The sequence below is a fragment of the Sebastes fasciatus genome, chromosome 19 (assembly GCF_043250625.1).
Source record: "Sebastes fasciatus isolate fSebFas1 chromosome 19, fSebFas1.pri, whole genome shotgun sequence".
NCBI lineage: Eukaryota > Metazoa > Chordata > Actinopteri > Perciformes > Sebastidae > Sebastes > Sebastes fasciatus.
In genome coordinates, this window is record NC_133813.1 from 27330650 (window position 1) to 27474828 (window position 144179).

General features: G+C 42.1%; 2 protein-coding genes across 5 annotated transcripts; one reads left to right on the top strand and one right to left on the bottom strand.

The window, feature by feature from the left end:
• Positions 1 to 8821: 8821 nt before the first annotated feature.
• olfm1b (olfactomedin 1b) lies at positions 8822 to 34115 on the top strand. 4 transcript variants are annotated; one of them, XM_074617429.1, is made up of 6 exons: positions 8822 to 9413; positions 16440 to 16598; positions 18433 to 18588; positions 20603 to 20822; positions 28368 to 28474; positions 31999 to 34115. In XM_074617429.1, exons 1-6 carry the CDS (start codon positions 9348 to 9350, stop codon positions 32671 to 32673), a joined length of 1383 nt encoding a protein of 460 aa, XP_074473530.1. In that variant the 5' UTR covers positions 8822 to 9347; the 3' UTR covers positions 32674 to 34115. The 4 variants fall into 4 exon arrangements, with proteins under 4 accessions (XP_074473530.1, XP_074473531.1, XP_074473527.1 ...); XM_074617430.1 differs by having other exon boundaries at positions 8831 to 9413; positions 16440 to 16589; XM_074617426.1 differs by lacking the exon at positions 8822 to 9413 and adding an exon at positions 12466 to 15085.
• Positions 34116 to 66978: 32863 nt separating this feature from the next.
• On the bottom strand, positions 66979 to 70023 carry LOC141757492 (uncharacterized). Its single transcript, XM_074618008.1, has one exon. It carries the CDS (start codon positions 70006 to 70008, stop codon positions 66994 to 66996), a length of 3015 nt encoding a protein of 1004 aa, XP_074474109.1. The 5' UTR covers positions 70009 to 70023; the 3' UTR covers positions 66979 to 66993.
• Positions 70024 to 144179: the final 74156 nt, after the last annotated feature.

The following is a 144179-nucleotide window of genomic DNA, read 5'->3' on the forward strand; positions in this document are numbered from 1 at the left end:
TGTGCACCTGATGCTATAAACACAATCTAATATCCCTCAGCTGGTATACAATCATGTAGAGCAATCATCTGAGCTAATGTTTCGCAGTTGATGGCTGTCTGTATCACTCCAAACCTGAAAACCGTGTTTAACATCTGGCAACCGACAGCGAGCGTCAAAGGCTGCATTCTCACACAGATCTGTCCGGATGGAGATGAATGAGTGAAAAGTGATTCATCAGACCAGTTTTTCAATCGCAGGAATCCGGAATTTGTGCTCTTTATGAGAAAATACTTCTCTTGTCTAATGGCCTTAGATGTCTCCAGTTTCTGAAAGGCAGTCATGCCATAAATGCCAGCTATGAATCTCAATAAGTGCAGAGGCGTTGGTTCTACTCAGAGGTAAAGTGATAATTGTCCGTTTTCAACACTACTACTTGTCATTATAGATAGATCTATGGATAGATCCTTGTTCCCCTTACTTCAATTCTCTTACACTCACTTTTTTCATTTCCTCTTCTCCTTCCTCCTCCTCTCCTCTTCTACTTTCTCATTCTCTGTACAGCACTGGAGCATTTTTATCCTCCCAAGGTCTGAAGGCTGAATGCCGATGGAGTGATTATCCAATGCATTAACACTGACTCCAGATCGACACACGGTGGGTTTGTTAATTCGTACTTTAATGCAGCTCAGATCAGATCAAGGTCCTGGACTCATACAGACCAGGTCTACAGCAGCACGCTGATGAACAGAGCATCACTGAGATACAATAGTTTTGTGAAACCTATCTTTGATAGCCATCTGTAGCATAGACGCTGCAGAGAGCAGAGGGACAGAAAGTGATGAAAGGGGGGAGTAATGGCAGCATGCCTGAGAGGAAAGACACACATTCTACTGGGACCTAAATTTAAACTGGAGCTCTTTTACTCATTTTCTCTCCATCTCTCGCTCCCTCTCTCTTTCTCTTTCACACACACTCGCAAAACCAAACTGGGAAGAAGAAAACCGCTCAACTGGTGAAAGAACTGGGTCTCTCTCAAACGGGAACAAATTTTGGAAGGTTAATCAATTTTGCTGAGATACTTGGATATGCCAAATCTCAGCTTTTTAGTTCATTCTGCAAGCACAAAGAGAAGCAAAGACAGTGAGAGAAAGTGTGAGAGTGTGTGTGTGTGTGTACAATCAGTCTCAGTCACCTCACATATTCAATGCAACTTCACAGAGCGTTAATGCAGCTCATGCAGTTTACTCAGAGTCACTTCCCCTCCGATGCACCTGCAATGAAGATAATTTAAATACATCTGCATGCAAACAAGACAATCCAGCAATTTGCATTTCGAACTCGATGGTTAGGAAATGAATCTGGAGGAGAAATATCCATACCAGCAGCCACATTTAAATCAACATCCCCGATGAGATTTGCTCTGTTTGAACAGCTTTTTCACAGAATTCTTCAGATCGGTGCTGCCTCCATCATCTCATATTTCCTGTGTTTATCACTTGTTCACCACCGTCCTCATCACGATCATCTCTCCGCTAGCGTCAATAGACAACCCGTTGTTAATGCCAGTGCGTCAAATTCGGACGCTTTGTCACGGCCGTCAGCGTTCGATACCACTGCAGAAGGCTCCCTTTAACGCCGCTATGAGGCGCATCAGGCTTTCCTTTAACTACAATGTAAACCCATCCGCGTCAATATTTAACGCTCACGGAAAGAGCTGTGGTGACGTAGTTTAAAGAGTGAAAGAGACACACGGGAGGGGTGGTGGATGGGCCCAACAACACAGGAGACCACTGTTAGTGTCCTGCGCGTTACGTTTCGCTTTCGTGTTATAATCAGCTGGTCGTTCGTGTCCCGTGTTCACAACGTCCAGTCACAATAGACTAGATAGCGTGTGTTCACAGAAACTGGAAGGAACAGCCATCGCTCCACGGACATTGAACGCAGATGTTATTGCACCAGATGTATCCTGTTATTGCAACTAGAGATCTTGTTATTTGTACTAGATCAGAACATGCGTCAGAGATGGAAAGTTTACGGGAGCATGTTAGAGGGTTAGGGTTCATGCGAACCAGTTGGATGATGCAAAAACACAAATATCCCTCTCTAGAGCCATTTGGAGCAGAGCCAGTGCGAAAACTGTGTGTCTATGAGGGAAGTGAGTGGTGAAGCAAGAGAGGGAGAACGACGGTGGCGACTGGAGAAAGCAACGTTATCAACTCCGGCCCAAGCAAGCCTGGTTTGTCCGTTCTGGGCTACTGTAGAAACATGGCTGTGCAACATGGTGGACTCCGCGGAGAGAAGACCCGCTCCCTATGTAGATATAAACGGCTCATTCGAAGGTAACAAAATCAGGGGATTATACACCACAGAAAACATACTTATTAATATTATATTCCATTTCTGCCAATAGATCCCCCTAAATGTTACACTGGTGCTTTAAGCCCAACCATGTTGTTTTTTTCCTAAACTTAACTAAGTCGTTTTGTTGCCTAAACATAAGCAAGTGTTTTTGTATAATTTACAACGTTAAGCACGTTTACTGCAAGCAAAAGGTGACGCCGAGGGGTCTGACCAAGTGTTAGTATGTGACGAGTTGGGAAGTGTGGAGAATCATTATCTTGTCCTCACTTCACACTGACTAACCTGTACAACATAACCAAACCTGTCACCGTAATTGGATTTTTATTTTAGCAGAAACTGCAAGGTCAAAATGTGCTGGGATCTACTACAGTATGTATTCATTAATCTAACTCTCACACACAGTAAACATCCAAAGACAAACAAACACAACACTTCTTTGCAACTTCTAATAACAGAAGGGCTCATGAGGCGTGATCAGAGGCTCTGCTGTGCTTAGTGGTGGGATCCACCGAGGCTTCAATGCTACAGAGACAAACTTTAATATTGGCCAAAGTACCAGTGAGAGGTGTCTCCTGCTGTCCAGTGTGTGGGCCGTGCACCACCACGCAGGGACGGGCTCCTGCCGACAAACAAATGTTCCTCTTCGTGCCACTCCACTTTCATTACTCGTAGATCTCATTCCCCTGCCCTGTAATCAAATCCTCATCGAGCGAGCGGAACACACGTGCATTTTGTGAGTGCATGCAAACGCCTGTGGGAGTTGCAAACCCAATCAGAAGCTCAAGTAGCAGTTGCCGTCGTGCACTTTAACTCGCTATCCTGAAAACCATTACTGTTAGAGCTTCAACCTCTTCTCTGTCTGACCTTGTGTTGCTCCGTTCAGGTGCGCACAGACAAGCCCGACTCTGCTAATGAGAGTCCACATGAAGAATAGAGATATGAACCTGACCTGGCTCCATTCCCAAGGTGATTTATGCATCTTAGTGCCACCAAAAGAGAGATTCAGCTGAGAGTCTATCTACAGGCCACTGAGCTATTAGCATATAATGTGGTTCAGACAGTCACTGCAGGCAGGAGCAGATCAGCTTCAGACCCACATGACTGCCCAATTAAGAGCCTTTTGTTGACATTCACAGTGGTACTGTACTGCTATCAGAGTTCTACATGCCTCTAGGCATAAAGCATACCGGTATCCTGACAGGGTTAAACGAAAATAACTTAATTTCCGATCCCCTCCTAGATCTAGTCTGTGTGTGTGTTCTAACAGTTTGAATTAAAGGCCCCCGTGTGTGTTTTCACTACTTCTTCTGGATGATGAGACCTTTGCCTATGTTGAAGGTATGGAAGGTGAGCTGTAGGGGAATTACAAAAAGTCACTGGATTCCAATAAGAGGGATAAAGATGCAATATGTCCCACCGTTACAGGTGCAACAACGTTAACATAAAGGGTCAGGGGTGCTTATGCAACGCTTAATCATAGATGGAGAGCAACACAGTCAAGTACACTCAAGAACAAGAACAGTTTGAGTATACTACTGTATACTGCAGTATACTACTGAATACTACAGTATACTACTGAATACTACAGTATACTACTGTATACTACTGAATACTACAGTATACTACTGTATACTACTGAATACTACAGTATACTACTGAATACTACTGTATATTACTGAATACTACAGTATACTACTGAATACTACTGAATACTACAGTATACTACTGAATACTACTGTATATTACTGAATACTACAGTATACTACTGAATACTACTGTATACTACTGAATACTACTGTATACTACTGAATACTACAGTATACTACTGAATACTACTGTATATTACTGAATACTACAGTATACTACTGAATACTACTGTATATTACTGAATACTACTGTATACTACTGAATACTACAGTATATTACTGAATACTACAGTATACTACTGTATACTACTGAATACTACAGTATACTACTGAATACTACAGTATATTACTGTATACTACTGTATACTACTGAATACTACAGTATACTACTGAATACTACAGTATACTACTGAATACTACTGTATACTACTGTATACTACTGAATACTACAGTATGCTACTGAATACTACAGTATACTACTGTATACTACTGAATACTACAGTATACTACTGTATACTACTGAATACTACAGTATACTACTGAATACTACTGTATATTACTGAATACTACAGTATACTACTGAATACTACTGTATACTACTGAATACTACAGTATACTACTGTATACTACTGAATACTACAGTATACTACTGAATACTACAGTATACTACTGTATACTACTGAATACTACAGTATACTACTGAATACTACAGTATACTACTGTATACTACTGAATACTACAGTATACTACTGAATACTACTGTATACTACTGAATACTACTGAATACTACTGTATACTACTGAATACTACAGTATACTACTGAATACTACAGTATACTACTGTATACTACTGAATACTACAGTATACTACTGAATACTACAGTATACTACTGTATACTACTGAATACTACTGTATACTACTGAATACTACAGTATACTACAGTATACTACTGAATACTACAGTATACTACTGAATACTACAGTATACTACTGTATACTACTGAATACTACAGTATACTACTGAATACTACAGTATACTACTGTATACTACTGAATACTACAGTATACTACTGAATACTACTGTATATTACTGAATACTACAGTATACTACTGAATACTACTGTATACTACTGAATACTACTGTATACTACTGAATACTACAGTATACTACTGAATACTACTGTATATTACTGAATACTACAGTATACTACTGAATACTACTGTATACTACTGAATACTACTGTATACTACTGAATACTACAGTATATTACTGAATACTACAGTATACTACTGTATACTACTGAATACTACAGTATACTACTGAATACTACAGTATATTACTGTATACTACTGTATACTACTGAATACTACAGTATACTACTGAATACTACAGTATGCTACTGAATACTACTGTATACTACTGTATACTACTGAATACTACAGTATGCTACTGAATACTACAGTATACTACTGTATACTACTGAATACTACAGTATACTACTGTATACTACTGAATACTACAGTATACTACTGAATACTACTGTATATTACTGAATACTACAGTATACTACTGAATACTACTGTATACTACTGAATACTACAGTATACTACTGTATACTACTGAATACTACAGTATACTACTGAATACTACAGTATACTACTGTATACTACTGAATACTACAGTATACTACTGAATACTACAGTATACTACTGTATACTACTGAATACTACAGTATACTACTGAATACTACTGTATACTACTGAATACTACTGAATACTACTGTATACTACTGAATACTACAGTATACTACTGAATACTACAGTATACTACTGTATACTACTGAATACTACAGTATACTACTGAATACTACAGTATACTACTGTATACTACTGAATACTACTGTATACTACTGAATACTACAGTATACTACTGTATACTACTGAATACTACAGTATACTACTGAATACTACAGTATACTACTGTATACTACTGAATACTACAGTATACTACTGAATACTACAGTATACTACTGTATACTACTGAATACTACAGTATACTACTGAATACTACTGTATACTACTGAATACTACTGAATACTACTGTATACTACTGAATACTACAGTATACTACTGAATACTACAGTATACTACTGTATACTACTGAATACTACAGTATACTACTGAATACTACAGTATACTACTGTATACTACTGAATACTACTGTATACTACTGAATACTACAGTACACTACTGAATACTACTGAATACTACAGTATACTACTGAATACTACAGTATACTACTGAATACTACAGTATACTACTGTATACTACTGAATACTACAGTATACTACTGAATACTACAGTATACTACTGAATACTACAGTATACTACTGTATACTACTGAATACTACAGTATACTACTGAATACTACAGTATACTACTGTATACTACTGAATACTACAGTATACTACTGAATACTACTGTATACTACTGAATACTACTGAATACTACTGTATACTACTGAATACTACAGTATACTACTGAATACTACAGTATACTACTGTATACTACTGAATACTACAGTATACTACTGAATACTACAGTATACTACTGTATACTACTGAATACTACTGTATACTACTGAATACTACAGTATACTACTGAATACTACTGAATACTACAGTATACTACTGAATACTACAGTATACTACTGAATACTACAGTATACTACTTACTTTGAAGATGGAGATTTTACATGCAAAAACATATGATATACGACTTAATTATGATGCAGTGATTTACACTGAACTCTCCAACAGTAAACTAGTTCAACTGTTAAAACATTAAAACTACTCACATAATGCATCAGTATAATAATCACATTATATATTGTATCCAATATTGTAATACAGTGATTCTCAAAGTGGGGTCCCTAACCCTCTGTCAGGGGGTCTGCGAGATCATTTGCTATAAATTATACAATTGTGTGTATCAAGTGCCAATGGGGACCATTTGCACCACTAAAACCAGCATATTGTGTCCATTACTCTCCCACCCACGTTAGCTTTGGGCCAGTTGAAACTCTGATATGATTGTGACAAACAGCAATACGTTCTTTAGTTTTAAGTCAAAGCACTTACTGACAGTCATCTCTAGACTGGTTAGTTTAGATATCTGGATTCATTAGGACTATGCCAGTCTAGCTACTGTTCACTCTCTGAAGCTTTTAAGATCAGTTACTTGTAGGTTATAAATGCTGTTAAGTTGAGTCCAAATGCAATTTGAATGAAATCACCCTGTCTAACAGTATATAAGTGGGTTTAACATTAATAACATTGCAAATGTCCCCGCTGTGGGACTAATACAGGATTATCTCATCTTAACATGATTCAAACTGAAATGTGTTTCTGTTTATCACTAAGAAACACTTCTGAAGTATTTAAGTTGAAAAGTTTTAAATTAAAATACAAATAGTTCCAACTGTATCTAAGAGTACAAATGGTAGTAAGCATTATGCTTAATCTGTGTTACTATTATGAGGTGGTCCTTGGAAAAGTTTCTTACCTGTAAGGTAGGGATGCTCATTTTGAAAAACGTTCTTAACCGATAACCAACCCTCGTTAACCGATTATTAACCGTTAACCGACAAGATTTGTGTCTCGTACCAGCTGCAGGAGCACAACAGATATTGGTTGACGGGAGTCTCCAGTTCACCGTCCGGGAGCGTTAACTTAGCAGCTACGATGCTGCGTGTAGTGTCGCGGACATGCAGTCACTTTCCCAGTAAAAGTCTCCACTGCACATTTAGTTTAGTTTAGCAGGTTGTCAGCTGTGTGTCTGCCCGGCGTAACTTTAGCGAGTGGCCAACAAACTGTGTGTGTGTTTGTGCTACGTTAGCAGCTCTAGCATTGCCGGAGGCTTCGTGCTCGCCGCCGCACACGTAGTCTGAGTAACTTTAGTGAGTTCCCAACAGACCGTGTGTGTGTGTTGGCGGTGAGTGTGAGGTTGTTGGTGGCGTTCTAGCTTTGAACGTAGGTGTAGCAGTGTGTGGACACTTTATTTGTCGGTGAATAAATGCTATGAAACTACAACTCCTCCGCTCCGCTCAAGAGAACCAGAGACCGAGCTGACTTCCTGTATCCTGCAACTCCGGCTCTGCCTCTTAAGGTGGACTGTTAAGGTGGACCAGCTTTTCTTCTTAAAGTGACAAGCCGCTCCTCTGAGCCGCTCAGCTTTTGAATTCATTATTAACATTTCTTTTAACCGTTTTAACCGATAGCGTTAATCGGTTACAATGCTTAATGTTGGCTAACGGTTAAACGGTTAATTATTAACATCCCTACTGTAAGGGGTCCCTGGCCCCCCCAAAAAACCCTGATGTAATATAGAGGAGCCATTCTGTCGCCTTTTAATGCTTTGGATTATTTAATTTTGTTGCTTATATTTTTGTACTTAAGAAGATCTCAATACTTCTTCCACTAGTACTGATTTTAACACTCTTGTCAACTAAAAACAACTCCAAGCCCTCAAAATAACAACGTCGGACCCTGAACATGTTTTTGTTACTACTGAGGATAAGGAATGTAAATGTAAATAAATGTATTATTTGTATTATTACTAAGGATTTTTCCCCCCCAGATGCATATTAGATGACTCCAGAACAAGAGAAAGTGATATATTGCAGCATTTTCTAGTACCTAATAAGCCCCATTAGATTTGTCATGGGTCTATTGTCGTGTTGAATCAGTTGTTATATGTCTAAATGTTGATTAGTCAACAGTTTCTGATGGACTATCTACCATCAGATCCTGTTGGAGAGCTGTCTCCCTGCTGTCCTCCTGCCAGTTTAAATCTCCCTCTCTCTGCGATGTAACTTCCGCTCTCAGCACCATGGACAGCTCCGTCACCCTCATTTTTTTCCATCCAGAGCTTCACACGGCAGCTTGAGGCGGGGAGGTAAACTTTTGGCAATATCAGAGTGAAGGTTTATAGCTGCCGAGTCCATCCGACAGACAGCGTGTGCGCGCGTCTCCAGCCCAATGTTCATCCCAGTCCGACGCAGAGAGACATAAGAGCGGCCACGACCAGATCGGAGGAGGGAGAGGCACCGAGGAGAGACAGATCGGCTCCAGATATGAGATGAATATGCACAGAGACGATTCCGTGAAGCAGATCTGTCGCTGTGTGCCACTGGGCTGCTGAGGGATCAAACCAGAATCACAGCGAAACAGAGAGAAGCGAAGCGCCTCCACCGCGACAGAGAGCCGGGAGGACAGCACCGCTGAGCGGGGGGACAGGACGAAGAGGGACCGGATCTGCATGTGAGACCGCTGGTCCACACACACACCGGAGGAAAGAGATGCAGCCTGCGAGCAAGCTCCTCACTCTGATTCTCCTCATCTTCATGGGCACAGAACTCACCCAAGTAGGTTTTTAACGCCATTTTCCCTCTATTAAAAATCTAACAAACACCCAGCGGTTAATTGGTTTCAGATCCACCGAGAGATTAGAGCCGGTTAGCTCGCGTTAAGAGCCCGGTGAATTAGCCCTCTACCGCCGTTTAGACAGATTACCGGCTGGGATTACATGATGTGAATACATTGTGCTTGACGGGCGCGGATCAGATCCAGCAGAGCCCAGTCAGTATCCAGTACCCCCCCACCGCCCGGCCACATATACGGGGGGGTGGGTTCATTGCATGATGGGTCAATTCTCTCATTAGCAAATGGTCAGATTGATCAACTACAGGGCTGCTCGGAGACAATGTGTTGCCTCTAAAAAAGGCCATTGTTGAATGATGCTCTGAAATCTGGTCTCCACAACCAGATGCAGTGTCTCAGAGAAGGTGTTTGGAGCATGCTCACTGACCACAGTGTGACTTACTGTTTGCCTGCATGTGTGAGAGGGGGAGGAATATTTAGTCCAACAATGTAAAGCCACCCAGTAAACACATTTACTGGTCAATAAAATGCATCTCTGTGATTCTAAACTAGTCATTACTTCCTGCTCTCTGTTTTGCAGAAATGCATATAATAGTTAGTGTTGCATTAAACTGTTGCCTTTATAAATTCTCCCAGACAGAATAATGTTGTGGGAGAGAGAGCGAGGGAGTGGATTTATTTATCACCAGGCCCTGCCACTGTGGATTGAAGAATTTGACGATTTAATTGCCCATGCTTGAACGGAGAGTCATATTTCATGAGCTTCACCCTTGTGGGAATCCAATTGTGGTTGGTAATTGGAGACTAAAAAAAAAAGAAAGTGCCACAGAGGTACTATCAATAAATGAATCTCTGTTCCTGTAATATACTCCAAGTGACAAACTCAATAAAATGTGTTGGAAGTAGGCTGCTGCAGACCCTGCTGGCCCTGATAACAAATGTGTTAGAACAATATTGATGTCATATTTTACTTGACACAAATATGCCAGCGATTGATTTCAGCATGAGAAATGTCAGCGTGCTGAGAGCGGGACTTTTTTTATTTAGAGCAACAGCATTCATGTGGAATTCCATATTACTGGTGCCATTCTTATCTCCCTACATCGAAGCGTCAAATGTGTATAAGCCTGTAATGTGAGCTGGACACAGAAATGCTGACATGATGGAACAATGGGGCTATTTGCACTGATTGATGGAAACCATCAGACAGCCAGAGGTGGGAGGAAAAGAGAGTGTGTTTCACTTCGTGTTTGGTGACAGGCGGGTTGGGGTCCTGTGCACGGTGAGGGTCAGAGGCCCCCGCGTTACTGTGACAGTGTTTCTCTGATGGCCTGAGAGTGCGTGTCATCTGCTTGAAGGTAAGTCGATAGAAGTCCACAGCCTCGCCTGTCTGCTCCCTTCCAGGAGAACAGAAACACCAGAGACACTGACAGGCTCTATTTATACAGCCCTGCTATAGAAACCTACACTGTGGGAAGGCCAGGCCTCTCCACATCTCATCTCTGTTTGAAGATATAAAAGTGAGAGGTGTATCCAGAGAGATAGAGAGCCCTCTTTTTTTGCCAGATTACTCATGAGGGAAAAAAAGCCTTTCGTGCAGCACGGCCTCGACCTTTTGATGCTGAACAATGACGCTCTCTTAATGACCACTTGCTTCAAAAGTCTCACACAGTTTCAGACAGCGTGGGTGCAGCTGTGCCTCTTTTCTTAACATCTGGCCGAGGGGAGCGTGGTGGCGCCTGATTAGTAGCACGCTCTCCTCTTTAATTCCGCCCGCGTTTATTCGCCTCCATCCCCTCCGCTGAAGAAGGCTACTGCTCGGTGTTCACACAGAGAAGAATAGCAAGCAGCCAGAGAGCGGCATCTGTTCCTCACCTAGAGGCTCGCCCATGGCTTCAGGCCCACATCCTGAAGCATCTCACAGACACCTGACAAACACAGATGGCACTGCTGCAGCCGCCCCTTTGACACCCTGCAACCCCCAGAGCTCAAACAAGCAGCATGCAAAGGTTAACACCTGCACGTTAAGGTTTTAGATTGCACAATGAAGATTTCTTTTCTTTTTTTTACATTAATAAAAAATAGCTTCTAATTCACATGAAACAACTAAATCTACTTTGCAGACACGTCTACAGGGCTCCAGCAAGGGAACGTTTTTGAAACAGTTTAGGATTTTTAATGTGTGAAAGCAGAAGAATCAATCCGTTTTTTTTATGTGAGAAACTGAGATGGAGTTGAGCTGAATTGCAATACGCGTGGCAGCTGGGGTTGAAGCTATTTATTATTCAGTATGGTTGGTGGAGCGACAAGGCAAGTGGGGAGAGAGAGAGAGAGAGAGAGAAAGAGAGAAAGAAAGCTAGCAGAAGAGGAGTAGGTGGAGATACGGTGCATTTTGGAGTTCACTTGCAGGCTGGAAATGTGATTTTTCGCTACTGTGTGAGCATTTATAACATTGGATACCGAGTGTGTCAATGTGGTTCTCCTACTGTATATATACAGTCTAAACACCTGTTCGCTATAATGCAGTAGAGCACAATAGCTCAGTCAGAATACCACCTTCATGGAGCTTTTATATTGCATTATATTTTAAAGATGAGCCTGCTTGTTTGTCCCACCAGGCACATTACCACCTTTCACCTCCCTTAAAGAGGACCTATTATGCTTATGTTCAGGTGCATACCTATACTAAAAAAAAAGCTTTATTTTCTCATACCGGCTGTGCTGCATCACCTCTTTTCACCCTATCTGAAACACTGTTGGGATTGATCAACCCAACCAAACTCTTCAGACTCTGCTCCAGCTCCGCTCTAACTAGCTTTGTTTGAGGGCGTGCCAAACTAGCTGCAAACAAAAGTAACGTTGACTTATTTTGTCACGTCAGTCTTTAGTCATGTGACTCATAGGTATTGTTAGTCGCTATTCAGTGAAGTTAACGTTAACCTCAATGGTTTCCTAACCCTACCTAAGTGGTTGTGTTGCCTAAACCTAACTTCCTGTGAAAATGGAAGTTTATTTTGAAAGAACACTATGCATGTGAGGAGCGTTTATTGACACGCTGTCCCCGGTCCGTCCAAAAATAATGCGAGAGGGGTACCCCATGGGTCGGTCTCTAAGGCCGAGGGGCGCTGACCAAGCGACGGTATTTGACAAGTTGGGAGTGAGAATGTGTTGTATGCAAATGTGTCACTTGGTGACATCATCACGTTACGGAAGGAAAGGGGGGACTTCAAGCGAGGCGTTTCCGGCAGTTGAGGAGCAGTGTTTCTGTGGTAACTCCCTTTGGCGTGGACTTTGGGCTTTGTAACTTTGCGGACATTTTACATGCACAAAAAACTATATAACACTCTAAAGGAAAGGGGAAAAGGCCTCTTTTAAACCATAATTTGTGGCCTTTATTGAAAATAACTTTGAAGTCACACCTTCAGTAAACAGCACAACTCCAGCTACATTCTCTTAAAGTTCCCATAATGTGATCAACACCACTCTTATCTCCAATCTTATTGATGCAGGGCTTTTATATCAGGCTGCAAGCATGCTTATTATTATTATTATGTTTGCACATTTGAGATCTTGTATACTGAAGTATACATCAATCCCTCCGCAATAAGTGTTTTCTAATTCTAATGAGTGGTTTCAATTGGAAAATCTCTCTTTGAATCACTCTTGATTACTAGTCGGCTGATGATTGATTAATTGATTTTTTTTCATTGAGTCAAGCTTCTTTCATCAGAGCACCTGTGGCGTTCCTCCTGATGCTGCTGTGTTAACTTTACATTAGAGGTGGGACCCAAGCGTTTGATCATTTGTTTCACCTCCATTAAAACTGATCCACACCTGTGAAGCTGCACCCCTTTGAAAGCTCTGTCATTAGAGGCCGCTGAACTGCACCATATTACAGGAGACCAGACTGGACTCTGGACAGCAGTGCACAGCGGTGAGCTGACCCCCCCCCCCGCAGATGTTCCACAGTAATCTGTGGAGCCATCACTACTGTGAGCTCTCACCTCAAAGGTCATAAAGGAGTGGGAGAGATAAGAGAGGAGAGAGATGGAGGTGCAGTGGGTGCAAACTTTGCCTCCATCTTTCAGTTTACCAGAAAAATGCATTATGGAGCTGACAGAAATAGCTGTGGACACAGAGCCACTCGTGCTATTCTGGGGACCTCATGCATCATGCAGTGCTGCAATTTAGGCCGTCGTCTGGATCATTAGCCTATAGGCCTGAATGAATTATTTGTCATTTCTGAGAGATATCAATCTAAACAAAATAAGCACCATTTAGCTGCACTTCATAATAATGCACACACAATGTTTGGAGTCTACTAACCATGCATTCAGTGCGTAAACATGGCATCTATATAATGCAAAGTCAATGGAAATTGACAAGTTTTCTTTTTAATACTGAGCATTGGATTTTTAAATAGATGTTTTTTGCATATTTTGTACATGTTTCTTTGCATTTTAAAAGCACTTCCCTTTTGGTTCCAGCAACGCCAAAATCAGCTACACGATGGCGCCAGAGTCACACGAATCAACAGCTCGCCCTCTGTTGGAGCTGGAGGCATCATCCAGTGTCCCATCACTAAAACAGACCCAGAGTCCTTAAAGCCCTCTGGCAGTGAAATGCGACATTCTGCATAAGAATTTTGCCTATTTTTGCCATGTGAACTTGAATAGTTTGAGTTAGAAGGAGCTTTTATTACCATGCACGGTCCGGAGCAGGCGCGCCTCTCTCACAGAGAGCCTCCTGTCCTTTTGGGGCAGTGGAGACAGAAATGTCCCTGTCACTGTCCGCTATAAATAATCCATCAGCATCAGTGTCGGCCGACCTCAGCCGCACTGCTCATTGTCATTCCCTCTGGGGACGGTCGGTGTCGGCCAGCTGTGGGCGAATCAGGCGAATCAGGCGCCATCCCACAGATTAGCACGGACGGAGCCCAACCTGGCTGACATCATTGCGTCTGGCGGAGTAGATGGATCCGTAGTACCTCCTCTTTCCTCCTCCTTCCTCCTCTCATCCATTCGGAGCAGCCCGTGCGTGTAGTCAGTGGCACTTCATCACAGAGCGCAGCGAGGCAGGAGGCGGACCGTCGGGCGTCAACCAGATAGTACCGGAGAACCGGAGAGGAGGCAGCAGTGAGCGGGACAACGCGGGCACAGGAGCTATCACACAACACGTCTCCAGCAGGCTTTCTCTTCTTCTTCTTCTTCTTCTTCTTCTTCTTCTTCTTCTTCTTCTTCTTCTTCTCCTCCTTCCTCTGGAGCAAGTGTTGCAGTTTCCGTCTCCGTCCCGAGTCTTCTGTCCAGCTCGTGTCTCCACCGCCGCCAGGTCTTCGTTGGAGATGTCCAAAAAACGACCCGCCGAGCCGGAGTCCCGGGTGAACCAGCAAGCCGCACTGGGCATCATGACCCGCCTCCCTTGTTTCTCCCCGGAGTCTGTAGAATGAAGACGGCTTAAATTATTAAAAAAAAAAAAGAAAAAAAAGAAAGGTCCAAGCAGCGCAGAGATGTCTGTTCCTCTGCTGAAGATCGGCGTCGTGCTCAGCACCATGGCGATGATCACCAACTGGATGTCGCAGACCCTCCCCTCTCTGGTGGGGCTCAACACCACCAAGCTCACCGCGGCGCAGGGAGGCTACCCGGACCGGAGCACGGGAGTAAGTGCGCGACTTTAGCACATTTCCTGCAGGCTGGTTGGGGCTATTTAGTTTTTCTGAATGAATGTTGAATCCAAAGATAGGCAACATGCGTGCGCTTTGGTTCACGAGAGGAGAGATTCTGTCAACGTGATGCGCTCGCAAGGCGCATGCAAAAGTAAAGAGGACTTGGAGAGGCATCAGAGATCTCAGATCCTCCTGATGTGTGATGCTTCTGATGCTGCTCCAGCTGCTCCAGATGCTCCAGATGCCTCTGGGCTGCTGTCTCCGGACACAGGACACGAGGATCCTGCACTAAGTGGAAAGTTGTCGCTCGGTTCTTTTTCTCTGGTATATTGATAGAAATAAGAGAAAGTCAATTGACATGAGAATAATTTCCCCCACCGTGTGAAACAGCGGGAGTTCTTATTCTTCCTTTCCCAGTCTGTGTGAATGAGAGAGGCGTTCAAAGCCAAGGAAGGTATACTGTCATAGAGTGAAGAAGAAGAAGCGTCTCTTTGTGTCTCTGTCAGCCTGCTGGCACATTGTGAGCTGCCTCTGTGCCAGGACAAGAATGGGAGCTCTCTGTCAAGTGGAGGTTTGCTCTGGAATTTAGAACAATAGATGTTGAAGGCAAAGAAATAGATAAATAGTGAAAACAAAAAGAGCAGTGCTCTGATATTCATTCAGTTATCCTGGATGTCTGTTTCATGATTTTGAGACAGGACTTGTGAGATGTTATGTTAATGTGTTGTCAGTGACCGGTGGAACAGAGTAGTACAGATGCACACTGAGATATGACGGCAGGTGCTTGGTAGTGATTGTCTTTGTCTTGTCAGCACATCCTTTGGTAGAAAGCAGAGCAGCTGACTGTCAGCGGCTCCTTTTGGATTTTGTGAAGTCACTCCTTCTCACTAATTGACTCAATCAGCACAATTTCTTCTTTTTTTTAGCGCTGATGCAGCGATGAATATCTTTTTCAAAGTCACTCACTCTTCTGATCAGCAGGTTACTCTCTCTCTCTCTCAGCGATAAAAAACAACCTCTTTGTGACGTCGTGCACGTTACACTTCCACACAGCCAGCCCACTGAAGAATGGCTGTCTTGATTGGCTGCACCTTTCCTTCCTGTGGCTTTATACACTGTATGATGGTGCAAAACGGGTGGAGCCTGGTGGTTTGTGGTGATGGTCCTAATGCAATGCGGCTTTGGCATCACACAGGCACAATACACTTAATGGGCAAATATAGCAGCAAAATGACCTTTGTAATTTCAACGTGAGGATGTGTTTTTGTGATACCCTTTTGTCTCTTTCTGCTCCCCTCTCCTCCTGCAACTGCCCTTTTCTTCTACTCATCCGCTCCTTTGTTCTCAGGTGTTGCCAGCGAACCCAGAGGAGTCGTGGCAGGTGTACAGTTCGGCCCAGGATAGTGAGGGAAGGTGTGTCTGCACTGTGGTGGCGCCACAGCAGTCCATGTGTTCACGGGATGCCCGCACAAAACAACTGAGGCAGCTGTTAGAGAAGGTAATTACTGTTTAACTCCTCAGCAACGCGTCACCATGGCAGCCAGTCACAGTGACACAATACCCAGAGTGACCACCTTTACTGCTTTTACCTGCAGTACTTCACACACAAAGACACACACACATGTTTGTGGTCTTCCTGTTGGACAAGAATAGGAATCATGCTCTAATGAGCTCCCTGGAAACCCAACATGCATCATGGGCACACAGCCAAAGCTACACATCTAATGATGCAACCCGGCTCCATACACATAGACTGGAAGCTAAGGCTACCCCATTACTACACACTAAAGGAACATTTAAGCACATTTATGAAAAATACTTTTATTCCAAAAATGGAGTTAATCCCTAAATAATGTAGAGTAGAAACGTATCCTCATACAGCGGTTTGTATGATATCTTACCAAAAGTTATTCCTAATTTTTCATGCGTTTTCCTACGGAAAGACTGGAGGGGAAATTGACACATGTCAATTTCCCCTCCAGTCTTTTCAAAATAAATTTCTGTCTTCACAGGAAAGAACTTGGATCGGTTAAGGCAACCAAACTACTTATTCAGGTTTAGGAAAAGATCATAGTTTAGGTTAAAATAACTCCGGAAGTGGCGTAATTTAAGTTATTCGACAAATAAATCAACTTGGACGGTCCGTGTATCTTTTGGTCATTCGATTTTCCTTTCACAAATGGATATTAAAAAACAAAAAATGAGTGGTTATTTGATTTTCGTTTTAAAATACAAAAATGAATATTGAAATACAAGGCATTTTTTCTTTATCGGGGTAAAAAAGGGATGAACTAAACTTAGAAAATGAAAATCAACCCGTTTTTCTATTTCTAAAAACAAAAAATAAAATCACTAGAAGACAGAAACGAAAAAACGCCCTGTTTTTTCATATTCTGCGACCGGATGTTGCCATTTACAAATGTATGAGAGAAAACGAAGCACGGTGCTGTTGTGTAACTGAAGGTGATGGACATGGATCGGTATGTAGTTTTTTGAAACAATAAGAGTGTGTCTCAGGGAAGAAGACATGTCACAGCACCGTCCTCATGCACGCTCTTACTTTGTAAATGGCAGAATATAAAAAAACATGCGTTTTTTCATATTCTGTCTACTTGTGATTTTATTTTTTGTTTTAAGAAATAGAAAATGAAAATCAACCCGTTTTTTTTAAGTTAAGTTGATCCCTTTTTGACCCTGATGAAGAAAAACTTCTTGTATTTCAATATTAATTTTGTATTTTAAAACAAAATCAAATAACCACAAATTGTTTGTTTTTTAATATCCGTTTGTGAAAGGAAAATCAAATGACCGTGGACACGAACACCGGTCTCCTTGGCGAAAGGCCGGTGTTTTTTGATCCACCCATCCATACCGACCTCCTCCCTACGTGGCGTTGGCCGCTCCTAATACTTCCTGGTTCATGATTACATGCATCGTATTGATTTCGTGGGTTATATACAGATTACAGTGCATTACTTTTCGTAGGCATAGCTACGAACGGTGTGTGAACTGATCCACACAACAAATACAGACATCAACAGATCTCTCCTGTATAGATAGAAGATGTGCCAAGTTTCTGGAGTTTCTGGACCGCAACAGTTTTGGAGAAACCAAATGTCTTAACAGTATGCATTCTACACTTCCCCCATGTGTCTGAGGCCCCTGACTAGTTGGCCTGATGTCAGAGTTTGTGAGTAACTGCGAGCAGAGAGCCAAGCCAAAACAGCATATTGACAGTCTGTTGCGTTTTCTCTGCATCTCGTGCTCATCGCTCTAATTAGACTGTAATAAATAGAGATTTATTTCACGACTCAGTCCAATGTGTCCATCTGGCACCTCAGGTCCAGAACATGACCCAGTCCATCCAGGTCCTGGACCAGCGAACCCAGAGGGACCTGCAGTATGTGGAGAAGATGGAGGTCCAGCTCCGTGGTCTGGAGACCAAGTTCAGGCAGGTGGAGGAGAACCACAAGCAGAACATCGCCAAGCAATACAAGGTACGGAGCAGATCTCTAGCCACCTACCCGCCCGCCATCCTGTCACCGCTGCCCTGTAGCCCATCCCACACAGCCGTACCCATTCTGTGTTTGTGTGTTCCCACTGTGGAGATTTTTCAGAACTGACTGAACCACCATACCAAGAAATCCATAACGCATGCATAACCAAAGAGGTTCAATAATTGGATACATAAAACCTGCTGCAAAAATTCATATCCTTATTTCACACACACTTTATGAAGCCATGTAATGGAATCTTAAATCATCTTGGAAATAATGAGATTTATGTTTATCACACTGAGCAGATAATGTACCACCAAGATATCTGCACATGGGACACACATCCTTAATCTGATCTGATTAACGAGTAGACACTAAACCCTTTTTTTCTTAAAGGGTTTACTGTCCCATCAAAATAAAAGAAAGCTATTTTGAATAAATATTTTGCATGTAGGGTGGGGTATCATTGATCTTTTTCCATTATCAATATGCAGATTATTGTCTCGGTTCACTGATTAACTGTTTGGCTGTTAAAATAGTGAAACATTTAATCACAGGTAATGTCTTAAAGCTCAAGGTGACATCAGCAGATTACCTGGTTTATCCGACCTACAGTCCAAGTCAGAGAAAAGCAGCAAATCTCCAAAAATGAAGGAGCTGGAATTGAATCATTTTCAGGCAATTTTGTTTGAAAAAAGACTTAAACGATCAACCAATTTTCAAAATAGTTGACGATTATTTTGCTGCAGATTGACTAATGAATAATCGACTAATTGTTCCAGCTCTCCATTTAACAATAGAAGTGCTAAATGTTGTTTAAACACAAGCAGCCGTACTAGAACTTTCAAAATCAAAGAACAAGTAAACAAGACTTGACGAGACATTTAATGGCAAAATACTTTTAAATACTTTCTGTGACAAACATATTTCAGACGGTACCAACGAAGCCTTGAGGATCGATACCCAGCCTTCCTTGCAATCACTCACACAAATGTATTGTTTCAGTTTACCTGCATTCTTACCTTTAGCACGCTTCATCTAACCTGCACCGATACATTTGTGTGATCACCGATGCATGCTCACCTCATGCAACCACATTCAGTGCATGTGTGCAATTTTTCTGTAACACTTCTCAAGTGCATAATACTAAGTGTGTGTGCGTTTGTTTGTGTGTCTTGTTAGCCAGGTTAGCAAGCTCTAGCCCCTGTCAACAGTCTGTCATTTTCTTGCTTGCAGGGCTAACTTTAAGACAAGTAAAGAGAGCCACAGGGAAGAAGAGGCAGGTCAATTCCAGATTCCCCTGAACTGGGCCACAGTACTGAGAGCATTTGGGCGTCAAACAGTTAATTTACCTTTAGCACCATTAAGACTAAGAAACCCCACCCTTCTCCCAAACCAACCCACCACTGATCTCTTCCTGCATGTTACTGCTGTCAAAGTTTTCCATTTAAAAGCTTTTTTCAAACGTAAATACATTTATTATTATTATTATTATTATTATTATTATTAATAATTGCTGTTATTCATTTTATTTTTATTTTGGCTTTTGTCTATGCATATTTGGTTACTCAACAAATCTATACGTAAAACTATAGACGTAAAATTCGAGACACTTTGTTGTGTGTGACATGTAAAAGCATGTAACCCTTAATACGATGTTGCATTTTAAACGATGATGACCAATAAAGAGCTTTCCCAATTGTTGTCGGTGTACCGAGGGCTTGCTTTTTAGCGGCTGGTCACTGCCGGGGACGGAGCCACCTGCTCTGCTCGTCCAGCGGGCGGAGCGTATATCCCGGGTTTGTTTACTCAGACACACACCTGCACAGACAAACACACAGCTGTTCACACACAAACACTGAACACGGACACAGACAGGGGGTCATCATGTCAGTGAAGAGGCAGAGTAGAGACAGAGTAGTCAGGTTCAGACAGGTGTTTTTTAATTTTCTTTTATGGACAGTCTCCTTTTGTCGCGCATGACACTCAACCGAGCTTATTCTAATCCTTTCAGGCCATAAAAGCGAAAATGGAGGAGCTTAGACCGTTGATACCAGTGTTGGAGGAGTACAAAGCCGATGCCAAATTGGTATTGCAGTTTAAGGAGGAGGTCCAGAATCTGACGTCAGTTCTAAACGAACTTCAGGAGGAGATGGGGGCCTATGACTACGAGGAGCTCCACAACAGAGTGTCAAATCTTGAGGAGAGACTCCGAGCATGCATGCAAAAATTAGGTAGGCACAGAAAGCTTTTGGCACACACTTTGCTGCAAACATGTGCATGCACCAACACTCCCACTGATATGTAGTATGTTGTGAGTGGCCAGACAGAGATCCTCAGGCACATTCACACGACTCAGAACATCACAGGAACATTATGTGTGGCTGATGCTCTAGCACTCAAATGCATATTACACATAGAACATGATCTCCATTTACTGACTGTATGGTTGTATTTTGAACGTGCTCGCCCTCTAACGGACTTTGATATTGGTATACTCTTACACAGTCAAAGCAAACCGAAAGTCAAGTCCATTACAGGGCCACACGTGTACTCATAGAACTGGAATTACATCCAGTTCTGTACTTTTTCCTGCAAAGAAACCGTTGGTCGGTTGTCAGAAAATCAATAACAATGTTAAGTCATTAATTGACCAAAAAGCCAAATATTTTCTGGGTTCCAGCCCCTCAAGTTGAGGATGTGCTGCTTTTCTATTTTATGTCATTGTAAATTGAATATTTGGGAATTTTTATATGGTTGTCCTCGAGGAAAGAAATTCTTAGTCGACTAACACTGATACGATTTTGTCGACTAATTGATTAGTTGATTTAATCGACTGATCTGTAAAGCTGAGTTTCTCCACAAAGAATCACACAAATGCACCACTTTAAATCTGCTGTTTACCAGAGATGTGCTCATGAGTTTCTTGGAAATAAGTCATTCAGCATGAAAAAGCATAAAAAATATGCACAAATCATAACATGGCAAACTGCAGCCCAACAGGCAACAACAGCTGTCAGTGTGTCAGTGTGCTGACTTGACTATGACTTGCCCCAAACTGCATGTGAATATCATAAAGTGGGCATGTCTGTAACGGGGAGACTCGTGGGTACCCATAGAACCCATTTACATTCACATATCTGGAGGTCAGAGGTCAAGGGACCCCTTTGAAAATGGACATGACAGTTTTTCCTCACCAAAATTTTGTGCAAGTTTGGAACGTTATTTAATCTCCTCAAGCCAGTATGACATGGTTGGTACCGATGGATTCACGTGTTTCACATGATACCAGTATCTTCACTCTAGCTTTACAACTGAGCCCGCTACAACCTAAAAATTTAAAGTTGTGTTAATGCTAGAAACTAAAGAAATTAGTTGCGTTAAAACGCATTTGCGTTAACGCGTTATCGGGTTCAATTTTGACAGCCTTAAATACATTACAACGAAATTTGCGAACCCCCATGAATGTATAGCAGCGTCCTGCAAAACTGGCTTCCTGTGATGAAATAGGTGGGATGTTTAAATACATGATTAAGCATGAGATGTTTCACAGGTACATACACAAACACAAACACACTGCAATGGACAGCATGCAGAGGAAAAGAGCTGCAGACAGACAGAGAGTTCCTATCACAGTCTTATCTTTGCTTTTAGCCTCTGTCTCAGTCTCTTCACACCTCTGTCACAGCCCACAGTGCTAATAGATGCACACCCACACTACAGTGACTAAGATTTATTACAAGAGCAGAGACACTTACACGGCGCACATCACGGGTATATTGTGTCCCTGTTTCAAATTATTCACAGCGCAAGATGACAGAATGAAATTGGGAAAAAAAACTTTTGGTTACAAAGCCTACTGTTCATTTTGGACAGCTAGTGGAGACACAGAGATTGTATTTAAATTGAACATGTAGAGTAGAAAAGGCAGACAGCTAATCTCAGCTCCCCAGTTCCTTCTTCTGTCATTATTTCTCTTTATCTACGCACATGCAGTTATTTTGTTTACTGGCCACATCTGCTGACACTACCCACCGGACTGGAGCGAGAGTCTTGTCCGTGTTTTCGCTCGCAGTTCGATGCACATGCCGCCGCTCACATCTGCGGTCAGCCTGCCAAAGATAGGAGAGCGGGGAACTGCGGGAGATACTCCAGTGTGTGTTTGTGTGAGATCAGACGAGATAAAGGCGAGGTCACCCAGCGAGGGACTGGCTCAGGCAGAACAGAGGGTGGCTCTTCCTTTCATCTTCACACCATTGCAGAGGCACTCATGCATAGTGCACACAAATACACTCCCGTTATTGAGATCAAACTTGCGAAGGTCACTAAACAAATTTGCATCAGCACATCAACAACAGAGGGGGAAAAAAAGAAAAAATAAGGAGGGCAGGAGAAATTTGAGTATTGAATAATAGATACAGCGACAGGACAAATTGATAGGAGGTGGTGAGGGGGAAGGAGAAAGAGTGATAAAGTGAAGGCGAGCGGGGAAAGTGAAAGAGAGTAACTAGGGTCCCTGCAGAGCTGTCCTTCAAGCTGTTTTGTGCCGGAGAGACTAACAGACCGGCGGCAGCTGGGACACAATGGCCATCGATCAAGGGGACATGCCAGCTTGCTGGGCAATAATCAAATAAATAAATCACCCGGTGTCGTGGCCCAGCAATGTGGAGGCACAGAGAGCTTCAGGCAAATCCAGTCCCTTCACAACGAAACCCTGACGAATGGAGCAGGAAAGTCATAGCAGCACATAAAGCCGTCTGCTACCTGCTCTGCAGCCATTGTTCTCACCTTCCATTTCCTCTGTGGAGAACACAGTTACAGGCCATAATGTTACAGCCACGTTCACCTGCCACACAATCAATATTTCTCTCTTTACAAACAACCTCGACGTTTCTCTTATTAATTAATTTCCCCTCTCCCTCATCTTTATTAAAGAAGAATTGGTTTATTTTGATGAATGTTTGTACTTTTGGCTATTGCTCCTTTTTAACTGCTGAGATCTGGGAACATGGAAACATCACTAGTCAGACGTTAAGGTTTTAAAACCCATGAAAACTATTTTTCTATAACATTAAATATGAATGACTAAATATAACTGATGGTACATGTCCACAGGCTCCGTCCTTTCCACGCTTCCCATTCATTGTCTATGTAAGCAGCCGTGCAATGCATTCTGGTAGCGTGGTGGTGCGATTCGAGAAACGGAGCGTCACGACGCCCGCTCCTTATTTGAATAAAGTTGAGGGCTAGTCTACTTTGTGCAAATCACAGGCGTCCGACGCAATTCGCCACCTCGGGAAACTCACGAGAATCATTTAAAATAAACATTGTTGATCTAAAATAAAGACAGATTCAGCAACTGCACGGCTTATTTCTCGCCTCAAATGTTCTCAGAAACACGTTTCGGTGAACTTTTTTCGTGAAATAAGAGAAGAAAGTTTCCAAACCAAAATGTCATAACATTGCGCCCTGAACTTTGACCCTCTTGCTCATATATCCACTGCGCAGAAGAGGATTGTGGGTCAGAATAGCCAGAAAAGCATGCTGGCTTGCATACTGCAAAATGTGATGTAGTAGGACATCCTGGTATTTTTGGCATACTGCATTTGACCTACTATGTATTAGGACATACTAAATCTTTTTCTGGCGTAGGCTACTACTTAGTATGGTAGTATGGGTATTGGATCGACAGACAGTGTTTTGTGTGCAATAGGTGATTACTATCTACCAGAGCTGCTAAACATCAGTCAATTAATTGATTTGTAGATAATCTAAAAATAATTGGCCACTGTTTTAATTATCAACTCATTGTTTTTGTCAATTTTTAACATTTGCTGGTTCCAGCTTCTCAGATATGAGGTCTGATGTTTTTCTTTGTCACACAGCAGAGTAAACTGAATGCAACAATAAAAAACAGTGACTGTCCAGTTTACTTTGAAAGGAAGTCGTCGGTAGAGGTTGGCAGTCTGCACACCCTCATGAAGACTTGTTGGGTTGAAACGCGTTGGTGTCATCGATGCCTTCATGAAGGATTTTAAATTCACCATCAGAGTGCCTTGGATGTTTTCCAGACTGCCATCCTATACCGAGGACCTCCTTTCAAAGTAAGCTGGACACTCACTGTTTTTTACTGATATTTGACTACTTGCCTCATCCTTGAAGAGTACCTGTTTTTTCTTCAACATTACCCACAGCGAGTTTCCTGACCCAATGCAGCACTCCCAATTTATTTCTTTTCTTAATATCTTTTTGGAAAGTTGGTCGGACAAACTGAGACGTCTAAATACGTCACCTTGGGCTGTTTTTCCATTATTTTCTGACATTTTACAGACAAAACGAAGAATCAATTAATCAAGAACATTATTGAAAGATTAATCAATTCAATTATTTAATTAATTATAATTGTTATTTGCAGCCCTATATTCAATATTTTGGGTGCGCTCACTTTCGGGTTTACCTCCAAATAAAGTGGTTTAGATAGTCAGGTGTACAAGCTGTCTGACCACTCCTGTTTCTTACTGGACTTTGGCGTTGCCATGACAACATTGTTGCCCCGTTCCCAGATCTCACCAAGTACTTCAGTGAGTACAATGCTATCATAGCCAATAGCCATATAGAAAACTACAAAAGTAAGACCCACATTGAAATGAACTGAAATGGTCCTTTAAAAACAAATACTCCTCAGAAAAAGAGTGTTCATTTTATATGTAAATCCTCACATTTGGGGGTAAAGGCTGGTTCAGTTCCTATTAGGTTTTCCATTTGCTCTGCCCTCGGCCTCGGCTCCGGCAAATTCAGGCCAAAAGGGGATTAGACCCCGTGTGCATCTCCAGAATGCAGATCCATCAGCGGGCCCCCCAGCAGCCTGCAGTATAGTGTCATCTAAAGATAGAGGGCATGATTAGAGAAAAGAAATAAATAAATCAATAGCCAATGTATGACTGCGGTCTCTAATCCCACTGAGGGTTGCGTAAGGGACTCAACCCCCCACTGGAAATAGTAGATGCTGCTCATGTGACCATGTGTTTGTCTCTCAGCCCGCCGCTGAGGTGTGATGCCCAAACACACTCACAGGCACGACATATGTTGCACATAGAGACACACAAACAGTCATTATACACAGTTTTATTATGTAAGGGAAAGAAATTTGACCAGATGAGACGATGGAGTGACACAGAGAACAGAATGAGACGAGCAGAGGCAACAAAAATGAAACGTGGATTGTGTGACTTCAAAGTAAAATTACTTTTCACAACAATAAATTCCAAATTCAGAGCATTAATATAGCAGCAAACAACTATTGTCTATGTAAAGATATAGAGGAGTAATGTCTACCTGAGCAGAGAGTGAAGTCACTCTGAGTGTGTTGTAATCTGAGCTTCTGTGTTCTGTCTTTAAGTAGCTGGGCCGCGCGATTAGCTAGCGCCGCCGCTCTGCACTGCGCTCATACGATGGTTACCGTAGATAACGGTGTCCTGACCAACGGCGTCATCACGGACGCATAACGAACTAGCCCACAGTTTGCAGAGATGCATGCCCAAAACAAAAGCCCACAACTCATCTGCTTTTAGGATACATCCACACTAATATGTTTTTTCTTTTAAAAACATTACATTTTTGCTACGGAGACATTTGAAAACGCTGCTGACACAGTTTTAGTTTTAAAACTGCGGGGTAGCGTTTATGTTTGTACGGGCAGAAACGGAGACCTTTAAAAATAATGTTGCAGACACCCACGTTCGCTTCTCTATTGGGTCCCATCGGTCATGACTCGTCTTTCCCTGATTCATCACAGCCCTATCACGCAAACGTTTTCCGGAAGTAACCTATCCACACGCATGCCCAGTGTAGGTGAATGGTCTCGTCATATGCGTTTTCAGGCGGAGATCAATTCTGTAATGGCCCTAAAACGCTTGTCTGGATGGAGGTTTTTGCTTTAAAACGGCATTTCATGTGGATGTAGCCTTAAACATTATGAAATTCTTGGATATCAACAGGTTTTTGTATACGCAAATATCGCAACGCCGACCTTTTCAAGAAGGTGGATGAAGGAATGAAAGAGGGAGGCTTTGTTTGCGCTGTCGAACATGTCTGCCCCCGGTTACATTAATCGGAGTATGCACGGCTGCTTGTAAACAGGAATATTAGTGGAATATTAATTTTCATTCGCCACGTAAACAGCTTGGTAGGAACTAGGGATATTAATAATTAACCGTTTAACCGTTAACCAATATTAAGCATTTTAACCGATTAACACTATCGGTTAAAACAGTTAAAAGAAATGTTAATAATTAATTAAAAAGCGGAGAAAAACTCATCACTTTAAGAGAGTCTGAGCCGGCGTTACAGGTACAGGAAGTTGGCTCCCGTCTATAGCTCGCTTGAGCGGAGGAGTTGTAGCATCGTAGTATTTATTCATCAACAAATAAACTGTACACACACTGTCTGCTACAGCTACGTTCACAGCTAGAACGCCACCGACAACACACACACGGTCTGTTGGAAACTCACTGAAGTTACGCCGCGCTGACAGACCGTATGTGTGTGACAATGGTGAGTATGAAGCTACCAGCAGAGCTAGAGCTGCTAACGTAGCACAAACACACACACTGTCGGACAATCGCTACCGTTAATCCGGGCAGACAGAGTGTCGTTACGCCGGGCAGACACACAGATGACAACCTGCTAAACTAAACTGAATGTGCGGTGGAGACTTTTACTGGGAAAGTGGCTGCATGTCCGCGACACTACACGCAGCATCGTAGCTGCTAAGTTAACGCTCCCGGACGGTGAACTGGGGACCGTCTGTTGTGATCATACACTGCAGCTGCATGTGAGGCACAAATCTTGTCGGTTAGCGGTTAATAATCAGTTAACGAGGGTCGGTTGTCGGTTAAGAACAATTTTCAAAACTAGCATCCCTAGTAGGAACATTGTCTTTTCAGAATAAGCGCCAAAAACTGAATATTTTGTGCATGTAAACATAGTCACAGTTAGCTCTGTCAGCAGAGTTGCCATGTTGAGAGCCGTGTGGAGGCAATTCCTCAGTCATAGATATGCTCTGAATTTGGAATTTAGCACCTCTCAGGCCAAGAGAGATGATATAAAGAGAGAGGGATGATGAGCGTTCTAGTTCGGGGTTAATGGATGCAACGCTTCACAGAGAAAGATGTTAATGAAAACCTTAAGTGAGCCACTGTCACAGTCCCACTTTTTAAATTAGCATATGAGAACGACTCATTTCATTCGTGGGATAAAATGAACTCATAGAAACCATCTAATTGACTTTTGCCTTGAAAAACTGCCGATATCTAAAGGAACGGATGGGCTGCAGCGGTGTTTGGAGGTATTGTTATTTGGCGCCTGTCCTCATTAGAAAGGGCACATCAGTCTGACCAGTCAGGGAGGGACACAGGACCCAGTGTTAGTTTTGTCAAATTCACATTAACACCTCAATCAACACTAATTAACACTCCAGCAGCTTACAAGCAGCACACTGGAGCAGAATACACAGAGGCTCTCCCTCTCTTATTCCCTGTTCCTCTCACACATCCACACAGAGAGAGTAAAACAGGCATTAGCATGTGTGAACTGAATAATAAGCACCTCGTGTACAGTACAAAGAGAAAATAACAAGCTGGACGTCGACTCCCTCCATCTGCAGGCAAACTCGTCTGGATTTAAAGTGAATGAAAGTGAATCCCTTGTAATAGAGTTTGAGGTAAATACCCGAACGGGTGTTGCTCTAGATGTTCCCATCTCACTTGTTTCCCATGCAGCATGTGGCAAGCTGACGGGCATCAGCGATCCCATCACCATCAAGACGTCCGGATCCAGGTTCGGCTCCTGGATGACCGACCCTCTGGCACCTGAAGGAGATACTCGGGTATGTACCGCTGCACACAGTCACACAGCATGGATGGGAGTGACCTCCTAATGTGATGTTGAATGTACTGCCGGGCATCGGACTGTCTGGCTCAGATTATGTTTTGATCAGACAGCTTCTGATTTAAATCATAATTTTGGCAATTTGAGTCTTTTATTTTGTTCAGGCAACGTTTTTGAGTGGCTGCTTGTTTAGACAGCATTATCATTAGAATATACAAATATTTCTATTGACATTTGCACAACAGGATGAGAAATGTGAATAGTATTTGGCGATTAGACTCCATCCTGACATCATATTTTAAGGGGGTGGTGAGCTGGTGAGTAGAATAGGACTGGAGGTGGATGGGGGGCAACGATATTGCCTAAAATGACAGCCGACAGCAGCAAAGAGGAGAACAGATTTAAAGTTTCACAACAGTGACATGATTGGTGGATGGAGATCGTTGCAAAATGTAGTTAAGTGAAGGCCCATAATCAGTAAGAAGAAGTGGAAGGAGTGACAGAGAGAGAGAATTATAAATGAATGAAGTGGTGCGTTCCATTTGAACTGGGAAGTGTGAGTTTCAGTATTCCCAGTCGAAATTTCAAACTGCAACTCCGACCTCAAAATCAAAGATGGCTGCTCCGTGCATCAACAGTCAAAGAGCTGTAATAATATACTGTTTATGAGCACTTCTGTACACACAGTACTGTCCAACTTCCATCTGTGGACATGTTGCTACAGTGCTACAAAATACCGGCATAATGCGTTGTTATCAACTGGTATTGTAAGTTTTGTAGAAAAATGTTAATTTTCTCAACGTAAGGTATCAACAAAGTTGTTCAAAAAATTTCCCTCAGCTGTACGGAGCATTTTACTGTCTTTCAGCTCATTGTTTTGGCTTTACAGCCAACACTACCTAACCTGCACCAAACAGCAGACAAAGTTAACGACTATAGGTGAACATTTAGCGGCTTAAGAGGAAGGAGGAGGAAGGAGAGGGAATAGTGGGCAGAAACATGATTCCACTGCTCGTGTTGTCTGCTGGATGTATAAATAAGAAGCAGTTAGGTTTGCCATATCAGCTTTGTAAAGTGAAATACACGATATGCAAAAATTGCTCCCAGTGGCCAAACAAATCAATGAATGCAGGTTTAAGGCGGGGCTATGTGTTGGCGATACGTATCATGAATAGGGTTGGAACGGTTCACAAAAATCACGGTTCGGTTCATATCACGGTTTTGGGGTCACGGTTTTCGGTTTGGTTCGGTACATTTATGTTAAAGAGAGGAAGTCATGTTCTGATTTCAACATGCTTTTCATTTATTTGGCAAAAATAAGTTAAATGTTTGCCTTAACAAAAGTGTGGCTTACATAAAGAACATAAACACTTCTTCATTGACAAATCTGAACTGAAAGAATAGCTCTTCTACAGTCATTAGTACAAACAAAATATGCAGCTTTGTTATGTTCATATAAATATGATGAAATTATAAACTAAGGCCAAACATTGAAGCATAAGCTCAACCAGAACTATGCTAAAAAAATGTATAGCTTTTATGAATGAGCTATGAGCTGTGAGTTTATAGCTCATTCAACAGTGGCTCATTCGTCATAATTCTTACTATAACAGTTAAGGCACTCAAATACTGACATATTGTCAATAAGAAAACATCAATTACAAAAATAAAATTACAAATGTCTAAATGTAATGTTCCACCTTAAGGCTGTTGGTTAATCCTCAACTGCTGCTTATGCTAGTTTATACAGGGCAGGCACTTTCAAAATTTAAAAATCCAAAAGCAGACAGCGACATAATCTGGTGTGTTGTCATCCTCAATGTTTGGCTTTGCTTTCTGTAATCTCCTAATTTGACCCTGCTGGTGCATGTGCAGACGAAAACAGTGATTTTTTTCAGCGTTGATTTGAACACTTAGTGTTTACAGTTAACAGAATTTGTAAGATACAAAAAGTCACATAAACAATTCATAATTCCTCAACTGTTTCCACTGTCCATGCCACACATACACAAATAAACATAGCAACGTTTGAGAGCTGAAATGATTAGTTGATCAGAGAAAGGTAATCTGCAACATTTTGATTCATTCATTTTTAAAGCAAAAATCACTGGTTTCACCTTCTCTGTTGAAAATATTTTCAGATATTTTCTTAGTATTCTACAGTTTGATAGTAAACGGATTATAATTGGGTTTTAAACTGTTGGTCAAACAACACAACCAATTTGAATTTGGGCTTTTTTTGGGCTGATGATAATCTACAGATTAAGCTTTAATGAAAACAATATTAGTCCCACAATATTTGAAATGCGTACATTGAGAACATGAATACAATCACACCGGCTGTAAACATTTAATGCTGAAGAGACACGTCCCTGAAGATGTGCAACACAAATAGTTGCCCTGACTGTAAAGTAAGAGTTCGGCCTTGATCGTAGGTGAAGGTCAATTCTTGCTGTGAATTTTAATAACAGTTGGTGTTAATTGGTCGCTGTGCTTTTATCAGCTGATTGCCTCTGATTGCAGAGCGGGGCCTCTGTTGGCTCAATAAATGGGTCCGCTTTCATTACTAAAACACATAAAAATGAAATGCCGGGGATAAATCTATGGGGTCTTAACGCTGTACCAGCTTGAAATAAATTATTTATTTGTCGGCTACATGTTCTTTATGCACCGACTTTATGTGACACATTAATAAGAGACAGAACTCTCAATGTCACATGGGAGGAAAGGGGATACAAACTTTAGAAGGACCAGCAGCATACAGTACAGTAGCTGTGCTTCCTGAAGGCTAATCGTCATGACAACACAGGCTGTATAATGTGTATATTTTAGAAGATTCTGCTGACTGAGATTATATTTAGCATACTGTAAAGGCAACTTTTTTTTGTAGAAACGAATACATTTTGAACAGAACACATGAAAGATGTGCTGCGTTATCAAAGGGCAGAAAAAGAAGAGTGAGAGTAATTGACGGGAGCAGACATTTGCTCCATTTCTTTTTATCTCTTTGTTTCCATACCTTGGGTTTTTTTTCCTGGGCCCTTGGAGACCTGCTTCCTTGATATGAATCATTTTTTAAGTCAATCACAGCAGCTCATGGAAGCAGGTAGAGGAAGGGCTTCAGGTGCCTCAGTCCCTGTGAGACTAAGGAAGTGTTTGAACCACGAGTTCCGGAGTAGGAGCTCCCTGCCCACCAGCAAGAAAGCCGGGTCCAAGCCGCTGAGACGGGCCTTTTATCTGGAATGATGGCCGTTCTCCCTGCGGGGGCCCAGCTCCTGCCACCCTGCGGCTGTCACGCTGACTGTTTGTATTCAGAAGCTGCCGAATCTCAGTTTGGTCTGCTCCTTGAGGAAGTCTCAGCGCTATAACTTAATTGGGATGCTTGTTGAGGGTGTGATGTGATTTATTCTGTGTGATCTGCATAGAAGAGTCAGATATTCTCGGCACACTGATGAATGATGAGGACTGGTTGAAGGCTGCTGCGTTTGATGCTAATTCTTCTTTCTCGTCATGATGTTGTAGGTCTGGTACATGGATGGTTACCACAACAACCGCTTCGTGCGGGAGTACAAGTCGATGCAGGACTTTATGACGTCAGACAACTTCACGTCCCACCGGCTGCCCCACCCCTGGTCGGGAACGGGTCAGGTGGTCTACAACGGCTCCATCTACTTCAACAAATTCCAGAGCCACGTCATCATCAAGTTCGACTTCCGCACCTCCTCCATCAGCAAGTCCCGGCAGCTCGACTACGCCGGCTTCAACAACGCGTATCACTACGCCTGGGGTGGCCACTCCGACATTGACCTGATGGTGGACGAAGGGGGCCTGTGGGCTGTCTACGCCACCAACCAGAACGCCGGCAACATTGTCCTCAGCAAGCTGAACCCCAACACGCTGCAGATCGTCAAGAGCTGGACCACCAACCACCCCAAAAGGAGCGCCGGCGAGTCTTTTATGATCTGCGGAACGCTCTACGTCACCAATGGCTACTCGGGAGGCACCAAGGTGTACTACGCCTACTCCACCAACTCCTCTACCTACGAGTACATCGACATTGCCTTCCAGAATAAGTACTCACATATCTCAATGCTGGACTACAACCCGCGAGACCGAGCCCTCTACGCGTGGAACAATGGCCATCAGGTCCTCTACAATGTCACACTGTTCCACGTGATCCGCTCAGAAGAACTGTAACCACAGAAAATGGATTACATACATAAATACATATTGTCTGTGTAGAGATCTCCCTATATACAAAAATATATCTGCGAAAGAAAAGACTATGGCAAGACCATTCTATTTATAATATCAAATTTACTGAGAGACTGCATCAACACTGAATGCAAAGTGGATTGAATGTGCATAAAAAAAAAATCTAAAGTTGAAGGGTTTCATTCCAAAATGTGATATATTTGTTACAGAAAAAAAAGCTTTATCAGTTAATATCGCAGATGATTGTTCATAAAACAGTTTTGTAAATAAAAGGTCTTAATATAACTTTTACCCATAGTAGACCATCATTTTGTTAGAGGTATTTTATTTTGGAATGAAACTCTTTAATTTTTTGCCGCGTAGAAAATGATTGTAAAAGTAGACTAATACATCAGATTTAAAAGAATATGAACAGATGCCAAAAAGAAAAAATACATCACGCCTTTTTTTTTATATTATGGAAGCTCATTCCTGTGGCTCCGGTTCTTCTGTAGAAATCCTCCCAGCTGAACTTTTCTTTTGGTCAATGGGGGTCCTGAAACAAAGACTGTTGTGTAATAAACTGTTGGATCCCCAGTGTCCCATGGACAGGCAGAAAAGGGGGAGGTCAGTCTAGTCAGAAGACCTGATAGCCTAATGGGTGTCATATCGTTTTTATCAAGTACAGTAGCAAATCAAAAGTCTGTAGAGAAACAGCAAACAATAAGAACATCCACTAAAAGACCTGAAGGCACTGACTGTTGACAGCGCTGTTGTTTGAGATGATTTTCCCGTGTTAGTGACTATGTGTGAAAAAGGCTTTCTTTGCATGAGTGTTTTCTATCACTCCGGTCTGCTCTTCTGAATGTCTTTTGCTGTATGATACTATAAAAAAAGGAGGGAGGGTGGAGGGGAGGGAGGGAGGGAGGGAGGGGAAGGGAGGTAGAATACCTTTGGGATTTGAGGATTTGCAAAGAACTTTACTTTTTTTTCCCTGCTTCTTTCTACTTAGTTCTTGTTTTGTTTATTTTTCTTTGCAATCATTCTATTTTTCAAATGTTCTCGTACCACTGTAACTGTTGGCACCGGTTATGCCTCTCTGTATTTGTTTATTTGGACTGCGTGGGATGAATCTATCTAGCTCACATCGCTCTGAACAAAAAAAAAAAAAAAACAGAATGTATCGAGTAATGTATCCTGGGAACCCGGTCCTCCTATCTTCAATTCACATCATGCGCCTGTAGTAGGGAGAGTTTTTTTTATATAGAGGATAATCCTGTCTCATGTCATGTTTCCTCCCCACCTGCTAGTGAAGGATAATGCTGTTTAAATGTATACCCTTGCAGAGGACAAAAGCTTTTCACTCTTTTTGCGCTTTGCTGGACATGTGTTGTATCTGAGATGAGATAGTTAATGATTCGTGTCAATAAAACAGAGAAATCTGACGCTGGGATTGTTGCCTTAAAAATCCACAAGCTGCCATCTGACAGCTGAGTGCATGGCTGTTCATATGGAGGTCACTTTTACATCCAAACTAATGCTCTTATTTCCTGCCTCCGGGGTTATCCTTCATTAAGATTACACAGAGAGGCCACTCCGTTCTTTTGTTCGGTTGTGGGAAAAGATGAAGCATTTACAGACAGTGTCACATTTTTTAGAAGTCTTAAAAGACCAGTGTGTAACGATTTGGGGGTTCTTTTGGCAGAAATGTAATATAATTTTAATGAGTATGTTTTCTTTAGTGTATAATCACCTTAGAATGAGCCGTTTATATACAGAACGGACAAAGCAAACACTGGCTCTAGAGAGGGTCTTTTGTGTTTTCACACCGGCACCGTAGTTCTCCTCAGCCCGTTCTCATTCCCAGGGTATCAAATACTGACGCTTTATCACGGCTGACAGTGTGTTGGTACGCGGGGTGGGCGTAGGAGAAGTATTCATCCAGGAGGCCGCCGTTCGTGTCCCATACGTCACGCTACAATCAGCTGTTCGTTCATGTCCTGAGCATTCAGTGTCTTTTTCACTGTACAAACGTAGTCATTTTAAGCCCAACAGTGTTTTTTCCTAAACCTAACTATATTGATTTTATAACCTGAACCTAAGAAAGTGTTTTTGTTTACTTCACAAAAAAGAAGAACGTATTTACTGCGAACGACAAGAATGACGCCGAGAGATTTCAGTTGGTTGCAATCTGCAACCTCACCGCTAGATGCCGCCAAATCCTACACACTGCATCTAAAGCAATGCTATGTATCCTTTTGAATGAAGAAATAACGCATCCTCAATGAGAAGTTGAATTCATAAGCTATAAAACGCACTGTTGTTCAGTTAACTGCACTGCTACAGCCTTACTTGGGGCCTTTCTCAAACCCTCCCTACCCACTTCCACTCTGTTTGTGCATTCCTGTGGAGGGTCCGCCATATTAAGTGTCATCCCAAACCAATTAGCAGGGAGTGGAAGTGGGTTATATAACAGCCCGGACACACCAGGAACGTCAGCAGCGCGTGGCGGCTGCGTTACCTGTTGTTTTTTTATTTTGGCATCCGTGTTAACAGGTTAGAGCAGCCACACTGCCCGTGTGAGATGCGCGTCTCAGTTCTCTTCTAGAGAATAGAGGTCTCACCTATTTTTGACGCGTGCCACGCGCGTCTCACAGCAGCAACAGACAGTGAAGGTGATCTATTGACTGTATATTAACATCATATCAGCTACATTACTACAGTTTCAATGTCTAGACATCTGTAGAATATGTTACAGACAGTGAAGGTGATCTATTGACAGTATATTGACATCATACCAGCAAGATTACTACAGTTTCGATGTCTATCTGTAGAATATGTTATGGAGATGAAAACAAAGTAAAGACTTATTTTTAAATCAACACTTCCTGCTTTCATTTCAAAATAAAAGCCCTCAAGCGTTTTTCTGTGGACAGAATTCCTTCATTTGTTAACACAAGGCTTTTATTCTGAAATATGTGCCGGACAGTGTTGTAGAATATGCAGTGACTTGGAGAGCTCCATGAATGAATATAGTACCGTGTTTTATTTGTCGATTATTACTTTTATTTACAAATTACCACACATTTCTTAACCTTTCTCTGTCTAAAAAAAAATATAAATTATATTTATAATGAAATGAAATGTAGCAGCAGCAATGTAGCAGACATGCAGCTGAAATGCAGCTGGTGTGAACACCCGACGCGTGAATCACGCAGCTGCCACAGGCTCCTGACGTTCCTGACGTTCCTGACGTTCCTGGTGTGTCCGAGGCTTGACCCTCTAAAAGCGAGCCTGCATCGATGCCGACTTACTGGTCACGTGCAACGGTGTTTTGTGTTCGTCATGGAACACAACTCCGTACAAATATAAACTGCTCAAGATAGACATTTTTGTCATACAGATGTTAGCAAGGTTACATTGTATTTAGAATCAAATGTCTAGTCTAGAAAATGGTAGACGTGTTCACTTGATTATAAAGTGTTGTGTATTTACAGGGAACATTAGCGTTAAAAACAAGAAGATGTTTACATGCCACCACAGAAGCATGGGAGTAAGTTTTTTATTTTTTTTTATTTTCTCTGTATATTGCATATTCTTTTTATTCTTAATACTGTGAACCTTTGCACATTCTCTCCGCTTCATACAAAACCATGGCTATGAAACATTACGACAGTATCCGCCAGAGAGAGGCAAGTTTGTCCCATTGCTGCTGTATTTCTACCCTCCTCCTTAAAGAAGGGGGATTCATTTAGCTGTGAGTGGAACTACAAACGGAGTTCCCTCCATCACGGAGTGGGAGTTGGAAGGGTCCGGTTTGAGAAAGGCCCTTGCTCTGGTGTAACCAGTAGCTTATATTAGCTAATGTTAGCCACCTTTAGCTTGATTGCCACTTGGGCCACAGTGGCTGCTGTTCTTTAGAAATGACACATAGGCTTGCTTTCAGGTTTTAAAAATACATAAATCATCTGACCTTGTAGTTTTCGAGCTAATACAGTTTGTTTTTTTATTACTATTTGCTTCTGACACCTTGATAAATGCTAGATATCAAATACATATATCGGTTGCCAAACATTTCTTGTAAATTAGCCGACAAGGATTCTATCTGTCACCGTCTGATAGTCTTAAAACCTCTATTTGTGTTTCCATCACTTGCAAATTCTTTTGTATGTTGCGGTGTCTTCTTATTAAGGCAAAACTGTCCACTTTTTGTTCAGTCAACAATTTTATCTCCTTCTTTGTTCTCCACTCAATTTCACTTACCCCCACCACTGCCATTCCCCCCCCCCCTCCCTTATCCTCAAGCCAGTCTATCTCTCCCGCTCTTTGTTGCTCCCACTCCCTCACTGCCTCTTAGCCCTCTGATGTTTCAATCGATGAATAAATGATTGCTTCTATTTTCACTCCGAGTGCTTGGCCAACACAAGCTGCTCTGCTCCCCAGAAAGAGCCTGAGATAGGATTTGGGAGAGACACACAGAGAAACATGTTCGGGGGAAGGTTTCACAGCATATGACACGATGAGCTGTCAGTCAGGAGCTGAATATATTAAGCGGTGATTGGCGCATCAAGAGACACAGCAGCACTCCCTCTAGTCCCAGTCCCCCCCCACACACACACACACACAGCCCCAACACATGCACACGCCTGTGAACTTGACAGTTGCATTTCATTTCATCATTTTTGAACGTTGACTCTCTCCTTTCGTTTCTGCACCAGTGTCTTGTTTACTCCAGACTTAAATAGAAGCAAAGGCTAATTATCTTTTGCATACTTGCCCTCTAAATGCCATGATTACTGCAGCAGCACTTCTGGGAGTAAAGGACGCACACAGTGAGAGGTTTGACCTTGCTTTGGCCAGCTGTAAGGTGCATCATTCCCCCAAGGACAAAACCACTTATCAGTGATAGAAAGCTTAGTGTGTATGTGCCAACAAGAGGGTTGCAAAAATGTTGCATAGCACTGCAGTTTACACTTTATGTTGATGCAAAAAAAACATGATGGCATGTTGTCACGATTGCAGACTCTTCCTGACACCATATTACATAATTTACCTTTGAAACTGACTCTCAGGCACAGTCTCTGTGGCCTCTTTGAAGGTTGAGTTATGTATCCTTGAGAACTCTGACTGTCCGACCGCTATTAGAGCTGACACAAACTGCTAAATGATATTCAACTTAACTTAACTTATTTGTGTCTTTGCACTAAACTAAGTGAAAGAAGTTGCTACAAATCTATGTAAAATTGTGTAATGTGGGGGATTAAGGGGAAAAGTCTCAAAAATCACAACAACATACACCAAAAATAGCAGGAAGAGGAACAGTGATCATAAATACTAGGGCTGTCAAAGTTAACGCGTTAACCCAAATTCGCATTAACGCCACTAATTTCTTTAATGCAACTTTATTAGGTTGTAGCGGGCTCAGATTTAAAGCTAGAGTGAAAATACTGGCATCATATGAAACTAGAATCCACTGGTACCAACCATGTCATGCTAGCTTGTCGAAGGAGGTTAAATAACGCTCTAAACTTACGATAAATTTTGGCGAGCAAAAACTGGCATGTCCATTTTCAAAGGGGTCCATGGACCTCTGACCTCCAGATCAGTGAATGTAAATGGGTTCTATGGGTACCCACGAGTCTCCCCTTTACAGACATGCCCACTTTATGATAATCACATGCAGTTTGGGGCAAGTCATAGTCAAGTCAGCACACTGACACACTGACAGCTGTTGTTGCCTGTTGGGCTGCAGTTTGCCATGTTATGATTTGAGCATATAGTTTTATGCTAAATGCAGTACCTGTGAGGGTTTCTGGACAATATCTGTCATTGTTTTGTGTTATTAATTGTTTCCAGTAATAAATATATACATACATTTGCATAAAGCAGCATATTTACCCACTCCCATGTTGATAAGAGTATTAAATACTTGACAAATCTCCCTTTAAGACGAACAGATAAAAAATGTGTGATTCATTTGCGATTCATCACAATTAAATATTTTAATCGATTGACAGCCCTAATAAATACACATGACAGGATATATATGAGTATTAGTTGAAGAACTAAAAATCACTGCATTGAAGCACTGACGTTGTGCTTGCTTCAGCTAATTGTTTGGCATCAGCTGCTTCATTCCTGCTTCACAATCAGCAGCTCATTCATCAGCTGATTAGTAATATCCAAATCAGGTGTGCAACCTGTGTCAGTATAACCTGCTGCTGCAACCCTGCCACCACCCCAACATCTATTTTTAGTATTTCTTCAACATAAGCCTTGCTGCTCTTCAGATTTCTTGAGAACTCTCTTAATATTGAGCCTTTTGTTCGCTAAATCTAGCCATCTCTTACTGAATTAATGCCTCAAAAATGACCATTGTATTGAATCAACACCTCTGACCATCTGAAAAAATACAGACCCTGACTTCACCAGATTGGTTAATTCTATGCATGCACAAAGGCACTCACATGCATGCAAATACCCATGTTTTTTTTTTTTGCCAGGTCAGATTAAGTAAATTCATGAGAATTCAGACTTTGAACCAGCTGTCTGTGACCTGAATGATTTATTCAGAGATGCAGCTGGAATCACTACAGATCCCAACCTGCATTTAGATGTTGGTGCCAAGTACTTGACATGAAAAGGTCAGACCAATCCGCTGATTGCAGAATTTCAATGATACTACTGCAATATTTAAACTCTCCCTGACTTTTAGTTTGAATTATTCCAATAAAAGTGCGGTTTTATTTCATATCTGTCATTTCGAACCAGAAGTTCGAACACATTTTGGTTTGGTTTCCCCCTTAAGTTCTGCAATCCGCCGAATATTTAAGGTTCCATATATGATATAAAAACGTGATTAATCCCCAACTGTCAAGAGAACCAAAGCAGTAATAACATTTCCACGGCCTAGGACCTGCCCCGCACTCAAGCAATTACTGTGAGCCCTTTCAAATTTAATGCAAGGTGACACATACCGACAGCTTCTCAAACACACTCCTTCTTTCACTGTTCCATTACGAATTTTTCCATTCAGATTCATCACACTGGCAGGGGAACAAAACAGAAATAAAGCCGAGGTCTCACGTTTTGATTGTAGCTGGGAGCAATCTCCCAGCTAAAACTATTACAAGCCCGGTGTGGGTTGAAATAACAGCCAATAATAAATCAATAGAACCATAAAGAATAGGACTGAGGGAGAAAAACAAGAGCAGTAAAGACAATTCATTTTAATTATGGTGCAATAAAAAGGCAAAGTTAGATGTCCCGTTTGCGATTCTCAGAGCTCTGGTTTCGTTTACAATTGTGTCCTTGTCAGCAATTCAACACCTGCTCTGTAACAAAATATATCCTTAATTAGCATTTCTTTAATGCACTGTTATCACAAGGGTGCGTGCATGCATACACATACTGTACAGCTGTGTACCACATATAGACATCACGCCTAAGCCTAACTCAGTCTTGGTGCTGTGTACAGAATGAGATCACAATCCCTGTTCCCTTCAAAGTACAGTTACTAGTTTACCAGTTGCAACATGTGTCATCTCATATCTGAAGGCAGTGTTGACGACTTTTTTTTCTATATTTAGACCTGCATTAACTGTCTTGGCTACTTGGGGGCAGTGAAAACAAGCTGTAAAACACCCGAGCTGTTCTCATACACCGTTCGTAGCTATAGCTACGAAAAAAAAGAAAAGAAAAATGTGCGTTTATTCCACAAAATCAATTTGTATGTAATCCACTTCATTATGAACCAGAAAGTATAAAGAGCAACAAACACCGTGTTGGGGGGAAGTCGGGTTGGATGGATGGGTCCAAAAACACAGGACTTCTCGCCCAGGGGAACGCTGTTTGTATCCCGTGTAAAGCCAGAAGTCAATGTTGATTTATTTATTACATAACTTCGTAGTATCTGTACTTTTATTAACCGAAATAACCTAGTTCCAAGTAATATAAAAACTTCTCCAGTTAAACAATACCTACAATCGATCCTTTTTGCGCCCAGATCTATAAAAAAAAACTGACTATATGTCAGAGCATGTGAGCAATGTGTGAGCGTGAGCCGAAGGATTTTGGATGGAGCGCAGAGCGGATTTTAAAAAAAACTTGGAGCGTCGCCATATCTCCCGCTCCAATTTTGCTGTGGTAACGCTCATGTTAACGAGTTTGAAGCGTGCCCAAGCGAGTCTGACCCAGAATGAATCCATAGGATTGTTTCAGACATGTGTGATCCAAACATTTCCAATAACTCCAGAGTGTTGGGAAGTCCAAAAGTCAACAGATATTGGGAAAAGATAGCTGTCCTCATTTCCAAAATCCACAACATGTTTTTATCTAACAAAATATTCTGCTTCATTCTGCTTTTATTCTGCATATTTGTTGGCGTTTAGCCTTTCAAATACAACATTTTTACTGCAGTCAAAAAAACTGTTTGCTCTCCCACTCGCCACACACAAAGGACGTATTAACAGGGCAGTCTAGCAGCAATCAAACTAAACTGACGACTTATATTCATTAAAGATAGTTTCAAGTTTAAGATTTAATTAAAAAAAGACTTGCTCATTTAATCTGATGAATCACTTGATGTCATCATATGTCTGTCATCATAAAATATGATGGCAAAATTAAATTGCCCTAACATAACCAAGAAAAGCTGTCTGTAGGGCCATAAGTAAGTAGTAAGTACATACCCAGTGAATATTTTACACATATATTCAATATGTTCTCATTATGTTAATTAGAAATTGGAGTCTGTTTAGCATTATATTTCTTACAAAACAGATTTACAAATGTAAATTAGTTGTACATGGATGTCATTTTTTCAGGAAGCAAGGTTAGGTTAAATTATTTCAAAGTATAACTGATCATAAAGGAGAACTAGTAAAGTCTGTTGAAATTACACACTTTTTCCACATTTTGTATTAATTCATTTCCCCTTCTTCAATCTGCACTCAATACATTCATTCATTAACAAGACTCGGTCAAAACCCAGTATATGGCTGAACCGTATATAGTCAGTATGTGAATTCCTGGCTAAATTATACAAATAGTCAGTGGTCATGTCTATAATGTTTTGTGAACAGTTTTTTCCATTTATATTTTGATATTTGATTGAAAGACAACTTATAATGAAGCAAATGACATTCAGTAATAGTAAATGGTAACATTTACTAGTCAGTATATTATACATTTTATACAAGGTGAAAAGGTTTTAGCATGACATACAGTATGCAACGTTAAAAGTATTTCAGTTTTTTATTACAGCATGTGTATCAAAAGCATTCATCATATAAGTGGTGTGTAACAATATATACATACTTTTATTTTAAGTATAAGTTTAACAGCGTTGAGATATTCCGGCTGTCATCACTGACGTTGTTGCTGCCGTATTTATTCCTAGATGGAGTGTTAATGGAGCAGTTACAATGTTAGCATAGCCTGGCACTGATCGATCCGAACTCCATTCAGAAAATAAGCATTTTAAAAGTTGTTTGCTTGTCGTGTTGCGGACAGACCTGACAAAGCATGAATTCGGTCTTTTTACAAATCAACATCATAATGTCGTTATTTCGGCATCATTTTGATCCGTTTATTGATATTAAATCACAGCACAGTCTGTTTATTTTGGGTTCATACCGCAGTAGAGACGTGTGGCTTGCTAGATACAGATACAGTATGTAAATACAGCTCGCAGCCGGGTGACGTTATGAACCCAGACACAACAGCGTTTGGTTTTCTGACATATCTGGGACTTCACCAACATGTACAAAGCAGCAACAGTGGTTATTTCTGGAGGAAAGAGAGACAAAAATTTGCTCCGTGCTTGGTGTGAATGTACGGTAACACAATACGAAGCACAACATAACGTAACTTAAACGAACATAAACAATAGCACATGCACAACAACAGCACTATGTAATGATACATTGAACCGCTGACACGCTCCCCAGAAAACCTAAACACAGAACTGTTCTCCACCTTTTCATTTTGAAAGAGCAACGGCCAATGAGGAAACTCCAACAGTCGGCTGACCAATCCTGTAACTTCATCACTCAGTCAGTCACTCAGTGACAGACTTTTGTGTTTGTAGGGCTGGTCCTCTGCGGTCCAGCCAAAAAGACAAAACTGAAATATCACATGAAGAAAGTATCCAGACACTTGAATTCTAGCTCAGGTGCCTCCTATTTCTCTTGATCACCTGAGATGTTTTGGATTAGACACCTTGATTGGAGTCCACCTGTGGGAGATTCAACTGATTGGACTTGATTGAGAAAGGCACATACCTGTTTATGTAAAGGTCTCACATGTGAGCTGACAATGCACATCAGAGCAAAAACCAAGCCATGAGGTCAAAGGAACTGTTGCAAAGCTCAGAGACAGGGTTGTGTCAGATCATGGCACAGATGGGGAAGTGAAAAACACATAAAAGCTGTGAGACTGAGAAACAACAGTCTGTGGTCTGATGAAACTACCATTGAAATGTTTGGCCTCAATTCTAAGGCTCAGTCCACATCACAAGTAAATGTGGCCCAAATCCAGTGTTTTTGCTCTCATGTGAAAACCGATCTGACTTTTTATTCCAAATCAGATCTGGTCCACTTTCATATGTGGTTGTAAATCCGATACATATCCGATCACTGAGACCGCTGTGAGAACGCTCATATCGGAATTCATGTGTTTTTCCACGTTAAACTTCTCTGCGACAGGTGCAGATCATTCACCATACAGTGTCGGCGTGATCCGTTGAAACTCTCTCTCTACAGAATAGACACTGATAATGTTTGTTTCACTCCGTAGAACTCCAATTATATAAATCAGCAGTAACAAAAGTGTATAAACCACATTGTTAAGCTAGATGAGCATTATCTGGGAAACATCACGTTTATTCACTTTACATAGTGTCAGGGTGTGAGTTTAAAGGGTGGACCCAAACGCAGAGTGACCAGGCAGAAAGATAAATTTACATAAAAGCGAGCCTTAATAATGAAGCTGAAGTCTCCAAACAAAAACCAATAGGCAAGAAAAAACAAAAATGCAGGTAGGGGAAACAACGTACAAAGGAACAAAACACCAAAAAACTAAAGTACTAACCAACACAAGAACACCAGGAACACAGGCAGGATAACATGGTTATTACAGGAGACGAGGCACACTAGGCAGGAGCGACGAGGAACTGACAAAGACACAGGGGAACACACAGACTTAAATACACAAGGAGGGCAGGATGATTAGACACAGGTGGAACTAATCAAGGCGGGGCAGACAATCAAAAAAGGCGGGAAAACAAACAACGGCAGGAAGTAAAACCAGACAAGACACAGGAGGAGTCAATTTCAAAATAAAACAGGAAACACTACAATGCAGACAATATAACAGAAAACCCCAAACCAAGAAACCCAAATCACTACTACAGAACTAATAGACTAAAAGGAGGAACATAAGATCTAAACAAAAAGGAAAAAGTCCAATGTTCTCTGGCACAGCCAGACCATGACACATAGAGCTCAAATTAATACCAAATTATGTTAAATCATGTTTGCCGAATGAGTTAACATCTGTAAGAAATCATAATTTATTTACTTTCAGGAGGAGTAGATGTTCACCAGTAAGCTCAACCGGCTCTGATAAATTTAACAAGATGTTAACGGAGGTTTTCCCCCCGACAGTAGGAAACAGTTGAGGACTTTATTTGCCTCGTCAGTCATTTAAAATGTAATATTGAATAGTGAACAGAGTGCGCAGGACCTCAGACTGAGCACAAAGCCAAGAGAATGCAGAGGTATCTTAGGAGCGACTTGGTGAATGTCCTTGAGTGGCTCAGCCAGAGCCCGGATTTGAACCCAATCAGGAGACCTGAAAATGGCTGACAGAGCTTAATCCAGGTGTGCAAAGACCAAGGAGACTCGAGGCTGTAATTGCTGCCCGAGGTGCTTAAACTAAGTACTGAGTTAAGGGTCTGAATACTCATGTCAAAGTGATATCTCAGTTTTTTCTTTTCAATGAATTACAACATAACAACAAAATGTGGAAAAAAAAGTGTAAGAGTCTGAATACTTTGTGAATGCACAACAGAAACTACTCTATTATACATCACGTTGTTTTGGATCTAATTCTTCAAGACCTAAAACAGTGTCTGGCTTGAACCTTTAAACCCCTGACTGCCTGAGGGCTTAAACCCAGGACTAATTAGCAAAGAGCTGTTCCTCTTTCCCACCACTTCTATACCTCAGTCAAAAAGCTTTGGCCAGTGTGTGTGTGTGTGTGTGTGTGTGTGTGTGCGTGTGCGTGTGCGTGTGCGTGTGCGTGTGCGTGTGTGTGTGTGTGTGTGCAAATGTTGATTAATGCTCATGAACTCTGGTGTGTAACTACCCAGAATTGTGCCCCACCAAGCATACACTTGTTTCCACACTTAAGTGGCCACATGTAGCGATGACAGTTGTGCTGCATACAGCCACGCCACCCATTTTGGCAGTGCGGGTGGTCTTTTGCCAAGGGTCAAGCCTTATGTGTGCGTGTCTGTGTGTACTTGCACATGTATTTGTGTGTGGGTATGTATTACTAACAAGCTGTGGTGACAAAATGTGTGCCATCTGTGCACACGGGAGATTTCACACTCTTGTTCATGTTTGAGTCGTGCCAGTATATTCTCATCGGGGGACACTGGTCAATCATCACAGGGAAGCAAAGAGCAACAAGCTCCAGCCTGTCAGCCGGTCACGTGTCCACCACACTGATTTTCAATAATATATGGTCTCCACATGGAGAGAGAGTGTTTGTGTCTAATACTTGTTACCAGCCGTGACAGCGATGCTGGTTTTCACTGTGTGAGTGTGTGAGTCATCACGGCAAATGTGGTCCTGGAGGCACCTGCTGTAGCGGGACGTTCCACAGAGGAGGTTTTTGGTACTCTGCCAGGTGTTTATATTTCTGTGGACAAGTCGTGCAAGATGCAGTCACGAAACTTTACAAGTGTGTAGTTGCGATCAAAATGCAGGCAGAGTTTGAAGATGCGACCCCGTTTCACGGGAAGGCGTATAAATAGCACAACATTACACGGACATTCCGCGTGATGACGACGCATTTTAAGCTTTTCATATTTCATTTGTACGTCACGCAACAAAACTACGGTAACGTCCGCAGTTAGGTTTAGGCAACAAAACCGCTTAGTTAGGTTTAGGAAAAACGTCATGGTTGGATTTAAAATAAGTATGTAAACTAAGTAAAATATGTACTGTAACATAGTACAGAAGACATGTCAAAAATGTCACTAGCTCTGAAAGGAGCATATTAACGCAGATGCTTTTACACTGCAGTCAACTCAATTCATATGCCTTTTTGTGTGAAGGGGCTGGAAGATGGGTGTGGTCCCAGCAAGAATTAGGGGGTAGGAATTTACACCCCCTGGCCTGATTTGGCATTGTGGCTAGTGTGATCCCATCGTAGTATGATCTCTAGTTTGTATTAGATTTTATAAAAGTCCATGGGACATCGATCCAACTGGTCTCATGGGAAGGTGTATAAATAGCACGCCACTTTTAAGGACATGGTCATGATACGCATTTTAAGCTTTTTTGCGTGTCATTTCACGCCATAGGGGGTAACTTTAGTTAGTTAGCAACAAAACTACTAAGTTAGGTTTAGGAAAAACATCATGGTTGAACTTCAAAACTAGAAGTGCACTCGGAGAGCGCAGACCTCCGCCAAGGCAGGTTTCATGTATGTAGCTGCACCCCCTCCCCCTGGATCGCCACCAAAATCGAATGGTGCTTCATTGTGCCACACCCCACCCCTCCAAAAAATGTCATTCAGATCCATCGCAGACTTTTGGAGTAAAAAACAACAAACCAACGCCGGTAGAAACATAACTTTCTTCCCAGGCCTTCGGCTTTGACGGAGGTAATACTGTAAGTCAACAACACTTTTGGGACACGATCACCAGCCTGGGTGAAGTCCTGTGTTTGTTTGACCCGTCCACCATACGTAGACTTTCTTTCTTTTTTATATTAAGTCACTTGCTCTTCCTCACTGTTCTGACTGTAGCATATTCACGCTGATGGGTTTACATTGCAGTCAGTACAGACTAAAGGTGTGAAATGACACCCCAAAAGCAAGAAAGGCGTTGTGATATCACCTGAAATGACTTTAGAAATTAGCATGTCTTTCCTATGCCTCTATCAGCTACAACAATAGATGTTTTATTTTTCATCTAAGGAAATGTAGTTTCTCTTTTTTTGGCATGAATGTCAAGAAAAGTGTATCTTGCGTAAGTAGATAAGGTATGTCATTCAGATGCGTCTTTTGTAACACAATCTGTGAGCAGTGACTGAAATTTTTAAGATTAGGATCTTCAATGACTTTAAATTAGTCTTTGGTGAGTGGTGACTCATGGGTTCTGATTCACTTCAGGCATTTCTAATCCCTGCTTCCAGATGATTTGAGGACAGGCTGTGACGGAACAATGAATTATTCAGTATCGGCTGTTCACCTGGAATGAAACCAGGCGGACAAAATCAAAATGATGCGGCTGATTGAAATTAAAGGGTGGCGCTGACAAAGAGCAATCTCCCTTCCTAACTTGATTCAGACTTTCACAGCATATTTTCAGAATCACCACCTGCCATGGATAAAGGACTTCAAATGGAGCCACACAGCTTCCTCACCTGTGTAGAGACTGATTACAGCAGCACAGCTTTTTGTGTCTTCTCTGGTTTGTGACTGTCTGGCAACTCCACCGTAAGACGTCGATATCACAATTACTTTATTACCGTAAGGGCCTCCTCACATAGAAAGCCGAGCTGTTGTCAAATATCTTCAATTTGGAAACTAATTTGGCACTGTGTTCATCCATTTTACTCAGCTGCTGTTCTGCAGGAGTGCTGTCAGTGCAGCCTGATTACTCAGTTTCACCTGACAGCACAAGTCTCGACAGAAGCAGTGAGAACAGCATTTGAGGTAACCGGATCGATACCTACAGGCAATTTACCCCCTTTGCACCATCAACGCATAATTATGTGCCTAACCTCTCCACCTCAATCACACGTACAGTCTCTGACCTGCACTCTAAAGGTTACATCACACGCATAAACCCCACGCGCCTCTCTCTCTCATCTCTCGTGGAATCGCAATTGTGCAAATTGTGTTGCTCGTCTCCGCCGCTGACTCCCCGCCACATTTTTTATCCCTTACCGTCTCTGCCTCAGTCATCAAGAATGCAAATTGGGAGTGACAGAGCAATCGTGAATTCCATCACAGAGAGAGAGTGGAACAGCTTGGCCTGTGGGAGAAAGTCGAGTGCGGGTGATTGAACTCTTGGTGGTATCTTTGCCATTTTGTGTGCGTGTTTGATGATGGATGTCGTCTAAAAACGCAGGGCATAAATCTCAGATTAGCCTCAAACATCAATCCTCATTCTAACATTATGACACATGATGCACAGCAAATCAAACTGGAATTAGACATACAAACCAGTGCAGGTTATCTACTGATGCCTGAACACCAATCAGATTTGACCGATGACTAATCCTGAAACAATTTCACATTCCAGTCTAAATCCCACTGATCCCTGTACGTACGTCTGTGCAAATGCACATGCATAAATTGGGGCATCCACACGTGCTGTTGCGCTTGGAGATACCGACGCAGTTTCAAAACCCCGCAACATCCACACACTGCTTAATGCTTAACGCATGCCCCATACAGCTCTCCCTACCCCCACCTCTCTGCCCCCAGGTGCACTGAGGCAGAGAGCAGAATGGAGCAGAGCCGTGTGCGGTGACAGTGACATCCATCGCATGCAATGAATAATCAATGAACACCATCTGGTGCATACAACAGGGGAGCACAGCTCCAATCGCTTACTCCAGTATCTCTCTCTGTCTCTCTCTCTCTCTCTCTCTCTCTCTCTCTCTGTCCAACACGCTATCTCTCTCTTTTTCACCTGCTCTCTCACCCTCCCTTTCCCACTTTTCCCACACATATTACCTCCACACAACCACTGTCTCACGTCCTCTCTCCGTCTTTTCTCCATCCACATCTCTATGCTGGGTCCAGCCCCGCCGCCACTCCCCATGCTCCTCACTCAGTGGCCTCCGTGACAGGCTAGTCAGTCATGGTATACCTCATTCTAATTCAGCACTACGATTCCCAAGCAGCTAATAAAGTGACCTGTTGCCCTTTAAAGGACATTCGCCTTTATGATTTATAGTAACTGAATAGCTTATTAGAGTGGTTTAAAAGTACCGTAAAAGCGCTCCAATTATATAATCTAAAGGACAACCGGTTTAGGAAAACTATTTCTTACATGGAATTTACAAAGGTCTGACTACAAGAGTTATCTTTCTATTCCCCTTTCTTCATTTTACGGCTTCAGAAATGAAGCAATAATACCGCTACTACCAGTCTGCAGTGACCAGGTAGATTTGCATTTTACATTTGCATCAGATTCCGTCTGAACTCGTACTTATGTGCAGCAGCTGTATCCAGAGTCGCTGTCTGAGCAGGTCTATAACTCCTCTCCAGCTTGGCTTGTTGGCACTCTATTTAGCCCCCGTGTATTTCATCCAGAACTGCCGTCTTGACTTGCCGTCAGCTTCCCTAAACGCTCCAATGTCACCCATCACTTCCATTTCTTCTCTGTGGAAGCCTCTATCAGACTGAAAAAAAAATGCTGGCAGGACCTCAAGATGTGGCACATACAGCCCATATCGTCAAAGTCACGGATGTCTGCAGAATTTTAAGGACAAAAGTTAGTTTGAAAAAGGCACAATGTGCTGTCATTCCACTTGTCATCCATCACAATAAAACAACAGTAGGGAATATTTGTTTTAGCTGGAACTTAACAAGACTGAGGTCATTCAATGGGCGTTATCAGTGGTACACTGCTACACCCACTAGTTTGTTTTATCATTGATTCACCGAAATAAGAGAAGACGACAGTGATATTCTTGCCTTATAGGCCTACAGAAATGTATACTTGGCTTGTAGTTGTGCTTACTTTGATAGAGAAGCCTATTAAAGTGTGTGAGAGTTTGTAAACGGATGTTTTGATATGAATTAACTTCTATTCATCAAGAATTTTCTACATTTTTGGATTCTTAATTGACCGTGGAGGCATGTGAGAAAAACACATTTACCGAGTTTACTGAGAGAACTTTAAAGTGTACTTTCATAAACTAAAAGGTTGGCTACAAATATATAACTATTAAACTAACAGTATTCACTTGCAGTATAGTTCATAATATAGTTGCAGTACAAAATACATCTTAGATGTTAACTAGTTGTGTACTCAAAGTTTACTATTCTTACACTTAAAGTACACTTAAAATTATACTTTTATAAACTAAAAAGCGGGCCAATTTAGTTCCAAGAAATATTGAAATAGAACACTTAAATACTACTAGTACATTAATATTAGTATACTTAAATATAATATAATATATAATATAATATATTTAATATAATATAATAAATATACTTGAACTTTACTTAAGTATACTTTTTCTCTGAACTTTACAAAGTTTTTTTGTACGTAATGCTTTACTCAGTTTTACACCGTGTTGATTTTAAGTTTCGTTTCAATTTTACAAAGCAGCAGGTGTAGTAGGCCCCTACTGACCCACATCTATGAGGCTGATAACGACTGATAACGCACATTTAATGAGCTGATAACAGTTGAATCGAGCTACAAAGAGAGCTTCACGTTGCTGAAAATGCTATCAGTTTTGGGCGTGTGACTAGACTGTCGATGCCATGAAGAAGAAGATAGAGAGCATCAAATGTCATTTCTGTCAATGTCATTGAGCTCAATATCGTCTCTGAAATACTGAGCGAGCCTGAACAACTGGCTAGAACTTGATTGTCCTTTTGGCTTTAGTAGAAATTCAATAAAGTGTTCAATCATCATTCTGATTGTTTCGACCAAAACTTATCTTCTAATGCAAAGTGTGTCATTAATGATAGATTGTTGACTGACACGTCTTTGATTGGTATTGATTTCATTTTCTCAGCAGCATTTCATCAATGTGGTTTGTGCTGTAAACATACCGAGGCTTTTTGGATTAAAGCCACAAGTGTTCTCTCAACAAGAGATGCTGGTGAGTGTTTTTATGTGGTGAGAGAGTAGCCAATAAACACTCCACATTTCCTCTTATTTTGTTGCACGAGGTGTTCTACAAGGAGCCTTTTAAATTGGTTAAGGTTCTGTTCATTCAAGAAAAGCTCCAGATAGAAGACCACTTAGAAAAGGTGCGTATGCATACAAATAAGAAAAAAAGCAAATTAAGGTTGGCCAGAGATATCAGAGCATTTGGAGTGATCAGTCTCCCAAATTGAAAGATGTGCAATATGTGGGAAGGCAAGCAAAGGCTTCATTAGCCCCAGGGCTGCATGGAGAACTCTGCCAGCTACAGAGAAGAGCTCTGAGGATTGTGGGAAAGCTCATCAAGTCAGCACGCTACGAGAAGGCTTTCATTTCACCCTGGTACCGAACAGGTGTACATTTAATTTGCATTATGAAAAATCAATGTTTTGGCTTGTTAATGAAGAGATGGGGGACGTTGGGTGCATCTGTCATGTAGGCTGTTTAATGTAAATACATTTAAATTACAGCCCTTTTATTTTGATGTTGAAATAAAATCACTTTCAGATGCAGCTCCTTCTCCAATGCTTTCTACTTGTGAACTGCAAAAACTGTGGATGCAACAATAAACCACATTTGCACTGGCAGAAAGATAGATCTGCTCGCATACGTTTAGGAAAGTCTGAACAGGTGTAAATTTAATTTGGATTATGAAAAATGTATGTTGTTTGCTTGTTAATGAAGAGAGGGGAGACTTTGGGTGGAAAAACTGCTCAAATTAGATCTGTCATGTACGCTGTTTAATGTAAATACATGTAAACTGCAGCCCTTTTATTTTGGTATTGTTAATAAAACTCACATTCGGATGCAGCTCCTCCAACTTTTTGTGAACTGCGACAACCTCGGATGCAATAAACTTGATTTGGACTGACAGAAAAATACATCCGCTCGTATACGTTTAATATGTGCAAGCTGCAGTTATACCCCGGAAAATGCTGACATTCCTAGAAATAGTCAAAGTAAAAATATGCACCCATTTAGTAATCGCAAACACATCCAATCACATTTAATTTCAGCAAAACATTTTCGTCAATACATCTGAGCTTAGATTAAAAAAAAAGAATTAACTTATAATGGAAGCATAGTTTTTTTTAACAACCCCTACTCCTTCAAAATGAAATTGCCTTTCTCTATACATCCTATTAGCTTACACTTAAATGACCCTTAAATAACCCTTATTTCACCAGTAAATACTGCAGATAAAGGAAGCAAAATGCTATCAAAATGTATTTTTTCCTCCCTTGTAGCAGGATTAGGGTAGACGTTGTGTTATACCCAAATACAAGCTGCTATACCAAAGTCAGTGTTGAGGTGACACATTAGCAACAATGAATGAAAAGCATTTTTTACTCACAGTAAGTGAGCAGGTTGGCACCGAGATTATAGACTGAACCATGTAGCTAAAAATGTGGACTCATGTCTACACAGAAGTTTACTTTAGGTGTTTCCTACTCTATAAATTGAAGATTTAGAAGACAGAATATTTTTGACTATAGTCATAGTTGTAGCTCTAGTTCTGCAACTAGCTATAGAGTCCTGCAGGGATGACGTCTTTTTGTAGGCCAACCCGGAAGAATCACACGGGCTCCCTCGACAGAAAGCCAATGGGATTGTTCTATTGGGTTTTGGATTATTGCAGAAAATAAATTCTGTGACAAACAAACGTTTATGATACTGACTCGTTTTGTTCAGCAAGATAATCTCCACTAATGAACACCACTTTTATGATTTTTGAGGCGTGAATGCAATCACCAGAAGTAAAAAGCTAACGTTAGGCTATAAACGAACTCTACCACAGTCACATGACCACGAGTATACACAATGAAGCTGTAAAGGAGGACGAGTCGGCGTGATGACGTTTAGTCGTCTCATTTAGACACTTTGACCGCCTTTTTTAAGACACATAAAGGCTTCAAAATTCACCAGTGGGATATTTACTGATTTATTTTATATCATAGAACAAAACGTTCAAATCTTTTCAGCTTGTGTTAACCACAGACCTGATTACAGGCATCTAACCAAAAACCCATTGACTTCCAGACAAGGGAACCGGAAGTGCTAAAATGCTAACTCATTTCCTGGTTTGCCAAGGCCTATGGAAAGGAGGCTGGGTCACACGTCATATCTTTGGGGTACAACACATGCGCAGTAAAAATCTGGTCTGCACTCACCGAAATTGAGCCAATCGCAACGCACGACAGCAGCTTCAGTTACACTGCACATGTGTCCTACCCCATACCCCAAGACCCATGTCCGCCCGTGACCCAGCCTCCTTTCCACAGGCCTTGGTTTTAGCACTGTGTAGCACAATACAGGGCTTGAAGTTTGGCCTGTAAACCTGGTCTGTAACTGATGATGATGACAGAAGAAGGTAAGGAAAACAGAGTTTGAGATTGAAAGCAACGGTCCTAATTCATGAGCTTGAAAACTGGATAATGCAATGATCATAAATTCTGTGATGAAAAAGTCACCTTAATATGATGTATTTGCCCATCATAGACCGAAGGAGATGAACACTTTGGCTTTTTCCGAATCTGGTTCGTTGTCACAAACACACTTTCGTTGTTCATTTGTTTCTGCATCATGAATGCTACCTGTTTTTCTTGGACTGACGTTCTATGAAGTGACTTAAGATTTTTTTTATTTTGAAAAAAGAGATTGACAGGTTTCATAATTCACCGTATGACTTACAAGAAATGGGCGGGCTCACAGCAGTATTTGAGTGTCTAATACACATGACAAAGCTTTCCCTTTGTTTTCTGAGCAGCAGCCTCTGCGCACTGGTCTTCTGCTGAGTGCCAGGTACTCTCCCAGAGAGACAAGGCTTTGCCTTTTAATTAATTTCCCGAATGATTGTGCACAGTTTAATAGTCATTTCCTAGCTGCCCGGTGGTGATAACGATGAAAGCGGCCAATTGGAAGGGAAAGGCTATTTCTATAAAAACTGTCCTATAAATTAACCTTGACAAAATCCGTTTTGAGAGATTTTTGTAAACACTGCAATTCAAAAGGGGATACATTAGGCAGACAAACTCAGGATCAAATGAGTTGTTAAAATGGTAAATAGAATATAAACAGTTACAGCAAGTGTGACTTTACTGTAAATGTAGCCAACTGTAAAAGACAGTCTTTAATGCCGCCGAGGAACTATATGAACGTCAACCCTCTGTGACCTGCTGGGACTTCTCTTTTGTAAGGCAGAACTCCCAGAAAACACCAGCAGGGACTTGTCTTGCCCCAAAATCCACTGGTGCGAACTGCTGAGCTGTGCCTCTGTTGGCCTGTGCCGACGGATCTGGCACGCAGCCCCTCAGTGACTGGCACATGGGCACACAAACATGGCTGGAAGACAGGAGAAGAAAAACAGTCCTTTGTGTTTAGTTAATCCCAAATGTCCCATTGGTCTGAAATTATTTCAGCTTGTGCTTCTTGGCTTGAGATTACGAGGGGAGGATTTCCAGCTCCCTCGCCATCTGATTGCTTATGTTCTCTATGGAACGAAGCGATGCAGACCTGCCACCCACTATACAAACACTTCATCACATCGGGCCATCAATTACAGCCACATGTTAGATTTTCACTTTTAATTACAGAAACCTTTAATACTAACCATTTCTTTCGATTCACCAAAGGTATAAGCTGTCTTTCAACTTCCTGTTCCACACTCCCTCTGAGTCGGTGCACTTTTATCCTTGTTTAATTAAGGCAAGTTGAGGGACACCCCCCACTGCTCCCTGGGCTGAGAGCTGCCACTGCTGCCGACCTCTCTGTATAAGGAGGAAACTGATGGCGACAGGGTGGTAGGTTGCTTTTAATTAGCTGGGTAGCGCAAGGAGTCAATTTTTTTTTCCGGGAAACGTCGAATTTTCAAACTCAAGGTTGAAACTCCCTGTGTCCTGCTGTACCTGGGATTCTTCTTTTAAAACTGCAATGTTAACTGAAGCGAAGCGGTCAATGCCACCGACTGCTGAAAGCAGACGTTACGTTCGCAATTAAAAATGTACAGAGATGTTCTAACTGTACAATCCTGCTGTCCAGTCGTATGGTCACGATTTGCCTCACGCCTTCATAAAACATACCCTGTTATTGCGGCAAAGCCTGATGCATGTTTGACATGAGGTTGTTCCTGTGTGTCCCTTGTGAATGCACTCTGTCTCCATAGCCTGTGGGGGACAAGATTGACTGAAACACCCACACAACACTACGTCCTCACAGGGCTGGTGGTGATAGCAGCAGGCCTCTTCTGTCTTTGGTCAGCCCGCTCATTTTACCCTATGGTTAAGGTTTAGCAGTTAGGTTTAACATTAGTTGTGTGGGTTAAAAAACAGTGTGTGTTGGCAATATAGAACGTTATATCCAAAAGATTTGGGTGACATGGTGCATCCTTTTTTCCTTTGCTTGAGGTACTTCTGTATTATTAACAGCCAAGTGTTTATCCACACAATTAGTTCTCTGCAAATCTGTGTGGAAATTCATATATTTTTTTTTAAATAATTCTAATAAAATACTTTATTTCAAGTTGCTAAATTTGATATTCAGAGCATTTCTATTGCCTCCACATGGCTCTCACCATGGCGACGGCTGACCCAACAGTGTTACCTCTGGTGGGTGGCTGCTACACTGCAGCGACGACGCCATTGGATGGCCATGAGCTAGGCAGCGGGGCACGCTCACATGCACTAAAGGTCATGCGCGGCCGGCTCGGCTATGTAATCAATGCACAGAGAAGATTACAACACACCCAGAGTGACTTCATTCTCTGCTCAGGACGCCATTACTCCTCTATTTGTTTATGTAGCAAATAGTTGTTTGCTGCTATATTAATGCTCCGAATATGGTATAGTGAACCTTAATAAGGATTCAGCTGTACGGGCGCCTCAAATTTATAATTAACAATGATTTTGGAGATTAGATTTTTGGAATAAGAGCCCATTTACAAAGTGCCACAGTAACACTGGAAGAAAGAGAAGCCTGAGTGAACGCGGAGAGCTGCAGACTGATGTGTGAAAACTGAGACAACCGTCGGTGGACTCGCACAGGAAATGAGCAGACGGGATGTAGCTACTATACTGTAACTAACGTCTGGCTGCTTTTTGATTAGTTCCCACTTTCTGCGAATGCCATAGTGCAAATTTAATTCTAGAAGGGTGATGGCTTTAGGTTTTCATGGGCACCAGACCATGGGTGTTATTTAGCTCTGTATTTTCATCCCAACACCTGTAATCAGTGTTTTTTTTTCTACATTTGCCCTTCTCTTGTGCTCTGTTGGGAATTGGGGCCAGAAACTGGTCTTATCTCAAAGGAAGAAGTGAATTAATGTGCAACATAGCTTGGAGCCAAGGTCTCCACTAAAACCTCCAACGACCCCAGACAGGAAATTGGCAGCACCTTTTTATGGCCTCATCTAGATCAGACTTTAAACCAACGGCAATATACTCGGAACACTCTCAAAAAATCTTTGTAAAGCAGCCACTGCGTTTAATTGAAACAGGTTTCCTCCACAAGTCAAGATGATGTAGATCACATCCAATATACCTGCAAAAACAGAGCAAGCTGTTTAAAAAGACAACTCTGGAGTATGGAGTCGTTTTAAAAACACAGGTGCAGACGCGCTGACTGTGTTGACTCCACAGATATGCAGGTATTATCCATTCAAAGGATAACAAAGCAGACTGAGCACCAAAGGCTCCTTTTTTTTCTTTGCCACAATCAGACTTATGCAAAGTAGAACAATCATAATTTCCTCTTTTTGGCTCATTTCTTCCTTTCATTTCGTCCTCTTTTATCAGCAATGCGGAAATCCTGGAATCTCCATTTCATCTTCCCATTAATAGACGCCAGCACTGCTCTAGTATGCAAATTCCTAACAAAGAGCTGCGGATAATCTAAATTGACCATTTATTATGAGATTTCTCACATGATATGGGTCGAATTGCTCAAGTTGTGCAGCAGGCAAAGAGTTCCTGTTTCATTTTCATCTGTGCCCTGCGTATATATATACAAAAAATGTTTTGAGCTTCTTCAACATGTAATGACAGATCTTTAGAATAACAAAAATCAAGCTTCATTAGTCTTTGACTCTCTGTGGAGTCATATCGCTGTCAGCTGGGTATGGATTTCTGAGTCAGGGACCTGGAACGGCATAATGATATATACACAACGCAGCTGACAAACAGAGAGCGATGGCGAGACAAGGTCATGTTTTCTGTCCGGAAATAGGACGCCTCTGTCTCTTTACACAGAGAAAAGGAGTCCTGGACATGGTCAGTTATACTGATTATCTGTCTTGTGCGGAGCAGAGCCGAACTAAGGATGCACTTTATTTTACAGTGATATTAATCAATGTAAGTAATAAATGTCAAATTTGTTGCAGTTAGAAGAGTGAAGCTGATCAAAGTGCGTGGTCACAGCAAACTGCACAAATACCACAAATAGATTGTGAATCCATAAAAGCAACAAGCCCAATAACTTTGATCTTTGTAGGAACAACGCTGGTTCCATTCATTCGCTGTTGTCTACCTTAAAGCCCCTAAATACGTGGCTTCAAATCATATTAAATATCAATATCTAAATAAGCAATCAGAGTTTAAAAAAACAAACATCTTTAGATATTATTTAATAAAGGCCCTGAAAGTTCACTTTAAACTCTTAAGATTTTTTTCTCAATAACATTAAAAATTCATGACTGAACAATCAAAGTTAAAGTTTTTAAAAAGACATATATAAGTATATATGTAATATACTGTTTACATGACCAGTATCAAATTCAAAGTATTGTCAGACTCGGAATAATAGTGGAATATTAGTGTGCATGTAAACGTAGTGACTGTTGGCGTCAGATCAGTGTTAAATCCAGAAATTAATGTATAAAGTAGCAAAATAGAAAAAGTAAACCTCATCATCATAATAGGTGGGTGATGTTTCCTGGGCATACAGTGTTGCACACTACTAGTGATGTTCATGTCAGCTCGCAAATGTGCAAATATACAGTACATGTAAAATGAAGCGAAAAGTACCGAAAATAAATGTGCTTTCACCTTCCGCACACATCCGAGGAGGATCATCCATCTTCTTTGTTATCACACACCCACTACTTCTCTGTCTTCATCTCCTCCCCTCTGAGCTCGCACCATATCCCCTCATTAATCAGGTCATACATTTTATCCAGAATCATGAATTATGAATTTCTTTCTTGCAACAAAACATTCTTTTCCACACGCCGAGCACCGCTACTTCTGCTTTAACACTATGGCTGCCTGCATCACAAGTCAAATTTCACGGGGGGATTACAAAGTGAGGTCAACACACCCAATCTCATTTGTTTGTTCTGTTTCATTTTCAGGGAGGCACATTTCCTCCCCACATCAGCTGGGAAATAGGAGAGAGGCAGCAGGAGAGGAAGAGGAGGTGGGGGTTGGGGGTCTGATCAAAAGCACGGCGTCTTATACAGCACATGAAGCTGTTTCATCATCTCTTGATCCTCTTCTGACACCTCATATGATGGAGTGGTTGGTTCTGGGGGAGGTGTGTGTGTGTGTGTATGTATGTATGTGTGTGTATGTATGTGCGTGTACAGTGACTGGTGGATGGTTGAGATGAATATGCTGAGCCTATACAAATGCCAATTCCCTAGGTGATCTTTAGCACCGGGGGCTTCTGGGAGGCATTTCTTTCTCATGGCAGTGTGCTGATTTATTTCACACAGATGGAATTGTCCATTGGATTTCCTCTAGAAGATTAAGATGGTACAATAAAGTAAAAGTTCCAAGATCTTCATGTAATTAAGCCCCATTTTGATGCATATCAATGTGTGCGACAGCGAGGTCAGCACTGACCGCTATCATCTAAAAAACATGACAACAGTCATTTTTGAAGTTTTGAAATATTGCAAATCCTGCAACTCAACAACACTACCTCAAGACAAGTAACCGCGGCAGTGCTACTGCAGGGCTGACTCTTCTCTTCCATTCTCCAGGAAACGTGCGAACAGCTTTGAGTTCAGGCTGGTGCACGCCAGGGGTAGAGTACGAGCAGGGAGGCAAGGAGGCATCTGATTGGTTCTTTCCAAGCGGACCGCGAGGCAGTGATTGGTAGACGTTTTTACAGTATTACAGCAGCTACAGATGACGGCTCTTTTCCGGTCCTTTTTCAGAGCTCATCAGTAATGGATCGCTGTTGGGGTGTAAAGACCATTTCAACCAATATAACAAATAGTGTATACTGGAGAACATCGTCAACCCTGCCTTTAAGGATGCAAAGATCGCGTATTTATGAATTATTTTGACTATCCATTTAAGCAGTGCAAAAATATCAATATTGGCATTTACTTATGCAATAGATTTCCAGAACTGTGTTTTACTGTCCAAAACATCTCTATAAAACCTTGAAACAATTCTCAAATTAAGATAGAACCATAGTATTAGTACTTTTAAAAATAAATAAATAAATAATAATGTCATAGTTCGGGTGCACTATGGTCCTATACAGTGTGTAATGCACCCCTTAACCACTTTTTTAAAATTTGGAAGTGTGCAATGGGGCATAAATCAATTCCATGTAGTAATTACAGGAGGGTTCCAACTATAAGGTGTAATTTCATTCCACCTATATTAATCATATTAATATTACAGTCATTATATACTCTTTATACAATTATAGACGTAGGACCTGTAAACCAGAGCATTGAAAAGCCATTGACATGTATTCATACATGTATATGAAGCTCTTCACTCTTCACAATTTTGGCAGCAGCTAGGCTTTCATCTCTAACTAAATGAAGGGATCTGATACCTCCCACTTTCACTGCCTTGGCTTCCCGTTGAGTTTAGAGGCTTTTATTGATTACCTTTAGAGTAATAAATAGCTATAGCCCAGTTTTTATTACAGCACTTTTAACAGAGCTTGTAACTCATTAAGTACGGAGACATACATCTTATATCTCTCACAAAGTCAACATTACAAACGATGATTGAAAAAAAAAATGACATTTTGAAATATGATTGTTATTGGGTTTGGTTAAGAAATTGTGTTTTGCTTTGAAGCTTAGAGTATGGTCAAGTGTCACAGCTGTCACCAGCAATTTTATTTGCATGCATGTAGAAGATATCCTGACTTTTGTTTCCTAGTTCAGGGCTATGTTCGAACTTGCATACTAACATACTGCATACTACAGTACTCAATCTGTATGTACTGCATGCTGCTTACTAAATTAACTTAAATTAATTACTAGCAGACTCTTCACACTTGAGTAAACTCAAGCAATATGTCTTCTCTGAATCACATGACTGTATCGATCACGACGTTACCGCTCCAAGCTACTGATGAATGAAAATTGCTGGTCACATTATACCTCTTCCACTCAATTTAATATTTTCCATGTTAAATCCATATATTTTTTAAAGCAAATTAAAATAAATTAAACATTTTAGTGTTAAATAGTTTGACGCTTTTCCTCTGAACTGTACGTTAACATGACTTGCCATCATTCGCAATATATGTATATTTATATTACCTTAAAGGGACTGTTTGTAACTTCTTACACGTAGAAATCATTGCTGGTCGGTGTCCCATGCGCACTCACGTGTGGCTACGCTGTTCAGACTCAGACTCCAACACAAACTACATGGAAGCACCAAAACCTCTTGGTTGTATCTAGTGAAGCCCGTCTGTTAAACAGTGTTGGCCGCGGTCGGAGGACGCGGGGTAGACCGTAGCTTTGGTCTCCAGGACCGAGAGAAACGTTATCGTCTCCGACCGGGTGCCGGTGTCTCCCCTGTTTCCTCCGGCCGCGGTCGGGAGGCTGAAGCAGTAAAAGCCAACACTAGGATCAGCATTGATTCATGGAGAGTCTTTCGTCTGGTCAGCTAACATTACTGCTGAGCAGCTGAAATATAGAGTGATATTGTGGTTTTAGCTGACGTGTGTCGCCTCACTGTTTTGAGCGATGCTCGTTCATGTCTATTAGAGCGAGCACAAGCGCGAGCCCGACGCTGACATTCGTTGACTTAACGGCCGCAGGTGTTGCTGTTAACAAGCATTTCTGATTCTTACAAACAGTCCCTTTAAATGGAGATATGTCAAGTATTTAATACTCTTATCAACATGGGAGTCAGTGTGCTGACTTGACTATGACTTGCCCTAAACTGCATGTGATTATCATAAAGTGGGCATGTCTGTAAAGGGGAGACTCGTGGGTACCCATAGAACCCATTTACATGCACTTATCTGGAGGTCAGAGGTCAAGAGACCCCTTTGAAAATGGACATGACAGTTTTTCCTCGCCAAAATTTAGCGTAAGTTTGGAGCGTTATTCAACCTCCTTCTCAACAAGCTAGTATGACATGGTTGGTAGGCTTATATCTTCTATTTATCTTAGTCTGCTACAACCTCCGAAAGATCGATTGTGACAATGCGTTAAAGAAATGTGTGTAAGCAGCAGAGGACAAGAATTTCAATAAAAATTACAGTGGATGTTATGAGGAAAGCTTCTGCATAATACCCAAACTGTGAGTGTTTTCTGAGTCACTTAGATGAACGATGTAATTGTTACCGGTATCAACGGTAGGGGAAATCTGGACCGGCTGCAAGGGTTACACAGGCTAGGAAGCACTGTGTAGCCATTATAAATAAACTGGGGAAAAAAAGTTTGGAAACTTGTGTTTGGTGGATTTTTTTCTCTGTCTGTTACATGGTTGGAAAGCCTGTTTATTTACCTTCACAATGATGTTCAACTTTTAAGGATCATGCATTTGTGGGATGAGCAGCACAGCTGATTATGTGGGTAGCGCCCAAGAAAAATTTGCCAAAATGCTCTGCCAATGGTAAACAGTGTATTCTCATAAGACTACCAGGAAGCCTGCAATGACTGCCCTTCACCGTCAGGCCCATTTGCGCTGGTGTCGACAACACAGACAATGGAACCTGAACATGTGGGGGAATGTCATGTTCAGTGATGAGTCCAGGTTCTGTCTGCAGAAGTTGGATGGCAAAGTATGGAGACGACGCGGAGAACGCTATGCTGATTGTTGCACCGATGGAGTAACAGCTTTTGGTGGGGCAGTGTCATGGTGTAGGGTGGCATCTCCCTCACTGGCAAAACAAGGCTTGTCATCATTGAAGGCCATCTCAATGCAGTGAGATATCGGGATGAGATTCTGCAGCCAGTGGCGATCCCATATCTCCACAATCTGGCACCTAACTTCATCCTCCAAGAAACAACGCTCACCCCCACAGAGTCAGGGTTATCACAGACTACCTAGAGTGACCAACACAACCTCGTTGGCTGACCTGCAACGAATCCTGGTTGAGCAATGGAACGCCATCCCACATCAACGTTTGACCAGGTTGGTGACCAGCATGAGGAGGAGGTGCCAGGCTGTTGTGGCTGCGTATGGATCTTCCAAGGCTACTGAGGCTCCTGACGGTGTATTAAATGAATAAAGTGTAAAATAGCCAATATGTCTCGTTTGTTCCTTGTTACTGATAGAGAGTTCAATTATCCAATCCACCAAATAACTCAAAACAAGAGTCCAGAACCTGGACTCATCACTGAACATGACATTCCCCCACATGTTCAGGTTCCATTGTCTGTGTTGTCGACACCAGCGCAAACGGGCCTGACGGTGAAGGGCAGTCATTGCAGGCTTCCTGGTAGTCTTATGAGAATACACTGTTTACCATTGGCAGAGCATTTTGGCAAATTTTTCTTTGGCGCTAACCACATTATCAGCTGTGCTGCTCATCCCACAAATGCATGATCCTTACAAGTTGGACATCATTGTGAAAAATAAAAACTAAACATGTAGCATTTCCAAACTACTGCACTCTCTCCTGCTTCAAGAGATGTCTCCCGATCCCCATCTAGGACCAAACTAACCCAAGTAATGTGTAGCTGTCAAGAATCTAATTCTGATTGTCAATGTACAGTCATTGGGGGTCTGACTGTCCTCCTTTCATACACAGGTATGGTCCTGAGGCAATATGTGTATTCCTCCTCTTCATCAGAATGTTCATACTCCTGCTTCACTGTCTCACTATCGTTTGTCTGATTATCTCTCTGTTTTTGTCTTTTCTTGGGTGCATGCTGACTCTGTTCATCTTGTTCGAAGGGCAAATCGTTAACAGGTAGCAGAAGGTTACGATGCAGGACACGGAGGGTTTGATCTCCTGTTTCTGGCTGAACCTTGTACCCAGGTCCATCTCCAATCTGTTCAACAACACAATGAATTCTCTTTTCCCAGTAAGCACAAAGTTTGCCTGGGCCACCCCTCTGCGACAGATTTCTGACAAGCACCCGATCTCCAGGCTGCAGCACAATGCCTTTAACATGTCGATCATAGTATTTTTTCCCCTTAGCTGAGCACTTTCTGCTGTTTTCTGAAGCAACCTTGTATGCCTCCTGCAAGAGAAAAAAGGCCATTTCTGTGCGTACTCTTGTCTGGACTGTGGCTCAGGTTTCAGGTCAAAGAGCAAATCAACAGGCAAACGTGGGGCTCTTCCGTACAAGAGAAAGAATGGTGAATAGCCGGTTCCCTCATGTCTCGTACAGTTGTACGCGTGGACTATGTTGGGTATGTGGTCCTTCCACTCAGCCTTTTTCTCCTCTTGCAGAGTGCGGAGCATCTGTAGAAGTGTCCTGTTCAGACGCTCAACGGGGTTCCCCTGCGGGTGATAGGGGGTCGTTCGAGAGTGGGTGATCCCTGCAAGCTGCTGGAGTCTCTGGAAAAGGTGGTTCTCGAACTCCCGGCCCTGATCTTGATGTAACTTTTCAGGGTACCTGAAGCGTGGAATGAAGTCATAGGAGATCTTCTCAGCTGCCATTCTGCCTGACTTCTTCTTGGTCGGGTAGGCTTAAGCGAGTAAAATGATCTATCAGGACTAAAATGTACTTATACCCACCTTTACTCTGTTCAAGATGGAGGTAGTCAACAGAGATGAGTTCATAGGGGTTTGTCGAACCCATTATATGGGTTCGATATCTGGTTGTTATCGAACCCATAAGTGCTCGCTCTGGAATGCTTGGCCGCTTCTGTTTAACACACTGGCACTGGTGAATGACGTAGTCTTCAATGTCACGTTGCATAAAAGGCGAATAAAACCTTTCTCTCGCCAAGTGAATGACTTCGTCTGCGCCGTCATGCCCCATATCATCAGGCAGGTGTTTTAGCACAGTCGACTTCAGCTTACTGGGGAGGACCAACTGTTTCCGTTGTCCTGTCTGGCTGTACAATATTCCCTTGTCAAGTGTGAGTCTGTTCCATTCATGTATTAGTCTGCGTGTCCTGCGTCCCATTTGACTTTTGTCTTTGTCATTAGGATTCCATCCTCTTTTTTTCAGGGTTATCACCTCGCAGCTGGGAGTATCATCCTTCTGAGCAGCTCTAACACTTTCTGGAGTCATAACTGGAATGCCTTCCTGAGATGTGTCATCTGCAACATGAAGCAGCTGCAATGCATCCACCCATGGCACATCACTCTCTCTCATGGCTTTGTCCCCCTGCCAGATGGCAGAGACTACATCTGGGGACATAGACTCTGTGTACTCTTTTAGGTGGTTGTGAAGTTTCCCTGGATATCATGACAGGGAGTCATTTGACTTGCCTGGCCAATATTTGATGGTGAAATGGAAGTCGGCTAACTCGCCCACCCAACAATGTCCAACTGCGTTTAACTTGGCCGTGCTCAAAATGTAAGTAAGGGGGTTTTTATTAGTGAATACGGTGAAGGTGGGTGCATAATAGAGGTAATCTCTAAATTTATCACAGATGGCCCACTTCAATGCAAGGAACTCAAGCTTGCCTGAATGGAGATGGTAATTTTTTCTCAGCTGGCGTAAGTGTCCTGGAACTATAAGCGACGACACAGAGTTTTTTTCCCTGTTGTTGATAGAGCACAGCCCCCAGACCTTCATTTGATGCGTCGGTGTGAAAGACGAAGGGTAAATCAAAGTCTGGGAAGGCCAGGATGGGTGGACTGGTTAGCATGTCAACAAGGCGCAACACCACAGCCCTGTGTTCTGGTGTCCACTGAACATGTGCTTTGGATGAAAGCTGACCACTATTTGTGCCTTTTGGCTTGGTCTTGTTAGATCTAGCTAGGATGACTCTCTGGCTAGACTCTCTAGGACTCTCTATTAGCTGGTTATTACCTGGCTATACTAGAAAAGTCCTGAATGAAAGTTCTGTAGTAACCTAGAAATCCTAGGAGAGCTCTGACCTCTCCCACATTCTTTGGCTCTCTATCCTTCAAATGCTGAACTGCCTCAAGGTCTTTAGGGTCTATCTGACCACCTTCACGGGTCACTAGGCGCCCCACATACCTGACCTGACTTTTAAACAACTCACATTTTTTTGGGCATAGCTTTACACCATGCTCTCTAAGGATAGAGCACTCGCCTTAGATGGTCAACATGGTCATGAAAAGTCTTTCGAAAAGCAGAGCCCGTCATCCAAGTATGGAGAGCAGCACTCATCCCTTAGACCCTCCATGTACCTTTGAAATGCCGCCGGGGCATTTGTAAGGCTAAATGGGAGGCGGATCCACTCGTACAGCCCCCATAGCGTGCTGAAGGCGGTCATGAGTCTGGAACTCTCATCGACAAATCCCTGATGGTAAGCACTGCCTTGGTCAAGTATTGAGAACCATGAGTAGCCCCCCAGGTTATCCAACAGATCTTGGATGCGTGGAAGAGGGTGGCGGTCAGGGATGGTTTTGCGGTTCAAGCCCTGAAAGTCAACACACAGACGCAAGCTCTTGTCTTTTTTTCTGACACAGACCACCGGAGACGAATAGGGTGAGGTGGACTTTCTGATCCAGCCATGTTCGAGCAGGTTCTGGACATAATCCTTACTTCCTTGTACATAGGCTTGAGAACAGAATTGTAGGACGTTTGGACTGGTATTTCGTCCTTTAGATGGATTTTCAGCTGCAAGCTTGGGATGCAACCAATATCAGAATCGTCCTTAGCAAATACAAATACAACGTGTCTCTGACTATTCTTTGTTCATCCTCCTCCAGGTATGACACATCGACAGGTGAGTGCCATCTCTGTTTTGTCATGTCCTTTATCTCAGGTTTGTCACTTGTTTCTCTCTGCTTGTCTGTGTTTAGCTGAGCTGACAAAGTGTTTACAGTGGGATTGGACATAGACTCTGACCCACCTGTAAAATAGTTAACTGGTCTCACTTCAGTAACTTCCTCCAATGTGCCTAGAACTGTTCTCTTTTTGAGGTAGATATCATGTTTAGTGGGGTTCTGAATAGGAATTTTAAAAAATTTTGTGGACCCACTCCAGACTCCAAACAGCTCACTAGGTTTGGTTGAAAGAGCAGTGTCCCGCCTCTTGGCCATTCCCTGACTCTGCACCGAACCTCACAAATCTGCTCTGCAGAAATAGTTACACCTCTCTTCCCTGTTCTCACACTGCACTCAGGAGCGATCTCATTGGAGGTCAAAATCTGGAGAGCAGAAACTAGGGCTTCCACTGCACTGTCACTGACACTTAAAGCCGTTTTAACAGGGCCCGCTGTTTTAGAGTGGCTGGCTTGTGCTGGGGGCTCTTCAGCTGTCTCGGTCACTAGCCGCCCCTCTCCAGTGACCTCGCTCCATTTCCCGATATCTTCCTTTTCAGACAGCCAAAGGCGCGATGTCCAGCTTGGCCACAAACAAAGCAGTGCGGGCAGCTCACCCTGCTCTGTTGGAACACAGTCACGGCATCTGCCCCAGGTCTCAGATGTTGGTGTCTGAGGACAATCTGCTGATGAGCAGGGGTCCCCAGGTGTCACACTGTCAGTAGGTCTCACCATCTGGGCCAGATGCTTGGTCAGTGAGGACACTTGTGCAGTCAGTTCTCTAATAGCAACACGATTAGCCTGTAACTCAGTGTCAACTTTAGCTTGCTTATCTGAGTCACTACCATCAAGCTGAGCTGCGCTTACAGTCACTGGTTGGGTTTTAGCTGCGGTGCCAATGCATTTTAGTCTTTCTGCTTCCTCACTTGTAGACTTAGTGATTTGATCTAGGAGAAAGTCATCACTTACCTGCAAGTCTGTGAGGAGGGGTTTGAGATCATGTCGAACATGGTTGTTTTCCTCATTTAACCCTTGGTAAAGTGTGTGGAGAAAGGAATCATAGCTAAACTCTGCACCAGGCTGTTGTGACTCAAATAGAACACGCTGCTTTAAACCCATTCATTCATTCAAAGCCTTTCGCTCCTTTGTGGAGCATAGGCCGTTGACCACAGTCCGCCAGAGTCTTTTGTCCTGGGCTTTCCTCTCCAGTTGTTTCCATGTCAGCCCACTCTGTGTGATGTCCGTGTCAAGGTCCCTGCGCCAGGTGTTCTTGGGCCGGCCTCTCCTTCTTTTGCCTTGTGGGTTCCATCTAAGGGCCTGCCTGGTGATGCTGGTACCGGGTTTCCGGAGTGTATGGCCAATCCATCCCCATCTCCTTCTCCTGATCTCTTCTTCAACAGGTTTTTGACCTGTTCTTTGCCAAAGATCATTGTTACTGATGGTATCCGGCCAGTGGATGTTTAAGATGCGCCTCAGGCAGTTGTTTATGAATGTTTGTACTTTTGTTGTTGTGGTCTTTGTTGTCCTCCACGTCTCTGAACCATAGAGGAGTATTGGTTTAATGTTGGAGTTGAAGAGTCTGAGCTTTGTCCGCCGGCTGATTTCTTTGGAGCTCCAGATGTTCTTTAGTTGTATGAATGAAGCCCTTGCCTTGCCGATTCTGGCTCTGACATCTGCATCCGTTCCGCCCTGTTTATTGATGACACTACCGAGGTATGTAAAGGCTTCTACTTCTTCCAGTGCTGTTCCCTCCAAGGTCACTGAGTCTTCACTGGTTGTGTTGACCTTGAGGACTTTACTTTTTCCATTATGGATGTTGAGGCCTATTTGTGATGATGTGTCTGCCAGTATTGTTGTCTTTTCTTGCATCTGTTGTCGGCTGTGAGACAGCAAAGCCAGGTCATCAGCAAAGTCTAAGTCGTCTAGCTGTGTTGTGAGTGTCCACTGGATCCCGTTTCTCCTCTGTGCTGTTGTGGTCTTCATTATCCAATCGATAACCGTGAGGAAGAGGAAAGGGGACAGTAGACAGCCTTGCCTGACGCCGGTCTTCACTTGGAAGCTTCTGGTGAGCTGTCCTCCATGGATAACTCTGCAGGTCATCCCTGCGTAAGAGTTCCTGATTATGTTGACCATTTTTTCTGGAATGCCATGGTATCGAAGTAGTTTCCAGAGGATGCTTCTGTCAATGCTGTCAAATGCCTTCTCATAGTCTATGAAGTTGATGTATAGCGGAGAATTCCATTCCAATGACTGTTCAACTATGATGCGGAGAGTTGCGATCTGGTCCACGCATGATCTATTCTGCCGAAAGCCTGCTTGCTGGTCTCTTAGCAGTGGGTCCACAGCTTTCTTTATTCGTTCCAGGAGAATTCTGTTGAATATCTTTCCTGGCACTGAGAGAAGCATGATTCCTCTGTAGTTAGAGCATTTGCTCAGGTCTCCTTTCTTGGGGAGCTTGACCAGATAGCCCTCTTGCCAGTCTGTTGGTACTTCCTCCTTCTCCCAGATCTTCTGAAACAGTGGGTGCAGCATCTCTACGGAGGTGTCCATGTCTGCCTTCAGCGCCTCTGCCGGAATGTTGTCTGGTCCTGCTGCCTTGTTGTTCCTCAATTGTGTGATGGCCTTTTTAATTTCCAGCTTGGTGGGTTTTCCGCAGTTGATGGGCAAATCCGTCTCCGCAGGTTGAATGTCTGGAGGGTTAGGTGGTGTAGGTCTGTTCAGAAGTTCTTCAAAGTGTTCTGCCCATCTCTCCTGTTGTTGCTCTAGTTCTGTGATCGTCTTCCCTTCCTTGTCTTTCACTGGTCGATCTGTCTGTCTGGTCTTGCTGGACAGCTTCTTGGTGGTGTCGTACAGCTCTTTCATGTTTCCCTTTGCTGCCGCCTCTTCTGCTTCTTTAGCCAGGCTGTCGATGTAATTTCTCTTGTCCTTCTTCGCACTTTTCTTTACCTTTCTGTTGACCTCTGTGTATTCTTGTTGGGCTTTTGCCTTGGTTGTTCTTGTACGACAGTTGTTAATCTCTGCCTTCTTCTGTCTTCTCTCTTCTATCTTGTGTAGAGTTTCTGCTGATATCCACTCTTTCTGCTGGCACTTCTTTAGTCCGATTACTTCCTGACATGTTGTTGTGACGGCCTCTCTTATCTTTTCCCATTGGTCTTGCATGTCTTCTTCCATGCCCAGATCTTGCAATACCTGGAATCTGTTCTTCAGAGTCAGCGTGTACTCCTCCCTTTTCTGTGTCTCTTCCAAAAGGCGGACGTTGAACTTCTGTCTCTTTGTTGTTGTTTCCATCCAGTGCTTCTTCAGTTTCAGCTTCAGAGTGGCAACTAGCAGGTGGTGATCTGATGCTATGTCTGCTCCTCTCCTCACCCGTAGGTCCTGAAGTGATCTCCTGAACTTCCTGGTTATACAGAAGTGGTCGATCTGGTTCTCTGTCACGCCATCCGGTGATATCCAGGTCGCTTTATGAATCCTCTTGTGTTGAAAGACGCTTCCACCTATGACTAGGTTGTTCAGGGCACAGGTGTCTGCAAATCTCTCTCCATTATTACTCATCTCTCCCAAACCCTGCTTGCCCATTACTTCTTCGTAGCCTGTGTTGTCTCTTCCGATCTTTGCATTGAAGTCCCCCATGAGAATACTGATGTCTTTTTCCTTTATCTGTTCCAGGATGCTCTGCAGTCTGTTATAAAAGTCATCCTTATTTTCATCGTTGCTGTCGTTTGTTGGTGCGTAACACTGTATCACATTCATCTTGATCTTCTGCTTCTTAGTTCTAAAAGAAGCTGTTATGATTCTTGGACCATGTGCTTCCCATCCAATCAGGGCTCTCTGTGCTGTTCTTGATAGAAGAAGACCGACTCCCTCTGTGTGCGGGGCTTTGTCTTCTTCATGGCCCGAGTAGAGTAGCAGCTCTCCTGTCATCAGTCTTTGTTGTCCCGATTGAATCCATCTTGTCTCACTGATTCCCAACAGGTCTAGGTTGTATCTATTCATTTCTGCTGCTGCTTGCATGGTCTTTCCGGTCTCATACATGGTCCTAACGTTCCACGTTCCAATCCGGATGTCTCTGGTTGACAGAAGGGGTTTCGGCTCTGTGACTTCCTTGACTTTGTGGCTTTCATCACACAGTGTCATATTTCCTCTTGATGAGGAACCCTCCTCTACCAGGTTTTGATTCTGTCTTTCTGTTGTCAACGTTTCTGTAGCGTATAGGTTTTTTACAAGTTGGGGTTGCTAACCCCAAGCCTAACCTTCCACCATTTCTGGCTTCTGGTAAGTTTTGGAGTTGGTTTGTTAGTCCTCTCCCCTAACTTATTGTCTTCCAGGTAGTGGATTACAGTCTCATACCACGTGAGGCCAGACAGGCTTTGGGTCGTGTACAAGCTGTCTCGGCACGTCAAGCCCAACCAACTCCTGCTACTGTGTAGTGAAAGCTGCAACTAAGGCGAGCATTCCATACCAGCAGCACGAGACAGGCTTTAAACCCATGACTTTGTACAAAAACGGCTGTGGGCTCTCTTTGTCTTGCTGTTTAGCATTACTTAACTCTTAAAAAAGCTCAGTACTGTTTTTGTACCTGATGTGAAGAAACCGCTTCAACTCATCAACAGTTAAGTCACCTTTATGAGTTAACATCTCTCTGAATGTACCAGGTTTTATTATCTTAATCACAGTGCGAAGTACCTCTGACTCAGTAAACCCTTCTTGCAAACCTTCATCGATTTGTTTACAAAGGCTGCTGTATGACATGTCAGAACCAACATCAGAGATTTGTCCGATATGTAACTTAAACTTTCTGCGTGGGAGCAGAGCTGCAACATCATTAAACCTCATTACCTGATCTCCCACGCTGGAGGACAGACTCACCCTACCAGGGGAAACACCCCCAACACCTGCTGTGAGTGACTTGGTCGATAGTGGAGTGGCGAGGCTCCTAGCTGGCATACCACGGCCTCTTCCCATAGGTGCTGGAAGTGTGTGAATGTCTCTGGTCTCGGGCAATGGATGTGTGGGAATGTCTGTGGTTGGTGTAGTTGGATGTCTGTCTGGACGGTTGTAGTCAGGAGGTGAGGGAGTGGAGCTACCCTGTTGTTGGGTTGTTGAAGCTTCCATCTCAAGGGGCGTGGCCTGGCTAGCTCCAACCGCTGCGGTGTCTGTTGCCAGCATGTCACTCAGCATGTCGTCAAGGAGGACGAGTTGAGCCATGCCTTCATCCTCTAGGACTCCCAATCTCTCCCCTCTTATGTAGCCAACAATCAGGTCATACAGTTCTGGTTCACTCAGGTCATCAACATCGCTAGTTGCGCTGCCATCATCAATTGAACTCGCTACTGCCAGTAGCTGACTTGAACTCAACTTGGAAAGTCTCTTCTGGATCTTGAAGGCCAGCGTCCGCCGTGTGGTGACAGTGGCCATTATGACGCTACACAGGTGGCCTCCGCTCTCTGGATGACGCACTGGATGGCAGCCTTCGCTGAAGCTTTGGACACCGGTTCACGTCGTCTCAGCACCCACTTCACCAGGCAGTGACGCTAGAACTCATCCACGGACGAGCCCCCAATTGTTACCGGCACCAAAGGAAATGTGGACCTGCAGCAAGGGATATACAGGCTAGGAAGCACTGTGTAGCCAATATAAATATATCGTTTCTGTGGATTGATAGAGAGAGGACCAAAGTTAGCGTCTTGCTCAGGCCACAGCTTGATAATTTCTGAGCTGCGCATGAGCAGAGCTTGTAGCTACAGTCTCCCTAAGGGATCCACAGCAGCATCAGAGCGCCATCTACTGATGCGTAGGTGTAATACCTTGAAATAAGGACTGTGTAAAAACTGTTAGAATAGTTAATTATTAACAAAAAATAGGGTGGGTGTTTAAATAAAAACTAGACATGTATCATTTCCAACCTACTACATAATCATTAGAGGGTTTTTTCTCAGACCTCAGAAAACTACTCTGATGATGTCATGAGGGTTATTTTCTCAGTGGTTAGAAGGATCCTCCCATAGTAACAGAAGATACATAACTGTTTTCTCAGGCTGCTGCAGCAAATGAAAAGTAATAGGATCCTAATTGTCCTGGTATTTCAAATCAAACTGGCGATTACCTCCATCAGGATGGAACAATGAGCATCTCAATTCCTAATAGCTGTGAATGATTCGCTCCCAACATGAGAGTCTATTTTCGGAATAACAAAGGGGAGGGGAGAAAATCAGAGATTCTTCTCCCAGTTATTGAATAATTTACAGACCTTGCCAGTGTACTCATTAAGGCTCTACAGTAGGCAGACAACGAGGGGGGTTGGGGTTGGGGGGTGCTGTCAAATGGAGAGGGAGAGAAGAAGGAGGGTCGGCTATTTGGTAAGACGGAAGGAGAGAGAGTGAGGGAGATTTTAAATACATGAGAAGAAAGGAAAGGAGAACAGAAAATACTGGCATATCAAGGGAGATGGAAGGGGAAAAAATAGTTTCTGTCAGTGTCATGATTAAAAGATTTAGGGTAGCTGAAGGGAGGGGGGCTGACTCTTCCCACAGCCACACTTCCTTTTGTCTTCTTTGAACTCGGGATGTGTCGACAGGCTAAGGGAGTTTGGTTAAACCCGACTGATCGCAGATATGAGGTGCCGCTTGGTCTTTGAATTAGCGGGTCCCAGAACACACTCGGAGGGGAGAGGAAACAGAGAAAGACGATGGGGAGGGAGAGGAGGCACGAGGGATGGGAAGGTGGGTGAGGGGAACGGTGGAGAACAGAAGGGAGGAGTCATAGATGGATGGATAGATAGATGCATGAGGAGAAGAGGAGTTGTCGGTGGGGGTGGGTGAGAAAAGCTTTTACTGGAAGATCACGACGCGCTATCCCATCATCCTCGCTTGTCTCTTATTCTCCACTATCTATCAGCTGAGATAAAGCAGAGGGATTGGCAGGCTATAACACAACAGATATATTGTGTTGTTTTTTCAGTGTACTGGCTTTGCTGTTATAGCGCCGTCATTAGCCGAGTCCTCATAAATGCCAACGCTCTTGGCCTAAATTACCTCTGAGAGTTTACTGTTATGTTGCTGCTCTCTTACACCAGGCGTTAACTGTGTCATAAGAGGATTTTCAATGCCTTCCTCCCACCCTCTTCTTCTTCTACTCCAGAAGCTCTGTGTTCATGCTCTGTTCCACGGCTCAGCATATATACTGTAAAATATGAAGCACCCAGATCATGACAAACCACCATGTATCTCCCTTTCTCTGTGTGTTTCCCTGAATATTTCATAAATGGCACACAGCAGATGTTGTTGTAAAGCGCATCAATATTTGATGCACTTTCTGTCTCCCTTTCTGATATTTTGTATTCCGGTGACATTGGCGTCGGCATTCATGTTGGCCTAACAGCCACTGTGGTTTTGTCTATTATGAAGCATTAGCTTGGAGCCGTGTTCCGCGCGGTGGCAAATGGAGAAAACAAGTCACAACATTGTGCGAGCGATCGCAGGATGATCAGTGTGCCTGTTTGCAGGTGGCTAATTAGCAAGGCGTGCTCTTTTCTCCCTCCCTCGGATGCTTCATTCCAGCGTGTCATAATTCTCAATGAGTTCCTTTTAACTACACCCTAACAGTGTTGATTAATTTCATCAGAAATTACAGTGGAGGTTGTAAGGAAAGCATTTGCATAATACACAAATTGTAGAGCGCATTTTGAGTCACCCAGATGAATGGATTCAAGTTGGCAGAGCGACTGGCTATGAATTAACATGAGGTACGATTGAAACAACATATTTCCAAATGTCAAAGTATTCCGATTTTCCCTCAGCGTGTCTGGGCATGATGTGTAAAACTATATTTGTCAACACTATCACATATGCCCTGGCATGTTCTTATGCCACACACTGCTTGTTTTGGATTAATACAGATTAGGAAAAGGGGGGGGAGAGAATCCCAATATAATCTGGATTACCAGCAGCCTCATCCCCTCTGGCCATGGCAATTCCCTGGAGAGTCAAAAGCCTGTGTGCAATGGTATTTTATTTGACCCATTTGCAGCAGTGGTGGTATTGCAGGATGAAATATGGAATATGAATGAGTGCCTCCTCCCCTAAGAGCTTCCATTAGAGATCACTTAAGGGGCCCTGGTCCATTATTGAGAGGTTGCAGGGGGTGTGAAGCTGCTCTCTTTGAAGTCAGAAGTGGTGGTGAAGTACATGCATTAGCTGGAGTATGGCATCTCTGCATCATTATGATCAATGTGTGTCTAAAAATGGGGAAGGCTTACAATAACTATCATTTACTAATTAGATTTTTGTCGGTATGTTACTTTGAATTGGATCCTGAGATTGTCCTGCATAGACAGACAGACAGACAGACAGACAGTATAATATTTAAATTAATGATGAAGATGAGAAGATATTCTCATATATTCTATTCTATTCTCTATTCTGTGAAAAAGAGCTGTGCTGTACTGATATGTGCATCTCTGCAAAGAATACATTCTCTGGCCTTTCCCCTCTCCCCCACACACATGAGTCGATCTGGCAGCCATTCCTCATGGGAGAAGCTGTTACATAGCATCTAAGAGGTTATTAAGGCTACTGTGTCTGGGGGAGGATGAGCTGAAACTGCAAAGACGACCAGAAGGCAGCAGCAAAATGGCCTCTTTTGACAGGATGCTGTTTCTTTTTAGAGTACAGCAAATCTACCTTCAGGTGCATTGTGGTCCCTTATAGTTGTAACCAATAAGCCAGTAGTTTGTGGTGTGTGTGTGTGTGTGTGTGTGTGTGTGTGTGTGTGTGTGTGTGTGTGTGTGTGTGTGTGTAGGTATGTGTGTGTGATTTGCCTCGGGGAAAAAAAGGGATTTCTGCTCTGTATTTGATTTCCATGCCTGTGATCATTACATTTCCTTGTTGGTGGGGATCAGCTTAATCCCTCCTCCTGGTGCGCATTTCATTCTGTCACACTGAATCAAAAACATTATTTTTCTTTATCTGACAATATATATTCTAAGTCTAAGAACAATGTTAGTTTACAGAGTGTGTCTCCATCTCTGCCAAGTCAGCAGTACAATTTAAGAAAAAGCAATAGATATACTAAGACATGGGTTTCATCATGATTCAGGAGTATTGTGGACCCCAAACAGGAAGGTTGTGGGTTTGAATGTTAACACTAAAATAAATGTCAAACAATGACAAATAAAAATGGAAAAAAAGAAGAACTTAGTATAGGGCAGCATTGTAATGTCTGCATTAAGCATCGCTGTGCTAACAGGTGTCATTCATTGCTATGGAGTTGACAAAGGGACTGTGCATACAAACGGCACTCATTACACTCTGCTGTGCTGTAATATATTCAAAAGTAAACATGCGTGTTGTGTTCAGTATGAGCATCAGCTAGAAACATTTCATTTTCCACTCAAAACCACCTGCAAAATAAAAAAGTACAGTAAAGATGAAAGATGTAAATGTCGACCCTGGATGCCCCCTCAACCTTTGCTTCATCATCCTCCCCTCCAGCTGCAGATATCCTTGATCTGTACCAAAGCTTCACTTCAGCAGCAGAGTGGCACCCTCTGCTATCATAGCCCTCAGCAAACTTCTTCAATAACACCGTGAACCAGTTTTGATATAATTGGTTTATACGTCTCTGGTGCCAATATGTCTGTACGTTGCAATACAATTTCACCATCCTGGAGAACTTTCAAGTTTGTTCTTCTCATCTCATTCTTTTGTAACAGTTTCACTCCGAGCAGAAGAGAGGTGCTGGATTTAAAGGAATAGTTAAAGGGACTATTTGTAACTTTCAGAAATGCTTCTTAACAGCGACACCTGTGGCCGTGAAATCAACGAAAGTCAGCGTCGGGCTCGCTCACAATATACCTGAACGAGCATCACTCAAAACAGTGAGGCGACACACGTCAGCTAAAACCACAATATCACTCTATATTTCAGCTGCTTGGCAGTAATGTTAGCTGACCAGACGAAGGTCTCTCCATGAACATGATTTAGATCTGATCCTAGTGTTGGCTTTTCCTGCCTAAGTGCAGGCTGAGGCAGCGGGGCTCTCCAGCGTGTCTCCCTGCTCTCTCCGCCCGCAGCCGGGGAGAGCAGAGGAGACACCGGCACCCGGTCGGTAACGAGAAGACTACGTAACTCTCTGCACAGCTCGGTCACTTCACAAGACACGGAAAACCTCTGTTGGTCTGGAGGAGCTGCAGCAGTTATTTCTGCACAAACGTACACTCTAAATTCACTAGATATTCTCAGAGCTAAACTAACTCTTCTGCAGTGTGGAGTGAGCGCGCGTTCACGTCTAGAGGTGGAGCGAGCTGAGCTGTCTGAGTGAAGGCGAGCAGGCAGAGGAGGAGGGTAGAGCGGCTACACGCGAACGCGCATATGCAAGCGCGCATGTGTGACGACCCGCTACATTTATATGCTTACAAAGTTACAAATAGTCCCTTTAACAATTTTGTGAAATATGATTATTAATTTGTGTTGGGAACCACCATTCAAGATGGTGGCAAGAGACCACATGAACCATACAGCCATCTTTGTAGAGTCAGCCATATTGTCTGTAGGCCATGCAGACATCTTGAGACAAGAAGCCAGCCATCTTGTCTCTATCTCTCACACACACACACACACACACACACACACACACACACACACACACACACACGCACACACACACACACACACACACACGCTTAAACCTTTATTATCTTGTAAATAAATGTTTGTGGATTATACATGCTGGTCTGTTTAATGTTGTACAAGAGTGAATAATGCCAACCGCTGCTGTGTCAAGTACTCCACTATCCTTCAACCTTTATTATCTATTTTTGTTATAGTTATTAATTTAATTATTAATCAAAGTTCCAAATTGATAGTTTAGTGTATTTAATGAGACTTATCTATGAGACTACATTAATGTGCTATCATTTTCTCTTTGTTTCAAAGAGTGGTGTCCAGAGGATGATTTAATATAAATTAAATCATATTATTCAATATAATTAATAATTATTTTGATAATTATGAATTACTTTTGAAAGTCATTTTAATGTCTTTTTTAGCTTATGTACCAATGTAATTTGGTGCCCTGTTATTATTAATATATATTGATAATTTATTAATATTAAGTTTATTGATATTAATAATTATCTTTAATATTTTTTCCAATAACCAGACCAGCTCCGATCTGCGTCCCCAACATTTGTTTTCGCGAGAGTTGCGTGAAAAAATCAATACCACTCTCATGTTTGTACGCTAAATATGAAGCTACAACCAGATGAGGGTTATCTTGTCTGAGACAAACTGGAGTGTCAGCTGGTTAACTGGAAAGCTCATGGTGATGACACAACTCAATATCACGCCAAAGGGTGTAATAGACCTGCCTGTCCAGCAGAGGACAGCGTGTCAGTGTCACGTTTTGCCTCATGACCTGAATATTACACGCCTGTAACAACGTTCAGTACCAGAAGGGGGCAACAAAGCCAAGAAAACCACTCAGTCATGGTTGGGCTTAAAATAAGTGAGTAAGCTAAGTAAAACACGCACGGAAACAACGTAATGTCATTACGCGAAAACACACGACAAATGTCACTAACATAACTTGCAAAACAAAACACCCTGTCTGGTGTTGTAACGTGACAACCGTCACTACATAACACGGCACCTTCATGCAGGCGTGTAATATTCACGTCTGGGCGACACAAAACGTGACACTGACACGCTTTCTACCGGTGGAAAGACGGGCCTATTACATACTTTGCAGTGAGACTGGGCTGGATGACAAGAGTCAGGAAGCCACTGCTCTCAGTCAAGAACGAGTGCAGCACATAACTCCCCGGAAAACTTCAATTGTTGTTCTTACAGTTCCATTGTTTGTATGGATTGAACAAATGTCTTGATTAGTGAGTTTTAGAGGTGCTGGTGGATTTTTTACCTTCAGACAGAGCTAGACTAGCTGTTTCTCCATGCTTCAGTCTTTATGCTACGCTAAGCTAATATAACCACCTGCTTGCTCCAGATTGATATTAACATACAGACATGAGTGGTATTGATCTTATCTAGCTCTCACCAACAAAGCAAATGAGTGTATTTCCCCAAATGTCAAATTATTCCATTAACTATCATTTGTTAGTACTTTGCACATAGTTACTGGGAGTGACTCAGTCTTTTCTTAGCTGAGTCACAATACGGTAGAAAAGAAATCATTCAAGTTAAATTACAAACTTCAAAGGCATCGGACAATCCTTCATAATTCTTGCATATTTAACATTTGAACTTCCTAACCGTAAAATCAAAACAAGGGGCTATCTCACTGATTTATGAATAATGCTCAGTAAGTCAGAGCCATTTACAAGCATGTATTAGTTCAAGCACAAGTACATTTATGTACTGTACATTGTCTATATTGCATATAATACTCTTCTTAACTCCAAATAGCTGTTTCCTCCTTTCGCTCTAACATGCCAGCTAGTTTTCTACAAGAGCATTCACAGGGGATACATACATATATCAGAACCTGTGTACTGATGTCAGATTTATGAAGACAGATGTTACTCCTCTATGGTTGGATGAAGGATGTTGTCCATTTCCATTTCATATTCATACCCTAGTAATTTTCAAATTGACAAATAATGAACGGAGCATTTATCAGAAGAACATTTAAAGAAAAAAAATCCCAACTTGAACAGCCTGGAGATAATTACTTTCAGTAATATTTATGGTAATGAACTTGTGTTTATGCATAATTCAGTGTCATTTATTTTTTTAACAGAGGTCCAGAGTTGTCCTGTGAGTGACTGTGCTGACATAAAGTAATTGCTTTATTAAAAGAGAGAGCACATCTAATGATGATAGCTAAAGAGTTATTACTCATCACAAGGCTGCTATCTGCACAGATACAAATATGTAATATCTCTTAAATGGTAGCTCCAGTATTGATGCACACACACACACACACACACACACACTGCAAATTAACTGTACAAGATGCTCTATTGACTGTAGGTCCTCACATTAAGCAATATTTGAAATCAATATACTGTCTGCTTGCACGCTACAGTTAGCTCTACTGCTGCCGTAGGCAACAGGACGATGTTGACCATTAGTCCTGATGTCCAAACAACCTGGTGAACCGGGAAACAGTGAGTGAGATGATTTTGCTCAGGCAATACGACCTTACTCTCGAAAAGTTCAAGACTCTCTCACCATTTGTAACTAAACTTTTAGTAGCTGCAGAAGACAGTTTGAACAGTTTTGGCCGAATAGATGAACTAGAAGTGCACTCAGAGAGCGCAGTCCTCCGCCAAGGCAGGTTTCATGTATGACACTGCCCCCCCCCCAACCCCTTTACCCCTCCCCTCCCCCCCTGGATGTCAATCCCGGCGCTAGAGGAGAAGTCAGGGGATCACCAAAGTCAGTTGGATTCAAGGGCTCAGTTTTCAAGCTGGAGTGAAGATACTGGAATTATATGAAACTAGGAAACCTAAAGAATCCATCGGTACCAACCATGTCATACTAGCTGGTTGTGAAGGGGGTTAAATAACGCTCCAAAAAGCTAAATCTGGAATGGCCATTTTCAAAGGGGTCCCTTGACCTCTGACCTCCAGTTATGTGAATGAAAATGGGTTCTATGGGTACCCACGAGTCTCCCCTTTACAGACATGCCCACTTTATGATAATCACATGCAGTTTGGGGCAAGTCATAGTCAAGTCAGCACACTTATGATTTGAGGATATTGTTTTATGCTAAATGCAGTAACTGTGAGGGTTTCTGGACAATATCTGTCATTGTTTTGTGTCGTTAATTGATTTCCAATAATAAATATATACATTATTTTTCATAAAGCAGCATATTTGACCACCATGTTGATAAGAGTATGAATTACTTGACAAATCTCCTTTAAAAGGTACATTTTGAACAGATAAAAAATATGTGATTAATTTGCGATTAATCAAGATTAAATATTTTAATCGATTGGCAGCCCTAGTTGAGATATTTCAGGAGGGAACGAAGTGGCAGATCGACTAACATTGTCATACAACGAGTCATGCCGCTAGCATGTTTAAAAACACCTGATAGCTCATTGGCTAGTTTTGACAAGATGTATAATCAAACATCAGTTTCAATTTTGTAAGCACATTTCTCTTGCTAACCTGTGGAGACAAAAAGCTAGTGGATGAAAACCACACTACAAATAAGGATATTTGAGACATACAGATGAGATCATTAATGAAAAGAAGAAATAGCAAACAGCACAGACAACGGAAGAGCACCTCGTGTTTTGTGTTTAATTGTTTCGATATACTCACAACATATTGAAGAAAGAAACTTTTCTGAGGGAAGCTGACAGCTGGATAGCATTTTAATTAATACCGCTCACAGTTTCAGTTTGTCTCTTATCGTATCACCAAATGTACAGTACAAATTAACTAACAGCCTGTGGACAAATCTGTGTGACACCTCCACAAGGCTCGACATAATTGGAACAAAGACAACGCTGAATTGATTCCAGTAGTGTCTCGGCTCCATAACCTTTCATCACTCGGAGACGATTTTTTTTCCGTCGATACTCTGGGAGCAACCTGTGTGTAATTGATTGTGCTCTGTGGTAGCATCTGTTGATGCAAGTTCTTGGTGAGATTCAGTGAATTTCCACACATTTCTCTGAAACTGAAACCCAAATTATTAATACTGTAAATAAAAAAAGAATTCAAAAGCTTTTGGTTTTGAGAATATGAGTCAAATGATACAAACACACACACACACACACACACACACACACACACACACACACACACCAACACACACACACCATCTACAGTTGTCTTACAGTTTGCTATGCCCTGTGAAAACCATGGAAACCACTGTCTTACATTTTTTAATATTCAGTTTTTTTTCCCATTCTTCTGAATTGTTCACAATATTTGAAATAATACATTAGTTTCAAAATACTTAAAGGTCCCACATCATGCTCATTTTAGGTTCACACTTGTATTTTATGTTTCTATTAGAACATGTTTACATGCTTTAATGTTAAAAAAAACCTTTATTTTCTGAAACGCTCCGTTTTAGCACATATTAATGGAATTCCGTTGCTAAGCAACAGCTTGGGTCCATGTTTACTTCCTGTCAGCTGATGTCATTCACATGCACTGCAACTGGAAATAAACTGGGACACATTTAGAACGTGTACATTTAAAACTGTGAATTTGTGACAACACAAATGGACAGAAATCCTGACAGAAAAAAAACAGTTTCTGAATACGGGCTGTGTGTATTTCACTGTGGATTGAGCATCTCGATACTTTCACAGTATTTCTATATCACTTAAACCTTCTTTATAATAAAAAAGACTCAATTTTTACAAAAACCTGAGACCTTTAATATAAAAGATAACAAATTAAAAAATTCTAAATTACAATTTTCAATCTACACATCGAAATATTTGTCATCAGTAGGCGATTTGGGGGGGGGGATGTCATCCTCCTTTATAATGACCAAAATGCATCCCTCTTTTTTACCTGCCATCCCCCCTCTCCATCCCCTAGTAGCAGAGGGAGTGCAGGGACAGAGGGGTTGTTTAGTTGAGTATGTTAGTCTAGTCTGCCTGACTCATTGATCTTTTATCTGACTGAGGTTGAATCTATGGCCCCGACCACGGCTCTGAAATATCAGCAGCCTGACTGTGCTGTGTTTTGATGAATCCACGGTGCTGTCCGTGGTGCTGAAGTAGCAGACAGAGTTGTTTTTGGGACTTCTTCTCTGAGTCCCAGCCAAAGAATACAGAACCAAAACAGTGTTTTTTGGGGCGGTTTGCTAGTCACGGATGAACTAAACAAAACCAACCAGATCCATCTCCCCAGTTAAACAATGACAGATCGCCCACTGTTGGTCAGCACCTCTGATTAAAGAGGTAGATTAAGAGTCTGCAGCCATGCTAGTGGCTCTGTGAGGCTGGACGTAGAGACCGCAATGCTTTGACATAAATGCTAATGCCAGCATGCTAACAGGCTCACAATGACAATGCTAACTTCAACTCAATTCAATTCAATTCAATTTATTTTTATATAGCGTCTAATCATTACAGAAGTTATCTTGAGACACTTTATATATAGAGCAGGTCTAGACCGTACTCTATAGATTAGAGACCAAACTAGAGATCCCACCAAGAGCATTGCAACGCGCTGTGGCCAGGAAAAACTCCCCGTAGAAACCTAGAGCAGAACCGGGCTCTGGGTGGGAGGCCATCTGCCTTGACCGGTTGGGTTGGGTTGGGTTGGGTTGAGCGAGAGAGAGAGAGAGAGAGAGAGAGAGACAGAGAGACAGAGAGAGAGCAACCAAAATAATAGCCCAGCAGCTGTAATAACTAATACAAGTAGGACTAATAACAAAAATCAATAGCAGTGGATGTAAAAGAGTGATAATACAACTATCGGAATTGATATCATTGGGTCGTCACCAGACGGGCTTTCCAGCTATCTCGCTCCTCCATGCATCTGGCTAGCTCGCCAGCACTCTCCTGCATCTGATATTTAGCAGGTTTCATTTTTACCATGTTCACCATCTAAGTTTACATGTAAATCAACTTCTTTTTATTGTCAGATATTGTATTGTACACAGCACAGCACACAGCATTTAACCTATCTGAGTATTAGGAGCAGTAGGCAGCTACTATGTAGCGCCCGGGGAGCAGTTTGTGGGTCTAAGTCCCCATAGACTGAGCTACTGCCGCCCCAAAGTGTGTTAACATGCTGACATTTGCTAATTGCAGCTAAACACAAAGTGCAGCTGATGAGAATAACGTTATTTTGCTGGTATTTGTTCATAAACCAAATGTATTGATCAGAATAAAATATTGACTTGATGATGGAGCTAAATCAAACCAAGTCAGAGAATCACCAAAGCCACTAGGATTCATGCTCCGAGCTCCGGGGACCGTGAATGTCTGTACAAAGTTTCATGAAAATCCATCAGACACAATGACCAGACGACAGACTGACAGCACACAGCACTAGTGTTGCAAAAAAAAAACACACACACTTTTAAAATGAATAGATTTTAGTGTTTGGACACAAGTTTGGGACACTAATACCAGTGCTTATACAACACCTACACATTGACAATGTTTCAGTAAATCCAGTAATAAAATCAATCAACTCCAGCCTCTCAAAGGATTAGCAAACTGTCTAGGGGCATAGACTGTATTATAATGTCCAGTGCAGGCCCTGAATATGAATAGGTGAGGTATACATAATGGATGTCAGTACACAGTTAGGTTTCACTATAGCATTTAGACCGTGTGTCGATACTGTGGCTGGAGTGTGGATTGCCCTACGGCTACTGCTGTTGTCTGCTGCACTGTTTGAGACCGTTTTCCCCTCGAGTCTCCGTGACCCTGCTGATACTTCACTTCTGTACAACGTCCAGAGGAGTGCAATAGTGTGAAACCACAGTTTACTCTTATGCATTCAACAGCTTATATTGTATTTAATGAGTACTGCAGCACTATTAACACTCATACTACCCTTCTTTTAAAAGGTTAGGCTGCTGTCTGTCTGTCTGTCCACCATCATTCTCAACAATCCTTGACCCCATGGTCTAACTCCAACATGTTTGTCCTCCCTGCCATTACTCATTCTGCTCTGATATCTTTTTTACCCTCACCCCTCCTCTTCCTCTCCCAGCACGGCTACCCTTTGCATTCATTTTCAAAACAAGCGAGCTAATATTTATGATGAGTGTTTTAACAGCTCGAGAACCTGTGTTTGTATTGATTTTGCATTAAATGTCAGTGCTTTCCATGTCAACAAAAAGTATTAAGATATTTTATTAATGAGGAGTGTGTCAGTGATACATCATCTTGCTCTGCGTTTTGTTTTGTAGCGTACTGAATAGTATTTGGTTTGGTATTTGATTTTATAGGCATATTTTCCTGGGTATAGGAACATACCGGTAGCTCGGTATACGGTATAAAGTAAAAGTTGAGTTATTACTAGGGCTGTCAAAGCTGGCTGGTTTAGAAGGACGTTAAATAACGCATGTCGATAAGAGCATTAAATACTTGACAAATCTCCCTTTAAGGTACATTTTGAACAGATACAAAAATGTGTGATTAATTTGTGATGAATCGTGATTAACTATGGACAATCATGCCATTAATCATGATTAAATATTTGAATCGATTGACAGCCCTGGTTATTACCCTTGCTTTCATTACTGGTATAATCCTCTCTGTGACTCATCTGTCCTTTTAACAGATTAAAACAGATTAAAGGTACCACGTGGAGTCTTCCTTGTAAACAAAGAAAGTTTGATCACACTTGTTTCTCACCTAAATACATTTAGTTTCCCCTGAAGGTGTAATAAAACATTTCCAAAGCCTTTTCCTGAATATCTTAACATTGTTTTCTCTTCCTCTCCTATTTTATTGGTGCGCTGCAACCTTTTACAGCACATTATTACAACAGCTTCCTGCACAAATGGGTTTTATGTCGCCCCCCCCATGCTTGTGTCGTGCACATAGTAGTAAAGCAGAGTACAAACAATAAAGGCTCATCAAAAACATCTCTCTGCAGCACAACTAGAGGTCAAAAGCTCCACAGGGTGCCTTTAACAGAGCAAGACAATTGAAAACGGATGTCAAAGCTGAGTGTCTTTCCTGACTCTTGGATGTTTTTAGTAATGCTTTTGCTCCTAAACTGAGTGCTCACCAGGTAGAAAAGAGCAGTGATTCATAGCTGGAGAGGAGTTGACGTAATGGGGTGTCCTCTCCTCTCAGACGTATACATATAGCCTATGTGAATGAAAATTGAATTTGCCATGTGGATGAAACAAAGGCTTCTGCTTCTATTTGTATCAAGCCGAGCCGGCGCTTTGTAGGATGCTCAGCTGAGCAGGAAGGCTCAGTCAGCAGGGTTCTCATGGTGCTCCTCTCAGCTTCCTCGCCTCTCGTCTCTCCTGCCTACCAGACTGACACCTAAAGTGGCACTAATTGGCATGGGCTCTGACAGCTATCCAGTGTGCCTGCGAAACTTTTAATGACACGCCTTACACCCAGAAGCATCCAGACTATCTTCCCCAATAAGGGGAACCTGTAAAAAAAATAATAAAAATATATATATATATATATACTCAAGCTGTGCATGCTCACTGGCAGTATGTTCCCTCCCGCTGTCCCTTTCTTTTGCTCTTTCTTTCTCGCTCTTGCACAAATACAGACACACCAGCCTCCACTGACACACACTCACTAGTGTAATGTTACCCCTCGAAGCACAGATGGGTGCTGTCTGGCAGAGATGACGCATGGACCTAATCATTTACTTCTCTAACTTCTAGACGGAATGTGAATTATGCATATATAAAGGCGACTAAAATATAGCACATGCTTATGAAATGCAATAAAACTCTTATTTTCTAGTGCATGCAATATAATCTGTATTATCTCCTTTTTTCTTCTGTGAATGGGCCGTAAAGCCTAATCTGTCTTTCTATTCCTTTTAAAGCCTTAATCCATATTTGAAGGTTCCTTTCCTGAAAGGATTTGGGCACAATTGAGGAGAATACATCATTTATCTTCTGGAATATTATATTTAAAAGACTTTGCTCTGTAAATGCAGATTGCATTCATCATTAATCATGTGCAGGCTTACTTACCTCTTCTAAACACTGCACAGCTGTTTCATTTTAATTCAGATATTGAACTTATTGTATAGGATTTTCTTTCATATTTTCATTGTATTTTTATTCTATACAGCTTTCATTTCAATTCAGATATTGTACTTATTTTATAGTATTTTTCATATTTTCATTTAAATTGTTATTCTATACAGCTTAATTCAGACATATTGAACATGTTTTTATAGTATTTTTTGTATTTTAATTGTAATTTTCTTCTATTCTAAATGTATGTCTCCTGATTTTTGTACTTTTATTTTTAATAACATTTTCTCTTATCATGTTTATTAGATTAATACATCAAAGCAAATTCCTTGTATGTGAACATCTACTTGGCAATAAACCGGATTCTGATTCTGATTAGGCATGCATGTGCATACGGGCACACAAACCAAGATGCACAGACAGCAACACACAACTATACTTTCTCAAGCACATACAAGTGAAAACACAAAGAGGCAAATGTAAAAAGAGACAGACTTGGCCTAATTATTTCTTCTTCTTTCTTCCTCTGTCAGTTTGCTTCAGTAATACTCCAGTCGCCTTCAATCTAGCTTTCATACTCCCACATTCTCAATATCACCCTCAGAGTGTTAGCACTCTGCAGCACTCTCCCTGTGTCAGTCACTTAAGCCTCTCACAGCTGCTCACACTTTCCTTTCCTTCGTCTGACACACAGACAGTGAAGCAGAAAGCAAAGTTTTGGGTTTGAGATTAAATCCAGCCGGCAAAAGGCGAAAGATGTCATCTGAAAACATTTCTTATTCCCCTCCTCACCCGTGGACAACAGCAGCAGATCTTTCTGGCGTAGCATTCCTCCACATTGGGACTGACTTTCTATTTGCTTATTCTCTGCTGTATATGAGGGAACATAATAATTTCAGCTCATGAGGTGGGGATTGTTGCAGGAGAGGGAGACAGGAATAACTACTGCGGGGAAAATAGAACAGAAAGAGAGAGGGAGCAATAAACACAAGAGGGAGAAAAGGGAGGATGATGGAAGAGAAACAAGAGGTCTTCAATCCACCACAGGTGCTTAAATTACCTCCTTCCTCTCACAGCTGGCCTCGGCTCAATCCGCAACAAATAAGAGCAGCTGGAAATGGTGAAGTAACACCATTTCTCTATGTCTCTCTCCCTCCCTCCCTCGCTTTGGTCTTTACATTAAGCCTGCTCTGTGGCATTATACCATGAAATCCCTGAAGACGGGAACGGGAGGTAAAGAGCTGCCTCAGCAGGGTCACCTTGTGGCCGCTTTGTATCAGCTGGTGGTAGACAAGCCATGTTACTGTATGTGATGAGCCCGGCTACAGTAGCAATAAGGGGTTGGCAGTGGTGGGAGAAGTATGGAGGCCTTTTAGTAAAAGTACAGTGATTATTGCTTCTTAGATAACAAATAATGTTGTTATCGGGGGGATATTTTCTTCAAAGTGGAATTGTACAGTGCCATCATTATTACATGCATAATTCTCATATAGTGTGTGTACTGCTGTCCTGTATTGATGCTGTAATCCTTAAATGTGCATGTTGTAAACAGATTATATTTCAACATCATCATGTACACAATCCACTCTGTCCAGTTTGGTATCACCGTTAGGAGGAGGAGGAGGAGGAGGAGGAGGAGGAGGAGAAGGAGGAGGAGGAGGGTGACGGTGAGACTCTGAGAGGTCTTGTTTCTGTCTCAGCCCAGCTTGTCTCTTTTTAGGCAAATGAATTACACTCAAAATACAAGAGTACGGAGGTGGAGAGAAAGTCTGTAACCATTACTGTAGCCTATATAAAAAAAAGATTTAAAAGGTGGTGGATTATTTACATGATATTATCATTATTAACATAATATCAATATTTTATTTTTAAATATCGAGGTTATCGTCAATACCGGTATATCACGACATCACTATTTTGAATCAGCAGCTGTTCTGTGTGTAGTTGGTGTGTGTATGTTGATGAATGAAAGGGTCTGGGGACACAGAGACCTTCATCCTCATGGCCAACCGTGAAGCCCTCAACCTTGGATTCAGATCAAACACTTTGTGGATGCAGACTGTAGGAACAGGGCTGCAGCCCTCCAGCTTCACCAAAACAACATGCACACATGTCTGCAAACACACAGACATGACGCGGAGATATCGTGCACGTACACACTCGTCTCCCAACATTACAAGCACATCACTCTCTCTTTGATGAAAGTGAATTTTATATCTCAAAAGATCAGTCTGGGATCTTCACCGAGCTGTCAAACGATCATATTTGGCTGAGCGAACACACAAACATGTATGCACATTATACACACGCACACACACACGAGCACATATTGCGTGTTTGCATGTATTTGCGAATGACTTAATGCTGGCGAGCTGAGGCCATGTTTCCACCGTCTGCAACCAGTAAGCGTTTGATCTGCCGCCAAGGTTCCAGCTGGCTTTGAGGATGGAGGGCTCCCTCTTCTTGGCCAACCTTTAAAGCCACATGCTCGGTAATTAACATGAAGCACCTTCTACACCACGTCACCTAAGATGTAGGAAAAATGAGAAATAAAAAAATGTGAAACTCGGACTGGCATCAAAATGAGCATCATTATTTCAGTGTGTGCTGGTCTTGCAGGCAAAACACCAACTATATGTTAACAACATGCGACCTGAATGGTAAACCTTCTGGATAGAACAGAAGCGTGCTTTCTTACTGTACCTGTGCTTATTTGTCTATGTCCCGGTGTATCGTGTCATTATGGCGGGATCAGGATTGCATTTTGTGCTCGAGATGGAACATAATGTGTTTATCTGAGATCGATCGTGAGGCGAGTTTAATATGCGGTCCCAGAGGGGGGGGGGGGGGGGGGGGGGGGGGGGGGGTGCAGTAATGCCACTGGAGGGGAATAAAAATACAGATTTCAGAAAGGGAGAGGGATAAGAGGAAGAGGAGGAGGGGTGGGGAAGAGGAGAGCGAAAAATGCTGAAACCTAAAGAATGAGAGAGGATGGATATGGAGGTGTAAAGTCTGAAAGAACATTGTGGGATTAATAGCTAATAGTGGCTATTAAAGTGGTGAGGAAGGCATACTGTGCAAATATCCCTTACTGCTTTATATTCCCCGACATGTTTCTTCTTTTTCAGGTTGCCTTGTGGCTCAATTTGCACTGTTGCCTTAAAACAAAAGCAATCTGGGTCTGATTTCTGCCTTAAGTACAACTATGGGCTAAAGGAAGACTGAAAATTGAATTTATATTCATCAGGAGGACAGGACAACAACTCCAAATGAATGCTAATGTTGCTCTGTGTCTGCTGGATGTTAAATACTGTTTGTTAACAAGTTTGCCGTATCGACTATATAAAGTGATGTCAGGGTTTTGTCTCGCCAAAAGAAAACAACAATGCAGGTTTAAAGTTATAGTCTAAACTGGGAAATGTGCTGCTCTCTTAGTTAGAAGATAGCAGTTAGAAGTATGAAGCTGAAACCACGAGGCGATCAGCGTGGGTAAAACAAAATGCATGAATGGAGAGGCAGTGGGTGAGAAAGAGAAGATAAATGAGCTTGGGAGACGAAAGCAAATCAAGCGAGGGCTGTTAATGTCACTTCCATCTGGAGGTGCCAGCCTGTCAGTGTTCATTAGGCCTCAGAAGACCCCGCCATACCAGCGGACCACCTGCTGGCCAACAAGACAACTCATGTTTGGAGGAGACGCAGACTGTGTTCTGCAGCCACCAACTGAAAATCTATTCAAATGTTGAATCAGTGAAGTGGGGAACCGTCTACATTTACAACCAGGAAAGTGCCCTCAGTGGAGTACAGATTTCTGCCCGCTGTTTCTCCAACGACCACTGCTGTATTATTTGATTGAATGAATACAAACCACGATTGCCCCCCCGTCTAGACCACAAGTGTATTTGATGCGTTTTTTTACACACACGTCTCACGCTCTATCTTTAATCCCTGCAGCTGTCTGCACCGGCAGCTAAACCGCAGTTCACTGTGTAACGCTTCCTCTGAACACAATTGTCAGTCCTGCTGTGTGTTTAGTTCTGTTAGCGGTTAGCTCTGTTAGCTGTATTAGCCTTGTTAGCTACAGCTAACTGGCTCTCCTACCCACATTCATTATTGTCCTTTATTTAACCAGGTTAGTCCCACGGAGATCAAAGATCTCTTTTACAAGGGAGACCTGGCCAAGATAGCAGCAACACAGTTATAATAGAAGTAACAGACAACACATAAATGAACAACATTAAAACTCGCTCATAAAAAACACAGACAACCTGGACTGCAGCCATTTCACCGTTGTAGTCAGTGCTCGGTTCCGTTTGTCATTAGCTAATATATAGTTATACATACATATAAACAATCGGCGTTTTCAGGGGCAAATCGCCTACAACATACATACATGCAATTGTCTTACCTAGGCTTACAAATCAAGAGAGGAACATTTATTAATCCGTAGTGGAAACAAACAGAAGCGGTTGTTGATCACTTGCGAACCCTTCGATTCAGTTTGACATTTGCTAAAGAACGATAGTTACTTACATACGTACATGCTATTGTCATACCTAGGTGTGCAAATCAAGCAAGGAACAATTCGTAGCGGAAATGAGTTCAAACTGATGCAGTTCACTTGCGGCCATGGCCGGTTGTTTGTGTCAAAAGTGTGAATCACTGCAACCACAAGAGGTCCTTGAGCATACAGTCATAAATGAACACAATAAATATTAGGCTGACGGGTCCAGCAGTATGTGAGATTAGCCGTGGACAGACAGAGATGCACACACATGCCGAATACATAATCTCCTGGCTGAGATAACAATGAAGGAGCAGAGACTTCATGAGTAATTGATTACAGTTTTCCAGTCACTCGGCCAACACTCATCAATACTGTGGCACGTGCAGCGACTCGATATATTGAGTCCTCTTCACCTTCTGTTTGTCATCCCCGTCACTGGAAACATTTGAGTTCGATGGATTTTTCAAGCAGCCTCAGGATTTATGAGCACACAAATAAGACAGAAGATAAGTGGAGCTCTGTTGCTCTCAGCCATGACCCTGACCAGTTCTTACCACACACACTCTCTCTCACACACACACACACACAGCCATAATTGTTTATTGATCTCTTCCAGATCGTTGTCCCAATGAGGACAGCTGCTGATGAAAAGAGCGCACATGTACACAAGAACATTCACATGCTGTGTGAGTGTGTAGGCATGCATTCACAAACCCATCATTTTCTCAGCAGCATCTAATCACATTTCATATTTAATCACACGGCAAACTGCTTTGATTAGAAAATTGGCTGTTTTGACACTGCGTGAGCAAAAGAGAGAGAGAGGTAGACGGCAGAGATCTGTGGACGTAAGAGACATTTTATTCCCCGCAATGCAATTTTCTGCCTTATTTCTCTGTGTCTCGTGTGAGCGTTGGCCAAGAACTGTAACAAGCCTCACGATGTTCACGCTGCCTTTTTCCACACTGTGATATTTATATATCCACCCAGAGAGGCTTCCCTTTACGGCCTGTAAATCAAACATGCAACATCCTGGCTTATTTCTCTTCTAGAGGGAGGCGAAACGGCGTCTTGTGCGTCTTCAAACTCGGTTGGTTGGAAAAGCATTAGAACAAAATGAAGATGCATCAACCCCCCTCTGTTTGTGTGTTTGCAGGGTCCATTAGTAAATGAACAGTTGACCATTAGCTTCCTCTTAATGGAAAATAATGGTTCTTCCTGGAATCTACCAACAATTTGACCAATTTCTGCCAGTGCTTCACGCTCGACTTTGCTTTCTTTTCTTTGATTTCTTTTCTTTTTGATCTGCTCATGTAATCAGTACAATTATAGAAGAGATTAAATTAGTTTCTTTAATGCTTGATAATTCACACTAGTATTGAGGCTCACCAAGTTGTCTATTTTTATCTCAGTGACGATCTGTGCTATAACAGGCCACAAAGTACTCTATTACTTCCATCTCTGGCTGTTGTAATGTTCTGATGTGGCGCTTTGATGCATTTGTATTTGGTTCAAATCCTCTTTGTTCCTCTAACATCACTTTAGTGTTTTACATCTCTCCCATCACCCCTCATTTTTTCCCTCTCTGTCTCTGTTTCTCTTGCTCTCTTTTTCCGCTTTGACACCATCTGTAAACATCCCGACGAGCCACATACTGGAGCGGCGAGCTCTGATTGAAAGCGCACAACTAGGCGAGCAACAGTTCATGCATATCAAAGCAACAAAGATGGATGTGGAACATAGCCTTTCATAATGAACTTATAAATCAGTTGCTGCATCTGAACTATATTTGAATTGAATTGAACTTGTCATTTTGTGCATCTTGTTGTCGTTCCACAGTTTCCAACCATGTGTTCAGTTGTCATGTACTATAGGTTTCGTTAATTCATCTCAGTGTCGGTGTTGAGTGTTTATTTTGTTGCATTTGTTTCCTTGCTTGTTAGCACAGACTGTATATAAGAAGTGGATGTAGCCACCGTGACGTCACCAATTGGTTTGTTTGACTTTTGAAGCCTCGAGTTCGGCATTTTGGTCGTCGCCATGTTAAATGGTAAATGGTAAATGGACTTGCATTTATACAGCGCCTTTCTAGTATTCCGACAACTCAAAGCGTTTTACACTACATGTCAACATTCACCCATTCACACACTGACGTTAGAGACTGCCAGGCAAGATGCCAACCTGCCCATCAGGATCTAATATAAAGGCTCATTCACACCCCGATGGCACAGCATCAACATGTGACCAGAGGAGCCGGGGATAGAACCACCAACCCTCCCATTGATGGCCGATCTGCTCTACCTCTGAGCCTGGTCTTTTGCATCCAGTATTGACAAGAGAGAGTGGAGCTAAGAACAACCCAACGCTGAATAAGACATTTTTAGGCGACCAAAATGTTATAATTAACTTTCATAACTGAAAACTCACTGTGAAAGGGTTAAAGTTAGGACAACTCCCAGAGCGGACAACGCCGTTATAGCAACCTGTCAATCACAAGGTAGCCCCGCCCTAAAGCATCCCCTGCTTTATGGTCTATTTGACTCTAAATGGGACCATAATTTACTAAATGAACATCATGCTGAATTGAAAAGACTTGTGATTGAGACCATAAACTCATGTTTACAGTGTTTACTGAGGTAATAAATCAAGAGAGAAGTAGGCTCATTTTCTCATAAACTTATATACAATCAGACTTCTTTTAGCAACCAGAGGAGTCGTCCCCTGCTGGCTGGTAGAAAGAATTAAAGTTTAAGGCACTTCAGCATTGGCTTCACCTCTCAGACCTCGGAGTTGCCCACTGCATCTTAGTTACTTTTTAAAATGTATTTAGCAGATAGATATCTTCCCTACACAGATTAGAGATATTTTTTTTCCTCTCACTGCAAAACTAGTCTAAAACCAAACCAATAAACCAACCTAAAGAGTGTGTCTATTCATAGCAGCTACAACATAATTTAGGTGCCTATTGACAGATTCAGGCAGGTGTTTTTTTTCCACACTCTCCCTTGCCAGGAGCATGCTTATAGCTTATACTGCTGTTCTCTGATCGATGCAGAACGCCGTGGGCAATGCAATGATCCAGCTGTATCTCCCCGCTCCCCCTCCCCCTGATCTGGTTTTCACCTCCCCCCGACTGCACAGCCTCTCCTGCTGGAGGAGTTGCATGTTGGACGGGTCAAGAGGTTAAGAAGGGGCTGTTATCCATAAATCTACACTGGATTTTTAAGTCAAGAGACGCTGGTACATGATATAAGCGAGGGATGTGATCAACATAAATCCTGGGCTCAGGAGATGTGTGTGCGTGTGTGATTGTTTCCTTTATTCTCATTGGTCAAAAAAAAAAAAAACCTGATCCGACAAAACCAGTTCACAGCAAACAACAGCTCGATAGGTTGTAAATCCTACGTATCACATTTTAGTTTGTTGCTGCAGAAATATACAGAATATGAGAAGTGCGCTGGGCACCCGATTCAACTGTTATCAGGACATTAAATAGGCATTATCAGTCGCTATAGACACCACAGATGCGGGTCAGTAGGGGCCTACTACGCCTACTACGTTGTCAAAGTGAAAGTGACTTAAAAGCAACACATTCTAACATGTAAAACTGAATGAAACATTACGTTTTGAACACAAACAAAAAGACTTCTTTAGGTTTAGGCAACAAAACTACAACTTCTTTAGGTTTAGGCAACTAAACTACAACTTTTTTAGGTTTAGACAATAAAACTACAACTCATTTAGGTTTAGGCAACAAAAAAAACAGTTGGTTAAGTCTAGGGAAAAACATTGTGTTTTGGATTAAAATAACTACGAACACAAAGAAGTCTTGTGTTTAATAATAATGACTACAGTGACTAGAGGTCGCTGCTGTGTCTTTTATACCTTCTTTTGGTGAACTACCATATGAAAAGATGATCAAACCTACTAGTGGGTGTAGTAGGACCCATTTGACTCACATCTATGGGCTGATAATGCCTGTTTAATAGCCTGACAACAGGAAATCAAAAAGGGAACATGTGAAACTACAGCTCTGAATGACGAAGATCCTCATTTTCAGACCGTGTGCACCAGCTGTTTTCCTGATACTCCCCAAAAGCCATATTCTCTTGGCATGTAGGTGTAAAAATCACTCGTTCAATTTATCAAATCTTAGTTCTGCACTGGCAACACTAACACACATCTACAGCACACTGGTCCTTTACAGGCCTAATGTGTGTGCTGATAGTTGATAAAAAAAAAAAAAATTCAGGGCTGCTGGGAACTGATGAGGTATCAGCCTGCAACAGTCACAGCCACATTACTTTATTATAATTATGATAAATCTCCAATCTGAAATACCTGCTTGTTTATGCAGCTGATGAATGAGTTGGCTTTAATTACTTATTGAAATAGAATGTTTTCTGGCATGTTTTAACACTGCAAAGAGCCACTGCAGACATGAAAAAGCTCAATAAATAAACGTGATATAATATAGCAGCAACCACAGTATGAGGTGGATGCTGGAGCAGGAAAACTGCTTTTCATTTATATTACCTGTCCAAAAACACAATCCATGTTATAAATCTGATGACTTTACCATATATTTCAATCTAAGAAAATAACATTACATCTATAACATTATTTTCTTAGACTGACAGAATGCACAGGGGTCTCATCTCCATTTGCTTCTCCAAGACAGCAAAACAACGATTTCTGCAGAGCTGGCTCCTGGGCAAAATCTCTAGTAATGTGTTTACAATAGCTGGCAAGAAAGTACAAAGTCACAATACAAACACTTATTACCAACTGGGACTATACTGTAAGGTCAATTACAATACATGAAAGTCAAACTGGGTTGTATTGTGCTCCAGGAAGCTATAATGGTAAACAACGTTTGGAGGAAATACGAATGCACTCAAAAACGTTATACTAAAGGAGAGAAAAGAAACAGCCTAGATGGTAGATAGTGACACTAAATTGTGCCGCAGCACACTTTGTGTGATGTGCGTGGGCACGCATGTTTCCTGGAATGGATACAGGCACATCAGGGAGACGCTGGACACATTGAATAACTATAAAGTGACTACATCCGAGGTTTCAGGGCAAAGCTGCAACTTGTACATGTGTGAGGGCAGAGACAAGCAGCAGTACTGATTGGACATCTCCAGAGACAGCAGCAAGAAGGCCCCTCAGTAGTTAAAGATGCCTGATTGCACACAGACGACTGGCTATTGGAACGGATCGATCAAATGCAGCTGGAACAAATCATACAGCCAAACCGTCTCTAATCCTCTCTCCTTCACACCCTCCTATCTCTGCATCCATTCACCCCCTTTTAACTTGTTCTTTCTCATTTCTGTCCCTTTTGTCCCCCGAAACAGTGTCCTCTTCTTGTTAAACCAGTTCCACCTCGTCTCACACACACAATGTTCACCTGCTCTTTTTCACCCAGCTCATTCTCTGTATGCAGCATCCCCTCCCCGCCTCAAATTAATTCTCATTTCATTTTAATAAGATAGATTAAGGAGAAATATATATGAGGATGGAATCTAGGACAAGACCTCTCTGATAAAGTTACGGTAATAATATGCAGTATCACACTCATAGAGTGCCAGCGCCAGGGACATTATCCACAATCACCCTTTCCATGCTAATGGAGTCATTGATGGATGTCCCAGCGAGCCCCACAGAGCGAACCTCAGCTGTAACGGATGACCACAGCATATTAGACACTTGTCAGTCCTTTTGATTTGTTTCTCCTTGCTACAGGTATTGAGTTGTGAGGTTTCTCATTACCCATGCTGCAACCACCTTAATACCTCTGTTTATCTCCCCTCTCCCCCTCACACACCCCCTCCTTCTCTGCAGAAGACATAATGAATGTCCCGATTGACAGCGTCTGAGCAGTAATTAGTGGAATAGCGTGGCGGGCTGTGAAGGTTATTTCTGAAAGGGATATGTGTTATGAAATCACAAACCTTCCTCTGTCTCGACCTCATGTCAACCTGCCAATTTGTAATCAGAATCTTAGCTGGCCTTTCTGTTTCTTCATAGCCAAGAAACAACTCTTTCTATAAATCCATTTATTTATTCAGTCGGCTGAGTACTAGCCAGGAAATCACACCAGGGGAAAAAAAGGTATTTTGAGGTCACCATTTACCAATTTGAGGATGAAAACAGTATTTCCTGTCTTATCATTTGGCTGTTTCAGTAGAGCCATGCCCTCTCTTAATTAGGCTACTTCATGTGAATTATTTCTACGGAGATTGTGCAAGTTAATTATTTATTTCTGTTGATTTCCTAAAAACTTTTTTAGGTGGTTCATTTTCCTCACCAGCAAAGTTTCAAACTGATTTGTTTTTCAACATAATTGCAATTCTGCTTTCTGCAACTAATTCAATCAATGTAAATTGCATTTTGGTGGAAATACTTATTCAAATTAAGCTTATTATCAAGTATAATGAATTAATTAAGAAGTATGTTGAAATCCATATTAAAGGACCAGTAAATTTGGGGAAATATGTTAATTTGATTTCTTGCCCAGAGTTAGATGGGGAGATTGATACCACTCTCATATCTATACGCTAAATAAGAAGCTACAGCCTGCAGATGATTAGCTTAGCGTAGCATAAAGACAGGAAGCAGGGAAAACAGCTAGCCTGGCTCTGTCCAAAGTTTAAAAGCATCTCTTAAATTGTGCAGCTGAACATGTAGCTAGTGGAGTTTTGAGGAAGGGGAACTTTCACTCTCTGTGCTATGCCTAACTAATCGTCTGCTGGCTCCAGTGGGCAACTCTGGTGCTGAGAAGTGCTTTAGGGCGATTAGGTACGATTGATCCGTACCACGATAAACTTTTATTTTACCGAGTTTGATGTGAAAATAGGCCGACTCTACACGTTGTCTCTGATGCGCGCATATACAGACATAATGTAGATATGAAACAGGTTTATATATACAGATTTCGGAGGAGACCGGCGGCGGTGAAAAAAGCCTGCCCTTTCAAAACTACTCGCTGACTGCAACCGTTACTCGCGTTAAATAGCGGTCCACTTCCGTGTTTCGGTACGGTTGGCTTTCACACCTATTGCGAACCGTACCCGAGTACACATGATCCGTACTCCAGACCACCTTTTCAAGTGGATTCTGGTACGGATCAACGAACCGTGCCCGAGTACGGTACGGAGCGTCCACACTAATCAATCAAACTGGACTTTGGGGACAAGTGTACTCAGGGCCCAGGTCCTTGATGGAAAAGCAACCTTAAACTTGCATTCTTTCTAATAGCCAGCAGGGGGCGACTCCTCTGATTGCAAGAAGTCTGACTGTATTGAAGTCTCTGAGAAAATGAGTCTACTTCTCTCTTGAGTTATTACCTCAGTAAACATTGTAAACATGAGTTTATAGTCTCAATCACTAGTTTCAAGTCTTCTTCATACAGCATGATGTTCATTTAGTAAATTATGGTCCCATTTAGAGTCAGATAGACCATAAAGCAGGGGATGCTTTAGGGCGGGACTACCTTGTGATTGGCAGGTCGCTGCTACGGGAGTTGTCCCTGTTTTTATAGCACATCTTAAACCCTTTCACAGTGTGTTTTCAGTTCATGAAAAAGAATTGGCCTATAACTTTTTTGGCCGCTTAGAAATGTCTAATGCAGTGGTCAGTTGTACTTAGCTCCACCCTCTCGTGTCACTTCTGGTTGCAAAATAACAGGATGGCGACGGACAAAAACCAAGCTGAAGACGACCAAAATGCCGAACTCGAGGCTTCAAAACGGCGGTCCACAGACCAACGGATGATGTCACGGTGACTACGTCCACTTCTTATATACAGTCTATGGCTTGCTCTAGCTTCAAATGAAGTGTACAGATATGAGAGTATTGATAAGGTACAACACTTTACTTTATTTCTACATCATATAATCTGTACCATTTGATCATGAAGACGAAAAAGTTTAGAGTCTGAAGAATTCAACCTGCTTCATATTGAATACCGCTGGATTTACTAAAAACCAAACTATGCAAATATTTTTGACCATCTGCACATCAAAACAGTACAAAAAGAAGATCATAGTTTGCAAAAGAACTCTCATCCTGAAACAAGATGGATGAATACAAGGCAGAGTCCTGCAGCTGTGTCACCAAGTACAAATACACTATAGAAGCCATGAAACCCTGATATAACATAATGGGATTAGTCTGCTTGCATAATTTCATATTTTCTCCTGTCCATTTCTGGTGGTTGAGTTTGTTTGTTGTCGGTGAAGCATGGGTGGATGTGCCATTTGAATTTCAATGTTATGACAGATTCTCCCAGCTCCTGTTCCTCAGCCTGTTACAGTACGACCCTATCCCACCATTGTCAATGCTCTTTTGAAAAGTGATGTGACAAAATGTAAATGCCACTACAGTCGCTGGACAGAACCATAAATCACTTTGCTGCGCTGCATAAATAACACCTCTACTGCACATAAAGACCCTCTGTCTTTGAGAGTGAATCAGTGTTGAGCAGCAGGAGATTATTTCACATTAAGAGACATACAGGATTCACTGCTATTAGCTTGAGCACTGTCTCTTTCACTCTGCAAGGTCGGTTGTCGCCAGGTTTAACACCGTACCCTATGTGCTCATTTCAGCAGGCAGCAGAGGACTCATCTTTCACAGCAGAGAGCAGAGCACCGATAAATAGCTTAAATTAAAAGTCATGCAGACAGGAGCAGAGAGGTTTGAAAGGGGTTTATACCATTCTATTTGCATTCTGAGCCTCTGTTTCAAGAGCCATTTTCCATATGGGCTTTAAAGGCTTGTCACCGTGCACTAACTCAACCTGTATGCAGTTACCAGGGATTCTTTTTCCCTCCAAGATAAATCAATAGTAAAGCAATCAGCAAATAATGCATGATGAGGCTTTTTCAAAGAGCTTTATGACCTATTAGCTTCATCTTGAACATCATTTCATAGGTCAACCACAAGGTGAAGTTATTTAGACAACATGCCAGCCTGACAGACGGAGTGGTGTAATAACTGAATAGTAGTATTTGGATGCTTTCTACCAGCTGGATTCATTCATTTTTCAAATGCCCAGATGTTGCATCTTTAGGGTTAATGAGCTTCATATCGCTCAGTTAATGTCTCTATTGAACAATCATTTTGCTCATATTACTCATTTACCCAGTTATTGAGTGTTCTCTCATTTATTACTGTAGCTCCATCACTCATGGAATTTGATTTATTGACACAAAGGTGTTTCTCCTTGAAATGTTACAGATTGATAAGATTTTAATATTGTTATGCATTTTTTGAGCCACATTAGTGGTGTGATGATGTCAGTCACTCGTTCGGCCCATCGATCCAACCCGTTCTCACTCCCAACTTTTCAAATACCGCCGATTGGTCGGTGCTTCTCGGCATCGGAAACTGACGTACGGAGACACCCTTTAAATGGTAAATGGAGTTGTATTTATATAGCGCTTTTCTAGTCTTCCGACCACTCAAAGCGCTTTACACTACATGTCAGCATTCACCCATTCACACACACATCATGTCAGCATTCACCCATTCACACACATACACTGATGGCAGAGGCTGCTAAGGTGCCAACTTTGCCCATCAGGATCTAATACTCATTCACACACCGATGGCTATGCCTTCGGGAGCAATTTGGGTTTAAGTGTCTTGCTCAAGGACACATCAACATGTGACCCGGAGCAGCCGGGGATCGAACCACGACCTTCCGATTGGTGGATGACCTGCTCTACCCTCTGAGCCACAGCCACGGTGGCTTTCCACTAGCTCCAATGTAAACCCACTGCGTTATTTGACAGTCGGAGCAACTGACGTAGTATTAATAGCGTGAGAGTCCACTAAGGGCGTGTGGGAGGTAAGGTGGACGGGTCAAACAAACACAAGACTTTCAACCAGGAGACCGCTGTTTGTGTGCCGTGTGAAACTAAAAGTAACGTTGACATTTTGTCACGTCAGTCGTTAGTTATGTGAATCGTTGGTATCAGTCCTGTGAGTCACGTCAAGTGACATTTTGAAAGGACACTATGTACGTAACATATTGACCCGCCATCCCTGGAACGTCCAAAAGTAACGCGGGGTCCCCTGTGCGTCGATCCCCGATGCCGAGGGGCGCTGACCAAGCGGCGGGATTTCACGAGTTAAGAGTGAGAATGTGTCGACCGATTCAGTCCGGACTGAAATATCTTTTGGATGTATCGCCATGACCTTTCTGTACAGACATTCATGATCCCCAGAGGATCAAGCTAAGCTCAGCTGCAGCTGTGCCTGCAGCCTCAGAGAGCCACATAATAAACTGCCCCTTGGTGTGAGACTTGTGTACTCTAATGGCTGGAAAAGTAGGAAGCAGAAGACATTTCCACAAACAATTTCCCCAAGAATCATGTAATGCTGTGGTATCGATCAGCCAGTCTGAGATTACCTCTTCGCCATGCCTCTACCCTCGCAAAGCTGCAGATCAATAGCGCTGAGGAACCAAATAAAGATAGCCCAGACTATCACGTTGCCGAACTGAGCACAATCTAAAAAACGTTGTGAGGAAATAGCAACAGGGCATTCCCTGTGGCTGAAATGAAAGAAAAAGAAACCTAATCCTCCACTGAGCCACAGAAAGACAACAGATTTGGAGCAGTCTATCCGAGAGTCTTTGGATCTTGTTATAAAAGAAATGTCAGCGTGTAGCGGAGTCGACATGTTGGATTTAATCTACTAATAAGGTTCATTTAAAGGAAAATAGTGTATTTTATCATTCCTTAAGTTACATAAACCATAAGCCATTCAGCTAAAAAATATAAGGCGCTTTGTGGTGGCAGGAAAACCTTGAACAAAGATGTCTTTAAAGCTAAAAGCTGAATATATTCTTCTCATTAGATGTAAATCTTGTGCAGAGGACCAAGTCCTTTGTGGAACAAATGAGAAGAGAGCAACCTCTGGAATCTGCAAGAAAGAAAGTAAATACAAAAGGCATAATCACTGCATACTTTCTGAAGCATTAATTCTCCTGTTCCTGAATACAAACTATGCAGATGATGAGAACCAACTCAAACTTTTACAGCATCCCTCCTCCCACCCCATCACAGTCTTAAACGGGACATATTACGCTCAGGTTCATACTTGTATTTTGGGTTTCTACTAGAACATGTTTACATGCTTTAATGTTCTAAAAACACATCATTTTTCTCATACTGTCTGTCTGAATATACCTGTATTCACCCTCTTTCTGAGGCACGTATACAGACATTTTTAAAAACGGATATTTCCCCCGTTAAAAGAAAAAATCTGTCTACACGACCTTCATTTTACTAAATATCTCCGTCCATATTTGAATGCAAAAACGACTCCAAACGCTCGCCGAATATTTACGTCACCACAAATGAGATCACAAGTTAATGGTCAATGAATTTTGTTACCAGCCTTCTCACTCTCTTTCCTTTGGCTTCATTACAGTCAGTTGGATAACTGTTATTGTTGGTGGGGGGTGGGGGTGGAGGCTGGGATTCCTGTCATCACTCATCAACTGTCTCTTTAAATGCATAATTGAGGAAAGGGAGGTCATTTATGTCCACAGCCCTTCAGAGTGCTCCAAACCTCGCCTTCAATCACCATTCGGCCTCCACGTGTTTAATGAGTCTCTGCTTTGGTCTCCTGTGACTGTAGTAGTAATTACTCCGAGCAGTGCTAACGAAATGCAAAAAAGCCGGTAGTCCGCGATCTTTGTTATTGTTTCTGCTCATTACACGAAGCAACAATGGGCATGCACAAAATGAGGAGACAACGTCGTTCCGAGTTTTTAAGAATCTGCCTCCTAGAAGGCGTTTTCAAAAATATCCATTTTTGTGACCCAAAACTCAGTTTACGTGTGGATGAGAGGCCAAAACGTAGAGGAAAATATCTGTTTTTATAAATATCTGTATGTGACGGGGCCTGAAACGCTCCATTTTAGTGCCGGTCTTTTAAGATAGGGGAGCTAAATCTGAAGGGCAGCCCGCAAAAAAATGACTGGATTGCTTTATTTCACAGTTTGTGCGTTGGTAGGTACTCCACATACCCAACTGTATGTGCACAAGCACTGAAAAAGTGAGTTTTTCATGACATGACCCATTTAAGGAATCTGTCAAATGAGCCTAAAAGCTATCGAAGCCTCGCATAATTAGACCTGGAGTCAGATCTGAGTAGAGCGGTTCTAGCTGGTCCCCCTTCATCCTTGGCTGTAGGACAGAGCATCAGGTTCATGCCGGCTTAGAATCTCGTCTTCCCCTGGTCTCAGAAGAGTTGCTCTCAGGGAGTGAACTGCTGAGTGATGAATAAAAGCGCAAGCATGATTCGCAGTCAGTGCTGTTTTCATGGCTCAGATGAAAACGATAAGGTAGAGCAGCTTTGAGAAAATCTTATCATTAGTCCTCTCACAGGCCAGGATTTAATTATCTACACATCCAAATCGTCCGCTTCCCCCTTCTCAGCAGATTACTCTGCTCCTGGAGGATAATAACCATGATGCCTTTCGCCTCTTTCCTTGCCTGCATGGTAAAATACTAAATATGGATGTGTGTGTGTGTGTCTGTGTGTGTGGCTCCCCTACACACTTGTCTCGTTTTTCTTTCCTTGATAGGGGGATGGTCGGATTGGTTGGTGATGAATAGGTGTGTGTGTGTGTGTGTGTGTGTGTGTGTGTGTGTGTGTGTGTGTGTGTGTGTGTGTGTGTGTGTGTGTGTGTGTGTGTGTGTGTGTGTGTGTGCAGCTTGCGTGTCTGCACATGTGGTTGCGTGCATGCTCGAGTGTGCTGGGAAGCCCCAGAAATAGGTTCATGTAAAATTAATTTTCAAACAGAAAATTGACCCAGATGTGGAGGAATCTCATCGTGCCTAATTACATCAACTGGATCCCACGACAAAGAACGAGTGTAACGGTGACAAGAGGAGCTAAACAAGGCCTGCTGATTAAGAGCTAACCAAAAAAAAAAAGGAGGACAAGAGAAACAGCGAGAGGGAGTATCAGTGGTGAGCTGAAGTGAGACGAAGAAGAAAGTAAAGACAGAGAAGAGAGCTTATACCTCCTCAGAGAGCGTTGTAATGCAGCTGCTTCATGTCTTAATGTTGATCACACTCACTCTGGTGGGACCTCATTAGCTCAAGGCAGGGAACTGTGCTCAGCCATCTATTGCCTTGCAGGGAAATACACGAGTTCTAGTGTAATAACTAGCTCATGGCTACAACTACAAACACTGAGTTGCCTATACCAGTGGTCATGTCTACCTCTGAAGTCTGCTGAGTATTTAATGGTTGGGAGGACTCATTCTGCCAGGACAATTAGCATTTCTTGCAACTTATTATTCATAGTTCTGGCCATAATTTTCTATCGGTTATGATATTATTGTACTCTTGTTATTGCTGTACGGTCTGGGAACTAGGTCTTATTCATGCAGTTTCTGCTCAGCATTAGCAATATTGCCTATCTGGTCATCCTGGCTAATTTTAGAATCGAACAACAACCAATCTTCGTGATTCTTAAAAATTCTTAAAAGTTTAGCCCCTAATAGGTTCATCTGTCCATGGCAACACCCCTCAATTTGATTTGATTAGGGGACCACAGGGATAAAATTTGGTTTTGGGCCGAGACACTTCTAAAAGTAAGATTTTGAAACAGGGTCCCTCTGCAAGACATTGCCACTTGCAATTAATCAAATTACAAAAAGACAATTGATAGTGAACCTGGGGTTTGCAGCACTCACTTTACCCAGTTGTAATCCTGTAATCTTGTTGTAATCTGATGCTGTCAAAAGATGCTGTCTGTTAGAAACTGTAGCTTTTTTTTATATTTTTGGAGTAGTATTTTGCATGTTGTGCATTAATGCCATCTCAGTTGCTGGGATAGCAGTAAAACTGAACACAGAACAGACCATATTGTCTGAATCTTCGCAGCCATCTGCAGGTCCGCGTTCTTCTTGATTACCGATCAAAGTAGAATTGCAAGTAATGCTGCCTGCTCTTTTTTTTTTGGCAACATTTTGGAGGATGTTGTTTGATAAGACCATCGGGGGTTTTGTTCAGTGTGAGCACCCATGTTGATTACTGATTGATCAAAGCATACAGCTCCAGCCTAGAAAGCATATTGTATTGGATAAGCAGAAAGAGTAATTCAAACATGCGGTGTGAGTTAACGCAAATTACAAGAACAACTCAACAAACACTGCAGCTTGGCCAGTGCCCCTTTAGCGTCTGATACAGATGAACCGAGGCACCCTTCAGCATCTGTATGGGACGCAACAGGCCTTCAACTAACTCTACTGTAAACCCTTCCGTGTCATTATTAGACGGAACTGACGTGAGAAAGAGCGAGAAAGTCCACGCAGGGCTGTTCGTGTCCCATGTGAAACCAAGTCAATGTTGACTTATTTGACCGTAGTTTTGCTACGTAACTTCCGTACTTAACTAATGCCAGTTACATAACAAACCAAGGCCTACTTTTTTAACCCACACCATGATCTTTTCTTAAGCCAAACCCTTTTGTTGCCTTAACCTAACCAAATAGTTCTGTTGTGTAAGCAAACCTAAACACTAAGTAAACTTATATTGGAAATTTATTTTGAAAAGACACTATGCGTGTAACGAGCGGAAACTGACACGCCATCCCCGAGTGCAAATCTGATGCTAGAGGTACCTAGAGCGCCATAGATTGGAGCGTAGGGACCAAGCTGGCGTATTTGACAAGTTGGGAGTGAGAATGTGTTGGAAAAACAGTCCAATGGGGCTCTTGTTGAGTGTGGTGATCAGACTGATCACTGATCAGACAAATGTAGCCTCATTATCTAAACTACTTTATTTAGAGGTAAAACAGAAAGTACAGGAAAACGATGTGCACACACAAGGAAGGCACTCTAGGAAGGCACATCAAACGACTAATAGACGTGTGCATTCACACACGCACACACAGACACGTCTGATCGCAGGCTGATTGTCGGCAGAGATTGTGCTATCAAAGCCCGTCACGCATCTATTTCCTCGATGTCTGTCATCACTCATCACCCCACTTCATTGGAAGCCGAACATGATATCTTGTCTCGTAGACCACACGGCCCTCCATCAGAGAATCAATGACTGACTGCTGGATTGCGGTCCAAATGGAGATCAGTGATATGCTGAAAAACCAGCTCGAGGCTATACGAGCTGAATGGTTATGACTGAATCACTTCATCATCTCACTATCATTGCAGAGTGCACTAGATCTAAAAGGAATACGGATTTGACCTTGACAGCTATTTGGAAATATCAGTCTTTTATTGTTTAAGTGCTATATAATGGCTTACAATAACCCTATGTGCAGACATTTGTGGCTGAAAGGCAAACCAAGTGTTAACTATGGACTACGCTTGTAGGCTACTTGCTGTTTGGTGTAGGTTTTTCAGTTGCAAAATGTCATCACATGGGATAAGTCACACCGCCTTTACAGGGAGTGTTCAACATTTTGTGAAATATGCTTATTTGCTTTCTTGGCAAGCGTGAGATGATGAGATTGATACCACCATTAACCTAGAGCCAGCAGGAAATGTGCTTAGCTTAGCATAAAGATTGGAAGCAAGAGAAGCAATAGGAAACAGTTAGCCTGTCCTCTAGGCTCTGTCCAAAGATATGATGTGTAATTAGATAGCTTTATGTTTTTCACCTTTTGGGCAGAGCCAGGCCAGGTCGCTACCACGACGTTGTCCGGTCTGGGAGTTGTCTACGTTTTCCCCTCAGAACTTTAAACCTTTTCAGTTCATGAAAGTTAATAATAGCACTTATAGCTCCACCCTCTCGTGTCACTTCTGGTTGCCAAAAACCAAGATGGCGACGGCCAAAATGTCAAACTCGAGGCTTCAAAACAGCAGTCTACAAGCAATGTGTGACGTCACGGTGACTATACGTCCACTTCTTATATGCAGTCTATGCCTATTACTTATTACTACAAAATACCAGCGCAATTTATGTGTTTTAATAACCACTATTGTCAGCTCTACCTTGAAGTGAATATCTGCCTCCCTTACTCCATATTGTTTCTTTACCTGTCTAGTCTCACCATTATCTTCCTTTCCATCTTTTTCACTCCCTTCCCCCTTTTCTCTCACTCCCCTTTGTGTTATTCCCAGAGGTGTAACCCTGGGGATCCATGCGAGACTCTGTCATTGCGCCAGGGAAGCTGCTGCCACACAGCGATATGCTCAAGGTCGTCTGAGGTTGGCTGTAGGTGCAGAGACCAGTCAAGGCCAGACCAAGATACACTTGTGTACTACTCTCAGTAATACTCCATCAGCTGCCCTCAAGAGACACACACACGTTTTCTTGCGTCCCTCAACATGTCACGCCACCCAACTTCAGCCTTTATCACAGTGTGGTGAAGGAGAGGATCAACGACACAAACACAGGCGACCTCTCACTGAGTAATCCGATACAGTCCTCTGTTGTTATGTGTTTAGTCCGAGTCGTGTGAGGTCAGCCATAGTTCCCCGTTCTGTGATGAAGGGCACCGTATCGCACTGTTCACAGCTCAATGTGACCTGCTGCAGTAACAATCTATGGAGCCCTGTCACACTCCATTTGTCTTTATGTGTACCTCAGCGTATTTAATAACATAAGAAAAAAGCTGACAGATTGATGTTGTAGGTGATGTGGAAACACACACATCTTTTGAAATGATGCTGTCAGTGACCAGACTATATGGGGTGTATTATTGTACACATAACACTTCTACAATAACACCCTCATACATTTACTAAGTCTGTGGGGATTCTTCCTCGGTGGATTTCATTTTATTTTGATTTATTTGCTAAAATTCTTCATTCCTCAGCAGGAATACTAAACAGCTTTGAGCTTTTCATCTTCCTGCATCTATGCTGCTGGACTCATTGCCTGCTAACAAGTCTAACAGCCTGCTGTGAACGTCCCAGGAGTCCAGGTGGTCAGTTTGCTTCTCAACTACTTCAGCTCTCAATATCAGGATGATCAGCTTCTTGCTTTCAAAGCTAATGGTGAAAATGTCTAATGTGTGTTGTCATCCCAAGATGTTGTAAAATATGTGGAGCATAACGCTACACAGATACAGTAGGTAGCTGAAACACTTATCCTCATTAGTAGCTGCTGCTGAGAACAGAAGACTGGAGATGATTAGTACATTGACTTTGTGCAGGGGAAACAGAAACAGATAGCACAAAAAGCAGTGCTATGATGTTGGCTGTTACATGGACTGTGATAAATGCAAATGAAGATCTCACTGTTTTGATTGCATAAAAAAAATGTATGCATATGTGTTCTTTATACTATGACAGTTTTCCTCCTATATTGCAATATATTCAATTGTAACCCCTGTATTATAATACAGCCCTTCTATTTAGGAGCAAAGATGCAAATGAGTTTCAGTTTCCCAGACACCTTTTTTCAAGGTTTTTTTCATTCAGCTCATTTACTGCAGTTTACATGTTAAGAAATATCAATTTGCTTAGAAATGAGCAAGGTTTGAAAGCAATCAGAACTTACAAAGGAAATAATGTGAAACAGAAAGGTTATTAAATCTAATGGAATTGTGCACAGTGGTGGAAGACGAGTTCAGATCCTTTCTTGAAATAAAAGTATCTATACAACACTGTAAATAATACTGTTGCAAGTAAAAATTCAAAATATTACTTCTGTAAAATATATTAGATTAGGCACAAAAATGTTATCTGCTGTTAATACAAAAAACAGATATTGACTATAGCTGCTTTAAGAGTTCAGTGTGCTTCAAACTAATTCCGTCCTAGGACATATCGTCCAACCAAGTCTAAGGTAAAAGTGTGAATGGCTACACTCAAAGTCGAGGTGCGAGCTTGTGGGGATAAAGATGCAGCGTTTTGGACAGTCTATCTGAAGCAGTGGGCTTCCTCCGGGTCTGAGAAGTGAAGCCAATGCTGGAGTGCCTTGAACTTGCATTCTTTCTAACAGCCAGCAGGGGGCGACTCCTCTGATTTATTACCTCAGTAAACATTGTAAACATGAGTTTATGGTCTCAATCACTAGTTTCAAGTCTTCTTTAATACAGCATGATGTTCATTTAGTAAATTTGGTCCCACATAGAGTCAAATAGACCATGGGCGGGGCTACCTGGTGATTGGCAGGTCGCTGCTACGGGAGTTGTCCCTGTTTGTCGCACAACTTTAACCCTTTCACAGTGTGTTTTCAGTTCATGAAAATTAATTAGCCTATAACTGATTGACCACATCGTTGTCCAGTCTGAGAGTTGTCCGTGTTTTCGTCTTACAACTTTAACCCTTTCACAGTGTGTTTTGAGTTCATGGAAGTTATTAACATTTCGGTCGCCTAAGAATGTCTTATTCAGTGTTTGGTTGTACTTAGCTCCACCGGCGACGGCCAAAAACCAAGATGGCGACGGCCGACATGCTGAACTCGAGGCGTCAAAGCTGTAGTCCACAAACCAGTGGGTGACGTCACGGTGACTACGTCCACTTCTCATATACAGTTTATGGTCCGAAGGCATTCATACGGCCGCACAATTGTACCGACAAAAAGGGACCTCAGTGCAGTATTTGTATGAAGAATGTAAAAAAGGAGAAGTTGAGAGAGGAACCCTGACTTACTTTCACACATTCAAACATCTGGTCAATCTCTGCATAAAGTGAGCATAATTGTCGGAAAGTCTGTTTCAGAAAGATACAAAAATGCAGCCTCTCCACTCTCGATTTAGCTGTTGGAAAGGGGGGGTGGGGGCTTACCATTAGTACCAGGAAATCAGTGAACGGCCAGAGAAAGATCAAGGAAGCCAGCAGAGCGAAATTCCATATTTAGGTCACTGATAACTCAACCATCTCCATGACAACGGAGCACACTCCATCCGCTGAGGAAGTCGACACGATGCTTCTGAGAGGTTTGGGAAAACCAAGTAATCTCGCTACTTCCAAGGTCAAAATGAACCCTCAAGGTGCACTTCCTTTTAAGCATACTAAGGCCTTTATAATGTGGGATGGATGGAGTCACCAATAAGCCAGTGTGTGTAAAGTAAACTCCTCATTGTCTTTTGAAACCTTTATTCAGTTTTTGGCACCAGTGCTGTGAATGCATGACATTTGCATTTTATTTGTGGTCAATGAAACCCATTCTTCCAAATATTTGCTCATCCTATTGGTATAATGTCATCAGCACTGTTTTCTCTTGATAAGGGCACTAATGAGCAAACTGCCTGCATTGCTGTCTGACTGCCAGAGACGGGACTGTTCAGAAGCTGAGCTGAATAGAGAGTAAACACTTCCAAAGAAGCGCTTCAAATGAGGTCTTTGAACCCACAGTCACATCTTGAAACTAAATAAGAAGTACGCTATGGAACCGTAAATAAATAAGACTGTTTTCTTATTCAATCCAGTCATGTGTTCTCATTTTCATCATTAACAGACAATGTGTGTGTATTTCCCGGAAACACACGGTGTGTATTCTCCTTTCTTCTGCCTCAGTGGGAACTTACACCGAGGCCAACTCCCACACTTGAAAAAGACGCAACTTCAGTGAAGAAAATAAAACAGAATCTGACACCTTGTCTGTTAGGTGCGACTGCGAGAGGTGTGTAAAAATGTGAGTTTCACCTCGAGTTGTGAAAATATGTGTCTATAGATGGATGAGTCACTGCGAAAGAGACAGACAGAGAAGAAAAGAGAAGGAGCAAATAGAGAGTAAGACATTTTGAGTGTTTGTCTTGAAGTGAGTCCGTTCAGCTGCTGAACCAACTCCACTGGGGTTTTGACTCTGACATCTCTGTAATACATGATGCACACTCAGGTGGTGGAAATGAGCCAGGATGTGATAAGCGCAAACACTTTAAAAGGAGCATCAACCTCGAGTAGTCATTGAGGCTTTGTGATCATCAATCAAACACAGTTTTGCTCTGCCATCCTGTTGGATTCCCTCCATAAGCTCATTACCAGGGCTGCGTATCTTTCCCTCTCAGATGACTCAAAATGCATCTAGATACACAATCTACAATCCCATCCAAAAACAGTACAGTTTGTAACAATACATTGCAATTTAAAGCCGATTTGATATACGGTTCATCTGTGTGACAAAAACAAATATTTATCTCCACGAGTTTATTTTTATAGAAGTACCCCAGAAAATGATGCGTTTAGCCACAAAAGCGTTAGTAAAGACGGCAGTGATCCACATGTCACGTCATGTAATCTGTACAGACTGCAATGTAAACACATCCTTGTGAATATGCTACGCTCAGAGCTAATGACGTAGTATAAAAAGACGGTAACAATGTGGCGTTTAATGACGCAAGGCATAAAATGCATTATAATGACACACGGAATGTCCTTATTTATTTTATTTATTAGTTTATTTGACAGGGATAATACATAGGCATTGTTACACTTAATTAAAGTGCAACCGATGCAACGTACATAGGACTTCTAGCCATAGCTAATTTGCAGACCTTGTCCCTGGTTAGGCTTTTAAGAAAAATTCAATAAAAAAATACAGAAAAGCACATCACATAAAATCACAAAACATCGTACATTACAATCAATTTACATATGTAAATAAAATATGTATGTATCCTTAAAATGGTGTGCTATTTATACACCTTCCCATGAGATCAGGTTCTATTAATCCCAGCGGGCAACCTCCAGGTCTGAGAAGTGAAGCCAATCCAGAAGTGCTTTAAACTTGTATTCTTTCTACCAGCCAGCAGGGGGCGACTCCTCTGGTTGTATAGAAGTCTATGAGAAAATGAGCCTACTTCTCTCTTGATTTATTACCTCAGTAAACATTGTAAAAACTTAGTTTATGGTCTTAATCACTAGTTTCAGTCTTCTTCAATGCAGCATGATGTTCATTTAGTAAATGGGAGTTGTACGTGTTTTCTTCTTACAACTTTAACCCTTTCACTGTGTTTTTTCAGTTCATGAAAGTGAATTATAACCTTTTTGGCCACCTGAAAATGTCTTATTCAGTGTTTGGTTGTCCTTAGCTCCACCCTCTCGTGTCACGTTTGGTTGCAAAAAACAACATGGCGACGGCCAAAATGCCAGACTTCAAAACGACAGTCCACAAATCAGTGGGTATACAGCCTATGGTTATTCCTCCAATATGGAGTTCTGCTCTTTCTGACAGCAGGACCTGCCGTGTAATGTGAAAGCAATCCCACACCACAGAGCTTCATGTAATTGGAAATCACACCAGCAGTCCAGCATGCATCAAGTCAAGTAACAGGGGAGAAGAAAGACAAATACCATCTATGATTCAAGATGGCAAATATTTGTTTCCTTTGGTACATCTTGCTCCTACTAATTGAATGTTGTGATGATGTTAGAGAACCTGGCTCTCTGTTTGGGAAATCACTGACACATCTCAGTTAGCGCAAGGGAGCGAGCAGCAATTAGACACGAGTCTAAATTTGTTTTCACGAAGCTAAAACAGTGAACATGCATTATTAAAATCAATTTTGTACAGCAGGGCATGCATTCACTCTCCTTCTCCCATTTATTCAGGTAACCTCCTCCATAATTCATGTTTAATTTGTGATTGATTAAGTTCTGTAAAATCATCTGGTACCAGCAAATATATTACAGCAATTATAATGTTAATTTATGCCCATAATAATAGAATGCCTGTGCTATGTAAACATGTTTATTTTTCAACAGACTAATTGAAATATTTTTCATGGTCTATGTAGAATCATTTCTTTTATCCTACTGAACTTTATGCTAAACAGTTATGGCTTTAAATTTCTACAGCAGGTAATAAATACCTTTTTAATCAACCATCTCGTAATAATTACATTTATATAATACCAATTTGCAACCAAATACACATTAAAAGAACCTGGATTACATTTTCCATCAACTTACATCACTGACAACATAGTATTTATCTCCTGTAACATTCCTTCTTGAAATGCAATAACTGCTCACAGCAACTAAATTGTGATACATATTTTGATGGTTATGTTTAGACACTTGGTTAAATAGGCTATAATCAATATTTTATGAATAGCAATTACAATGTGAAACCATCTCCTCTGCTAACCCTTTCTCCTACGCTCCCATACCACTAAACTGCATTCTTAATGTTTTGAAGGAATTACTCCCAGATTACGGTTGCACACGGTTCTGGTTGATACAAAACAAAACAAGAACCCAACAAAATTACTTGTTTGGGCAATAAAACTATTTGGTTATGTTTAGTAATGGTTTGGCTAAAAATGATTACGTGTGTTATGACTAAAGATGATATGTCAATACTGTGATCACAACTTGTTACCGCTGCCCCCAAGTGTTCAAAAAATCTGTTATTGTGGGTTTAAGGTTAGGAAAACTATCCAGCAGGATTATTATGATTCTGATTAGTCATTTCATCCAGTCAATTACAAGCCACATTGAAGTTGAACTCTGAAAATGTCTCAAAGGTAGACAAATCTCACAAAAAACTGCAACATGAACCAGATGAAAGCCAACAGGATAATTATCATTTCATGTAATATTGCTAACAAATCTATACTGAAACTCTGTATGTTTTCAGAATGCGTTGCAAACACCTGAGAGGGGACAAAATGATGCATGCCAAAAAAATTCCCGAATTTAGCTGTTGATGTACATTTCATCTCACAGGCTCTACTCATAGCTGCAGCAAGTTTAAAGTGCAAGTGCTGCAGAAATAAAAGAAATCAAATTAAATCTAGCTTTCTCTTTGCGAAGCTTCATTGGCATTAGACATGGCACAAGACATTAAAAAGTTTCAGTTTGATAGTATGTTGATGTCTTGTATACTAACTACTAGAGATACAGTACATGCTAGTATAATAGTATAGAATTGTCCACCATGCATCCTCAGTGTGTTCCCATGCCCTGCACACCTGATGCTCATCACCTCATCAGCCCTCCTGGCCTGCTAGCTGCAGAAGCAGGTGTGCCTCATTATCTCATCACCAGCAGGTGCATTTAAACTCTGTGTTAGTGCTGCGAGACTGTTGAGCCACACACGCTACCTCTTTGCAGCAGTTCTACTACTCAATATCAATTCATACTCTGCTTCAACACTTTTACCTCAATGTTTCTCCGTCAGGTTTGACACCATGATCTTCTGGTGTTTGTGTCCTGCCCTCACGGACAGTGTGTCGAGCATGCGAGCTGCAGTTTCAAGCTGACTCCCTCCATTCGGTCCTTCACAGTTGTTATGGCCGAGCAGCTTCAAGAGTCTCTTGAGGGCAGAACACGAAAGACAAAGCAACAACTGTCACCCAGAGAACGGGGTGCCACTAACAGGTTTATCAGCTAATAGACTCTTCACAGCAGACAGTTTTACACATCATGGCAAAAGAACCGCAATTAATAACATTATTAATTGCTGCATTCACTGAATGTTCACAAGTTCCAGGGATTATATAAATTGTCTCACTGGTATGGCCCACACTAACAGATATGATGTCTTAACAGAGACCCCACACAAAACACCGTGTTATGTTACATGTTATCCAACACAGTATAGAGAATGGCCAATGCAATGCTACTGCAGAAACCCACAGGCAATGGGCCTCAATTACAAGTGTTGACAGCAATAAATTCACAAATTCAAGAGCAGGAGACGTGCATTCAGTTCAACACTACCAAATTTATTGGAATGAAAATGATGGAAATGGATAACCTAAAAAAAAGGAGCAATCATAAATTAACAATATTTATTCAACAATAGATAGAAAACAGTTTTTCCATAAAAACTCCAACTGACCCCCTAGTAAATTAGAACCCCAAAAAATACAAACAATGTCAAATACTATAGGCAGGGTACTGTCTGCGGGGAGATTCTATTGTAACCCCTCTTTAAACCCACCATGTGAACACACAATGAACTATTTCACTACACTGCAACCAGCACTGCAAATAGATAATGTATGAAACTAAAAAGTGACCGTCACCCTTTTGGGCCAACTACACGGCACGCGGAGAGAGGGGAAATACCACGACTAGCCTACTCTGCCCGCATGTCTCCCACTGCCTGGAAGAACAAAACAAAAATACAAAGTAATGTTAATCAGTTGGTTCTGGTTTACAAAGAATTAAAAAGTATTTCAAGTAATAGCCAGGACGATGCAACAGTCAGACTTGGATGTGTCCAAATTAACAAAGGGGCGGCTGGACACAGTCTCTTTAAGTCCATGTAAAACAATAAGTAGTCACAATCAGGCTTCTGTGTTAAACACATCTAGGCAAAGCAGCAGTCTAGCTTCAATCTGAAAAAAACATGGCAAAAATCAAATATTTCTGTAAGAAAACCTCAGAGGGAGTAACCCTCCTACATTACCATTCTACTTTAAGTTACCTTACTGCTCAGGGCCCTACTTCACTGCAATCACTGGCTCTGCTGTGACTAAACCAGGGAGAGGCAAAAGGCTGAATCTTTCCCTAAAAGGGTTAGATTGACCATATTACTCCTAAGATATGATATTAACAGACTTAAGTTGTTCTGCAACATACCTTTTCAGTATGGGGTAACAGAGCATCACTCTGGATGGTTCAGGACACATCTGCACTACAAATCTATATACAGAGGAAGTGGTTAAACTCACTATAAAACAATAGAGCCATTTTTCCCTCCCAAAATCTCTCCCTTACCTGAACAAACAGTGTTGACCTGCCACACATCCACCAGGAGTCAGACAAAGAGACTGTAATCACCCACACCTGGCCTTATGAAGGCAGGAAGCTCCACTCAACCACACCTACAAGGGGCGGTGCTCCCTGCCTATAGGTGCTGGCCCTCACCTACATCTAACAGTTTTGTTCCTATTGTGTGATGAGCAACGATTTGGCCAAAAGAGCACACCACACACTGACAGACTCCATTCATGAGCAACAAGAGTCCCAAGAAGAAATCTCGCAAAATCTCTCACGATCAAACGTGACTTTAGTAAAAACAAACATGGCGGACGACGGGCAAGAAAAATTAACGAAGAAAACAGAAAAAAAATGGATGAAGTCACGGAGACACGTTGAATAAACACTGCTTTGTTGTTGCCACAAATCAACAAGTTGGTCCTCCATTTCTGAGGTCTATCTTACTACTACTTTATGCTCCACGTTTTGCATTAACCGCAGCCGCCATGACAGTGGTTGTCGTCCTTCCACTTCGGTCAGCTTGGTTCCCAGTTGGCTATCCTCTCCCACGTGACTGCGTCATCGGCTGTCCTCAGACAACACACAACAGGATATCTGATCGTACATATTGAACATGTTTAATATTTACGATTTGAAATCGATACAACCAGGATGGATTTTCGAGCCGATCGAGGGAAACACTCTTAACGTAGCTCACACCACAGGAACATCTGCAAACATCATCTTTAGAACCAGTGACTATAGTCAGGAGGGGCGGGGGATAATCGGGCCCAAAATCGACCTGATTCTCGTGAAGTGTGTACCCGGAACTACTGGCACTTCAATGATGTGTTTCTATGGACAATCAAAGTGTCTCCTGTGAGACAGCTCTGGTGTTTATCCATTATATTCTACTTCAGTGTAAAATAATAATACATTTTGTTTATAGAATGTTTTTGAAGATACTCAAAGGCGCTTTACACGACAAATTATTATTGACAAAGAAACCATCTTGTATTATTCCTTTTACACACAGAATGTGCCTTTGAAATGAGATTATAATGATTATTGGTCAATAGGAATTATGAATTTTGACAGTCCGTAAGTCCCCTGAGGATGTGACATTTGCGGCACTCTCGCTCGGCATAAATGGATGTGAAGTTTCATTACACAGATTAGGATCAACCACATGGCAACACCTTGGTTATAAAGTGTTCGCTTAATGTTGCGTGATTAAATCTAAAGACTAGAATTTATGAGTAAACACTTCAGAGGAAGATAGCTAAAATGTTTAATGCTTGCTTTTCCCTGTCCAATCAACAGGTTTTAAATGTGTCATATAAATATATATATATAAATATAGGCGTACCAAAAAGGCAAGTTAAGACAGACAAATTAGTAACTTGGGTGTAAAAAGCAATCAATTAGACAGCTCCCCTACGGATCAGCTGTTGTCTGGGCAGTGACTGAAATTAAGCATCAGCACCCAAACTTCCTAAACAGCCGGTATACAAAGACTCAGCATGTCAGGCTTCACTGCATTGACATGTGGACACAAGGTTATGACCTGACATAACTCAATTTTCCACATCGGTCTGAGACTCAGCCTCGTGACCCGAGCATTAATATTCATCAGCCTCTCCTGCAGCTCTGCTTCAAACACCGGCTCAGTCAAATAAACAAATCATCCCTGATAAGTCTTTTCTCACATCAAAGCCATGTGCTGCCGAGCCACTTAAGTTATGGGCCTACAGTAGAAAGTGATTTGTACACATTTTTTCACTTATATATTTATTTACTTTATCTGTCTTGCTCTTTAGTCAGGACTTATGAAAAATTCATCCTGCTGCTGGAGGGAGGAACAGAAGCAGCAGAGACGACGTCAGAGACATCATTTTTGCTTTACATGTTGTAGCCACAAAATCTTTCATATTTTATTAGCCTTTGCAAAAATTTATATGAGCTAAAAATAGATACAAGATTTAAATATATTCATGCCCTGTCTATCTACTGCAGCATCATTGCATTTAGACAAAGGATGACTGGTTTGGACTGTAATTTAGGTTTGGGTTTCAGACACTATAATATTTTCTCCACTCTCTTAAACCATCTGGATTTTTGGAAACTGTTTTGGAAAAGTGTTCAATATATGAATAAATGAAATACATTATACAAATTAATTTTCCACACAATGGAGGTTTTGGTAATGGCCCATTCGGATTCCATGTCCCCAGCCTCCCCCAGGACACGTGAAAATATTCTTCCAGAGATGGGAGTTGAAGACCTCGCCGGTTTTCCAGGTCTGATCCAACTCATCACCAGGTGGTGATCAGTTGGCAGCTCTGCTCCTCTCTTCAACCTGATCAGGCAGGCCGTTCCTCCCAATCTACCCCCTCCAAGTTTCTCCGTTGTCGCCCACGTGAGCGTTGAAGTCCCCCAGCAGAACTATAGAGTTCCAAGTCGGCGCCCTTTCGGACACCACCCGGAGTCTCTGGTACTCTGAGCTGCTGTATAAGCACCACAACAACAGTCAGAGACTTCCTGTGGAGGCAACCCTCAAATTCTCTGGGGACAACTCCAACACAGCGATGCTGTGAGAGGGCCTCGTGAGAGCTTTTCAGGGCATGTCCAACTGGTAAGAGACTCCCCCGGGGGATCTGCTCCCAGATTGAACCAGTCAGCTCCTATTAGCTAGAGCAACAACAAGGCTGCAAGTCATTCTAGTGGCTGCTGATGTAAATCTCCTCACCTTTTTTTTTCATCCTCACTTTTCTTCCGTGCTCTAGCTCCTCCATACTTCCCTGCTTTCTGTGATATGCAGAACCATGACAGGTATCAAAGCAGAGTACCTTGTCTGAACATGACTATATAGGAAACATGTCTGATGCAAGTCAGTAAGTGGGTCTGGGATTTGCTGATCTGTCACTCTTCTCTGAAGTCGGAACATGTCTGGCTTGTACCTTTTCGTGCCACAGTTCCTCTGTAATTCACTAAAGGGAGTGACAGACACAACAAGACTACAAGCTAAAAGCCGAGCTAAAATACAACTAACACAGCACAAATAAACCAATAAACTAAAGTGCAGGACTTCAACACAGGCAAAGAGTATCAGGGGGTCTTAAAATGTTTTTGGTGCCGCGGTATTTTTTCCTTTTCTTTGGGCACTCAGTGGAAACATAGTCCAAATAATACAGACAAATGTTTACGCATCCAAAACAGTTACAGATAAACATTATCATTCATTTGGAGTTGTGTTTCTGGTCACCTGAAGTCCAATATTGAATTTAGTAGAGGTTGGTTGATTAGGTTCATTGTTGGCTCTAAATGTCCCGTAGGTGTGAATGTGAGTGTGAATGGTTGTCTGTCTCTATGTGTCAGTCCTGTGATAGTCTGGAGACCAGTCCAGGGTGTACCCCGCCTTCACCCAATGTCCCCCCCACACGACCCTGAACAGGATAAGAGGTTACAGATAATGGAGGGATGAATAAACATAAAACAGGTCTACATATGGGAAACACTAAAGACGTGTGGAAACAGGCTAGTGTGTGACACATTTGCCAACCAGTTGGAGACCAGACATACTCATCGGGGATTCCTCCTGGTGAAAGATCTTGTAGTGTGTGTGAGCCCCCGTCGCCGGTCAGTCATGTAGTGTGAAAACCACAACGACTTAAAGTCTGTGTAGTGTGAACAGTACAACAATCTGACGACTTTGAACGTCATGTACTGTGAACGTGGCTTTAGCTGCTAAATGTAAATGCTCCACTATGTTCATCAACACTGTCTGCCTGGCAGCAAGCTGAAATTCACTATAAAGCTCCGTAAGGCAGAGGGAATCTGCAGATTTGGGTGATCTGTAGTTTCATCATTACAAACTTTCACATTATTGTTTCATGCATTGTTAAATTCAGTACTTTATAGCAGCAGTGATTTCTCCTTCGCCTACATCAGCTTTGCCCACCTCATTTTGGACATTTTGTCCCTCTTTCTTTTACCCGCTCACAGATTACATGAGGCAAATCAGTGAACTGTGATCTTCACTGAGATCACAGATTTAAGTCCAAGCTTTTGCTGGACCACTCGAGGGCGTTCGGGGATTTTTTCAGAAGCCATTCCAGCATTATCTGGGCTTGTGTGCTCTTCAAATGTATCTTTTGAATTTGGCCCTGTTCATTGTTTCCTCCAGTCTTGTAATCCCTGCTGCTGAGAAGCACACTCATCCCCCACACTGCCCTAACCGTCCCTCTCTGTCTCGGAGGGACAGTATCTGCTTTTCACCAGATGAAGAGGAGTTACATAACATTTTGTTGCATCTGAATGAATAGTCTTTTTCTTCGTACTCTGTGAGACCTCTGAGTGGCATTTGGCAAATCTCTGTTTGAGCAATTAGATTCTTGGACACTTCCCTGACCAAAGCCTTTCTTGTCGTGTATTTGGCCAGATGGTCGGCTCTACTGTGCAACTGTGGAGCACACTGTGCTCCTGAGAGTGTCCATCCTTGAATTTATACAGTACATTTCTTTCAGAATACATGCCTTTGTTTTCCTTAATAGCAGTGGGAGCTACTATGGATTGCCATGCACCTTTCTAAATCATGTTCAATTAATTAAAAGCATAGACTGTGTATAAAGATGGACGACATGACAACTCCATGGATGTATAAACTGCTTCTATACTCTTTGATATAACACTAGGATAGCAGGCTACTATTTTCTCCAAATCCCACACCTAAGCACGTCTGTATCCTTTTGTTTGCACTGATGAGCCTTTAACACCTCATCAGCCTCCATCTCTATAGCACATTGTGACGACTGTGTTTCCATAGTGCAGCAATTGTCATGTTCTGGCTGTGCCAGCTTTTTGTTATGAACTGTTGTGATTTTGGATTTGGTTTATTTGTATATGTATCTGGTGTTTCCTGTTTTATTTTGGTGATTCACTCCTCCTGTGTCTTGTCTGGGTTTACTTCCTTCCTTTGTCTGTTTTCCCGCCTTTTGGTTGATTGTCTGCCCCGCCCTGATTTGTTTCACCTGTGTGTAATCTTGTCTGTTATTTAAGCCTGTGTGTTTCCCCTCTGTCCTTGTTGGTTCGTACTTGTCTTCCCAGTCCCTTGTCCTCCGTGTTCCTAGTGTTCCTAGTGTTCCTAGTGTTCCTAGTGTTCCTCCTGCCCGTGACTCTCGCACCCTCTGGTTTGTAGTTTTGTATTTGTTCTCAGTTTGGTTTTGGTGTGTTTTCATTTGTACTTTGTTCCCCTCCTCGTTTTGTGATTTCTGGATTTTGTCAGCTGAATTAAAGCTCGCTCTTATTTAAATCTTCCTGTCCTGCTTGTACTCTGCGTTTGGGTTCACTCAAAAAACTCATCACACGACAGAACGAACCAACCATTAAAATGGACCCAGCAGAGCTGCAAATGTTTGTTTTGAAGGTTGGAATTTTTGAAAAGACTGTGGAGAGACTCTTTTCTGCTGGTTCGAAGGCTTGGAGTCCCATCTTAGAACAGCTTGCTGTACAGAGAATATATTTTAAGGAGAAGCCATGGGTGAGCCATTTTGTGCCCCAATTAGACATTGTGACAAGAAGACTAAACCAGTTCATGCTCACCCATCAGGTCTCTCTGCCTACGGGTCACCATTCTCCACTCCAGGCTGTTGGCGTTGGCTTCCTGAGCTTCCGGCCCATGCCCCAGCAGTCAGCTAGCTCTAGGCTAGCATCGGCCCCGGATCGGTTCCTGGGAACCCGCCTTGCCCTGGGAGGTCCACTAAGTTTACAGTCTGCTGCTCGCCATGCTAATATACAGGACACTAGCTTGGACCTGCTAGGGGTTGGAGCCCCTAGAAGGAAGCGTGGGTCTCAGAGGCGGCGTTCTCCTAAGTTGCGCAGTGTTCCATCCAAAACCAAGCCTACTCCTGTGTCGGAGGTCCGGCCGACCTCTGCTCCAAGTTTCCTGTCGGAGGTCAGGCCGACCACTGCTCCAAGCGTCCTGTCGGAGGTCAGGTCGACCTCTGCTCCACGCGTCCTGTCGGAGGTCCGGTCGACCTCTGCTCCAAGTTTCCTGTCGGAGGTCAGGCCGACCCCTGCTCCAAGCGTCCTGTCGGAGGTCCGACAGACCTCTGCTCCAAGCGTCTTGTCGGAGGTCCGGTCGACCTCTGCTCCACGCGTCCTGTCGGAGGTCCGGTCGACCTCTGCTCCAAGTTTCCTGTCGGAGGTCAGGCCGACCCCTGCTCCAAGCGTCCTGTCGGAGGTCCGGCAGACCTCTGCTCCAAGCGTCCTGTCGGAGGTCCGGCAGACCTCTGCTCCAAGCGTCCTGTCGGAGGTCCGGGCGACCTCTGCTTCAAGCGTCTTGTCGGAGGTCAGGTCGACTCCTGCTCCACGTGTCCTGTCGGCGGTCCGGCCGACTCCTGCTCCACGTGTCCTGTCGGCGGTCCGGCCGACTCCTGTTCCACGTGTCCTGTCGGCGGTCCGGCCGACTCCTGTTCCACGTGTCCTGTCGGCGGTCCGGCCGACTTCTGTTCCACGTGTCCTGTCGGCGGTCCGGTCGACTCCTGTTCCACGTGTCCTGCCGGCGGTCCGGCAGATTCCTGTTCCACGTGTCCGGTCGGCGGTCCGGCCGACTCCTACTCCACGTGTCCTGTCGGCGGTCCGGCCGACTCCTGTTCTACGTGTCCTGTCGGCGGTCCGGCTGACTCCGGTTCCACGTGTCCTGTCGGCGGTCCGGCCGGCTCATGTTCCAGGTGTGTTGTCGGGGGTCCGGTCGACCTCCGCTCCATGTCGCCTGTCGGCAGTACGGTCGACTCCTGTTCCAAGGGCCCTGTCGGTGGTCCGGCCGACTACTGTTCCAAGTGTCCTGTCGGGGGTCCGGCTGACCTCCGCTCCACGTCTCCTGTCGGGGGTCAGGTCGACCTCCGTTCCACGTCTCCTGTCGGGGGTCGGGTCGACCTTCGTTTCGGTTGGGCCGCAACCGCCACCTGCTGCTCCGGTTGGGCCGCAATCGCCACCTGCTGTTCCGGTTGGGTCGCAACCGCCACCTGCTGTTCCGGTTGGGTCGCAACCGTCACCTGCTGTTCCGGTTGGGCCGCAACCGCCACCTGCTGTTCCGGTTGGGCCGCAACCGCCACCTGCTGTTCCGGTTGGGTCGCAACCGTCACCTGCTGTTCCGGTTGGGTCGCAACCGTCACCTGCTGTTCCGGTTGGGCCGCAACCTCCACCTGCTTTTCCGGTTGGGCCGCGACCTCCACCTGCTGTTCCGGTTGGGCCGCGACCTCCACCTGCTGTTCCGGTTGGGTCGCAACCGTCACCTGCTGTTCCGGTTGGGTCGCAACCTCCACCTGCTGTTCCGGTTGGGCCGCAACCTCCACCTGCTGTTCCGGGTGGGCCGCAACCTCCACCTGCTGTTCCGGTTGGGCCGCAACCGTCACCTGCTGTTCCGGTTGGGCCGCAACCGTCACCTGCTGTTCCGGTTTGGCCGCAACCTCCACCGTCTGATTCGCCGGTTGGTCCGCAACCGCCACCGGCTGATTCGCCGGTTGGTCCGCAACCGCCACCTGCTGTTCCGTCTGGTTCGCCGGTTGGGTCGCAACCGTCACCTCCTGTTTCGCCTGGGTTTCAGCCCAAAAACCTTGTTCCTGTGACTGCTGGGCCACAGTTCCAAGACCCCGAGTTCCCCGGCTCTAACTCTGCCTTGCCCCCGGGCCGTCCGCCCGAGTTTCCCGGCTCTGGCTCTGCCTTGCCCCCGGGTCATCTGCCGGAGTTTCTCGGTTCGGACTCTGCCCTGCCTCCGGGCCGTCCGCCCGAGGTCCCGGTTCTGTCCCCGGGCCGTCCGCCGGAGTTTCCCGGATCTGACTCTGCCTTGCCCCCGGGTTATCTGCCGGAGTTTCTCGGTTCGGACTCTGTCCTGCCTCCGGGTCGTCCGCCTGAGTTCCCAGACTCTGTCCCGGTTCTGCCCCCGGGTCGTCCGCCGGAGTTTCCCGGCTCTGTCTCTGCCAGGCCCCCGGGTCATCCGCCGGAGTTTCCCGGCTCTGTCTCTGCCCTGCCCTCAGGCCGTCCGCCCGAGTTCCCAGGCTCTGTCTCTGCCCTGCCCTCAGGCCGTCCGCCCGAGTTCCCAGGCTCTGTCCCGGTTTTGCCCTCGGGCCGTCCGCCTGAGATAATCAGTGCCCAAGGTTCCTGGAGTCCCTCCTCCGGACCCCCCTCCGCCCACCCGGTTCTGTTTATGGAACGTCTGGGATCCGTCCCTTGAGGGGGGGGGGGGGCTATGTCATGTTCTGGCTGTGCCAGCTTTTTGTTATGAACTGTTGTGATTTTGGATTTGGTTTATTTGTATATGTATCTGGTGTTTCCTGTTTTATTTTGGTGATTCACTCCTCCTGTGTCTTGTCTGGGTTTACTTCCTTCCTTTGTCTGTTTTCCCGCCTTTTGGTTGATTGTCTGCCCCGCCCTGATTTGTTTCACCTGTGTGTAATCTTGTCTGTTATTTAAGCCTGTGTGTTTCCCCTCTGTCCTTGTTGGTTCGTACTTGTCTTCCCAGTCCCTTGTCCTCCGTGTTCCTAGTGTTCCTCCTGCCCGTGACTCTCGCACCCTCTGGTTTGTAGTTTTGTTTTTGTTCTCAGTTTGGTTTTGGTGTGTTTTCATTTGTACTTTGTTCCCCTCCTCGTTTTGTGATTTCTGGATTTTGTCAGCTGAATTAAAGCTCGCTCTTATTTAAATCTTCCTGTCCTGCTTGTACTCTGCGTTTGGGTTCACTCAAAAAACTCATCACACGACAGCAATGACATCAGTCGATACGCAGTCCCCACACACCATACAGGACAGCTCCCCAAAAGTGAAGCCAAAACATCTGGATGGCCCCCTCAGTGGATGGGACCTGGGCCAAGCTAAAAAGTCAAAGTACACGTCAAATACATTTTACCCAAAGATGGTTTCTGTCATTTTAGGTAGTACTTATCACTATTTTTCAGTTAGTTAATTAGTTATTTAATGCTATAAAAAGGAGGTAAGACGTCATGATTGACAGCTGTGATTGACAGCTGCTCTGAGTGAAGTGGTAGTGAAGCGCAGCCGGAGACTCGGGAATTGTACGAGAGGAGATGAACCTTTAATTTTCCATAACCATCACTAGTCCATGTCATAGAACATGTGTCATTAATCATAGATGTAATTAAAGAGATAATATATATATATAGAGATATTATGGTTAGTTGTTGTGTCTTTCTAGCCAAACAGCTACCATGGTGCTAACATAGTAGCACCATGTTAGCACCATATGATGTCTGAGTGGCTCACGCTAAGAAACCGTGGCCGTGCTCGGCTCTTGATTGGCTCAGGCGGTTGTGTAACTCTGGCTCCAAATGATGTCAAAATCTCAAGATGGCAGCTCCAGTATCCGGGACATTTTGGTTTCACTTTTTGTACAGTGGGAGGAAGTGGAGACGAGTACTCCATATATAATTAAGTTGTAGGAAACAGGATGTATTGTTTCGTCCGTGGCTAATTGATTTGAATTCATTGAACATGATTGGTCAGCTTTGTCTTATCGACTGCCCTAACGAGTAAAAGTCACGTTACTGAACGTCTTCAACTTCTTCCTTGTCGCCAGCTGTGTTTTGGGATTTTCTTGGACGGAGGAGCGTGACTGTGTCCAGTTTGGTAACTTTATCTCTCTGCTCTTTGGTGATGATGCTGTAGTTCTGTCTGCCTCATCAGGCTGTGACCTCCAGCGTGCCTTCTAGGGGTGAAGCAGTTAAGATGCAGGTCAGCATCTTAGCATCCATGGTGCTGTGCTGGAAAACTGTGGGTTGACTCCTCAGTAGAAGCCGTCTCCGGTGAAGCGTATCGAAGATCTTGTTGATGAGGGTAAGGTCATCACTGTGGGCATTGAACCAGAACTTCATGGTAAAGAAGGTGAAAATCTCTCTGTGCACTGATCTATGGGATGGTTCGGATTCGGAGCAAACTTGATGGCACCAGTCTTTATGGATCTCGCTCGAATTTTCAGATTTTCATTCAACAATCTTTCAAGTGTGTTCTGAATGACACACGGTGATGTATGAGAGAGAGAGTGTCTGGTGAGTGTGAGGGAAAGCCTCCAAGGCAACACTGCTTGCTGTTTCTTGGACTTCAAACAGTCCAGGCTTATCTTTGATGCATGTTGAGGTCATCGCCTTGCTGAGAGAGAAATCCTCTACCGCACAGCTTTAAGGCACAAGGGGTTTGCATTCTTTGGCAGAGGGCAGTAAACTTTGTCTTTGTCAGACATGTAGTTGATCCTGTGTAAGTCATAAACACAAAACATTGTCACACATGAATATTTCCATCATCATTTTGCTGTTGGTTTTATGCACTGTTTATTCATCATTCAGCTCTCCCCTAAAGCTATTAACTATAAAATGGACTTTTATTAGTGTGCAACGGAGCGATACACCACCAGGCCCTCATGTCCACACCAACAATAAATGCTTTTTTTTTTGTAAACAGGCACTTTTTATCAATTACAACTGCCTTCCTTAGTGTAGCCTTACAAGAATTCAGCAGAAAAGGAGGACAACACTCCAACTAGTCAAAAATGATCAACAATAAATTAAAAAAAAGCAATATTAAGAATCATCGACAACACTTGCTATGTGGTTGACGACATGACGTTCAACTGTGACATTCTATTATTTGACTAATGCTGACACCAGAGTCACACTGCCTGCATGAGCAGCGCGTGTGCGTCACAGAACCGTTCGACGCCCATGTTAACTGGTTAGAGCGGCCACACAGCACGTGTGAGCAGCGCGGCTCGGCTGCGTGTTTCATGTAACAAATCTAGAGATTCAAGGTCTCGCCTATTTTTTTCCGTGTGACGTGCACGGTTCACAGCAAAAACAGACAGTGAAAATGATCTTTTGACAGTATATTGACATCATTCCAGGAACATTACTACAGTTTCAATGTCTGTATCTGTAGAATATGTCACAGACATGAAAAAAAATAATATTTATTTTTGACTCAACACTTTCTATTTCAAAATAAAAGCCCTCTAGCATTTCTTCTGTGGACAAGAATCCCTTCATTTGTTAGCACAAGGCTTTTGTTCAGAAATATTTTCAAGACACTGCAGTGACTTGCACGGCTCCATGAATTAATAATAATAAAAGTACAGACTTTTAATTGTGGATTATTATTATTATTATTATTTACAAATGAGCACACACTTCTTAATCCTTTTCTGTCTAAAATAAATATAAATGACATTTATATGAAATGAAATGGCCGCCGCAGTAGCAGTGCTGACGCAGTAGCAGCAGCGCAACCCTGTTGGTGTGGACACCACGCATTCGTGACGCAGTAGATCATCGAGGTAGCCATCACGCTGTGCTCAAGCAGGCAGTTTGGCCCGGCGTTTGCCCGGGCCAAACTGCCTGCTTGAGCACAGCGTGATGGCTACCTCGATTACATTTGCATTCTTTTGGCAGAAACGGACATCCTTTCATCCCCTTTAGTGCTTAATGTGTAAATATAATGTGCTTTTTTTGTTTAGTTAGCTAATATTTTGGATGCAGATGCTATTGTGTCTCAAATTAAATATATTGACGTTTGCCCACTGCCAACTGGGATCGGCTCCAGCTCCCTGTGACCCTGCAAAGGACATCACTGATGGATGGATGGATGGATGGAAGATAATACAGTTGCCTCGTATGCTGGATGTCTCAAATATGTTTTTTGGTCTTGATGTGTCAATCTCATGAAGTCTGCAAATGTGATTTATATATGCCCTAAAACTATTTTCACACCACTCTATTCATTCAGTATCATGTCAAATTATATTAAAAAAGATACAGCCCATGAGGTCATGGTAAAACTTTCCGTGCCACTCACTATCCTTCCATCACTATTGCCACTGTTGTTTATTCCATGAGGACTTCAGTCTGTTTGTGATTTCCTCAAGAAAGAGACGTGTGATCAAAGGAGAGGCAGAGAACAAATAACTCAAAAATAACCCTGGGTTTTCTCACTTGTTTTCTACGTGAGAAGGCACTACCAAGCAGTGAAAAGGTTGCTTTTTTTGATGAGGTGACATGTCGGAGGACAGCATCACACTTTTAAGGTGAGCCTATCAGCTCGTTGGAACAGCCTCGCTAACAGACTGGCTCCCCTGGGGGGCTCCTGCTCCACAGTCTCAGGGTTGAGAGTGTGAGTCATACTCTTTATTCTGAGATAGCACTGGTGTAGCACCCAGAATGGGACCAGCTACATATTTAGAAAGAGGAATAACGCCTATAACACAAACATATGTGGTAGAGGTACCAGAAAGAGAGGAAATTTACAGAGCAAATATTGAAATGTGGCTACATGAGTATTTGCAAGTTGACCAATTATGTTGTGTATCATAATTGTAATAAAATGTTCACTCTTTTTTTCTGTCAATTCAGTTGCTTTATTTTCTTCGGGTGTAATATATGCACTCAAAGAAAATAAGGACAACATCTGGACTCAGGAAAAGATCATGTGTTAATGTATCTACACCACTGTATTTAGGTGATACTTTTCTTACTGTAAAAAAAAAAAATCCCATGAAAAGGCCAAAACCAACAATGTGTTACTCCGTCTCTAAAAGCTTTCTGACTTCCATACCTCTGTTGCTCTCAGCCTAATCTCTATAAACAGATTCTGCATTCACATGTAGAATCTGTGGGCAACGGGAAAAGATTTTGGTATCGGAAGCGTTCTGGTTTCCATTTGTGGTCCAAATAGTATCGAGCAGGCTTTGGACAGTCCATGTGGAGAGTAAAAGCAGAGGAACGCATTGGCCGAAATGTGATCTCAGAACCCACCGGCTATCGTCTCATGATGATTTCGCTTTTTATTGGTTGGATCTTGTCAGACTTCAAGTAAAGTGTTTGTGCCCAGGTAGCCAGATAACGGACCAATCAGCATCCTGTGAGGAGCTAGTGCAGCTATACGGCGTAGCTCAGGGGTGTGATACCTGAGACCCAGTGAGACCACAGCATGAGACGACACAGAGAGGTGTCTCCAGGAGAGACTAGCATAGATGTTGCAGTAGCATCAGTTCTATCAGAACTAGAGATTATTTAGTTTTTGGCCCTCAGTTAGTTTCACTTTCATTAGTTTGATTGGCAGATGGTTTATCCGATCACATACCAAGTATGTTTTGAAAGTGCCTGCCTTTTTCCAAACAGTTTCCAATGATGGTTTCTCAGACGGTTCTGTGAAACAAACCATCTGACATGGTCAGACTACCGGAAATATAGCCCCCAGGCCTCAGACGCTCATCCGTCGTCAAACCAATAGCCGATGGGTAAGTCTAAAACATATAGTTTCATTTAAAAAATGCTGTGTCATATCCTAAAACAACTGAGCACTGTAGTTTTTTTTAGGAAAAGTTACCAAAACAGGAGTAAATAGTGCATTTAATAGGGATTATTTTCAGCCGCGGATTAATACACATTTGTTGCGGTAGTGTGTATTTTTGACAAGAAGAAAAATCTAAAATATCGTTGGCTTCATCCTGTGATATTGATCGCTTATAGGCTTTCTATTGTGATGATGTGATCATATTTTATTGTTTTATGTAATGTATTTTACAAATTACTGATTTCCACAAAAAGTCTAATAAAATGATTAATCAAAATTGTTGTTTGTGTTAAAATTCATTGAATTAAACCTCAGTCTGATAATATTTTGAAAAAATTTGCACCAACTTATGAATATTTCAATGCCAACCATATTGCTCAGTCCCAACTGGATATCCATCTATCTTCTAAGAGAAAATTCTTTACTTTTACTGTTGCAATATCACTGTAGAAGAAACTGCTTAAAACTCATCAGCTCCTGGGAGATGCTCCTCTGGGATGCTGTTCGTTGAAGTGTGGATAGTGTTCATGTTGGGTTACTACAGTTCATGTAAAAAGGGCTAAAATGCAGCGGCCTACTGCAGTGGGGCAGCGCTGTGGTCCAATAGAGAAAGAGGAGATTCAACGAGCAGCGCCTGGCACGCAGACAGTGGGACAGATGGCCATGAGGGTCCATATGGGGTGGAGAGTGTGTCCAAGCGTTCTATTGGCATTGTGTATCTACATGAATGCATGCGTGTGTTTTCCTGCGTGTGCATGTGTGAAACTACATGATTTAATGTACCATATGTGCACCTATGGATTGTCTATCTTTGTGCAAGTGCATACACATAAATCTGTCGGTTTGTGTGTGTCCACGTGTGAAGGGAATAAACTACTTTTTGGACAATTCACTGGCTCTGACATTACCACCACCACGGGTCAAACTGACCCTCAGCGTGAGCGGCTCGTCCGCAAGAGCGGGGCCAAGAACACGGCATTACTAACGTCAGTCGGTCAGCAGCAGTACGCCACCACACATGGCCTATCAACATGGCACAGCAGCACACAAACGCACGAATACAAGAAGCAGATAGGGCGTGACCCAGTAGGACCAGTGTGTTAAAACCAATATGTAAAAGGAACTGAAGAGCAAAAGCAAAACAATACTGAATTTTCAGAGATATTCCTAGCTGGAGGTTTGCCATACATAAATGAAACTACAGTATCAAGTAATATTTGTGAAACAACTTCACCCTGATGCTTTTAAAAAACATGAGAGCCGCCTGCTTCAGGTATGAGCATCAACTTGATGAGCATCTACCATGATATAATTTATGTGGTGGATGCTTCTGCATATTTTCTCTGCATACTTGCTGCATCTAATCCTAGGATCAGCGCCAGACTGCGGTATTAGAAGGAGGAATGTGGACTTTATGGGAATTAGGTCTGGAACATGACAAACGAGCACGGACAGTCGGGGCTCCCAGACGCTCATGATAATGTCTGATGCAGTCATTTAGGATAAACAGAAGCTCAGGGACAAATGAGCTTAGTCCCTTTCCTGAAAGGAGCTTTGAAATGAGTGCATAATGAAATGTATAATTTATTTATTCTGAGATGCTGGAGGGCCCTATGAAATAAACATGAGACACACAGAGAGAGAGAGAGAGAGAGAGAGAGAGAGAGAGAGAGAGCAACAAAGAATGAGAGTGAGACCGATAAAGAGGGTGAGGGATAGAGAGAAGGAGGGCCATGTGTGATACTGGAGGAGAGAAAGTGAAAGCAAATGAGAGAGGAAAAGAACGAAAGAGAGAAAAAAAAAATACTCCACGTGTGCCAACAAACACATGCAGGATGTAATTTGATTTCTGCTTCAGTGCTATCAGAATGATGTGTGTGCAAATGTGTGTGACCTTTAGCACAGTTACTTTAGTAATGATTAAGGTATTAAGGTACAGGGCGGGTGAGCGGGTCAGCTTGCGAAATGCAAATATAAGCCGTAATTAGTATGATTATGTACTATGTTAATCTCCATTCTTCTTAAAACTGTATTACAGTGTTATGCAATGATATTTTTTCCAACCGGTATAGACTTATCAGGGTATATTACTGCTTCAATTAAACCAAAATGAACCACGTGTTGGTGTAGCTGTAGAAAATACAGTAACTGTTAAAAGGACTAAGGGCCCTATTCAAATGATCTATAGCACATGGTCTAAAGTGCATGGGCACGAATGCTTTTAGGCCGTGTCCAACTTCCCTTTTGCTCGTTAAACGGCGCATAATCTGGGCACAAAGTAAGGCGCAAGGGGCAAAGGGGTTGTATTTAGTCTCTTAATTAATTATAGTTGTGTTTTGAGCATAACATTAATCAAACTAATCAGAGTGTCATCTCCCATTCCCTTTAAAAGCCAGGAGTGCCTGCACTGCTATTTAAATGTTGGCTTCGGAAAAATTGGAGAAGCGAGCATTTTTCTGCAGTGAAAATGTTGTTTTTGAAAGGCTAAACGCCAACAAATATGGATTGAAGCCGAGTATTTTGTTAGATAAAAACATGTTGTTGATCTATCTTTTTTCAATACATTTTTATTTTTGGTCTTTACAACACTCTGGAGTTGTTGGAAATGCCGGAAACAAGCTACCAATGAGATCTATTTCTACAAATAGTACAATACTAATAATATTAGTATAGCCTGATCTTTATCTGCAACTGTGCAGAAATACCAAGTTTAAACAGATTGAATAGACATTGAATGGTGAATAGAATGGTGCAAAAAAACAAACAAACATACAATTTGATTATCAACGTTATGAATGAAGCTTCCAGCTATTCGGTACAGCCCCAGAATTGTCTTATATAAACTATAGTTTCATATTGTGTTTACTGATTAGGAGGGCAGTCCGTTTACTATTTGTCGCTGTCCATTGAGAGGGGGTGCTGAATTAATGTTGCCGTGGCATATTGTGAAGGGAGGGGAGGGGGCAGGTAGGCCTTGGTCGGTGGACCCTCTGTTCCACCGTCTCTCAGTCCTCTGTCTCATCAACTGCTCCATTTGACTGCATTTATTGCAGATGCATGGCCAACCTATTTGACTGAGGATGAGGAGTGCTGCTGCCCTCCCCTGTGTGTGTGATATGCAGAGAGTACGCGCCTCTATAGGCGCATGTTATTATTATGATAAGATGACAGAATAATGCCCCCTTTGTTAAATGGTAGGAAAATGCTGCACCATTAACTTTAGACCAGGTTTTGTTGGTTAATGGCACAATCGCTTTATGCTGCCTCAATATAGCAATGTGCCAACAATGCACCTGACCACACTTCACGTCCACACAGATGGGCGCAGGTACATTACTACTTCCACAACATGGACGCTGGGCATGAAAATGACAACTGCACCGGTCTGAAACTATTAATGACAGTTGAACTGTTGGCCTGCTAACATCCTCACATTGCCAATGCGAACATGCTGATGTTTAACAGGTATGGGGGTGGGGGGTTGACACCATAAATGTCAACCTCCTTCTTGTAGAAGATGCCGCCCTCATTGCCTCATTGCATTTGTGGAGTGAATTTGAATGAGGTAGGCTTGTCCAACACTGTTGTATATGGTGGAAGCTGGAGGCCACACACAGCAAATATGGGTGTTAGCATGTGTTTCCTACATGCCATGTGTTTATCATCATTCTGCCAGACTAACAGTGCCCACCTTTCAGTAAAGAGGCAGACGCAGCTTCACCACAGCTCCAAAGGTCCTGATTTATCTGCACTGACTGGCACACACACACTACACTTTCCAATTGTGTCCTGTGTGTTTGGTCCTCACTACACAGCATGGCATAGACAAAATGGCACATCAGATTTGGGATGACTGCCAGCAGCCCATTTATTCTGCAGGTCCAGGAGAGGCTGAGTGCAGAGCTGTGGGTGCAATAGATTGCGGCCACATCAGGGCAGAGAGTCCTACTCAATTAACATCTGCTGGTCACAGTTAACAAATGAAGTATTGATTTACACATTTTATGGTTGCTAATGCCGCGTTAACGTCATATCGGAGTAATTCTGAGTTTCCAACTTGTAAATAACATTCACTTCAACATCCAACTCGTAATTATGACTGGGAAACTGAGATTTTTCTGAAAGCTCCAATATATTCACCTTGACTCTGAAGTGCCTGAAAAACAAACCAATATCGATGCTAGCGAAAGCAAATTAGGTGATTAAACCCAAATCAAATGGATATGGTGTTATGTCGTCAATGCATAGTATTTTAATCTTCACAAAACCAATTTTGTAATAATAAAACCGTCTTGATGACGTGAACGCTCACAAATCATTGGGATCTTTCCCCTCTCTACCATCCATCCCATTTGACATTAACGCAGCCATAAAGAGACGCAGGCATGGGGAGAGAAGTTACATTCTTTTTGCATCAGCACTATTAACAATGGTGTGTTTGGGTAAATAAAGTAATAAAGTGTGTCTGTTGCAGGCATTGCAGGCTGTTTTCATTCAGACATTGTTAATGTAAGTGGAGTTAGGGTCACCAATTTAGCAATATGGGTGATGTCTCTGCAGAGGTGGAGGTACGTGGGGAAGGGGAAAGCACAAACAGAACAATCAGACATACAGAGAGGAATCAATCAATCAAACATTGTTTGTACAGCACCTTTCATACAAGTTAATGCAGTACAGATAACTGACAAGCCGAATGTAAGACAGAACCGTGAAAACAACAAAAAAGACTAAAACAATTCAACAATTTAACACAGTGATAATTTGAGACCAATGCACACAAGACAATAAAATAAAGAAATGTAATAAAATTAGAAGCTATAATAACAGTAATAGTAGTAAAACAGTTTGAAGTAAAAACTAGATCAATAAAATTGAATAAAATTATACAAATTTGATACAATAAAATATGGGATTAATAAAATAACAATGAAATATTATATTATACAAATTTGATACAATAACATTTGTGATTAATAAAATAACAATAAAATATAATACATACATTTAATACAATAAAATATGTGATTAATAAAATAATAATAAAATAGAATACAATTTTACAAAATCAATACAATAAAATATAATATTATGCAAATTCAATACAATAAAATATAATATTATACAAATGTAATACAATAAAATATGGGATTAATAAAATGACAATAGAATATAATATTATACAGATTTAACACAATAAAATGTGATTAATAAAATATCAATAAAATATAATATTATACAAATTTAATAAAATATGTGATTAATAAAATAACCATAAAATATAATATTATAGAAATGTAATACAATAAAATATGTGAATAATAAAATAACAATAAAATACAATACAATTTTACAACTTAAAAACAATAAAATAAGTTGGTGAGGGATCCAGATGTGACTTAATTTTTCTAATCAATATAGTTGATTGACTTTGTTATGAGTTCAAAACACAACCACAGTGTGCCACCGCTTCCAACATCAGGTCTGAGTGTATTCCAATCATCTTTTAATAATAATAATAATAATAATAATAATAATAATAATAATAATAATAATAATAATAATAACTCCGTAATGAATAGGACAGCATATTGACAAAACAAACCAGGGTCGGTGCTTGTTCTAGCTCACAGTGTTGCTGTCATTTGGTAACCGTGGAATCCCTTTTTTTAATATGACCAATACCATCATTTATTGGACCTGTAGCAGTGAGCAGGAATAGTTTGATGAAAAGCAAGAGGGGAAAAACATCTAAAGGGAAGTGTGTGTGTGGCTTCATTAAATACAGCAGCACATAACAATGCTGAGGTGAGTGGGTTCAGTCAGTGTTGTATGAATATTATTTCGTACATGCTGCTCTACTTAGTTTTGAACATAAGATGAAAGCTGCACAGTGCAGCTGCTATGGTTTGACATTAATGCAGATCAGGGGTGCATTAATGTCTAATGCTCTAAAACAAAGATAATGGCAGATCTTATGTGTACTGATCAGCTGGATTTATTGATAACAAGAAGGACCTGACTGTAGTTCTCCTGGTACCACTGGCATGGACAAAAGCACAGCACTTTACCTTTATTTACCTTTATATACTTTACATACTGTCTTACAAACTGTTACACATATATACATATGTATTACTTCTCTTTACATACTACATTCCTGTCTACACCTCCGTCTTTATATTTTTAGTTCTTCTCAATATTACACACTACATTCCTGTATGCACATATATTATTTCTCATCATGCATATACATACTACATCCTTTTAACATTCAGTTTTACCATATGAAATACAATTTTAAAAATGAATTAAATTAAAAATTCACATTTACTCTTTTATATTTACTTATGTTTATATGTAAGCCCTGTATCTTAACTGCACTATTTAATGCCTTAGATTATCATTTTGCGTTTACATGTGATTCCCCCTTCATATATACATATTTTATGAGCATTGTTGAAGGAACCTGAGACCAAAGATTTTCATTGCCAATGACTGCTTTGCTGGAATTCACAAATGGCAAATTAAGAACCTTGAAGCATGTTTTCAATGTGTTGCACTTTTAATGGTCTCTTTAAAGGGACTATTTGTAAGATTCAGAAATGCTGCTTAACAGCGACACCTGTGGCCCTGAAATCAACGAAAGTCAGCGTCGAGCTCTCGCTTGCTCGCTCTACATAGACATGAACGAGCATCGCTCAAAACAGTGAGGAGACACACGTCAGCTAAAAGCACAATATCACTCTATATTTCAGCTGCTTGGCAGTAATGTTAGCTGACCAGACGAAGGTCTCTCCATGAATCAATGCTGATCCTAGTGTTGGCTTTTCCTGCTCAGCGCAGGCTTCAGCAGCGGGGCTCCTCAACGAGATACGTTATCGCCTCCCGACCGCAGCCGGCAGCCGAAGACACCGTCACCCGGTCGGTAACGAGACGATAATGTTTCTCACTGTGGAGCTCCGTCACTTCACAAGACACGGAAAACCTCTGTTGGTCTGGAGGAGCTGCAGTAGTTATTTCTGCACAAACGTCCACTGTACATTTACTAGATATTCTCAGAGCTGAACTAACTCTTCTGCAGTGTGGAGTGAGCGCACGTTCACGTCTAGAGGTGGAGCGAGACAGCGAGGACGCGCGCGCTGTCTGAGTGAAGGAGAGCAGGCAGCGGAGACGAGGCTCCGGCCACACGCGAGCGCGCATATGCGAACGCGCATATGCGAACGCGCATATGCGAACGCGCATGTGTGCCGACCCGCTACATTTATACGCTTAAAAAGTTACAAACAGTCCCTTTAAGGGAAATTCTATGTCAGACAATTCAATACATAGATACACAACGCAATACACTGTCATTCAAAGCTGATTTGATTTAGCGGTGATTAGGATTTTATATTTTCTCTTTTTTCATAATAAATGGCTAAAATAAAACAAGAATTTCAAATTCTGAATCAGAAATTCCCCAGAAAATCATTTGTTCAGGTACAGCCATGCTGCTGTATTGTTTACCTCAGTTCCTGGGATAGCATCAGCCTTCTGGATTTGGTATTTTCAATAACACTATGGAGGTGCATGTCCTCGAAAATACAGAACTGCGTCTGGCTTCAGTAACCAGGAGGAGTTTGGGGCAAACTGGAAGTTGCTTCCTCGGTTCACGGTGTGAACGGCCTTCTCCCTGGACAACATGTTCTAGCACTGACTGTGCTTCCAGACAACCATTCATGAACAAAGAAGTCAGCTAAAATAACAGATTTTTTAATTCCACTAAATGATATCTGAGCTGATAGCTGTGTACTTTTATGCAGAGTATGACTTTGGCCTCATGATATCCAAATTCTTTACCCGAACTAAAATGACATCTACTCAGCCAGATCTATTACTACAGTATCGACTGCCTTTATTTATGTAGCTACTATGTGCAACTATGGCATAAACAAACATTAGACAAACATTTCTTAATAATTTAGGAGTAAAATTGTGTCCTGTTTTTTCCCCAGGCCGTCACTGTTGATAGGAATGTATTTTGAATTCACCTGCCACAGGTTTGTGTTGTGAATAACACATCACGGTGGGGTTACAGAGTGGATGTGTGCCAGTTGAATACACCTCTCCACATAGCAGTGCCTCCAGGTAATGCATTTTCTTATGTTCATGCAGCACAGGATTCTGGGAGGTGGTATTTTCAGATCTGTTCTGAGTTGCCCTAAGAGATGTTCTCCCAGCTCACAAAAATGTTCTTTTAGTGGGGCCGCTTTAAAATCACTGCACCGCATCTCTTTATAGCCATATGATTTATGACTGGACCTCAGAGAAAACAAAGCTGTGGAAAAAGTCTGAGCGGGTAAATACATCACAAAATATATTGTTGTATCTCCTTTGCCAGTTAAAGGATTGGGAATGATTGCTATGTTTTTACTTTTGGCTCATCGCCACCATCAGCATGGAATGCATGTATTTTCCAAAGACTATAAAAGCTTTGCATCACTTTATAGTTCTGCATCGGCCCCAGAGCTCAGCTGCTGAGGGCACGGAAGTCTCAGTGCAAGGACAAAAGTGTCTCAAGCATAAAAATGAGATCAATTTAGGAATCTTTATAAAACTTTTATATTAAATTGATTTTTAAAACACTTGTTGCAATGGATGCAATCCAATTAATGCACAATGGGTCCAAGGCGTCTTTATTTGGGTTGTATAGTGGAACAACAAGCAGGTAGCTTCTGCATGTTATTCCTATGTTCTGGTCATGAAGTGCATGCCTTTTTATAGATGCTACAGGGTTCATTTCTGTTACAGCTCAAATGTTTTTTGATTTGAAGATCAAAGCAGCAAAGAAGGATTTGGTATTTGGAAAAACTCTGCATTCATATTTAATTTTGCACTGACTGACTAATGAGCTTGCTGCGCATTAATCGGATGTGTGCTCACGCTGATTCTTGTGATAGCACCTGACTATGTAAAGTCATAAAAATGGAAGCTCCGTGGTGTTGTGTGAGCAGAAGAACAGAACAGGCGAAGCGATCGAGGGAGAGAGAGAGAGAGAGAGGAGAGATCACACAACCTTTTTCCAAAAATGGCACCGGAGTGCACTGCCAGTTTTTGCTGTTCTGAAAGCACTTATCAAAGATATTGAAAGCTGGCTTCCAGCTCTCTGCAAGAATCCTCTTCCCTCCGTTCTTTGCTCATTCACCACATAACCATAAAGTGGTTACCAACCAGAGATTCACAGGGGATCAGGAGGCCTTCCTGATTGAAGGAGTGTAAGAAAAAATGACAAAATGATATTAGTATTTTATCCATTTGTGTTTGCAGACTGAAATTTGAATGAATACTCTGAATAGTAATTTGTAAAATTAGCCTTCGATCTCTCGAGGCATAGACAGAGCTAGAATGAAAATAACCTCATCGTAACCCCCTCCAATAGCTCCATTTGCCATAGACACCTTCTGTGCACTGGAGTGGGCTACCTCTGGGTCTGAGAAGTGAAGCCAATGCTGAAGTGCCTTTACCTGCATTCTCTACCAGCCAGCAGGGGGCGACTCCTCAGATTGTATAGAAGTCTATGAGAAAATGAGCCTACTTCTCTCTTGATTTATTAAAGTAAACATGGTAAACATGAGTTTATGGTCTCAATCTCTAGTTTCAAGTCTTCTTCAATACAGCATGATGTTCATTTAGTAAATGATGGTCCCATTTAGAGTCAGATAGACCATAAAGCAGGGGATGCTTTAAGGCGGGGCTACCTGGTGATTGAAATGTCGCTATAACGGCGTTGTCCAGTCTGGGAGTTGTCCGTGTTTTTGTCTTATAACTTTAACCCTTTCACAGTGTGTTTTCACTTCATGAAAGTTAATTATAACCTTTTTGGTCGCCACCGTCTCGTGTCACTTCTGGTTGCAAAAAAAGCAAAATGGCGACAGCCAAAATGCTGAACTCGAGGCTTCAAAACGGCAGTCCACAAACCAACAGGTGACGTCAAACTGACTATGTCCACTTCTTATAATACAATCTATGACTGGAATCACCTGGGTGAGTTCACATTGTTCATGTCACATAAGATGTTTTTAATAGATAGAATAGATTTTGAATGTACCAAAAAAATTATCCCAGTGTTGTCAACTCTTTTCCAATGAAAGTAGCTAGCGGCGCCGGCTCCAAAACGCCCTAAATCTCTGCAATTATCATGAACATAAACAACAAACATGGCTACTGTTAGTAGTCACAGCTGTCAAGCTAGCAGCTTGTGTAAGACTCCAATGCCATGCAATGAGTGCATGAGTACGCACAGGTAGGCAGGTAGGCCGTCCATTCATTTCATTCATGAATGAACAATCCTGTGAAAGCCACAGACACCAGACCTTCTTCTTTTTTTGTCAGAGCATTTGATTTATTGATTGCTATCGGAATGTAAAGACAATTTCAACAAATATAACATTTGGTTTCTAAAATGCATTACCAAACCTAACTTTACATAATTGAAAAAAAACGTGTCAAGAGCACCCGAGGAACTAGTGAAAATGAGAAAGTGGAGGCAGCCATGAAGAGTGAGAGAGTTAGAAGAGCGTGTGGAGATCACCTACAACATGCTATCTCCTAGCGTTTATTGTCACCAAAGAGGATTCACCAGGACAGCTATATTGACTTTGGCGTCATAGAAGAATTGATATGTCATTTGAGGTGAAAAAATAGCAAATGAAAGTGTGAAACCCTGCAAGATTACTAAAGACGGGAAGTTTTTCCTCCAAATCAAAAAATGAAGGCAGGAAGTGACCACTAGCAGGCATCTGTTGAATCATGTGAGCATTCTCTCAATAAAAAAAAAGAGAAATAATATGGACCACAGGTGGCGAGCAAATTGAAAATGAACCAACAGCACAGTGAAAGGAAAGTGGCAGGAAATGATAACAATCCAATGATACTTTTTCTATTTAGTTGGGTGAAACCGTCACCGCTGCAGACGAGGTAACACTCATTGTATATATCAGCACATTGAGAAAACCAATTTGAAACAAGACATTAATATGCAAATATCATGAACCACAGGAGAAGATATGTTCTGTGGATGATACATACTCACACACAACCTTCCCTGTGATGATCCGGTTGCACTCTGTACAGATAGACGTGCCTCACGATGAGGAAACAAAAGGAGGCTGCCCCATGGATTCACTGCATGACACACTGAAAACTCCTGCTGAGCAAACATCACTCTGAGGGGGCTGAATCACAAATCCAAACTCAAACAGGGCAGTTTCTGATCAGCAACTGTTGGAAAGAAGTTTCTCATTAAGACATCATACCTGCCAGATATTCAGCTTGTACAACGACTCAAACAAGAGCATAGAGGGTGCAGATGTCAGTGAATGTAGGTGTGCTGTACATATAAATCTACCGGTACCAAAACAAAATGAAGCTGGAATTATAACAGTTTCCTTTACAAATAAAAGGGGTCAAGGAATCATGTGGAAATGCTTCAGAAGAAGAGGAAATCATAGTTGTCAGATGAACATGTCACCAAAGAGCAGCCTGGTCGCACCAAATAGCGTATGAATGACACAGTAATTCGTAGGTCACTTTGTGTGCAATAAAAACACCGTTCTTGCTTTTGCTGTGTCATTTCTACACCATGTAGTCTCTATCGACTGCAATGTAAATGCATCTGCATAAATATGCTACGCTTAGATGCAGTAGATTAAAGAGCGAGAGAGACTGCTTGTGGTGGACAGGTCCAACAAACCATTATTATTTTTGTGTGCAGTTTATTTTTGTTAGTTTCCCAGTAGCGACCCCTGTCATTCAGGTTTTTGTTTGTTTGGGGAACGTAACAAAAGGTTCAAATGCGTGCTCATGACACGTGGAATGTCTTGTAATGTTGTGTTGTGCTGTTTATAGGCTACGCTTTCCCATGTGATCAGGTTGCCAAAGACACATGGTTAATGGAGTATTTTCTCACAAAAGATGAACATGGATACAAATGGTTTTGTTGAGAGACTGCTTTCAGCACCATCAAACACATTGGATGTGGACAACAGCCACTATCACAAAAATCTGCCCTGAAATACGAGCCCAATGCACCCATTAAATATGCAGTTGCTGTAAGGGTTATTAGGTATGATAGTGGAACGTAAAGGATAATGGGCTGAGAAATGCATAGTAAAATTAAAAAGCTTATTTCTCTGTGATGCATTGCAATATATTTACAGAAAAATGATTAGTGTGTTTACAAAGTCCATCCAGATTCACAGTTTGACCTCCTTCCTCCTAAAAATGACATTCATGTATAACTAATATAAGCAACAGCAAATGTGTTGTGTAGGTATTTTGTCATTTATTATCAAAATGACATGTATATATTTGGCCTGTCTCTCAACCATTCATAAAATATTCATGTTTTCTTACATTCACTGTCAACATATTTAATTTACTTTCCTTCCTTACTCCTGGCACTCGACACCGCTCCACTCCAAAAGCACAATTAACGTACGTGCATTTGTTTAGTGGATGGAGGGAGAGCAACGTACAGGATTTTGACAGTGGAGACGGGTTCACAGCCTGACTGCCATGTGTGATTAGTTTTAGGCAATAAAACAGTTTGGTTAAAGATCCTGGTTTGTATTATAAATTATAATTAAGGAAACGTGTCCTTTCTTGTCCTTCTACCTTTTGACTCTTTTTAATATTTAACAATTATCTTTCCCTAACTGTACTCAAAGGCAATGAGTGCCTCAATATAGCCATAAAAAAAAGATATTATCGAGAAAATATATGAAATACAATGTCAGTGAACGTTTAGTGGGCATGTTATGCATTAACATTCTTTTCTCATTATGTTGATTAAAAACACGTGGCATTACATTTCTCTCATTATCACATTAAATTAGTATTTAAACGTAATTTTGATCTGATGTTGATTCAACCTAATCTACTCCCTATAACTTGCAGGGGCACCACCAGGAATTTTAGGCCCCATGTAAAAATATCACATTGGGCCACACCAGCCCTGCACTGTAACCTCACCTCCACAACCCTATCGACCAATTCAAAGCTTTAAACAACTCTCTTGATGTCCAATACCTACATATCCGATTACAATATTTACTCAAATATAACACTGTGCAGACATGCATGCAACATTCTGCACACTATTCGATACAAGACTGATACCTTCTAAAACAGGGGTGCCCAAACATTTTCCTTTGGAGGGCCAAAACAGAAATTTAGTAGTGGGCCACAGGCCCAAAGCAAACACCTATTGTATTTTATTGTATTATTAATATGGAAAATGGTACTAGGATCCGAAGTTCCCTTAACTGAAATACCTTTTGTCCGTGTGTCACTATCTCCGCCTCTCCATTTTATTCTTACCTCACTCGCACCAAACTGACTTCCTAAGTGTCACTCAGATTAAGAAAAATAATGAATAATTAGGGATCCTACATATTTAAAGAGCATTTTTACCTCACAAAAACAGTAAAATGGCTTGAACAAGCAATTTATATTATATTTTTTTAATTTATTTATTTTTAATAAAAGCATCTGGCGGGGGAATTGAACCTTATGGTGGGCCAATTTTGGGCCACGGGTCCCACTTTGGGCACTTTGATGATCCTCCACCAGCGCTCCTTTCTTACTATTCTCTTGCTGCTGATTTGGGGGCAGGATCGAACCATTTCATGTAAATAGGGGCTTAGACGCTCTCTGGATGTTTACTTTTTGCCAAAAACAAGACAAGAAAAATAAATGGTTAGTTTTATTAGTACACTGTAGATGAAATATTCTATTAATGATGATACGTCGATCATTTCCTATTGAAAAAAAATTACCTAATGTTCTATTATTTTTTTAAGGGCCCCTGTCAGTCACACGACCTTAAAATCGTCCTAACTTTTCCCCCCATATGGCTCCCCTGATGACTTGTGTGCAGTGTAGGCATGGCACACTTCCTGGATTGGTGAAACAGTTGCCAGTAAACATAATCAGGCAGCAATTAAGTTTCCTCTATGGAAAACGAATATGCCAAAGCAAAATGGCAGAGCAAATCAGCGGTATATGAAAACATTTTGTAGGAGACATGATTGCGATAGCAGCCTCATGTTGATCTACAGTATGAACACTGTTAGTGCTCACTCTGCTGTAATTTACTGTGAACTCAGTCATACTGAGAGTAAAATGAAATACCTATACAAAGTGCATGAGATTTTTCCCTCATAGGGCCTCCCTTAGGAAACAGGTTGGTAACCACTACCGTAATCTAATTCTCCAATACTCCATCAGTAAAACCTTTCAGCGTTGCCCACATCTTTCTGTCATTCACCCACATTCGTCATACCATTCTCCTTCTCTTCCTTACCTCCCATCCCCTACAAAGATGCTAATTTTAAAATATACTTTACAGGCTATTAAACAGGCATTATCAGCCACATAGATGTGGGTCAATGGGGGCCTGCAACACCCACTAGTAGGTTGTATCATCTATTCACATGGTAGATCACTGAAAGAAGATATAAAAGAACATGACAGTGACCTCTAGCAACTGTAGTAAATATGACAGGAGCCAGGTGCTGTAGTATAGAAACCCCATACTCCAGGTCAGTGATGATGGATGAGACACAAAACACAGGGTTTTCACCTAGGAGACCAGAATGTGCATCCTGTGTGAAACCAACAATGTATCTTTGTGTTCATAGTTATTATAACCGAAAATACAATGTTTTTCCCTAAACTTAACCAAGTGGTTGCTTTGCCTAAACCTAAAGAAGTTGTAGTTTTGTTACCTAAGCCTCAAGAAGTTGTAGTTTTGTTGCCTGAACCTAAAGAAGTTGTAGTTTTGTTGCCTAAACCTAAAGAAGTTGTAGTTTTATTGCCTAAACCTAAAGAAGTTATAGTTTTATTGTCTAAACCTAAAGAAGTTGTAGTTGTGTTGTCTAAATCTAAAGAAGTTGTAGTTTTATTGTCTAAACCTAAAGAAGTTGTAGTTGTGTTGCCTAAACCTAAATAAGTTGTAGTTTTGTTGCCTAAACCTCAGGAAGTTGTAGTTTTGTTGCCTAAACCTAAAGAAGTTGTAGTTTTGTTGCCTAAACCTGAAGAAATTGTAGTTTTGTTTCCTAAAACTCAAGAAGTTGTAGTTGTGTTGCCTAAACCTAAAGAAGTTGTAGTTTTATTGCCTAAACCTAAAGAAGTTGTAGTTTTGTTGTCTAAATCTAAAGAAGTTGTAGTTTTATTGTCTAGACCTAAAGAAGTTGTAGTTTTATTGTCTAAACCTAAAGAAGTTGTAGATTTGTTGCCTAAACCTAAAGAAGTTGTAGTTTTGTTTCCTAAAGCTAAAGAAGTTGTAGTTTTGTTTCCTAAACCTAAAGAAGTCTTTTTGTTTGTGTTCAAAACGTAACGTTTCATTCAGATTAACAACCTGTTAGAATGTGTTGCTTTTAAGTTTCCCTTTCACTTTTACAACATAGTAGGCGTAGTAGGCCCCTACTGACCCACATCTGTGGTGCTTATGGCTACTGATAACGCCTATTTAATGGCCAGATAACAGTCGGATAATTTCAGCTCACAGACATATCTACCCTTACTCCTTCTATAATTACCTTCCATGAATTCCTCCATCTTCCCCTCTCTTTCTCATTTCCTTTGCATCTTTTATCCATTGATGGAGAGTGAGGGCCAGAGAGATGTGGCTCTTTGGAGAGAACAATGAGAATTGGAATCATTTCAGCAGTACATAATTTATCGAGGCCTGGCTAATGTTCCCCTCTGTTTTTCCTGCTCTCGCATTTAATTCCAAAGCATCGTTCTTCCATATTGAAGCAGTTATATATATAAGTCAATAGAGAAATCCACATAGTAGCTGTCTGCAGCAAACGCACTTGTATGTGTTTTGCGTTGCATCTGTTCTGCGTGGTTGTTATGTCAGCATGTGAAGTGAGAGAGGGAAGGGTATAGACCGAGAAGGCAAACTGTGTAGTGAGGAGATGCGAGAAATGTTGCAGGAATCCATTCTTAGAGTCTCCTGCATTAAATATTCCATCAGAAGCTGCTCTAGTTGCCGTACTGCTGGGAACAGCCAGACTAACGCTTCATCTGTAGCACAGTGTAGGATTTACAGGCCCACTGTGGACAGCTTTTAGTAGATACAAAGAGCCATATGGTGAATTAAAACTATAATTACATGCATCATGAAGGTGTACAATAATATATCTCTGTAAAG

Bases quoted from the DNA above. Each gene is read 5' to 3' on its own strand.
- olfm1b (XM_074617426.1), top strand. From the start codon at position 14,936: ATGTCTGTTCCTCTGCTGAAGATCGGCGTCGTGCTCAGCACCATGGCG. The intron at 15,086-16,439 runs GTAAGTGCGCGA...CTTTGTTCTCAG, and splicing joins ACCCGGACCGGAGCACGGGA to GTGTTGCCAGCGAACCCAGA. The intron at 18,589-20,602 runs GTACGGAGCAGA...TAATCCTTTCAG, and splicing joins ACATCGCCAAGCAATACAAG to GCCATAAAAGCGAAAATGGA.
- LOC141757492 (XM_074618008.1), bottom strand. From the start codon at position 70,008: ATGACACTGTGTGATGAAAGCCACAAAGTCAAGGAAGTCACAGAGCCG.